The following is a 128232-nucleotide window of genomic DNA, read 5'->3' as shown; positions in this document are numbered from 1 at the left end:
GGATATAGAAAAGCGTTTGAAAATAGAATGGATAACTCTGTTTATATCGGTTGGTTTTGAATACTAAATAATTTTTATTTTATTTTATTTTATTTTTTAAAATCTTAATTGAACACTATAAGATTTTTTTTAAATGTTTAAGAATCTTAATTGAATACCACCACATTTTTTTAAAGAAAAAGATATTACAATTTTTTTAAAATATCAAGTAAATATACCCTTTAAATTATCGTCAAGCTAATAAAATAAAATTACACATAAATAAGAGTGATAGTTGTGCAACTTTTAACTTTTATTTAGAGATGATAAAGTGGGTAGCGTGTGTGGACCTATTAGCGAAGAAAAACAAAAACAACTTAGTGGTTACTTAATCCAATTTGATGATCCGTTTAAACCTGTTTTATATAATCTGCATTTTTTGTGGGTCAAGTATATGGTTGTGTATGTTTGTCTGCATAATTCACATAACTTAAAAATCTATAAAAAAAATTTTGCTCCCCCATAATTTCCTCATACAATCTCGTATTCTAAAAGCTTCTAAAATTATTCATTCCAAATTTTACAATCTTGAATACAAAATTTGTATTCTAGATTGTATAATCTGGAATCTTGTACAATTTGAAAAACAAATCTTAACTTCCAGATTTTATAACTCCGAAAGTCTGTAAATTTTATATTTTGAAGTTTTTACTCATATCTTATTAGGCATATGTCGTGAAAATAATAATATGATATTGCTTATCTAATCCATCTAAATAAAAAAAAATCAAAATTTTTATTTAAAATTTATTTTTATTAATTTTTTAAAAAAATATTTCTTATACAGACTGATACATACCGTTGACCAGAAAAATCAATCCACATATTCTAGGTTACGGGACGGTCAACCCAACCCACGTTATCATTCTTACTTTTATTATTAAATATTAAACTTTTAAATAACTATCCATTGAATTATATGTTTTTTTTAAATTTACATTGATATGACATTTTTTTTTCACATATCATATTTTCAAAATTTTACACTAATACAAAATTATTTGATACCTCATTTATATAAAATAAAAATTAATATAATATATACTTTTAAAAAATATAAATAGTTTATTACTTTATTGATGTGGTTCTATTATAATAAAATTTGGCATATATAAAATAGGTTGACAAAAACTCTTTTAAATAAAATTATTAACAATAAAAGTTAAAGTAATATGTGTGATTTGATTTGACAATTTAATAGTGAATTATTTTATATTAAAACAGGTAAAAATAGAAGTAAATTAATTGTTTACTGAGACGTGGAATATGTGTGAGGAGATAGACAATTTTTAAAAGGCGGTAAATTAGTTCTTTGTCTATGCAGTTGTGAAACTAATTGAATAAATAATCAACTCTGTCTATACAAAAAATAATGATTGAAAATATTATTAATGTAAGTATATTTTATTAAAAACTTTAGATGAATTTCAGATAAAAGACGTATAAAAACATAGGGTTATAGTAGTTATTTGGTCTAATTGAAAAATAATATTGGATTAATTTAAATATATATAGTGTATGATATAATATTCAATAATATTTTTTTTTATTTAGTAAAAAAATTGTTCAACTTATTTATTTGAACTCAAAGAAGATTTGATAAATATTTGAAATATATGGAACAGGACTAAATTAATGTAATGGTATTTTTCTAAGAAAACTAGATGATATTATATGTAATTCAAATGTTTTAGTAAAGAAAATATTAATTTTATTTTTAAAAAAAAATATGAAACTTAAATTAATGTATGTTTAAACTGAAAGAAGATTTCGTAAATATTATAAATATACGGAACAAGACTAAATTAATGCAATGGTATTTTTCAAGCAAAATAGATGATATTATACACAATTCAAAGGTTTTACTAAAGAAAATAATAACTTTATTTTTGAAAATATTAAACTTAAATTAATGTACATTTTAACACTAAACTTTTAAAAGTTCATTACTAATACATAAATGTTAAAAGTTTACTTTAAAAAAAACCCAGCACAGAGAATCTAAGATCAAATGAGGTTGAATTAGAAGATGAATTGACTGCTCTTAACCTGAATTATAGTTGGTGTGTAGTTACCATGACGATAATTGTTATTGATATTGTTAAGGTTATTCACAAATTTCAGGTTGGAGGGGAGAGGGAGATGTGTGCTATGTGTGGTTTTGAGTTTGTAACACTAAATCATCTTTTTTTCACATGTAAAGTGGCTTCTAAAGTATGATATATGTTTGATGCTTGGGCTGCTAGAGGTTTTGTACATTGTGATAATGCTATTCAACATTTCGAACAAATAGGTTTTACGGGTCTAAACTACTTGGAAAATTGTGTTTTGAAATGTATGTGAATTTTCATTATTTGGGAAATTTGGAACCATAAAAATAAGATAATTTTCAATAATGCAGTGGTGGATCCTGTTGAAATTTTTGCTTTTGTCCAAGTAAAGGCGTGGGCATGGGTAAGTTATAAATTTCCGAAGTCAAATTTCTCTTATTCTGATTGGTGTATTAATGTATATGAATGTTTAAAATCACTACATGATTAACGCCTTTTCTCTGCTTTTGGCTGAATTCTCGAATTGCATGAGAGAAATTTCCTTGGGGTACAACTATAGTCACAATGGATGCTTGGAAAACTACAATAGATAGCAAGGAGGCAAAATATTTCTTTTGAGCTGATATGCTTATATTCTGAAATTGGACTAAGTTGCTGGATTTCTTGATAGATAATTTGACTTATGTATTGATATCCTGATGTTTTTAAATAGGTTTAAGCTTATTAGAATTATTATATGAACAGAATATAACTAGGTTTTGATCATTTTTATCTGTAAATCTTATTCTCTAACATAAGAGATTTTTTACATGGATTGGAGTACCCACGAGTACTCCTATTTATTAAATTTTTATTATTGGCAAATATTTATTTTGTTTATATTTTAATATTTGCAGGGAATATTGTTTTTCTTTAAACGGAAAGAGATTTTTAAAAATATTTAAAACGAATAATTGTTTTTTAAAAGATTAGATATAGTTTTTTAATGGATTTAATTTTATTTTTGGTTGGTGTTGATTGGAACATTGATTTATGTTGGGAGCAGAGGAAAAAGAGGAAGGATAAGAAAGGAGATAGAGAGAGAATATTTTGTTGGGAATTAAATCTTGTTTTGATATTCTTACTCTTAACTGATTAAAGAAGAAAGTGCAGAAAGAAATAAAAAAAATGAATGGATATGAAATAGTGTTGGGGCTAAAACGTGTGGCAACTGGCATAGTGGACCCTGCACTGTAGTAAGCCATTGTTTCCTTGAATAGGACATTTGGTACGCATGCTCACCTCAGACATACTTCAAATTCAAGAAAAAAAAAAAACATAAAACCATAATATGCTCACTCTCTTCCTCGTATAAAAAACAACAACAACTCCTACGGCCAGATCTATTTTAAACTTATTTAATTGAGTTTGAAATTTGATGGAAAAAGCAGATAAAAGAAATGTGGAAAAATGATAATTTATAAAAGAAAAAAAGAAACAGGGGAAAGCAACATGGTCGGTAGGAACAAAGAAACATCACCGAAACTTAATCTCAAATGCTGAATGCTGAATTCTGAATGCTGAATCCTCATCTATCTTTCTATCTATCACTCCCAACTTTGTACGCTCCACAATCATCTACTTCCCACGGAATCAAATGCCCATCATACCAAATCATTGGTGGACCCATGTGTCTGTCTCTGCCCCGTACACTCTCCATTTCACTTTTCTTATCTATTTTTATTATATTACTCACACCACAACCACCACTGCATTTCTTGCCTTTTATGCCACTTTTCTTTTTCTCTCTCTCTCTCCAATCACATTGTTCAATTTTTTATTTCCTTTTCTTAAACCAATTTCAATTTAAATCCAATTCTCCACCAAACCAAACATCTTATAAAACACTGATTTGATCAATGCCAACAACACCCGGATGCATCAATTTATATTGTCGTTATTCATTCAAGTGTAACTTATTTTGGAGAATAATACCACACACATATATATACATATATATACACTATAATGTACCTCATATACCATATACTTTACAATTTAATTACTTCACTGTTTCAAAGTCAAATTCTATCTACTTCTTTTGGGTCCCAAATCAATACCAAACCTATGCTTACTCATCTATTTTTTTTTGGTATTCAGCCACTTCCTGACAAAAGCTCTGCATAATCCTGTTCAATGATTAACAGATTGCCCGGGACTATCCATATGTTGTTTTGGTTTTTGGTTTAGGACAAAACAAAGTTTAAACTAATAATATTTAGTTTGATTGCTCTGGTTTAATAATTATTTAATTCAATTGAATTTGATTTGGTTTTATCTTTTCAATTTTATCCTATGCAATCATGTTTTTATTGTATGAATTTCTTTTATTGTAAAGTGATAAAATTATCTATTTTTCAATAAAAATAGATACTCGTTAAGTCAATTTATAAGAGTGGTGTTATTTTCATTAATATATAATTTTTTTAAATTATATCTCTGTATGGTTTGTTTAATGCTCTCTTTATTTAAAACACAATAAAGACATTGGATAAAAAAACAAAAGCTTTAAACACATTTAATAAGAATGTCAGAATGAATGAATATAAAGGAGAAAACTTGAGTACTGAAATTTTAAAAATATAAATTATTGGATGGATTAAAAAGTAAAATCAAGAACTGAATCAATTGTGATTTAATTAAATTAAACCAAGTGAAATTAAAAATAAATTAATTTAATAGATTTAATAAATTAATTTTTAGGTCCATTGGTTATTTAGGAAATGACAAACTTATCATGTAAAAACCAATTTTTAAAGACCAAAATAATTAGTTACAATAGTAACTAAAGTAGACATTACGTTAAAAATTAAAAAAAAATAGTTTATAAATTAGTTTATATTATTATTAAATAGTTTTTAAATTGGTATTTAGTTAGTAACCAATGTTTTTCTACCCGTCTCTAATTTATTTACAATTGTAATTAATTATTTTGGTCTTTAAAAGTTGATTTTTATTTTATTATTTTATTGCAGTGAGTAGGATAAAATAACTATTTTATTGTATTTTAATAAGTTGTTTGATGTAGGGATCAAATATTTTTTTTTTTTCATATTTACTATGTCACTATAATAATATTTTTCATATTTACTATCTCACTATAATAATATTTTTAAGGTTTACTATCTCACTATAATAATATTTTTAAGGAGTTTAGTTTAAAGATATTAAGATAGGATAATAAACTCTTTCTTGCTCCTTTTCCATTCAATTTTATTACAACCACTATTTTTGCCACCATCATTCTCTTCGTCATCATTTATTATCATTGTATCCTTCCAACATTGTTACCATTTATTACCATGATTACTATTTCAACCAATATTGTTCTTGTTGTTATAACTAGATATATATTATCTCCATTATCACAGTAATCACCTCTATCATTAGTGTCATCACAAAAATTATAACTATTTTCACGAATGTTATTACCATTTCTGCAACCATCATCTCTGTTATTAATAGTGATTACAGTCATGTTTTTGTTGTTAACATCTTAACACTTTAACTAATGAAGTTTCTTTCTTAAGCAAACAATTAAAGCTCTAGTGGCGCTGTACGTGGGGTGTAGAGCTTTCTTTGTAATTTTCACTTTTAAAAATTATCTGACGTCATAAATACCTAGCCATGACGTAATAAACTAAATAGTATAAGTTCGTCCAACTAAATTTCCGGTTCAGCCTAAAAGCTTCCGACATACAATTTCTTGTATCCTATAGAAAAAAGTAAATAAAGAGACGCAAAAAAGAAGTATTATTTGTGGTTTGAAAATCGGAAGGTCGTGTTTTGTGCATTGAAATGAAAATAAAAATAAAGGGTGTTTCCCACTTTTTGACCTTGTTGTGATCGAAGAGGAGATTGGAATTAGATTCAGGTACCGAAAAGCAGAACAAGTTGCATTCTTATTTTCAAAATAATCATTTGCCCCGTCCACTTTTTGTGTAACCATATGATGATGCATCCAATTAAAGTTAAACTAAAGATGCGTGGGTTTATTCCCATCCAACATCCTTGCTCAATTATAATTCATTATTTCTTCAATGAATCCCTGTGGGTTTAAAAAACGACACTTCCAATTCCTAATTATTTAACCTTGGCCAGCTTAAGATGATATTTTGGTAGATTCAACGAAAGCATTTTTATCAGGGTTCCATGACCGAGTGGTCCATATATATTAATTTGAATTGATTTACATTTATTAAAGAGAGTTGCATAGTGAAGGGAAAAGGGGTAGAAGAAAATTTTGTTTGATGAGGTTTGGCAAGTAGCGCTGTAAAAGGTGGTGGTAATTACGCCGTTATTTCGTGCTAATTATTTTAGGTTTATCATTAAATACGGGTGACCTAACTTCTGCTCAGCATCGCCGACAATGCATTATTGGAAGTGCTTATAGTACTAATACAGAAAAAGTAGGCCCCAAACGCTCCACATCAACTTTCTAGTTAAGCAAAGATCCGGATTCTTGTTGATGAATCATATTCTGGCACCATTATAACTCTTTGAAACTCCATTTGTGTCTCATACCTACTTTATCTCATTTTCTATTGGAAACAAACAAATAGTGCACATCCCTTTCTAATCTTCCACATTCATTATAAGCTAGAGAAAAAGGGCCAACCATCGCCCCTCACATTCCTAATTCATTAAAAAGTATACAAGATTGGTAAGCAAAGTGACATGGTACCCATCTCTAACTAGTTCAACAAAGGCATGAAGTGGGAGACAGTTCATGTGGGTCTGTTATAGTTACACAACTTTGTCACACATACATACTATATATTTATATATATTATATATTATATTACCCACCTGTTTCCGATCATCTCTTTTATTTTGGGTTTTGCGTTATATACTTCAAATTTTTCTATTTAACTTGCGAAACAATCTTTGCATGAGTGCCAATGCACATACATATGGTTGGACAATTTACCCAATATCTTAATCCGTGTGTGTGTGGTGTGGGGGTAACGTGGAAAATAAATTATAAAGAGGAAAGAAATGATGAGAAAATGAATAAACGTAGGAGAGAAAGAAAATAAAAGGTGCCTGGGACACGAGTAAAGCAGGACTAAAGGGGGCCAATAATTGGAACAATGTAAAGTGAAACTACTGCATACGCAAGGAAGCATATACACACACATATATAATATATATATATATATATATATATATGTATATATATAGGTAAAGAAAGTGAGGTAACAGTAATGATAAAGGAATATATAGCTATATCTGGTACACTCGTTGGTGGCAAAGACAACCCGGTTGATGTGCACTGTGAGAGGTTGCAGGAATTCAAGAGAGAGAGGGATTTTCCAAGTTTGTCTGTTATTATAATTATTTATTAATTATAATGGACACAACAGTGTTGGGACTCAAATGGTCAACCTATGCAAGAGATATACTACTACTACTACAAGGGAGTTTCATTATTTCCAATATCAAGATTCGTTTCTCTACTCATTCCTCCCTTTGATTAACAATAATCATAGCCATCCATCCATCCATCCACCCACCCAACACCCCCACAAAAAGGTTCTATTCACTCTCCCTCTCTCTCTTCTCTTCTTAAGACCCTCTTCAATCCCTCCCAGGAGCCTTTAAAGCGCACAACATCTAATAAATTTTTCCAACCCAAGAACCAGATACGTACCCTCCTCTTTATTCTCTCAAATGGGTTTTGATCACGATGCCAATACCTCTGGCCTTCACCTCGTTCTAGGGTTATCTTTGACTGCTACCACCACTCCATCCACCAAGCCTCGTGATCATCATCATCATCATCTTTGTGTTATTAAGCCTACGCCAACCAAGCCCTATTCCCCCAATGAACCATCTTTAACGTTGGGTTTGTCTGGCGAGAGCTGCCACCTGGCCAAGCAAGTGCCCAGAAATAACAACGTGGCCAACAACAACAGTAAAGTTTATTGTGAGGATCCTCTTGACATGTCCAGACAGACATCACCTCACAGCGTGGTTTCGTCTTTCTCAACTGGGAGGGTTGTCAAGAGGGAGAGAGATCTTAGCTTTGAAGAGGTAGAGGCAGAGGCCGAGGCAGAAGAGAGGGTTTCTTCAAGACTGAGCGACGAAGAAGAAGACGGCTCCAATGCTAAGAAGAAACTCAGACTCACCAAAGAACAATCTGCACTACTAGAGGAGAGCTTCAAACAACACAGCACTCTCAATCCTGTGAGTAATACATATTAATTAATTAATCTCTCTCTTATCCTTATTTATATATTGGAAATTTATTTTGAAATTAATACTATTTTCTTGGATTGGATTTACAGAAACAGAAGCAAGCTTTAGCCAGACAGTTAAATCTACGGCCTCGACAAGTTGAAGTGTGGTTCCAGAATCGGAGAGCCAGGTACGTCTTCTTTTGATTATAAAATCAACACCTTTATACCAAACAGCACCATAAAAATTGTTTTTATTACGTTGTCCTTCATGTATATGAAAAAGCTAAACAATTTAATTAATTGATTAGTTAATTAAAACCTGCAATCCGGCCATTTAGGGAGGCTTAATTAATATATATTGTTCATGAGTTTGGCAGATTCATGAGATGATAACATGACATGTTGGTTTATTAAGGTTTTGGTTTGGTTGCTGCAGAACAAAGCTGAAGCAGACAGAGGTGGACTGTGAGTTCTTAAAGAAATGCTGTGAAACGTTGACGGACGAAAACAGAAGGTTAAAGAAGGAGCTGCAGGAGCTGAAGGCACTGAAACTAACTCAACCCTTGTACATGCCTATGCCTGCGGCAACACTCACCATGTGCCCTTCGTGCGAGAGGCTCGGTGGTGTGAGCGATAACGCTTCCAATAAAAGCCCCTTCTCTATGGCTCCCAAGCCTCACTTCTACAACCCCTTTGCCAATCCTTCTGCAGCATGTTGATTGTGGTTAGGTTTTCACTCTTTGGGGCCAAGAGGTAAAAAGACAAGAGTTATTTCCCACGACCATTGTATTTTTTTGGTTGAGGGCGATGCGTCTAGCTAGGGAAAAGTTGTAATTAGCTAATACTGTTGAGAATAGTAACTTCTGATTGAAATTTGCTTATATTGTATGTTTATATAAACCATTATAGAAAGTGTCCTTGAGTCAGAAACTTTTTATTGTTCATTTTAAAATTCTCATGGTAAGTGTATATACACATATGCTAATGCTCTGAAACAAACAATGGAAAAGAAAAAAATAGCTGGCCTGGGCATAATCTGTTTTCTTCCTCCAAGTATATATATTGTATACACAATACTGGTACAAAGTTGATTCAAATGTTGACTTTTATAACCTTTTAATTTCCTTAAAATAATTGATACATTTTAAATACAGTTTTATAATATAATATAGTATAGGGTTGTTGAATGTAAGCGGAAAATTAGCAGTTTTCTACCCATGAGTGTGCAAAATTTTGTTATACGATTTATTTAGAATTCAGTGAAAAAAAGTTAATCTCAAATATACCACAAGAATATATGGTCGATATCATAATGACAGAGTGAAATGTAACATCAGGTCAAACTTTATTTATAAGTCATAATGCAGAGTTGGAATCTGAGATTATTGTAGGGAAGACTTTAGTAAATTCTATCTCGAAAACTTGTCTATATATAACAGAAAGAAAACCCAGTTAAAGACTGAAAATAAAAATAAAAATTTATCGTAGGTATGATGATTAAGATCATAACAAAATAGCATATAGTTGAAGAGGGCAAACCGGCGCAGTAACAAAAGAAGAGTGAAACAAATACTTGAAACTATGCAGATTTTAAAAAAGATTTGAATTTGATTTGTTAAGTATGTTATAAAGATATTATGTTTGTTGGTGTAGAATTATAGACATAGAATGGGTAAAATAATGAAAAATGAATTGAATAGCAGGAGTGGGATGGGAGGTTATGATTAAGTGAAGGAAAGGTGCAAGGTGTGGATAGGGAAGTTAGCTCACGTGTTTGTGTCTGGAAGTCAGTTGCTTAAAGAGATATGGAATGAGAGATACATAGGAATGGGAGAGAGAGAGAAAGAAGTGGATGGTTGAGTTTTAAATAAGAGATGATTAATCACCATATATATCCATCATTTTCAAACACTTTATTAATATCCATGACTTTTTATTGTATCATAACATTTATAAAATAATTTCAATTTCATTTAGTATATATATTTTAATTATATGTGCATTCATGGTGGCGTCTCGTGAGGTGCTTTGCCTTTAAGGGGACTGGTGGGTCACATCCCCACGTGATGGCCCAATGCCAAAATCTTAAAAATGAAAAATGAGATTTTGTTTAACCAAGGGTGTTATTGTACTTGGGTTAGCCCTAGCATCCACCCTCCTATCATGGCTTTCAATTTCAATATTTAAAATTCAGTTTTAATATATTGTGTTTGAGACAAGGAAGATTTATCTCAAACTAAATCATTCAGTTTAACCAGAAAGTCGAAAGTCTTTTGTCTCTTTGATCATGCTCATAATGAATGTTCTTTCCATTCCTATGTATGTATCTGACCTGTTCCTAGTCCTCTTTCAAATCCCGCATATCTAGTTAAAATTGTTGAGATCTTTGTTTCCAAAAAAAAGTGAAATTTATCATCATTATTTCTTATTTTCAGAGATTAGAATCAAAACCGATGACCACATAACTAGAACCTCGGACACTCCTCTTAACTGGTTTTGTCTGTATTTGATATTAGTATCGAACACCGACACTCGTATGATACTTGTAGGACACGTATCCGTGAAGTGTCTAATTCAAAAAGTATTTGTTAGATTTCTCACGATTAACACAATTTAAAAAAAATACATTATTTTATTAAAATTCAAACTTTATTATATAAATTGTTATTATAATTATAAGAATAAGAAACAAATCTTTGTGAATGAGTCATGAAAAACATCTTTCTGTTCCAGAAAATAATCTGAAACATACTTGTGCACATAAATCTTTATTGTCAATTTATATAATTCATAGTTATATAATATATAGATCTGTGTGTTCCCATATCCTATATTTTAAAGATTTTACGTATCTCTGTGTCCGTGTCGTATCAGTATCTGTGTGTTACAGTATCTATCTGTGTTACGTAGTCCCATGGCCTCATCTGTGAACGCATTACGATCCTCTTATTGACTAGTCAGAACTTCTTACCGTCTAACAAGTATACATACATAAAATACAGTTGGGGTTGGGTTTCATTCCGGATAATACAATAATATACATCATTCATGATGCTGCTGTGCACCAATGAATACGATGAGAGGAGTTTCGGAAAATAAAGCCACACTTTCCTCGAAACTGCAAATCTGCCTCCTCCTGGTGACCATGTTAATCCATCGCCATCACAATCCTACCCACTTCAATGCCCTCCTTCAACTCCATACATAATTATTTTATATAAATTTCTATACAGAATTGGAGTTTGGTACTTTCTACCATTTAATGTACCTAACCCACCTCCTTGTCCTTCCACGTACACCCTCATCTGTACTACCTCATTTTCGTCCTGGAGGGACCCTGTTAAAATTGCAGACAAATGCACTTGCAATGCAGTCAAATAAATTCAAAAACCTTAATGCCACTACTGTAGTCACCATCGCAGATCTAGAAACCTTGCTACTACGTTTGCACACACGTAACAGCCATTTACTTTACCTCCTCACTGATATACGTACTTGTCAACCCTATAAACACGATCCCATGAAAGAGTCCTTTGATGAATTTCAATATTGTCATGGTCATGGTCAATTCTAATTTGTTGTACCGGTATTTTATTTTGACTCATCATATATATTAAATTAATAACACACATACTCCTTGTAAAAGATAATCTATCTTTATTTATTTTAAATAATTACTTCTGTCAATGATGCACATCAACTACAACTACGTCTCTGCCATGCATGTCATCATGTTTATTTATTAACGTTTGAATTTGAAAACGGTTCAACTCAGTCATCGTCCTAATTAAGAGGTTGCTGTAATATAAATTGGCAGTATACAAATTCAATTTGTATTAATTGGTGGAGTTTTGTTAAATTCAGCCACATCAACTATATTGATGCATTTGTTATAACACCATTTCTTACGAATCTTTTGTGGAGAACAAGAATAGAGTTCTCTCTTGCATTCAAGAATTTCGTGCCTACCTACTACCATGAGTAGTAATCAAATTGTCTTTAATACATTTAATGCATTGTCATAAATGCCTGCAAGGATTTTTACAACACCATGCATATTTAGTGATCATCTGCCAACTAAATTTGAAACTCGAATATATAAAACTCCAAGTTGCATCTATTTTACTGTAGGATGATGTCAAAATACAAACTCAATGAAGGAGAAAGGATTCAAATGTACTGTGTTTTTTTTGCAGATTTTACCATTCAAGTTAAAGAAAAAATGTATGTATGAGAAAAAATATTCAGAAAGCTGCCACTAGTAAAATGTTTACAAACAATGATTCTTAGGTTAATTGATAGAGGTTTCGATTAATTTACAAACAGAAATTCATCATTTTCGAATTTAAATTAAATATTGTATAAGTAAAAATATTATTTGATTAATGTTCTTGAACGGGAGGTTGGGTCCAAAGAACAATTGAGATCACTCTTCTTCTTTCTTAATCGGTCGGTCAGATTGTACTTTAGCTTCCTTCCTCGCAAGTTCCTTGCTCTTCCTTACGTATTCGATGTTCTGTTGTCAGACCACTGTTTATGATGTACCTAGATTTTGGAATATATGTTATTTATATTATTTTAATGAATATTTTTTATTGGACCAGATTAGAGAATTGGACCATGTTTAGAGATACATTACCTAACTTTTGATCATAAATTAATTTCACTAACTCTGCTTAACATAACTAAAGTTGCGTTGTCAATCGACTCATTGATGGAGCCTACATGTCAGTCGGCCCAATGATAATGACCGAGATATGTGATAGTCGTACGGTCCTCAACGGTATAATTAAACTAAGTTATGAATTAAGTATTGTAGCATTTCCCAGTTTTACTAATATGATGTTTCCTGTCAAATGCAAAACCTACGTGTTACAGAATAAAGAAGAGTTTCACTTGATCGCTAAATAAATTATTATTTTATTATAATATAATATTATATTCTAAAATCAGTCTTAAAGTTGTTGTTTTTATTATTATAGTATTAAAGAAACTTTATTCAATGAAAAACTTGTAGCCTCAGTGACAATATAGAACAAGAAACGAGTTTTACTTAACAAGTTGATGGAAAACTTTGAATAAAGACCATATATATATATATTATTTGTTCTTGAAAAAGAAATTGTTTGGTTTGGGATGTGATGTAATGTTGCAAATATAGGGTCAATCTTATAAATTCTTTATGATATTTAAAATTTACGTAAAATATTTGTAGTTTGTAAAATTTAAAGAACTGTGTGGGTTGATTTTTTCTTTGTTGTATTAAATTGGTTAGAAGAAATGATGTTAGTTGAATACTCACCCATTGAAAATGAAAAATAAAGTTGAAGAAGATTGAATAATCCATTATTTAGTTAGATGCATTACCGTGTTTCATGGAATAACTCACCACATTCACATGACATGGCATATGGCATGTTACTATTTTTGTGGTGAGAGTGAGACTACCGAACTGAAGAAGTTTTTTTTCTTCTTTTTTTTGGAACTGAAGAAGTTATTCTTCATTTATTTTAAAATTAATTCAATTCAATTTAAGAGAGGACAAAACAGCACAAGTGGTCAGACAATAGTGGCCCAAAACTCTTAACTTGGACAGAACCTAATAAGGCCGCTTCTTCCTGCACCACTATACGTTCTTGTGCCATCCCACCATAAATTTTTGTATTCCAAAAATATTATTTTGTAAAAAGTTAAAGTGTAGTTTATATTTTGGATTACATAATCTGAAAATAGCTTGCAGATTATGTAATCTAGAAGTCTTTTTTAAATTTGTGATTAATTTTTGGATTACATAAGTCTTTTCTGAATATGAAATTAACTTTTGAATTATATAATCCAGAATATATCTATTCTCAACTCCAAAAGAAAAAAAGATTATGCAACTGGAAATACCAGTTTTTTTTTAAATATATTTCAAATTCTATAAATCTGAAGAACACTTTCAGATTCGAAAATATATTTCAAATTATGTAATCCATAATATTTTTAAAAACAAAAAAAAGGAAAAACACTCAAATTAGTGACAAATCAATACAAGAAAAGAAAAGAGTGGAGGTCCTTGGAGTGAAATAAAATGGAAAAAGAAAGGATGTGAAAAGTGTATGGGATTTTAAAGGTTAATTTATTTTTTTAGTGGAGGACAAAAATGTATATTCGCATTTAGTATGGGGTGCTGATTTTTGTATGGAGGTGCAGGAAGAACCAGACTCCTAATAATCGATGAAAGGGTCAATTTCTTGTGAGTGTTGGAAATTTTTTTCCCTTTGGGTAAACTAACTCCGGATTGGAAATTCTTTTGTTGTCTGCAAACACTCATGATTGGGCCCAATACATTATTCGTTTGGGTATTGGAATTTGGAACCCCATGCCCTGCTATCATGATCTGTTTTGTCCTTTTTTTATATATTCAACTTACAGTTAGGACCCCCAAAAAAAGCAGAAGCTAAATACAATAAATTATGGTCTAAATGGGAAGCTATTGATCTAAACCTTGGAAAACCAATCAATCACACTAGGAAAGAAACATCTAGTCTTTTTCTTGAATTCCAAATGAGTGTGATGCAAGTTTTTTCGTCGCTTCTCAAAATTGTTCTAACCAGAAAGCCCAACATTGGGGATCACGACCACGAGGCCCTTCTATCTTTGGTCGTTTTTTGTGATCAATGGTCATGCGCCCCAGCTGCTTGTTTTCTGCAATTTTTGATACATTGACGTTTTGTTCTACCTCTACAACACGCCAGCAATTCCCCATGCTGAATTGCTAGCCCCTAACAATGGCGAATTGAAGAGTTTAGATAGTTGGCTTGAATTCTTAGAACCTTGAGCAAGCATGCATGTGTGAATGCATAAGAATTAAAAAACAAAAAGTAAAGAAGATAAAGAGAAACGAAAAAAGCTAAATGCTGTGCATTCGATAACCAAATGCACGGTTTCCCGGGAGCTATTGAAGAAAGAAACGTTGTTATAAGCTTAGTTTGATTTGGGAGGTATTGTTTGTATGTTAGTAATAAAGAAATAGAAAAAGAAAGTGGTTAGAAAAGCAGGTGCGAGTGATGATATTATAAGACATGATAGTGTCCTCCCTCCGAAAAGAAGAGAAGAAAACAAATAGAAAGTATCAAAACTGTTGTCATGCTGGACAAGGTCTCTCCCTGGCGTGTGATTCAGAGGCTTTTCCCGCGAACTTCCAAGATGCCCATCCCTGCCATTATTCATATAAGATATTGGCTTTGCATGCCTACACTCAAGTACCATTTCACTCTAATCACAACAACTTCCCCCACATTTCCTACTCTTTTTCCATAACCCATCTCCTCCTCCATTACCTTCCCTCTTCTCACTTCCATCCAAACACTTTCATCTCATGCATATGCACCACTCACGTACTTGCCCTCCCTAGTCTTTCATCTACTTCATGTTCTCTCCATTGCTGGGAACTGTTTCTGTTAAGAGATACAGCTTTCAAAAACGGTTCACAACTGCAAATTCAACCGCATCGCCCAAGTTTTTGGAGTGCACTTTATCCTAAAGCAATCTTCACTGCGATCACATCAGTCACGTTTATCTGTAATATCTCGCAAATTCGTGTATAAAAAACAACTGGGTTCACGTGGTGTTATGCTAGCAAGTGAAATGGGTGCTCTTTCGGTGCTGCTGGTTCTGCTGATATTCTGCAATAGCGGGTTTGTTAGTGTAGCCGGTGGTTTCTTCAATTTCACAAGGTATGGCAGCCCACGGAAGAATGTGTCTAGGAATGCGAAAGCGGAGTTGGAAGAGAAGAGAGGCGTGCCATCAGGAGCTAATCCTCTGCATAATCGGTAGAGAGGAGATGGTGGAATGTGGGACCACGCAGAAAGTGATGATGAAAGTGTATTTGTTTTAGAAGTAGGAGGTGAGAAAGGGCAAAAGGAATCTGCTATTCCCTTTGTTCCTGTTTGGATGTTATTGTTTCTGAAACATGGAAGAAGTATCCACCATGTAACAATTGCCTAAAATATTCATTCTTTTTTCTGTTCTCATCTGACATGTTTATACATGAGCTGTCCCTTCGTTTAGAAACACCTAATGGATCTCTTCCTTTCTTTGCATGCCTCTATCATAATTAATTCTCTTTTTAACTCTTCTTAAATCTCCTTTCGATGTGCAATAGATGCTAATTTTGTATTATTAACCATTACAAATGTGTAAATCGTATAAACCTATTTCTGAATTATATATACAGCTTCAGTTTGTTACTTATTTGTTTAAGCTCTTTCCTTAAGCTAAAACAAATAATTCAAACCTTTGATTAAGTTTAGTTTTTTAAGTAAATTATACTAAACTGTAAAAGGTTTGACTGTAATACTTATTAGCACACTTATTCCAAAGTTTGGTTAATATTAAATAAAATTTATAAAATAAATTATCTTCTTTCTTAATATGTGATTTTTTTTAGAAAAAAAATATTTATGCATATTTTTTATTAATAAAATAATATTAAACTATTTTTTTTAAGTGATATACTTATAAATTTAATTAAATAAATTAATCAAATTTGGGTCATTAATTTTTTTATAAACCAAATTAGAAGTTCAAAGTTTACTTCACTGGTTTGTATCCATCCGATTCCATTATTCATTTATCAACTTTCATATATTTTAGTTACTTTCACTTGTTCTCATTCTATATTATCTCGTTAGTATGAATTTGTGGCAAAGATTTTTTTTCCAACTCTTATAACAATTCAATCTACACACGTAATGGTCGTCATTGATCAAATATACAATTTTCATATATTTTTCGTAACTCTACATTCTTGATATATTACAACAAACTCCATAAAAATTTAAACCACTTAGATTTAATATTACATAACTTGAGAAACAAGCAAATGACGCATTAAGAATTAAAACAACAAATATGTCACATTAACTAAAAGATACATTAAGTAACAACTATTCTTATACTTATAAATAAATGTAAGTTTATATCATTACAATTCTTAATGTTCCGGTTTAGAGTTAAAAAAACATTTTAGTACCGTTCAGAAATCAAGATATAACAACAGATAGTTAACATACAATAACATAGAATGAATAAACTATTAAGAATGTTATGTAGGTGCAAACATTAGCGAATAAAAAAACGAGGGAGAGTTCAGGATTATGTCCTTTTGCAAAGCCTTAAGCAGAAAAGGATTCGGAGTTGCGTTGGAGAATGAACACCTACACATAGCCTCTTCATCGTAATAAAGTTATTATCATAAAAGAAAAAATAATGAAAATTTTAACACAATACTATTTGTATTTAAAACAAATGGTAAGGTAAAGTATATTTAAAAGAATTCGTTCTTGTATACGGGATTAAGACAGTAACAATAATTAGTTGAATAATTGATTCTTTCTATTTAGTCGTCTTTCACTTCTTCTTTCTTTCCTTTGTTCCTAAGTCTCAAGTTTCGGTTTTCAAAAAGTATACTTGAAAAAGGTACTATGATGTTCAAGGAAGTGCTCAATCTTAGATATGTAATGAGTGTAGTATTAATTACGTATTTTTATTTTGTTTGATGTGCTTATTTATACAGTTTGTTATGGTTAGTATTATTTCTACAAAGTGTATATATTTATTTATTTATAGACCTAAAAATAGTAATATATATCCTTTTGTTTAGGGTAGTAGGTTAAGAGGAAATAAAGTGGAGTTTCTTATCCTACAATGACTTTTTACACATAGGATTCTACTATATGCAATAGTCTTTAATGTTAATTCTTGTTTATAGATGCATTAACATCTGAATTCTAATTAGGAGATATGTTTGTATGACTTTATTCTCGATTTAGAAATGACTAAGATTTAATACTCATGCTCAATCATACCTAATATTGAGATCGAAACATATTCAACATTCTATACTTGACTTATAAACGATACTCGCTATAACCAATTTTAAAATAGAATTTCTAAACCTAGACAATTATCTACAAGAAAGTAAATATTGTAGTGCAATAAAAAAAATATATCTCAAGCATGATAATTTTTTTTTTGTGTGTATCAAATAATTATATATGTTATTTCGATATATCTAATATAGTTCCACATTAGTTAGAAGTCAAAACAAAGAATAATTTATATACATTTTCATCTCTTAACCCTTTGAGATGTCTTTTAAGATAAAATCATAATACTCCACCAACTTGAAACATTCTTTTTGCACCAATAATTATAAAAAAAGTGTTGAAATTGTATTTTGTAGGAATGTGAGAGTGTTATAGTACATGAATGAATATTTTTGAAAGAGGCGAATAGTTGGGACATTTTAGTTTTAGATTAAATGGTGAAGTGAAAGTGGTAAGAAAGAGAAGAGAAGAAAAGAGAATCTTGTTCCGTGCAATTACTTGCGTTTTGTTGTGTAGCAGAAAGGATGGTTCTGTGCCTACCCTTTTCGGCTTGGGGTCGTGTACATGTTCTCTGTTCTTGTCCTGTTTTTCTTGTTCTTCTTCTGCTGCTAATACCAACATTGTTCTTTCTTCTACCCTTCCCACCAACGTATAAACAACTTCGTTTATTCTTTTGTTCTTTTCTCACATTTAAAGATCGAAAAAAGTAAACACCGAAAATGCTTGGTCATGTCCATCACATTTATCTTCGTTTACAATTTTATAGATGAAAAAACTAAAAATATAGAGAAGTAAAGTGGAATTTTCGAAATGTCTTCACTTAATATATAGTTGCAGACAAACGCGTGTGCAGAATGGATATTTTTTTATGAATCAGTACAAAATATACGAGTCAGTCGTTTGTCTCTTAAGAGCGCCATGAAAATTCAAATAGCTATTTGGTCATAATGTTTTACATGGATTAAATATTCTCTCCTACTTTCATACATTTTTTTTTTCTAATTTTAACTATAAACCTATTGAATATTTATAGTTAAAAAATTATTAAAATAATTATATATTAATACTTTTCTTTTACATAACAAAGAAATAAATTTTGGGGGATAAAATCAGGGAAAAGCTTCAAGAATTCGTTTCAATCATTTCTCTACTTATATCAATGCAGCTAATGACGCTTTATTATGAGGTGCAATCAATGAAACTCTAGTTCGTTGTTGGTGCTACTTTTTATTACACCCAACAAATCTTTGAGGTGCGCAGCATCCAACGTTTGTTCCTGGGTTTTGAATTTATCCATGCATGGCTTGCAATAAGGGTTGAAACATCTCGTGAAAATTTGACTGATTTTTTACTAAATTCATCAAAGATGATGTGAAAGCATTTCTGCTGTGTCATTATTTCAGAAGTAGTGAGAGTTGCTTCCATCTGATGAAGTTACATATCCTATTTTGTGTCCTTAAAATGTTATGCTAGGTGGCACTGGCAGAGTCACAAAAGGAAGAATACAAAACCTGTAGCACGGGAGGTGAGGGGATCTGTGCCTTCTGTCCTGGATTTATTGTTCTATATGATATCCAAGGTATAAAACATGTGGTACACCCCTTGTTTCCAACGTATCCAACCATTGTTGTTTTCTTTATCGCTGCCACTGATGCCAAGGACAAAGGGAATCAAATTCAATTTTGAGGCAATTTTAGTTAAACAAATATATCAAATATGCTAATGTTTCCGAGATACTATGACTCAGGTGGTCTGCCATCAGAAATCCGGCTGCAACTGGATGTGACAGTGAAAATTGGAAACTATCTTTGGCCATTTCAGAAATCAAATGTTCTTTTGTTCTCCTACTTCAAATTTGGTCTAAACTACTTCCATTTTTTATGTATAAGAAAAATGACATGTTGGTCATTTATTTGGTTAGAATAGCATTATAATTTCCATACCATCAATAAATGAACATATTGAGTTGGTATTGAACCCATTTTGTGAATTATTTATATTCAAGGATTAGTAACAGAGAGTTCCATCCTCCACTAATAGCAGTAGTCACTTTTTTTCCTTTGCATAATGCATCAAGCGAGGTGAAGAATTAAGAGACATTGAAAAGACGTGAAGAAAAGAAGGATGGAAAGGTACGTGCCAACCTCCTACTTGAAAACAAGAACTGAAGAGCAGCACCGTCAGGAGCTACTAAGTCTATAGAGAGTTGACTTTGTTAATGCATACCAGACTTAAATTGATTTTGGTGATTGCAACAACCATATATGTTTAACCACTGGATCCGAAAGAGCTTACGATCTTCTTATCTTGTCGCTGGAATTTCAGTCCTCTTGCTCACCACAGTGTCTCCACTGAATTGACAAAACATTGAAACTAAGGTGACCTTTGTTAGGAAAATAGAGTTAGAAATGTTGGAATTTAATTAGTATTTTGATATTTTCTTCTTTGAGCAAGTTGCATTTCTGTTTTGAAGAATCAAGTCTCATTTATTTGGAATTTGTTGTTGTAGGCCACCTCTTTAAAAGTGCATTTGTTGCTGTCAGCTACGTCTTTTTGAGAATCCTAAACTCTGAAATTATTTGGTGAATAGGAGAATTACTGTTTCATTTTTGTGGCTTAGGTGTTTGAACTGATATATATGCACTCAAAGATTTTAATAAATGTATCAAGTTTTCAATCCTATCGTCATTCATTGTTGTGAATGTTCCTTTGGATATTTCAACAAGAAATACTTCACGCATTGTGGAGTTTAGATACTTGCCTAAATGAAAGTGGACCAAAAATTATGCACTGGTAAACTTTTTAACAAGCGAATCATAATTGACAGCAGTAAAATGTTTCTCATTAAACCATCTCTTATTATTATTATTATTATTACTGTAGTATTACATAAAGTCCTCCATGTATAAAACACTCTGCACTCTTGAAATTTTCCCTCAAATCTTCTCATTTTTTCCCACTCCTTTGATGATTGTCATTGAGCTATATACTTGTGAATGTTTTGTAAAGTGTCTTCTTAAAAATGTAAGAAAACTCAATTTTATTTCAATCTTCATAATAGGATTTACTTAGAAAGTCAATGGGAGTGAATTAAAGAGATTCTCACTTGGTTTTTAAAATTGACTGTTAGATTTTTAAGCATATAATTTAATAAAGTAATATATTTCTGGTTTAATATCAACAAGATAATTATATATATTATTTGAATTTTTTAACCAGTAATTTATATTGATATAAATACTACAAAAAGATGGAAAATGTTTTTACAGAAACTAAAAAACAGATTTTATAATTGGAAGCACTTTGAAACATACAACACTCTTTCCGGTATATGTAGCTAGAATTTTTGGAAATTAAACTTGAGAATTGAAAAATAAAACTCAGCTAGACTCAAACGATTGAATCAGAAACAGAAACTAAGTATCAAATTGGTCATGAAATACTGGTTTTGTGACCGGTTCGAGTTACATATCAAATTGGTCATGCAATTTACAAACTAAGTATTATATTTATATATTTATTGTAATATTTATATCTTATGATACATTTTATTTGAAATATTAAGTATTATATAGTAAAATATAATTTAAATGTAGATCAATCAAAATAATATATTCACCGCTCCAATAACTTATTCATTAACCAGTATTTCGAGTGTGTTCTTTTTACTAAATCCTTTTTACTAATATATCTCATGAGTTTTGCAATTTATTTCATCTGAATTTATCCTTTTTTATTCATTTGAGTGATTTTTTAAGTATTGAAATGAATGATTCTTAAAAAAGAATATAAAAACAGAACATTTGGATACATCTTAGTTTCCCAACTATAAATTGAGTTAATAATAAGTTAAGTTGTGATTCGACACTCAGATCAACAATCTTGCAGAAACCAATACTTCATCCATCCAATTTTTTTCAAATGGTTGATGCAAGTAAATTTCTCTTATTAGTCAGAAATTTGAGGGGAGCATATAACTCAGATTCATAAGAAATGAAAAAAATAATAAAACAGCGAAGTTAGAGTTAAGTATAGAGGAGCAGCAGTTTGATGAAGGTTTGTGTAATGTTGTAGACCAATTTTGCTTATATAGAAACAGAGGAAGTTTACAGAATGAAATTTGGTACATGAGAAAGGCAAAAATATCATCGGCAATCATGCGCACTAAAATACAATTGCATAATGGATCCAGAAATGGCTTTTGACTTATCCTCTTCTGGTAGAACATAGCCCTGGCCCCCACAGACACTATAATCATTTGCCCTCTTCCAAAAGAAAACAAACAAGGAAGTGTTAATTTGAATTTATCCATGGGGTATGGGGACCCAATAATTTACCCTTAGTTTTGTTGTTGTACATTTATTTCACGTGGAGAGACGTAGACAGTACAAGGGATAAACTGAAATTAAGTCTGCCGAAGAAACTATATATAATTTTTGACAGTAGAGAATGGAGAATTGAAGTGAGGTGAATTTGGATTTAAATGCCGGCAATGCACTCTGGTGGGATGAGTGTGTACCTTGACTTATCTTGGCAGTAATCATATATGATATGGTTAAGACGAACCCACCTGTACCTTCGAGCTTCAATGGCATTAAGAGCTTGGTATGCAGCCCCTTCCCACCAATTACTTTGATTAGAGGCACAGTTGGCAGGTCCTGGTGTTGGGCACCCTTCAATGTCAAAGTCCTTGTAATATGCATAAAAGGGTGCCTTACTCCAATCAATTTTCTCCAATCCCCCTCTTGTTGCCCAGTTATCAGCTTCCCACAACGTCGAATACACTCCCATTGCCTGCATCCTTGGGTATGGGATTCCCTTCCCTTCATTGTTCTTGTACACTCTAATGGGAAAATCATCCACGTAGAACCTGCACACCAACATCTCTCTAATATCAATTTCTAATGCTTACTTCATTAATTATTATTACTACAACTCCAATCTATATCTTATCTTACACAATATGATGATGATTCCACATGATGGTATAAGTGTGAAAATCCAATGAAGGATCAAACCAGAGGTTCACCCTTTGCTCTCTATCCCCTTTTCCATGAGCGTAGATATTTGTCTGAACTGTGTAAGGCTGACCACTACGGTTCCCCAAGAACTCAAAATCAAGCTCGTCACGTACACTGTCGGTGTCAGAGTTCATCTATAATAATAACAATAAGTAAGTTAATGCGTTGTTGTTCAGTTCAAACCTTGTTTTTCTTTAAACATACAAAATGGATGTTATAAGGACGTTTAAACTCACATAAAATGCAGTGACGGTTCCTGCAGAATCTCCGGGTATAAGTTTGATTTTCATGCTAATACGACCAAACATGTACTTATTTTTGGAAGCAAAACCGCAACCTGGAAAAGACGCAGAGTGCGTGAGCCAAATGATAAAGAGAAGAGTTAGGAATAAGTTAAGGTTATGTGGCTTTACCTGAGTTTCGGTCGAGAATGAGTTGGATGGCTCTGTCTTGATCAATTTGCTTGATATGAGACTCTGACCACGTGATTTGAAAGTCTTGCACAAAAGTGGCTGGTCGCCCCCAGACGCACACAGCAGATACTAGAAAGCATGATAGCAAAAGAATATAGAGATCAATGTTTCCAAAAGTGTTGATGGTGGCCATGAGGAAGTTTAAGTGAAAAGATAAAGGTAAAATTGGAATGCAATTGGAGGGAGGGAAGTGTGGTATTTATATAGGAGCATTGTGATTGAAATGAAAGCGTCACAACAGCATAGCTTTCCATCCAGCTTTTGGCAAACAATCAGCATGGCCTACACTATTCATGCTTGGTACACCACTTTTGTCCTCTGCTGCCTAATCATTTTTCTGAGCGTGTGCATTGTATGTAAGGCAGTGAAAGTGAACAGTATTAATGGTTAAAGAGAGAGAAGCATATATGCACTGAATGTGTCTTTCAGGCACCTCTATATTCAACCCAAATGCTGCTCATTTCTACATTGAAAGCAAACCAATATATACTTAAGCATTATACTGCATATAAACCTGCATAGAAAGTTAATGTTATGCATTCTTACACTATAACGAGAAAAATATACAATAAATAAGTAATAATCATTTATTTTATCAAACATTTCATCCATATTTATTTATGTGATTTTTTTAACAATTTTTTTTTCTTTTTTCAGTCACTTATTATAAGTAGGGGTGCTGGAGATGGTTACCTTTTTTTTCTTCTTTAAAATAAGATGCCATGTAAAGAAAAAGTAAGTAAATTAGTTAAGTTGTGACTACTATTTTTCAACTTTTTCCCCGGGATGGAGAGTTATATTGCCATTAACCTTGAGAACTAAAGTTTCAAGAAAAAATTCGAAGAGTGCGTGTGCATTTTTCCCATTAGTTAAATCTATAAATAATATAATTACAGTGTTAAGTGTAGTTTTTTTTAGTGGAATTCAGAAAATAATATGGTTGTAGTGTTAACAAGTTTTTGGTGTGTTAAGAGAGTTCACACAATAATATGGAATTCAAAAAATAATATTGTTGTAATTTTATATAATTTGTTATCTTTTATTATATCATGTTAGTTGACAAGAAATCAATATATATAAATCCTAAATTCTAAATGAGCTAGTTTTCTTATTTCATTATTTCATGATAAGTAACTAATTTACTATTAAATTAAAATAATAATAAAAATCATTAAATATACTATAATTTATAATAAAAAATTAATTATTATATTAACTAAATTTGATATTATTTTATAAATTAAAAAATTATTAATATCTTAAATATTTTTATTATTAATAAAAATTAATAAAGTGGTTTTTAAATTAATATCTAACTTTGGTTATAGGTTTTAACTAATAACTATTTTAGATTCTAAATTAATCACTAATTTAATTAAAAGCTACTTTATAATTTTTTTAATTAAAAACTACTTTATAACTTAAAATAATTAGAAGTTGAAACCTTGTTATATGATAATTATTTTTTATCTTTACATTATTTGATATTTAATAATTTTTTTAATAGTCATCATTTATTTTGTTAGAGTAAGAGATCGAGATGAGTCTTACCTTTTTAATTGTGTTTTATTTATTATATTTATATTTTTAAATACATTAATTAAGTATTTATTTATTGGGACTAATAATTAAGTTAAATGTTAACTTATTTAGTAGTTTATAAATTAGTTTTACTTATACAAAATTATTTAATAAGTATTTAATAATTATTAATAATGATTTAATAATAATTTATTGTAGGAGTTTGTAGTATATAATTCAAATATATTCTAGTTTATAGTCTTTTTATTTATTTTTCATTATTATCTCCTATATTTAGTATATTTTTATTATAAAGGAAATTAATTAATGTAATATTTAATATTTAATATTTTTTGGTTATTTCTTTAATTTTTTATATCATTCAAATTAAAAAAAATTATAAATTTAAATAATAAATATTTCACTATGTGAAAAATTACATAAATAAAAATTATAAGAATCAATAGTAGTTTCAATTAAGAGATTAAAATTTATAAAAAAATAAAATAAGAACTACATTTATTTAATACCCATTAGACCAACTTGTTTAAATAAAATGATTTGTTCAAATAAAAAACTATATACAAATTTTTTTAAATAAATAAAATTATTAATAATTTTAATTATTTTTAAAATTTTAAGATTATAATTACATAATAGTATATTTTATTTAAAAATATAAATTTATATAAATTTTATTTTATTTTACCAATTAGTTTATTAAACATTTCTAACTTAATAAGTTAATTATTAGTTTGTACAATAACTCGTAATTATGAATTTATTAATTACTAATTATGATCAACTACCAATTAACTTATTAACTAGAAGTTAATTTATCAATTCTTAAGAAGTTTGTTATCCAAAGTGATATGGTGATTTTGTGATTTTTAATATGCTATCAACTGAAGAAAAAAAATTAATATATATAGTCTCAACAATTGATAATACCTTTGTAATGCTCTGTTTTTTATAAAAAGGTTAATGTATATATCGTGTAACCAAAAGATATCATTTAACCAAAATTAACTATAAATAGTAAAATCTGATCAACCGAGCGTCTAAGTATCATTTAAGATATTATATATAGGTTGGATCAAGTGAATTATTTTTTAAAAAGTAATATAAGAGAATTTTGGTAAAATGTAAAATAATTTATATATAAGTTCATTTTAATTTATAATTTTTTTTAAATAAATTTTTTTTATATTAAATATTACTATACAACTTAATATCAACAACAATATTTTTTCATTACATAAAATTTATAAAATTATTTTTAAGAATAAATTTATTCTACTAACACCAAAAGGGGAAATGATGAAACATTAATTATTGTAAAGAATGCTGAGAAATAACACGTGTGCAGTGATTTTTTTCTTCTTCTGTATGACGTAGGATGAGTAAATTGAGCAGAACGGCATTTGAGCCCCAACTTCCACATTGAATCTAACATGATTTTAATTAGTATATTTAAATCTTTATTATTTGATCATAAAATCCTAAACTATATGACTGTTCACTTTTATGGTATAAATTCTCTAGTTAATTACACACTGAAAATTATCATAAAATATTTCTTTAACTAATTAATACTGAAAATAGGCATAACATATTTAATACTGTTTACAAAATACAAATATCTTAAAAATTGAATATACATGTGTATTATGTCTACAAATATTTAAACTTATTTTTTGAACTTTTAACCTTATGTATAAAATATAATCACAATAAGAAAAACAATAAAAAAAAGTAAACTATTAAGAATCAAATCAACATATAATTTTATATAAATAGTCATAATTTAATTATATTCACTAATTCATCTAATGTTATACTATTCGTTTAAAAATATTATTCGTCTACAACGAATCTTACTTCAATATGTTCAAGATAAATAAATAAGAAACATATGCATTTCGAAATATTATATTAAGGATGTTTTATTAAATAATAAAACCTAATTAATAAAAAAAATTTGATTTACATGTGAATGCCATAATTATGAATTAAGTTAAGTTCACTAGACTAACATATATAACTATAATTTTACATCATATGTCTAAGAAATTTCTCATATTTTATTTTGATTTGATATCTTAGTGTAATGATATTATATTTGTTAATAATGTATTCTTGTATTTAATACCTACAAAACACAATAAAACACAATTGAGTCAACATATTCTACACCTTCTCACTTGAGTGATGTATAAAATTATATTGTATGGAATCATTTGAGATGATATATGTGTAGAATATGTTGACTCATGTTGACTCAATTGTGTTTTATTGTGTTTTGTAGGTATTAAATACAAGAATACATTATTAACAAATATAATATCATTACACTAAGATATTATCAAAATAATTGTTTATACATTCTCACTCAAGTTTCCAAACAATAAGTTGAACAAAAAAAATCATTGTTTGAGCAATAGATCAACGCTGAAGTGATGTGTAAAAACACAAAATTTGTAAAAGATCAAAAACATTTTTCCAAATAGATATTTCTTATTATAATTACTCCAACAAGTTTACTTTGTATAACACATAATTTGCCTAACATACCCATTATACCCCCATTTTGACTCTTCTAAATAAATATCAAATTAAAAATCAATGTAAACTAACCTAAATTAAAAAACAATTTTTTCACACCAAAGACATTAAACACATATCCAACAATAGTTCCATTCCCAATCAAACAACAAGATAGTTTTCTCATTTAAAAGTTACTTCCAAATAATGACTAAAAAATGGGTAGGATTGCACCAAAAATTTAAGAGACTTAAAAGACATAACCGATCAAATTAAAACTCTTAACAAATGGTCATCTAATTCAAAGAATAACTTTTCTCAATTAACAAAATCAATAAAATTATTGATCACTAACGTAATAGGTTAAAAGAGATTTTTTTAAAAGAAATACTATAATAAAAAAATTACTCTAAATTCAATTATAATGAAGTAGAATTGATGCTAGGATTTATTTATAAATTAAGTGAAAAAAAATAAAAATTTAAATAGAAGTAGAGAGGGTCCAAGAGATAAAGAAATACACAAGAAACAATAAAAAAATGAACTTTAGGATCTTAATTTATATATGTGTGTGAGAGAGAGATAAAATGCTAAAAAATCATATTGAAAAGAAAATTTATTTGTTGTATAAACTTAAAAAAATATCACTATAGTTTAATATTATGTTTTTGTTAGGGCATATTGGTCACGAAAGTTATTATATGTAATCTTTATTTTTCACTTTACTTTATTATTTTTAAGACTTTCTTGTAGTAAAAGAATGCTATAAAACACATACTTTAATTTATTTTTAAAACTCAAAATGATATAATTTTAAATTGGATTTGTGTTAATATATCCTAATAGGAAAGTGGCATAAGATACATATCTTAAACTAGTATAATCCCTGGGACATGTCCTTAATTAAGGTAAGTGTGAATCAAAGATGGTATTTAAGTCCATACGGCACCGTCCTATAAGTCATTAGTGAAGAATTTGGGAGAGTATTGAAATGTGTGCTAGGTTGAAGTTTAAGAAATTATTGGGTGTAGGTGCAGTAACGAGGTTGGGGTTTAAATGCACTTAATTGTGCTTCGTTAGCGTCACGCTGGGAACCACAAACCCTGACTGTGATGGGGTGCAAGAACAGTACCCAAGTGTCGGCAAGATAGGGATAAAATACAATATACTATGTACTAAATACAAGTAAAATCAAATTAATACTATTTTACTTTTTTATGAGAAAAACGTGGAAGGAATATATATAATTACGAATTAATAAAAAAATAAATAACGTGATTGGATCGTTAATTATGGAACTAGTTTAATACAATGATCTCTTTAAATAAAAATTATAAAGAAAACATGATGATTAATTTTCATCCACTAAACATAATGTTTACTCAGTCCAACCCAGTTAATTCTAGCTTCATACCCAATATTTCTACTAAATCAAATAGACAACCTTATTTTCACTATGCTCTTCCTCCTCTACCATCTTCAAAACCAAACATAAGCTCAGATCAATCTGTTTTCAAGTTTGTGTGCTTTTTCTGTAGTTGTTGGAATCCGCTGGAGGCAACCATTTATATTTTGCCCCTAATAATACACTTGTGGTCGTGTTTCAAGTTTTCATGTTAAGTTTAGTTTGTTCCTTTTGCAGTGGTGGATTTCGTCATCTTCTCATGCTCAGAAAGTCCTAAAATTCACAAATATACTTTATTTTTTTAGTGAAATGATGTTTTCAATTAAGCGCCATTTAATTTTTTTTTCCACCTTTAGCAGAAAATAAAGAACTGGGTCAGTGATTTGGAGCTGGTAAATATTTGTTTTCAGCAGAGGGGGCTAGTTGGACAGCACATAGAAACTCAACCTGTTCACTACTTCTCCCTCCCTCGAGCTGGATCAATCATTTAGGGCAAGCTGAACACATTTTTGTGGCAATTAAATGCGATGATTTGTTGAATTTTAGCACTTCGAATTCAAGTTTTTGTAGAAGAGTACATTACACTACTAAATTTGTGCGTACAGAAAAGAAGAGTTGAGGAAGGATCTGGTGTTGTGTCAATATCAGCCATATAGAATAGCATGCATATCATGAGTGTGGTTGGAAATTAGTGTAGGCTTGAAATGCAGAGTTCATTTTCAGTACAGAGTGAGTGGCAGTGAGCATAGATAGAATTTGAAATGGATTCGGATTTCCTCCTTTCCCTTTCTCTTCATGCACCGAACAACACACAGACCCCACTTGAAATAACTTCATTGGCATGGTTGGCTCTTGAAGAAGCACTAATACTACAACAACAAAATAATTGATGGTCCTAATTACTTACAGAGCAACAGGATATTCGTTGTAGCATGGTGAATGCTTTCTATGAGGATGTGGACTTCTAGACATGAACTTGCCACACATGTTAACTCTTGTTTACAACTTATCTTCAAATGGGTGGATAATAAGAAAGCTTTTTGTGATACAAAATAGATGCAGCTTCAAATACAGAACTAATAGGTTGAAACACTAAAAAGTATCAGAAGCAATTCACCACTTAATAAATTAAAAATTATATATATTACTATATTCTTATAATGAATTACCAATTGAATGTTCTTCCTGATTCATAGTGTCAAAACGTCTTTTCTAAATAAACATAGTTTTAGATAAATCATTTACTGATTTTTATTTGGTACGAAATACTGTATTGTTCGAACAGATGAATGTTACATCCAAATGATGACTAAATCTCTGTAATATCGTACCTGCTACCTAATACTGTATTTGCAGAGAAAATAAGATCCGTATATTACCCCACCTGCTAATTAAGATGATTAAAGTTGAAAGTATAAGGGATTGTCCTGAATGTGAAAAGGAGTGAAGGGTTCCATACATTTTGTGGTTCATTATACTAATGAGTTAAAGAAAATATAAATAATAAAATTAAATTATAAATAGTTATTTAATTATTCATGTTTTTTTTACCAATAGCTTTAAATTAATTTATTCACTTCATTAAAAGAGGTTCATTTACGTTTTTTTTCCCTATAAGCATTTTTTTTGTTATCCTTAAACTCCACACTCTTAGGAGAGTAGCGTATATATAAATGATTGTTAGATATCGTTCTACTTTAATAAATTATTATAGGTTTGAGTTTTGATTTTTTATGTAGTTATGTTAAATATTTAAAAGAAAATTTTACGGCTAGAATGATTTTTATGGATGAAGTATCCAAAGAAAGAGATTAAAGCGTTTGTATTAGTAAAAATTAAAATTCAAGCTTACTTCCTTTTTCTTTTATCAAAACAACTTTTTTTTCTTTGAACCAAACTTGACTATCCCATAATGTCTTGTGTTTTTTTAGGGGAAAAAATACACGCGAAATCAACACATACTCATTAATCAACTGCAGAAAATAAACAACACATGATTTAGCGTGATTCGGTCGTTAACTGCAACCTACATCCACATGAACAATTATTAGGTTTTCATTATGTTCTGTTGCACCCCAATTACAATGATATCTTTAAATACAAATTATAAAGAAGATACAATGATTAAGCTCATTAACTGAACATGGTGTCTAGTTAGCCCAATTCAATTGGTGACTTCATACCCAACAGTTTCACTGAAGGTTCTAAGGTAGGGCTCACATGACCTACATGCTGAGTATTTAATAATTTAAGCTTATCTTTACTTGAAAATAATCAATTCACCTCTTATTTTTTTTTTAATATATATTTGGTGATCATTAATTGTAGGCCGAATATTTCACGAATAAATTAGAAATATATTTTCTACTCTGTATGAATTTATTTGAGATTCAATAAATGATAAAAAAAATATAATTATGAGTGTTAGATAAAGGTCATTTTCAATAAAACTGTTTACAAAGATTAAAGTTGAGTAACATTGCTTAACAAATTTCATCATCAAAGTAAATGACATGTTATTTATATAAGCGTGATTGATTATAGACATCATTGTTTTAAGAGAATTATAGTTTGAAGAAGAGTAATTAATGCAAAAATATTTTAAAATTTATTAGTGCTGAATAAACTTTTGTTAAACGCCATTTTAACAACTTTAGCGTAGAAGTAAGTTTTTGTACAAAGCGTTTAATCTGTAAGATCCTGTGCTGTTGTATTGATTATTTTAGAAAGAAAAAATGGAAACAGTTTTTAAATGTTTCTTTTTGTTGCAGGTGTAACTTTTTTTATCATGATAATGAAGTGGGCGTGGGTTGCTTCGTATTTTGTTTTCTCACAGAAAGTGGGTTGGCTCAGCCTTTAACATTTGATTGGACTACACAGTAGGAGTGGAGAATCATTCATGGTACAACAAATTGGGCCATGTTATCTTTTCACAAACAAGAAAAAAAGGTTTGAAGTTTAGAAAGCCCAAATTTGTCAATATGTACTACAATCAACGTTCTGCGATTAATAACGTGTTGGAATAAGTTCCAGAGAAAGAAACCTTTCTTTACATATTATACCACATCTACCAGAAGTAAAAAGTTATAGTTTCTATGCTTTAATCTAAATGGACATAGCAAGTGGAAGTTAATTAGGATAGATTAACGAGTCTGATTTTGGTGAGGTTTATACCTGAATTATTGGGCATGTGTGTGGTTAGCGTGTTATGAGCGACAAGAAGAATGGATAAAACGACAAGAGATGCAAGCGTGGGAAAGATGTTATTATGTAAGCATTGGTATGCGGCTGAAGGCTGGTTATTTAGTCGCTAGCTTAGCAGTGTGAGTATGAAAGACAGCAGAAGGAATGCATGTTCTGAATCATTCCATCAGATTTACCGAACCCCAACCAGAGAAAAAGAAGAATGATTGCCAGGATCTTATTGTGATTGCATAATGATAGAGTAAAAAGATAATACCATAATGTTGAAGCCAGAGAGAGATTATGTTCTTTCTCTTTCCCACACTCAGACAGAAAGAGAGAGGCCGTTTTATATGTATTCTATGGTGGGACTACTCTGCTGACATATACTACAAAACCAATGCTACACCTCAAACCAAAAAACAAAACAAATAAAATCAAAGTTAGGAATTAAAAGCAGTTTACACATACATGCATGCAAGCATGTGTAAAATAAATGAATAAAGAACAAAAATCTACAGCTGTAAATGCATGTCCTTTAGTGGGAGATTTTCCCTCACATCTGGTGAAAATTGGTGGCCTTTTTCTGTTTATATATTCTACTTGTCTTATCTACTATCATGTATTTGGGGTTCTCAGTTCTCAGTCAGGGATGTAATTGTAATGTAATGTCTATGCTTTCTCCCTTGCAGTTGCAGCAATTATTATACAATCTTTGGTTTCTTGTTTTGACAGAGGCTCGTCGACCAAAGGAGAGGTGTTTCCCTTTTCGGGGCTCCTCCTTTTCTTGCCCCTCTGTATTTTTCTCATTTGTCCTTCTATGTTCCATCACTTCAACATGAAAAGTTCTTTTTAGCAATATATTTATTCCTACCTCCTTCTACCCTGTCATTCACTTTGTGCTCTTTGCTTCATCCTATCCTATATTATACTATCCGTCCTTTCATTTCTCAATTTCTCTTTCTTCATCACCTCTCTTCACTCTGTGCTCTTTCCACACCACAATGACACTTGATAATCACCATGTTATTTGTGGCCAAAGACTCACTCTTATTACCATTTCTCTCTGCTTTCTCATAATTTCAAGTTGGACCCATCTGGGACTTGTTACTGAAGGTACATACATGTGTTAGAGGTTTTCCAAGCTTCCAAATGGACACCAATACCAACTGCAACTAACAATTCTCTTCTCTTTGTTCTAACAGGTAGAAAGACTCCCAAACAGAATGGATTTTATCAGGTACAGCCAGCTTACTTTTAAAGAGGCTCTTCACTCCCTGCTAATTATTAACATGAGTGATTGTTTACTGATCACAAACCTTAACTTGATGAGAAATTATGGTGATTTGTGTAGACAGTGCATGATGAGAAAACAGTGGTGAGGGCACAGATAGGCTCAAGGCCACCAAGATGCGAGAGAAGGTGCAGGTCTTGTGGACACTGTGAGGCCATTCAGGTACCTACAAATCCCCAAGCGCAGAACGGGAGGATCAACTCTTCAACTCTGTCAACTATTGCTTTTACAACGGGAGAAGGTGGGTCCAACTACAAGCCCATGAGTTGGAAGTGCAAATGTGGGAACCGTATTTTCAACCCCTGATTTCAATTGTTCCACAATTTAGTTGTTAGATAATCAAGGATGACAGCAACTAATTTGCCAATTTTGTATATGAATATACATTTCTAAGTAATTCTTTTGGTTTTTTTAGTCTTTATTGTTCTTACCTCTCAATGACCTCTCTCTGAGGCATGTTTTTATTTTGCTATAGTAAATTGTCCCCATTTCTTTGCAGAAAATGTTTAGTTGTATCATTTGCGGGTGCTGTGTAAATCGCAGTTTGCGAGTTGATTTAGCACTTCTGCTTCTCTAAAGCAGATTCTGCGAACTAAAAACTTAAAATGAGTGCTAACTTGCTTAGAGCAGCTTTTAAAATGACTGCTGCTTTTGTTCATTTCTGGGGTGATAGTTAGATGGACACGGAGATTGGAGTGACGTCTTCTCTGTTTTGATTTCTTTTATTTTTCTGTAAGATATAAATGCATGGAATAACATAAATGTTAACATGGCCAACATGTTGGTAAACTTCCCAAGTAATACGAGATGTTATTGGAGACGCACAAATGAGAAAAGTGATTTTACGACAGTAATATAACTGACATGTAACTAACTTGTATAGATATATTACAGAGAATTTGGTCACAAGTTATAATGATATTTTATTTTGTTTTCCCTTGAGAATCCTGCAATAACGTGAGATTAAAGAATATAATCAATCTTTTTGAAGTTTTGAAAGAACAGCACCATGAACAGTGCCTTACTCTTTATGTTCTTTTTATTGAGCAATCCTGGAGCACTCTCTAAAGACGGAGCCAATCCCTGCCACATTCAATCAGAGAAAGTAACAAAGAAAAATTGACAAGCTAACATCTGATTGTACTCTTAAATTTCCTCTTTTTCTTATAATATTATTCCAAAATGTGAACAGACATTAATTGTTCACTACTTGTCCTGAGCGAGTATTAAGTTGCTTTCAAGTAGATTTCTCATATGCTGTGAGCCACGCGCCTGAATTGCAGTGATCAATCTATTCTGTAAATTTGTATAGATATATTTCAAGCAGTTTATGACATAATGATTTTGTAAGCCAATAAATAAAATTAACAATAAGGCATATTACAATTCTAGTTAGTCCATCATCTCAGCATACCATTAAAAACACTATAATTTTGCTGAATATCTATAAGTACTAAAATAAGCAGTAATGTAACATGTTCAAAGTCGCACTTTGGACATCACTTATGCTTGTAGAACATGATGAAGATGTATTATGAATGCATTGCCACCGTTTGACTATACAGTGAATTATATTGTGTGTGTGGTGAAATCATAATAGGCACTGATAACTAGCCACCGAAAGGAAGCAGAGAATGGTATAGAGGGCTAAAAATTTTCTAGCATCCTAAGAAATTGGCAGTAGTTTTTCCATAAAGTGGTGGTAAACTGCTGAGTCCATGAACAGAGGGACATGGTTAGTTGGAAGGAAATCCTACTCTGTGATTTCTATTCAAAATGACAACACAATAAGAAGTCACATGATGTAACACCCATCCCATCTTGAACATGTTGATTGGTGTATCAACAGTTAGAAGGCACCAGATCAGATGCTGTTTTCAGTAAAGCAAACTTTGTGGAGTGTTATATGAACTTCTTTCTATGTACTACTTATTTTGAGTCCTTGTCGTTGATGTCTAGAAAATATTCTTCTAAAATTAAATAAAAATGAGAATTGACTCGCTCTAGTTATGGGAAAAAAGAGACTAAATGATAACTTGATACTAATTTCATTCACTTAACATCTAAAAAACATTATTATTTATTTCAAAAAACGGTTTTAGAATGTCAAAAAAAACTTTATTCTTTTACATATATCCTGTCACTACAATAATGGTTTCCATACTGTGGATTGAATAGATGATTGATGGATTTGCGCGACTGCGTTAGCATAAAAATAAGATGCAACAGTAGTACCCTTCGAAAACCCATTTGTCGTGAAGCAAATTTGAACCCAATGCGCATAGTTATTATTTTCTATTTCATGAGCATAACTTGTTGAAAACGAAGAACATGCATTGACCTCTTCTCGATTTAAATGGTTATGCAACTTTCCAAAAGTTATACCAAGTATAACCGTAAATGGGTCTGAGTCTCAGATCCAAAGAAGCTAAATTTAATCAGGGAAATTCATTTTAGTACCAACACGTCTAATTGAAAGACAAAATCATGATGAAGCAGCATCATCATCATCACCTGTAGCATATCTTTCGTTCAGTAGTTGATTGCAAATTCAATCCTTCTACCCAATTTTAGTATCAAAATCAGAACTCTGATTAACTTAATTATTACATTCATTGCATGTAGAGAAATGTTTACTTAACAACAAAACATTTACCAACATTTGTTAGAACAGAAGGTTTTGTGGTTGGAGAGTTGAAGGAAAGGGAATTAAGCAAGGAAGTCCATGAACATAAGCTTGGTATGGTATGCATAAAAAAGTTGAAAAGATTAAAGGGAATGTTGGTGGAAAGCAAAGGTCAAGACAGAGACAACTGAAAAGGTAGGGTTGGGGACCACGATGAGAAAAGGAATACTGATTCCAATTCCCCCATACATATACAAACTTGACATGATATATACACGCCTCTTTCTCTCAAGTTTTTTGTGCTGTAAATATCAGCAACACGGTTTTGAAGATGGCCCATCCCTGTGGCGTGGACAAATAAAATGTACTGCATACACCAGTAACACTTTAGTTCCCATCTGATGCTGATGGAGCAGCTGCTGCGGTAAGTGATAAAGCACCACATTCTTTTTATTATTATTCTATCTATAACCTTTGTCAGGATTTATTCACCACAAATTATCCCACATCGTTTTTGGCATTTACCCAAATGCATTTTCAACAATCACATGACTTGCCTCTATTATTTTGGTTTCGCCACCTTACAAGTTCTTACCATTCACTTTAACCACACTCATCACAACTTAAGACAAAAAATCTACCTAAATCTTCCTCTACCTCTTATACATCACCCTGCATCTTTTCTTGCAGTATTTCTCATTCATATTTCTTCCACTACCCCTCCTTCCTTATAGATAGGCCATTTAGAATGTAACAAATAGGGTATAGCTATTTACACTCTCATATTTGTTAAGTTCACTTCCCCTTTCCTTCTTTTGTATGTCAAATTTTATATCTTTTAACTTTAATTTCCTTTTTTCCGAAATAGTTCCATTTATTATAAACTCTTTTTCTAGTTTTCACGTGTTTTCCCTTTATCACCTTTTTTTTTTATCTTTTGAAAGTTGGGTATGAACAACCACGTCCCAACTTTATCAGCATTGAAGTTATACAAACCAATTGACTCGTCCTAAAGCTACTTTCTGTTTCTTGAAAAATGAATAAAAATCCATCATTAGAACAGTTCCGAAAAATACTTTATGAAACTATCCTTAAAGGTAACTTTTGGGAACTATCTCAAAATTACTTTTTAGAATTATATTTGAAAGGTATTTTTTGGAATGAAAATAATAATAAAATATATTTCAATTTTCTTATGAACAATTGAATTTAATATAATTTCAGTAAAACAAAATTAAGATAATATTTGAATATTGAGTAGAAAAAGACAAAAACAGGTATAAAGGATTGAGAGTACAACCAAAGTGGACCTTAAGGAATAGGATTTAGGGAAGGGGGAATGAAGTAGAAATTAAGGGGAGTGTAAATAGTAGGAGCCGAACTGAAAAACCTCCGAAATGAATGAGATATGGCCCAAGAAATATGTTGAACTCAACAAAACGAGCATAGATGCGGGAGTAATCTTGGTTCAATTGTAAGGCAACTTCTTCCTGCACCTCCATATATTCTTCCTCCATATATTCTTCTCTTACCTTCATAGTTTTTTTTTTTAAAAAAAAAAATATTCCTATGTAATATTTCAGACATAAGTTTTTTTTCAAATTTGTATTTAACTTCCATATTATATAATCCGAAACTCCGAAACTCTTTTTTTCAGATTCATGATTAATTTTCGGGTTATGTAATTCAAAAATCCTTTTTCATATGCATGTCATGTCCAGATTACATAATGAAGCTACTCGACACGATAAGGATAAAAAGGTATTTCACGTTCTGTAAGGGGTGGTAGAAAAACCTATAGAGGTGAAGGAAGAAACAGCCTCAATTGTAACATGTAGATCCAAGTGAAATGGAGGCATAACTGCAACCTACAGGCCCTAAAGAAGATAACCCATTGTAGGGACGTGAATCACGTCCCTAAAACAAAAGAGCAGGGCAGTTACTATTAATATCTTCCTATTTACTAAATATACTCCTCTCTCTTTTTCAATTCCGGTTAAGGTAAATTTTTTAAAATAATCTTATTTTTCCTCTTCTATTTTTTTTGTTTTAGTTAGACGTTTGAAACTTCAAACTCATGTTCAATGCGCGGAAAATGAAGAGTTCTCAATTAACTTTAAATTGAAGGTAAAACACAAGCTCGTTTAACTTCATCTGGCGTTAAACAAAAACGCCTATATCGATTAATTTCTCACATTTCATCACACTCCATCCAGAGTGTTCGTGGGTTGACTAAAGAGCAGTTTATATCATATTTGTAAACCAAACTAATCAAAATAATTTGAATGGGTCTAATTTATTTTTTCTATTAAATTTGAATAAAAAAATAATTCAATAGAGAATTGATTTGGGTTAGATTTAAAAGGAATATTTTAAAATCTTAAAGAGAGAACTTTTTATTGTCTTCAAATTACATTTATATGTGACTTCTAAATAGTTAAATTGTACATGCATTTTTTTTCTTTTTTATTTCAAATAGTTATACCATATATGACTCTTTTTATTTGAGTTTATTCAAGTCATTGTTTTCAAGAATTAAGAATAGCAAATAGATCACTATTTATAAGTATCGTCCGAACTCATAGATAAAATACTAGACTGACCAGACATAGCTACAAATATATCTTCTTAAATTGGATAAAATACTAGATTGACCACACAAAGATATAAATATAACTTTTAAATCGGATATTAAAATAAAAAAGCATACAAAATATAAACCCTTCTTATACTTCAAGAACTAAATAAACCCTTTTATATACCATTATAAAACATTTTTAAACAATAAATACTAATTGAATGAAGGCACTCCCTACCTAATTTCATTTTCACGTGCAAAGAATTACCTAATTCTCAAGATGAAGAAAAATGGTTAATTTAATTTATGACAATAAAATAGTTCTAAATTTATATTTCTTTTGTCAAAAATAATCTGTCATCAATACTTTTGTCTCTTTCCCCTAAATGTTAGTCACTCTCTAACTCCTATTAAGTATAATAATTTTGAAATAATTAATACAAAAATATGTTATGAATTGAAACTTATTAAAATGAACGAACATCAATTCTAATCTGAAACTTGTAAATGAGAACGGAAGAATGAATGGCCAGTGTACAAAATACTACCACTAACTAATAAACACAAGAAAACACGGGACATAGAGTAAAAGATGGACAAAAAAAAAAATGAACGAAAGAAAAATTGTCACAGAAGAAACTATCAACCTGTGCAAGTGAGAAGACACTAAATATATATAAATAAAAAATTAAAATTTCAAATATGCCATATTAATTAACCAGGTTCAACACTAAACCCTATATTCAATCCAAGCATCAGAGGGTTTGATGGGTTAGGTTGGATTTTATACAAACATTCCAAAGATGAGACCCATTTATACCCAGACTTTGAACACCTCCAACTCCCTTCTATGTTTTCACCGCCTCTCTGTGCCCTCCCATTTCAATACCCTCTAGTTAGTCACCAGTTCTAATCTCAAGCTTTTTCTGTTGAATGGGTAAAGTAGTGAACATTTGACTTCATATAGTAATTAAAGCTTTGTGCATCTTCAGGTCATCCTTTCTTAAGGGGGTTGGAGTGCAGTGATTATTCTTGTAATGTTTGCACCTCTTAAGTAGAAGAATCTTTAATTATTTCAATGAATGCACTTATTAAATTGTGAGTGAACAATGTATATTCAATTTTGAAGAGTAGAAAGGATATGAGCCCAATTGGACCAACCTTTATTGACATCACCAAGGTAATGCTAGATATAACGAAAGAGGCTGTGCCTCGATACTAGACGAGTTTAATACAAACTACCACAAAACAAAACAAAAAATATGGTACCTGCTCTTGCTTCTCCTATTCCACCATCCAAGAACATAGATACTGCTAAGCTTGACAGGTAATCCTTAAGCTTGGGAAGGGGAAAGCTAGGAAGAGTTGGAGAAGTTCATGTGATCATCTGAAACCATAGTTACGCCGACATTGGGGTTAGTCCAGGCAGTACCAATACATGTTTTCCTCCTCATAAACACCAGTGACAGGCTAAACTACAAATAATTGAAAATAATGGTGTATAAATAGCTCCACCAGGGTAAACTTTTAATTGCAATGTAACCTCGACATACAGTATATAGCTAAATAATAAGAAATTTCTGAAAACCGGCAATTGCAACTGTGACAGCTAGACTTGGAGTCCAATCACTATTCCTTCCCCATCACCTGCACTGAAAAGCAATTGGAAAGCTTAATGATCAGTGCTGTGCCCATTGAATATCCTTGATGTTAATCCCTTCCTTGACCATTTCATAAAGCGGACTCATTTCCCTCAACTTCTCCACCTGCTGAACAGTGAGCTTCACTGCTCTGTCAATTTCAGCCTCAGTAGTGAACCTCCCAATTCCAAACCTAATAGAAGTGTGAGCCATGTCCTCCTCCACTCCCAACGCCCTCAAAACATACGAAGGCTCCAGGCTAGCACTAGTGCAGGCACTGCCACTGGACACAGCTACCTCCTTCAACCCCATTAGCAAACTCTCCCCTTCAACATACGCAAACGACAAATTTAAATTCCCCGCATAGCGCCTCTCCATGCTCCCATTCACCACCACCCCATCAAGCTTCTCTCTAATCCCATTAAGGAGTCTTTGCTGTAAACTACAAATCCTCTTCTCATCATACTCCATCTCGTTTTTAGCCACCTCGCACGCCGCACCCATTCCCACAACCAAAGGAGTGGGAACAGTACCACTCCGAATCCCCCTCTCTTGGCCACCCCCATTCATCTGAGGCTCAACCCGAATCCTTGGCCTCCGACGTAGATACAAAGCCCCAACTCCCTTAGGCCCATAAACCTTATGCCCACTCAACGACATCAAACTCACATTCCATTTCTCCACATCAATCGGAATCTTCCCCAACGCCTGAGCCGCATCAGTGTGAAACGGCACATTAAACTCCTTGCAAATCCTCCCAATTTCCACCATCGGCTGAACCACTCCAATTTCATTGTTCACCGCCATCACCGAAACGAGACCCGTATCGGGCCTAATCGCAGCCCTAAGCTTCTCCAAATCAATCAACCCGTCAGACTCAACAGGAAGATAGGTGACATCGAAACCTTCCTGCTGCAGGTGGCGGCAGGAATCGAGCACGCACTTGTGCTCCGTCTGCGTGGTTATCACATGCCGCTTCTTGTCCTTGTAGAAATGCATGACGCCCTTGACGGAGATGTTGTTGGACTCTGTGGCACCGGAGGTGAAGACTATCTCCTTGGGGGACGCGCCGATGAGGGACGCGACCTGAGCGCGCGCGTTTTCCACGGCCTCGTCGGATTCCCAGCCGTAGAAGTGGGTGCGAGAGTGAGGGTTTCCGAAACGAGAGAGATAGAAAGGCAGCATCGCGTCCACTACACGCGGGTCCATCGGAGATGTTGCCTGAACGTCCAGATAGAGGGGTCTTCCGGAGATTCGAACGCCCTTCATCGTCGTTCCCGAGGAGCTGTTCCCATCGTGTTCCGGCACCGCGGCCTCCACCGCCGTGGAGGTGGAGAGAAGCTGGCGGCGGAGGCTTTTGGCTGATTTTGTGAGGTGGTGGCGGAGATTGGAAGCAATTAGCTTAGAGGTCATTGGATCGATGAGGGTTTTGGGATGGATTACTCCCACCTACTATTTCCTTCTTGTCGGTTTCGGGAATAGTGAGAAAATGATAGAGAAAGAGAAAAATGACCTAATTTTTATTTTGACTATTTCATTTGATCTCTGGGGTTTTCCTCTTGAAGATAAGCATAAAGAAAGGTTTTCCTTTCCAAACTCCGTGGATAATCGAACGGTAGAGAGTGTGTTGAGTGTAAGTGACTTACTATACGATCCCACACTTTGAATTGCAATTCGGATAGGGTACCCGGACCTAACTCTTCTTTTCGACGACGTCGTTTTACCTTCCACGTAGTACAAGTGAAATTTTTAAAAATGGTTAATAATTTTATTTATTTATTTTTATGTAAACTAGTAATATAATTATATTATATTTGCTATACATATGTGTCTGTTTTAAATTCTTATACGAGTTAATGTTCATGCGTTGATTCAGTAAAGACTGTCCCATGCATAAATTTATTAAATTTTATAATATTCTTTTCAAATTATATCAACAATTATTTTAAACTAGATACTCTTCTTCGGTTTGATAAAAATGATGTGTTTAAAGACAGGGAAAAAAATTATATTTTTGTATACTAAAAAATTTAATTCCAAAATCTTGTGAATATATTAACGTATAAACCAAGATAGATGAAAGGTCTAAACACTAAACTTAAAAAGTTAAACAAAAATATATTATCAAGTGATTAAGATGATTCGGAATTAAAATAAAAAAAATCTTGAAATTGAATTTACTGTAATTAGCTTAATTATGGTTTAGAGAAAAATGGTTTTAATATTGCAATTTGGTCAAATAACACCCCTATTTTAAATTTCAACAGAATTGCAATTCTGTTACCTTGGTTCCCGTAAGCGTTATATGCGTGAATTGTGTCAAACGCCAATTAATAAATTTCTTTTGCTTCAGTGGGTTCGATTCGATGGATTATATTTAAAATATAAAATAAAATTTATATTTTTAAAAATTAAGAATATATTAATATATTTAATTTTAATTTTAGATATAGAAAAATTATAATACATATATATTATTTTGATAAAATAACAGTTTTTATTTTTAAATATTATTAGTATTTTATAAAAAGAATTAATCCATAACTTAAGTTTACATACTAATTTAGTCTAAATGGTTAGAGATTAAATAGGTCGAACAAAAAATAATTTAATTAAATTTAAGAAAGATTTTGTTAATTTATTTTATTCTATAAAATTTTAATACTGACCATTAGACCAAGTATGTGTACCATAATTTGATTATACGTGATTATATATTTTTTGTTTTGTTTAAATTTAAAATAAATATTTTTGAAAAAAATAATTTTTAAAATGTATTTATTTAGAAAATGGATAGAATTTGTATCTTACAATAAATAGAACATGTCTATTTTAAAATAAATAAATTAGACAAAGAAATACAAAAAAAAAATAGATATGATTAATTTAAATAAAAACTATTTAAAAAAAGACACAAACGAACTATTTCATCATATCGAACTTCTTTAGCTACAAATACGAATACGTTTCTCTTTTAATTTTTTACCCAAAAAAAATGTTTCTGTTTTCATTATTGTGTGCAGATAATTTGAATTAGAAGTTGATAGCGTTGTTAAACAACATATGTTTAATACCTAGATTATTTTTTACTATGCTCCATAAAAAAATATGTTTTTTTTAGGTGTTTTTTTTTAATTAAGTTTGAGTATTTTTTTTTACTTCTTTTTATTATTTTGTTGTCTTTAATGGGTTCTTACGTAGTTAGTTGTTCACCATCAATGACACGATGATATTTCTTATAAATATTAAGCAGGTGTATAGGAAAATGAACAATTTTGAAAATAAAAAAATATCTGACATAAATTCGAGATGCAAAGGCTGTATTATGTTGGAGAAGTTACAAAAACAAACAATTGGGTTTTCAATCAGGAGAGAAAGGACCCTCGTCATAATAACGAAAAACTTGAGCATAAAGAAGATCAAGATAATGAAGAGAGAATTATTTGACCAACGGGGAAAATGAAGAGAATGAGTACAAAGGTAACAAGGATGATGATAATGTAATAAAAGAAAACAAAATGAAAACAAAAATAAAGAGGATGAAAGCAGTCAAAAGTAGAGAGATTGGTGTTGAAGATCCCACATCAATTATTAATAGAAACATTTCATAGTATATAAGTGAATACAAATTTCATCTTATAAGTTGATTTTATAAAGCTAAGTTAAATTTAAAGTTCACTTATTATGGTATTAAAGTTTAAGGAAGAAACACCCGATGGTAGTGCAGCAGGGGAGTTCGGCTTCTAGGGTGAGAGAGTTGGCACCCGATACTACATCGGTCCAGATCGACCGACATGATCCACATGCAGCTGATTAATGACCCAACATTTGTTAATATGTTTTTATTAGGTCCATTAACGACAAAAAGTACGCAATCATCTAGCACTAAATACTGAGTGTCGAGTGCAAAGTCTGACTTGAGTGTCGGAGTGTCTTTTGCAGGTACCATTCGAGGCTGGAGCAAGCGAGGAGGAGAAATGGAAAAGTGAAAGCGTAGGAGTACAACCAAAAGAAATAAGTGAGGAACAGACCTACCAACCGATCAAGGAGTAGTTCGAATCGTCTTCTCAGTTTCAACAATTTTAATTAAAATTATGAACAATATTTGTAAATAAGAATTGGTATTGATTGTTATTGCTCGAAAATTTTGAAACCATTCTTGAAGGAGAATATGGTTGAAGGGGATGATTATAACATTTCATCTAAATGTTTAATAAATATGAATAATTTTATAATTTATATTTATTTATTTACTGTTCTTATATTATTAATATATACATATAATTTTATTTAAAAAAATTAATTCGGTTAAAAAATGATTTTAAAATTATGCTAATATAAAATTAACATAAGTATTTAAAATATTTAAGGTTATAATTAATTATTTTTAAATTTTAATTTTTTTTGTATTTTTAAAAACGTTGTAATTTATAATTATTAGTAATAATAATAAATAGTGATTATTTTAATATTTTTCTAATATAAAAATATAAAAATAACATTGATAATTAATGTGAATATAAAGCTAATTTTAATATAAAATGTTAATATTAAATCAAAGTTTAATACCTTAAACTATTGATAAAGAATTAATAACTTTATTATTATATATTTAATAACAATTTAATGATTTAATTGTTATTAATGGTAGACAGATGCATATCTTTATGTTTAACCATACTTAAAAAAATTTATAAAATGTAACAAAAAAAATTACTTCAATAAATATTTATAATTACAGGAGTGAATCTAATCGACTATAATCAAGAATTTAAAAGATTATATGGGAGTTGTAATCGATTATGAATTGAAATATATTGATTATAGTCTTTTAGAAACACCTTGAGACACATTTTGTTTGTAATATATCTATCCATGCATGTTCACAATTAAGGGGCACAAAGGTTATTGTTCCAAATAGAACAATATTTCAACTCGTATCTTATTTTTTGAAGTTTTTTTTTTTGGAATATGGAGATTTTACAAAATTTCACACTCTTATAATATTTCATTTGCACTTCAATATTTTACAACTTAAAAATTTAATTTTGTATATTATTGTTAAGAAAAAAAAATGAAAAGTTTAAATTTTACTACTAAGATTTAACTATTAATTTTAAGAATTTAAATATCTCATTTTATTATATTAAAGATGAGAGTTTCTTATAAAAATCATTAACACTTTTCTTAAAACCTCTGTTCTAATAAAAAAAAATATGAAGTTAGTTTTTCTTATAACCTTTTCGTTGTGCGTGTGGAAGGGGTAAAAGGCAGCATAAAGAGTGAAAGAAAAAGGGAGTTTGGATGAAAAGAAATGTGCTGATTTCTGAAGAAAGAAGAGTGAATGCAGACCATGGATTTGAAGAGGAAGCTTAGTTGGCCAAGAGTAAGCATCTCTATTACCTTTGTGGTTTAGCTTGATGCACCCTTGATTGCACAACCATTTGTAGCAGATCAAGGGTATAGAATCAGGAACAGAGTGTATTCATTAATATACGAAAATGATAAATAATGTTCATTTAATTTAATAATAAATAAATAAAGAAGGGGCTTGTTTTACACAAAAATAGGTGAGTGAGGTTTGGGTTCTATCTAAAAGTTAACAAAGTTACTAGTGTTGCTTAAATGCTTTGATCTTGTCATTGAATAAAAGTCGAAATATGTAGAATTTGTACAACTTGTGAAGAAGGCTATTGAGGTAGGTAAGCTTAAATTTTGCTAAGGATCCAAAATGTGGAGATTAGTAATTCCAAAACACGGAGCATTTTTCTTTGGCCGGTGGTGAAGCCCTCTTTCGTGTCACTGAAATCACCCAGCCCAACTCTTTTCCAGAAACAAGTAGAAAGAGGAGTTTTTCCCCAATTCCACTTTCAGTGTGCCCAATTGTCCTAACTCAATAACCCTTTCTCTACACGGCTACACCCGTGACAATCTGTTACACCCTCTTCATTTTTTTTATCAAAATTTAAAAATCTCATGATCACGCAAGTAAAGAACAAAAAAAAAACCGCCAGAACTGAGAAATGCGTAATGCTTTTGGGTTCACAAAAAATAGCATACCAGATATGTATTGCGTAATTGTGGTCCAGGAAGGAAGCTTGAAACAGAAGCACATCTCCCGCATAAGGCGAGTCAATTCAATTGTCATGTTCCATGTAAACTCGCATGATTCGGTTCCTTTTTTTATGGTACCAAAACGAGGGATTAGTTAGTTCCTTTAATAATAATTTAACTTATTTTTAGGTCAAATAAAACTGAGTCCACATAAACTGAGAAATAAAACTAGGTCTTGCAATTGCAATTTCATCGCCTATCAATTTTTGTTTACAAAAAAAATAGTTGTAGAATCTAACTTGTTTTTGTATGTATTATATAATTTTAATTATACTCCGAACATGTTAAATAAAAAAACATTAAAAAAGCGAAAAAAATGCGTCGTTGAAGGCGACAGGTTGACTAATAGTGGTGAGGGATGAGAAGTGACGAGGTTAGAAGCCGTTGATGTTGGCGTTGCGTTGATCTAACGGTTCTTGATGGAATTCGAGGCAGGATTTTTCTTCATCGCCAACTACCCCAAGCGAATACACAACATCTTCCCTGCTCCACCCCGCACGCAGCAAAACCAAGGAGAGCACTCTCACGTGCCACGCTATCGCCTCTTTGTCCTTCAATTTCAACTCGTGCTTCTTCTTCTTCTCTTCCACCGTCGTCATCTCGCGTATCTCCTCCTCCGTCCACCCTCCCTCTCTCAATTTCCACACCATCCTATCCAAGCACCCCCCGAGCTCCCCCTTCACGCCGCCCCACCACCACCAACTCTCGCACCTAGCCTCCGCCAGCTCCGACCAGAACCTCACCCTCCTCGCCGCAGTCGCCGCCCACACCGGCTCATCCATTTCCCGGGCCAGAAGCTCCCGGAAGAACCCCGACACATCGAAGCTCAGCAAACAGACATCCCCGCTGTCGTCCACGTAGAACACGGGGTTCCCGGCGGCGTCAGGGGAGGAGGCAATATAGCAATGCCGGTAAATCGGGACGAGCCGCGGCGCATCATTTAACAACCGGCGAAGGACCTGGGTCGGGTCGGGCGGCTGCGGGCCCCACGAGGGGTGCCAGAAGCGCGTGTTGGAGACGCGACGTAGAATCAAGGAGGCGGGGAGGTTGAGGAGAATTTGGAGTTGTTGTGTTGAAGAGGAACGCCAATTGGGGAAGCCCTGTGATATCGGAAGGCCTTGTTGGAGGATCGCGCGAAGGTCCGGTGGGAACGAGAATTTCAATTTGGATTCTAGGTTTCGGAGTTCTAGGTCGGAGAGTCCTTCGTCGATTACAACGTTTGAGGATTTTAGGTGGTTAAGGAGGGTGCTGGTGTATGCTGCGAATGAGAAACATATTCGTTTCGGCCTCGGGGGTTTCCACTTCGCTTTCTCAGCCTCCTCCATCTCTTTAACTGTGCAAATTTCTTCAGAGAATGAAAATTGGTGTTTGCGAATTTGGGGAATCAAAACACAATGGCTATCACTAATTGTAATTGTGTTACGTACTTCTTTTACCTGGTCGTCACACTCTGTTTTCTGTTTCCAAGACTCGAATAAGTCATTACAGAGAGAAGTATAGATAGAGAGAAAGTTTGTTTGACTTTTATTAGTTTTTGAAAATAAATAAAAATAAAAATACACGGTTATGTGTTGTAGTTGTTCTTAACCTATTGAGGGCAGAGTTGCATTAGGAATTATTAGGAACTCCGTTTCTATCCCTCTCAGACTCGTAATATATGGAGCTGTAACGTAGTCATGTTGCTACTCACCCACGTGTAATTTTCTATTGCCATTTAATATTTTATTTTATTTCTCTCTCAGCATTCCTTTTCTGCTCCGTGAATCCTTATCAGCAGTTTTTCATTTCTGAATTAACAGGTAAGAGTGCTTATATAGAAAATATTATAAACTATTTAATATAATGTCCAATCATACCTTTTTAATATTAAATCATAAATTATTGTTCTCCTAGTGATATCGGATGATATTTTTACACTATTACTTTTCTCTCACATCTAAGTTATACCTCTATAAATTATTATTTTTAACTGAACCTCTATATGTTATCTACAACTATTTTTATAATAAAATATTATATTAAAATAATAATAAAAATATAAAGAAAATATTATAATAAAATGATAATTTATAGAGTTGTGATTTAGATGTGAAAGAAAATTGATAGTTTTAAACCATCAGTACTCATGTATCTTGCTTAAATGAATGGTATTCGGGTATAATTTACATTCTGACTTGATTATTTCTATTTCTACGGATTTTATATCCTAAATGTACATAAACTGTTATTTGAATATATGCGACACACAATTTTTTTTAAAGAAAAATTAATATTTATTAATAAAAATAAATTTTAAAACACATGGAAAAAGGCTAATTTAATTTGATGTAACATATTTGAATTAGAATAATAATAATAATAATAATAATAATAATAATAATAATAATAACATTATAAAGTAAATAAAAAACATCATAAAATTCTATATATTAACATATGTACTTATGAAAAAAAATGCTAGAATAATATATGTGCATTGTGTATGTTACCAAAATCAACAACTCTTTTTTATTTAATTCTAAATGTAATATTTTATTTTTGGTTCGATGTTAATATTCATTAATAACATTTGTTTTAGTTGTGCTTGTTAACATTTTTAGTAACTATCACTTATTATATTTAAAATTTATTTATTTGGAAAGTTAAATTATTTATATTAATTTTTTGGTATACATATTTGTCACCAATATTTTTACCTTTAATTATTGTAGTAAAAATAACATTTTCCCCAAATAATTTATTTGTAAACCTTTTTCATTAGAAAGACTATTTGCTTTATCAATATTTTCTAAAAGTATTATAGATACACATACTTTCAATTTAAGTGCATGATTGAGAATCGTTAAATATTTAATGTCATTCAAAAACCCTTATGTCAACTATTCACCTTGAATTGCGTCTTCATTTCTTTCTAAATTTAAATAATTTTTTTCTTTCCCTTGTTCTCAAGATTAAGTTGTAGGGCAAAATAATGTTTCATCACAAAAAAATCCCATGAGACATTATATTATGCAAAAAAAATAAGGATAAACAAACTCAACCAATGAAAGTAAAGGTGATTCATTATTTTCAACTACAATATCTTGTGGTATGTCAATTTTGCTTTCACCATCTTCATTTAAGTCCAAGTCTCCATCTCGAATGTTGAGAATCTAATCAACAAATTCTTTGATATATCTTGCACTTTCATTTGTTTTCGTAGTATTTAATCTCGTATTTTGTGAAAGTCTTAAAACTTTGCAATTTTTCCACAATTCAAATTAATTTATTGATGACAACACACAAAGTTTGCCTAAAATCACCTCCAAATACAAAAACTTTAGCCAAATCATTTTTAACTATGGTCTTGATTTACAACTTTCATAATATATGTCAAGTTTGATCAAATGCTTCAAAGCATAATTTATTTATCATTAGTGTTTTATCTTGTATTCATATTGATTTTCATCAAAAGCCAAACTCGAAGACTTCTTTGAACTATGTTGCAAGTTCATTCCTCATTTATTAACAACGGTGTACAAAATGTAAACTGAGTTGTCTTTCCTTTAGAAAGTAAGAAAGAAACAATTTCGCTTAAAGTTATATTTTTAAAACAACTATTATCTTAATTTCAATAACAGCTGATTGAGTTTTTCAAATAAATATATATCATATACCACGACATATCAAGAAAATCCTTTTATTCTTGAAAATATTGTTGTCATGATGTCTTCGTCCACATGTAGTTGCTTATTAATCAACAATCGAAAATTCAACATAGAAGTTCTTTTGTTTATCATAGATTTTATTATCCTAAAACCAAGCTAAACACATTGTGTTCATATGTTGGTAATTGTTGCGGAGGACATCGATTTTATCATCATCTTTAAACAAAACTTACCGTTGACATATGAGATGAAATGTTAATATTTGAATAGCAAGTCATATACTATCAATATCAAAACAAACAAAAATTATTAATATAAAAATTAAAAAAAATCCCAAAGTGACTTAGATAATTATATTTAGATAATATTCATAGTATTTTTTATTTCATTAACGAATGTTTATGTAAAGTTTATAGAAATAACACTAATATGAGTGTTTATGTAAAGTTTATAGAAACAACACTTATTTTAATTTATGAATTTATTGAAATATTTAAACAAATAATACTTTGTTGAATTAGACCTGTTGCAATATTGTATATTAAGATGAGCTCCATACTTCATTAAAAAGAGAGAACTATAAAGAACCACACTACTATTAATCAAATAGTTTTGTTAAATATAATTAAAATATGTAATTGGTTTAAGGTGTTAAATATAATTTATAAAAAAATAAAAAAATCATAATTATCTTATATATTATTCAATCTTGTTATATAACTAAATTTTTATATTTGCATATTAAGGTTTTTACACATAATTTATAAGTTAATTTTTTTAAAAATAGTGTATACATAAGTAACAAGATATAAATATTATAAGTAATAATGATATTTTAAGTTGTCTTATTTTTATAATTATAATATATATATATATATATATATATATAACTTGAAGTCAATCATTATATTTATAAATAAATTATAAACTTGAACTATAGAAAAAAAAAATATTTTCAGTGTCATTATTTTTCATCAGTAAATCCTCCATGTATAACTTATAATTAGAATATAAATAATTTAAATAATAAATGAATATTAATAACGTAGATAACAGTTTAGAACATGTTCTATTTATAATAAAACATCTAAAATAAAAAAATATATATTCAAAAGTTCTCTTTATCACATTATTTAATCGAGTACTAATACTTATTTATAATAATAATTGATTTAGATATGGTGAACATACTTATTTTGAAATAATATTTGTATGTAGAGATAAATTTATACACAACATTTGACCATTTTTATAAGAAAACTGTAGTATAATTATTATATATTTTATATATATTAAATATGATATTGTCTAAAGTTTATTCTTGACAAATAAAGTATTAAATAATTTATAATAACTGTTAAGAAGTATATAACTATTTGTCTAAAATTATTTTTAAACACTAATTTTAAACAATCAAAGTTGATTATTTAAATATTTTTTATAAGTAATTAAAATATGTTAGTTACATAAAAATTATTTTAAATTTCTCAAAAAAATATTGGATAAATTATTTATGGTAAAGTAAATTTAAATTATTTTATTTTATTTTGAAAAAACAAAAAACAGAAAGACGATGCCCTGTTCAGTTAAATTTAATGAAAACCTGTATTTAGAGGTATTTTTAAGTAAATACTAGAAGTATATTTTTATCTTTTCACCTTGGTCAGCAGTTTAAAAAGTAATTCAGTGGTGCCAATAGTAAAATAAATACATATTTTTTATTTAGATTAAATTTGATGTACAATTGACAAAAATAAAATCTTTATCAAACATGCAATAAATAAATAATTTAACAATTCAATCACGACTAAATATTAAAAACTATCAACATCTCATCAATTCAAAAATAAACTAAATAACACAGACAAAATTGTAATATTAATAGGCTGAAACTATTGATTGTTTTTTTATTTGTAAAATAATAAATTATATGTTAACCATTATAAATAGAGTTATTGACTTCCAGACCCAAGGGATTGACTCTTTTGATTAATAAATTTAAGACAATTAAATATTGTGGCTAATTCATATTGTTAAGTTATTTATAAACTTTAATTGAGTGTTTTTTTTTGCCAGAAACGTTAATTGTTATCAAATTTGAGTTTAATCAGAATAATATTAGTGTAAAAAATTTAAATTATTAATTGATAAAAAAATATAATTCGTATGACTTTTATACTGTTAACTTATAGTATCATTTATTTATTGTAATTATATCACTTATAGTTTATAAATGTTAACATGTAAGTTTTTTTTTAAGTTAGGGGTTTGGTATATAATCGTTTTATTTTATATTTAAAATTTATTATTTTCTTATTTAAATATTTAAATCTTTGTAGAATTTCTTTGAACATTCTAAAATTATTTTCTTTGATAGACATACATGTAAGGCAAAGTATAATTATAATATATAATATATTTTATATTTTCTCAGGATATGTTCGGTAGAGGTGTTTCTTTCGAGTGTTGGTTTTCTTACTTTCAGAATATTTTTAAGGAAATTAAGAAACTAAACAATTAATATATATATATATATATATACATATAAATATATATTTTAAAATTATATATTTTACTTTAGAAAAAATAGAAATTATTATTTTTTAAATTAGTTATATTTTTAAAAGAGAAATCAAACCACTACTTTTGTATTTATTATAAGTCATGTTTTAGAACATGTTTTTTATATTAAAATTTGTGTTTTGAAATAAGATTTCACATATTTATGTTTTTAAAAAATATTGATTTCGATAATTTTGTAAAAATATACCAAAAATGTAAAAAAATCCTAAAGTGTTGTTAGTAATACATCATTTTCAATACATATTATTTATCAATTAAATTTATGAAAATTATAAAATAAGAGAAAGAGTCATTAAATAAAATATGATCATAAAAAATATATCATTTTCCATATATATATATTTTATCCTTAGTAAAAATATTTAAAATAGTATAGTAAAAACATATTGTTAATGTATTTTATATAGATATTATTATAATAGCCTTAATGCACATTAGAGAACTATCATGAAAACTAGTAATGAAAAAATATTTAGTACATAAAAATTAATGAAAAAATATTTAGTACATAAATTTTGAATTTTTAAAATCTAAAAAATTATCTAATCTTATATTTAACCTTCAATGCAAATCTAGTTAAATGGATTAGATTTAACTAAGGATTTGAATTTAAAATAAATCTATTTAAATGAATTTGAGAAAGTAATATGAATTGGATAATTATGGATTTTTTATCCATCCTTATATTTTACAATTCTCTGTAGATAAAAAAAAATTAAATAAAAAGAAAATGATATTCTGGTCTTATATTAATTTATTTTCACATATATTTTATTATAATATAACTGCAATGATTTTTTTATAAAAATTACATAAAACAAATGAATCATTAAGCACAAACCACTTGTAATTCCCTGAATGATATGGCAAAATATTAACAAAAATCTACATACTGCTCTATGTAGTTTATACCAAAATTATAGGCAACTGGGTGACCCTTCACCAAGCTAGATGATTATCCCAGTTGATCAGAGTGACCACATTATCAAAAAATCTACAGCTAAGGCATTACTCTTTGACAAAACACTATTGCCAACTGTTAAATAAACATACCTTTTGGAGTAGTTGCAAAGGCATTACTCATGGGGCAACCAACCACCTAAGTCTTTTGTTACACCAATTTCTTCAGCAGCCTAGCTAGTGTCATCTCCCATTACTTCATTTTCATCTTTACCCTATCCTGCCATATCTTCTGAAGCATCCTCCTCCTCAGAACTCAAACTCCATCCAGGATTTATGTTTCTTCTCTGTTGGAAGAAAATGCCATTATGGAATATACTCTGACGGGCAACACCTGATACATCTTTTGCAGTGTCTGGCGAATGTCTGCCAGACTTCAACCCAATATTACCATTTCCTGTAATTCCAATATGTTTATTAGATGAAACACCCATGTCATTGTTTGACACGTTTCAAGTCTTTATCCTTTCCAAAATTAGCATTTACTCCAATTCCACATGTCTGGACTCCCTGATATTCTTGATGAACATGAGATTGACATGCAGACTTAATTGGGTAAATCTGATTAATCTGGGTCTTGCAGTTCACATCTTTAACAGCATTTAAGATGTTTACATTGTTTTCTTGTTGTACCATTGCAGTGGTGGAAGTAGTTATTTCTTTATTTCCCACCTTTTTAAGAATAACCTTGATGGGTGATGTAACTTTTTCAAAGTGTGATTTATTCTGAGAGAAAGAGTTACACACTGCAGGTTTTTTACCAACAGCAAGGAGGCGAGACTCGTTTAATGCATCTTCAGAGGCCATCGATTGTCTAGTCCTCCCTCTCTTTTTCAAAGGTTGAGTTGTTCCAATAACTTGTTTAGTAGCCACTTCTGCTTTCTGTTTGAATGAGGAGACTTCTTCTTCAAGCTTCTTCAGCTGATCCTTGTAATCAGAAACTTCAGCTTGCAATTTATTTATCACACTCCACAGCTGGATATTCTCCTCTGTCTGTAAGAAAGAAAGTTGTTCATGTTTGTAGTCAAGACTCAAGACACTAGAAGTCATAATTATCACAATTTGAGTGTGAGATGGAGAGAAGTACTCACCTGAGCTTCCCAAAGTTGTTGGTGCTTCTGAGAAAGTTTTGAAGGCGGTGTGATATTTCCTATTTGCGAAGAATGCTCTCCAGAAGTTAAGCAATTTGGCACCCTTGGAGTTGCTGAAGAAAAGTTAAGTGCACCAGGAAAACTGTGAATATAAGGATACTGCATTTGGTATAACTGAGCCATGTAAGAAGATGGATCCCAAGGACCTGTAAACAACTTATCAAACTTTATGTTATTGCTAAAATTATGTTTACTACACCCTAATGTTGCTGGCATTGACAATAAAGGAAGCAAAATATTGATCCCGTTCAGGACCGATCAATGTTGAACAATTCAATAATTACCTGTACAATTTTTTTACTTTCATTTGTTAAACTTTTAAACTAAATCAGATGAGAATACCACAATAATATACAAATTATAGTATAGTATTTATAATGTCTAGATGTATACATTGACTCATGCTTTTTATTATATTGTTTTATGCCATTATATTATAGTCCTGTTGTCACCAATAATTTTTAAAGTTTGTTATATTCTTGCTTTTCAGCTGACAATAACATAGAAGACAGTGAACTATTAACTAGTAAAATTCAACATGCTCAAATAGTGACATCCGTATCAGTTTCAAGTCTAAAATAACTGTTGTATAAAGTACCAAGTACCGCATGCTGTGTGAATAGTAAGAGTTGCATACTTACATGGAAAGCCAGTGAATAGTAAGAGTTGCATACTTACATGGAAAGCCAGTGAATAGTAAGAGTTGCATACTTACATGGAAAGCCAGGAAACGGATAATGATAACACATATTAGGAGGTAGTGTGTGTGTTGCTGAGGAAGGTGCTCCAGAAAAGCCAGTACCAGTGAATGGTTGATAGATGGTACTGACATTTGCTCCAAGTAATGGGCCTGCCACAGCGGAGGGTGGATGAGACTGCCAAAAGGATGATGCTGCCTGAGCAAACAGATGTGGATACTGCTGCCATTGATTTAAGGCACCAGGTGGTGATGCTTGGGTGGGGAAGTGCATCGCCAAGGACTGTCCTCTGGCATTTTGAGGAGTGTAGGGCCATTGAACAATTGAAGGCTGTTGTTGCTGATTAGATTTAAGTGCACCATGAAGTGAAGGTGAGGAACTGTTAATTTTGGCACTCGGAACAACAGTCACATTTGGTTGTGCATTCTTTCGCTTGGTCTGTCAATAACCATATTCATCTAAATCAACTCAAAAGGAGTATTTAAACAACACAAATTGCAATATATACATATTATGTTTCTTCACATCTGAGACATTCCAGATACTGCTTTGCATGTGATTCCAATTAAGAAGATGACAACCCTAAGATACCCAACATGGAAGAAAAGAAGATAATACAATTTTTTTTGTCAAAGTTATAAAAATCAAGTGAATTTTTAAAATAAAAAATCAATCTTTACTTCCTTTCCTTTGCTTAAAATTCATTATTTTTCCTTCCAAAGACTGATATTCATTTTTAGTCTCTGCTATTCAGTGGCGACAGTAACATAGATACAAAAGCAGAAAGAAAAAAATGAACAAAAAAAAAAATTTTTCACAAGAAGCTGAATTTGTAAAGGCACAAAAAGATTCATTACTTTGGTAGAACTGAGATAGGAGAGTTCCATACCTGAGGTTCATCATTTGTCTGAGATTCTTGATTACAAACAAAATTGTGTTTCTGGTCCTTCTTTTTGTTTTCCATAGGCTCTAATAAAAAAATAATAACCTAGAACCTACAATGCAAGGAGGCGAAAGGCTTCAGTTCCCTTCAACTTCTGACCCGAGTACCCGCATGAGTTTTCACAGACTTTTCTCTCACCGTTCTTTCTCTGTTCTTTCTCAGTTCTTGTGTTGACTAAAGACTAGTTTTTATTTACCAAACCATGTAAAAAAAAAAGAATTTACTGTGACTATATAAGGTTAATTGAATTTTGTCTCCCTTTGTGGCCTGCAACGTCACATAGTTCCATTTGCATTTTGTATTTACATAGCATATAGTATGGTAGTATTGTAGTATTAGATAATAATATATTCAATCAAACTAAATTGGGCCTGTTATTCTCTCATATCACAATAAAAAAAATACTTTGGTTAGTTTTACATTTCAAATTTTGAACTGTAATAAATACTTTGGTTAGTTTTACATTTCCAATTTTGAACTGTAATAATTTGAAGTGACACATCTATTCTGAAGTTCATCAAAGCTAAAGAAGTAACACTATTAAAGAACCTCAACACATGGAAGACTGAATGTGTAGTCAAAAGCTAATATTTATTCCTCTTTGTTGACCAATTATATTTCTTAGTTGTGTAAACAAATGAATCCCTTTCCAATGCCTTCTCTTACTACATACCAGCTATGTTGTCCAACCTCTTATTTCGTTTTTCAAATGCAATCACACATAAATACACTATTAAATACACTATTAAGTTGGGCAATTACATGCATGCTTAAATTAAAGTTTTCACATGTAAATTGAGATAAAAAAAATGTTATATTCTCAGTTTTGATAACTAAATTTATGGTTCCATTTTTTTTATTAAAAATGTGATATAAAATTGATAATACTACTACTATAAAGTATTTCTACCTGATGTTGTTCCTACATGAATACTCTAGTAGGAATTAGTAGGAATTTGAACTTTGCTGTAAATAAACTAGAAAATTGAACTCTGAAAATTGGAGTATATTTGTTAAGATTTGAGGGAGTGGATTTAAGATTTGAGAATAAGTGTGAAGAAATTAAAGTTTTTTGGATTAAAAATTAATTTGGGAGAAATTTTTAGTGAAATTTGTGGGTGATGTAATGGTTGTAAGGATATTTTTAACTTTTGTAAAAGATTTAAAATGTAAGTTTGCAAATTTACCCTTATCTTTAAAAATATTTAAATAATGAAATATGAGATATTTTTTTATGTAGATTTGAATTAATTAAAATTTTGATAAATTATTTTTCATACTTAAATAATTATTTTTAGAAAAAATACAAGTTAATTATCATTATTCGAATATGAAAAGTTTTCATAAAAATACATTTTTGGTTAAAAAATAATTGTAAGGAAATTATAAAATAATGTTTGAAAAATAATTTGAAATACTTAAATTTTTGTAAAATTATTTTCGAAAATATGAGTTAGTTATTATTGTTGAAACATATAAAGTTTTCATAAATATAAATATTTTTGTTATAACTTGAATTGCAATATTGATTTTTTTTTTTAAGTTTTAAAAAATAATTTGAAATATAGTAAAAAGAATATTAAAGACATTTATTTTTATATCTACAGTCAAAATATAATAAATAACTAAAAAATGTAATAATATTCACTATGAAAAATAACTAGAAAATGTAATAATATTCACTATGAAAAATAACAATAATACATTAAAAATATAATCATTGTTGTTGATGAATTTCAATGTCATTCGTTAACTACTTACATTTTTTATTGTGCACCTCTCTTTTGTCATAATTGATAGCTCCACTTGAAGTTCATAATGTAGCTGCTTAGGATGGTACCAGGAGTTAATGCAGTACCATGATAAAGATTCCACATTCATCTAATCAATATGCACACCACCAACAACTACTAAGGACACCATACCAGGAGCTAAACACACCATCATCAGCTATTAAACACACCACCATAACAACTAACCACACCATCAGTAACTATTAACCACACCACCACCACAAGCTAACCGCACCCCACCACCAGTTAACCACACCACCACAGCTAATCACAAATACTTCAATAACAAACCCCTACAAAACCAAAATACACAATTTCTAAAAAAAACGTATATGAGAACCAAAATAAAGAGTGAATAAAGTTGTAACAAAACAACACCGATAAACGTGCGATGTAAGAACCAAAATAAAAAACCATAAAATAAGAACCCTAAACCAAAAAATCTCATAAAAAAATGAAAACCAAAATAAAAATTAAAAACCAGATTATAACCAAAATATGCTGATTCAAAAAAATTGTAAACCAAAATAATAATAAAGAACACAAAATGAGAACAAAAAATTGCTTATCCAAAAAATAGAAATGAAAACCAAAATTAAAAAATCACAAAATACATGTAATAACATGACAAATTGAGAAAAAAAATTAATTGATGTTGGCAACTTTAAATATTAAAAAAAATGCACCAAAATGGTGAAAAAGCCATGATGTTGGAGATCCCACATCGACTAGAGATTAAAGTTTTTCATTGTATATAAGTGGGTGCAAACCTCAATTCTATGAGCCGGTTTCATGGGGTTGAGTTAAACCTAAAGTCCATTCTTTAATATAGTATTAGAACCGAGCCTATTGTGTCACCCGCTATCGGACCACCTAAAATATATAGTCTCATATGTTAGAGATCCCACATAACATATAAAAAACATCTTCCATATTTTTTTTATACACACACAAAACTCTCAGAACCATCCACAGAGGGAGTACCTACACTGTTTTTGTTTCACAATTGTCACTGCAGTTGATGAAGAACCTCACCACAAGCACAACACCTTCTTCACCCTATTTAACACCGCAATAATGCTCCAACCACACTGCAGGGGTGACTTAAACAAGTTAGGAATCTCCCTACATGCATGCAAGACCTTTCCTTAAGAAATTTTCACGGATGTGCGCAGAGTTCATGGTAGAAGGTAACCGACTTCAGCAAAATAATAAGGAGAATGGAATAAATTAGTAGATCACTTTGAAATGGCATATACATCACGTATACAGTGAAGACTATCGGATGTAAACGACTGGAAACAAACACGGTGTAAGGGTGACATTATAACTCAATTTACTAGCAAATCTCGATAAAGAAAGGAATGGAAGTGACATCCAAACATAACAACAAACTAAATATATTGGTAAATAGTGCACGATCAACTGGTGCCCATAAACCTTTCAGTTCTAACAGAGCCACGATCACATCATTGAAGTTATTTTGTGCTGGACCAGAGTAAGCAACTTAGAAAGCAAAGACAAGGAAAGTACAAAAAACAACCATAAATAAAAAGTAACAGACTGACATACAAACTTCCTAATCAATACTCATCCTCTTCCTCGCCTTCTTCGCCTTCCCCAGGCTCTGCACCGACCTCCTCATAATCCTTCTCAAGGGCAGCCAGATCTTCACGAGCCTCGGAGAACTCACCCTCTTCCATGCCCTCACCAACATACCAGTGCACAAACGCTCTTTTTGCATACATAAGGTCAAATTTGTGATCAATGCGTGAGAAAACCTCAGCAACACTAGTGGAGTTAGAGATCATGCACACTGCCCTCTGCACCTTGGCAAGATCTCCCCCTGGAACAACAGTTGGAGGCTGATAATTGATGCCGCACTTGAACCCAGTGGGACACCACTCAACAAATTGGATAGTGCGCTTGGTCTTAATAGTAGCTACAGCTGCATTCACATCTTTAGGGACCACATCACCTCTGTACATCAGACAACAGGCCATGTACTTGCCGTGTCGAGGGTCGCACTTGGCCATCATAGAGGACGGCTCAAACGCGCTATTTGTGATCTCTGCAACTGAAAGCTGCTCATGGTATGCTTTCTCCGCTGAAATCACCGGAGCGTAGGATGAAAGCATGAAGTGAATCCTGGGATATGGTACCAGGTTAGTCTGAAACTCAGTAACATCCACATTCAGGGCACCATCAAATCTCAGAGATGCAGTCAGTGATGATATCACCTGAAAAAGGTCAGAACATGATCATGATGTTATAAAATGATAGAGCGGAATTTTTACTTCAATTGAAATGTGTTAAACAAACACAAACCTGAGAAACTAAGCGGTTAAGGTTAGTGTATGTGGGTCTCTCAATGTCAAGGGAACGCCTACAAATATCATAAATGGCTTCATTGTCAAGCAGCACAGCAACATCGGTGTGCTCCAAAAGGGAATGAGTGGAAAGGACACTGTTGTAAGGCTCAACCACAGAAGTTGAAACTTGTGGAGAAGGATAGACAGTGAAACCCAGCTTGGATTTCTTGCCGTAATCCACCGAAAGTCTTTCCAAGAGAAGGGAACCAAGACCAGAACCAGTGCCACCACCCACAGCATTGAAAACCAGAAAACCCTGGAGACCAGTGCAGTTGTCCGCAAGCTTTCTGACACGGTCCAAGCAAAGATCAACTATCTCTTTCCCAACTGATTAAAAGATCACCGTAAGAAAAATATGTTATTAGTCATTACAAAATGAAAGAGAATGCACAGCACAGTTTGTGAAATTCGTGAGAAAAGGGGAAAGAAACAGTACTGGTGTAGTGGCCACGAGCGAAGTTGTTTGCTGCATCCTCCTTTCCACTGATGAGCTGCTCAGGATGGAACAATTGGCGGTATGCGCCGGTCCTAACTTCATCAATGACAGTGGGCTCAAGATCTACAAAAACTGCACGAGGCACGTGCTTTCCTGCACCAGTCTCGCTGAAGAAGGTGTTGAAAGCATCGTCACCTCCACCTACCGTCTTATCGCTCGGCATCTGCCCATCAGCCTAAAACACCACACCACACCACACAACAACGCTCAAAATCCATCCATTCCAACCAATAACTTCTTCGCATATAGCACACTCAACAAAGGCTACAATAAACGCGCGTAGATTTCAATTTTTTTTAATCGAAGATGATTACTCAGGTATTGCTATTGATCGTGCATGGCAGAAGGTTATAGATCAAAGCGGATCCACACGCAATTGTCAATAAACAAGGAATTCGAGTTATAAATGAACTAAAAAAACGAAAAAAGTGTAACGTTATATAATGAGTTGTTGGATTGGTAATATCCGAAACGGATCTTGATTTTATGAGGAAGGGCAGGAAAAAAAAAGCAGTTGGATTACCTGAATGCCATGCTCGAGGCAATAGAGCTCCCAGCACGCATTTCCGACCTGAATGCCAGCCTGGCCAATGTGGATGGAAATGCACTCTCTCATTATCTCAGAGATGAAAATGGAAGGAAGAAGAAGAAGAAGAAGAAGAAGAAGAAGAAGAAGAAGAAAGAGAATAATGCAGAGGTTAGCGTTTATGAAGACGCCACTCCCTGTAGTTTGTGCTAGAATGTCCCGTTTTTCTGGTTCTTTCTTTCTTTCTTTTATAGGTGTGGATGCCTGCAACTTTATTGAACTCAAGAGCCAAAAACAGTGGGTAAGTGGAGGTTTAAACCTTAACCACGGTTAAGTTCGTTTCTTTTTATGCCACCCTCTGGGGAACATGAACTCAAACTTTATTCTTGTCCTATTTTACCCTCCTTCTTCCTGTTCAAAAGCTCTGTGACTCATCACCCTCCACGTGGATACCTTCTATGCAACGCAAGGTATACACATACTTCTTTCCAAATTAAGACTCACTTTCTCGGGTTATACCATTTCAATGGGTTCTAACCCATAACGCTCATTCTAACAAAGTCAAATTTTAAATCCAATCATGTTTTTGTGTTTATATAATACAAGATGGACAAATACAGCTGCTATTTTGTTTTTTCAATTTAATCAAAACTCTAATTAAAATGTATTTAATTATCAACACAAATCACAGAAAAATGAACCAAAATGCCAAAACTTTATGTAGCACATAGAATTAGTACGCTTACAAGGTTGTGAAATGGAAAAGAGTTTCTTTTCTTATTTTTTTTCTGAGCTATTGGATGGGTTTGAGTTCTTAATTTTCCATCCAAATTGTCCAACTTGATCAAACCTATGAAACTGTGAGGCTGTGACAATGTGCTTCAACCGTCTAACAAAACCATTCTCCATATTTTTGAGAAGTGCTTCTGAGAGGGGTCTTCTCTGTCAATACCCACTTGCTTTCAGGTCTCAGCAAGTGCAGCTTTTTGTATTGGAATCACCCTTACTTGAAAACCAAGCCTTCGTGAGGGAAAGATGAAGAAGAAAGTTCGGGCTTTCTTTAGGTTTCACCCTAAAAACCAAAACATACTGTCAACACTCCAACAAAGAGCTACTTCAACTCTCCACTGTATACTGTCTAGTACTTATCTTCAATAAATATTCAAACATCAATCTTAATTGCCAAAACTTGCTTCTTTTACAAATTTTCTATTGGAGAAGAGACAAACATCTTAAAATTAAAATTAACATTTTATGCAAGTTAAAAACAAATATTTATAAAATTTATGTGAGAAAGTTTCTATAATTAATTAATGTATAAGTTAGTTATAGTAAAACTTATTCTTTCAATCTCAAAAAAGTTTGTCTTTAGACCATGGCATATTTCTACCAATGTGACAACTTAGTATTATTAGGACGTTGGAATCAATCGTGTTACTTGTGTTAGGTGGGTGTGAGTTTTATAATATAATTTATATTTATAATATAAATATACAAAACTGTGTTAAGAATATCTGGATTAAGTTTATTTTCATAAGAAATATTTTGTTTACGAAAATTTAACACTATTGTACTAAAATTTACTCGTGAGATGGAGGAGGCAAGGATGATATAATGAGATGGATGTGGATTTTACTGTACTAGTATTTTTTTAAGTAAAATTTTATTACTTATTTTTGTATTTTGTATTCATATATACTAAATACAAATTTTGTGTTTCATTTTCATCTATGTTGGATAATGCACATAGTTACAACTTATGTATTGTCTTAAATATTAATTAACCTTTTTTTATAACAAATAAAACATTATATTATGAGACATTGAATATGATCAGGATAAACCTTTTTTATTCTGTGTCAAATACAAAAAATTAGTTACATAAATATTAGTAATAATATAAAAAACAATGTATAAATGTCCAGTAACTAAATAATAAAGTAAAATAATTATATATAATGAAAATTTCATAAGAGTTACAACATTAAAGTATCTATTACTTTTGTAAATATTGAAAAACAAATATTTAAGGAATTTGTGGAACTTCTTAGATATTAAAAAGTCAAAATATAATAAAAAAAGTTAACAGTGAAAGACAAAAATTTCGAATAAAGCAAAACTAACAACTAAAGAGAACAAATAACAGTAATGAAATTACTTTTGTAAATATTGAAAAACAAATATTTAAAGAATTTGTTCAACTTGTTAGATATTAAAAAGTCAAAATATAATAAAAAATTATACACTGAACGACAAAAATTTCAAATAAAGTAAAACGAACAACTAAAGAGAACAAAGATAACTTAGTAATGGAAAGGGTTAGACGCTTGAACACTCAAAAACAAAGAAGAAGGAACATTCTTATGTAACAATAAATAAAATAGAAATGATTAAATATGTACCCATTTCATCATATGAAATTAAAGTTTGTGTTTCATTAAATACAATATAAATGTTGAATGAACACACAGAAAAAAAAAACTGAAATCAAAATTTAATCAAAGTTATGATAAAAAGTAAAAGTACCTTAAGGATATCTAAGTGAACTTAAAAACGATTAAAGGATTAAAAATTATATAACAAAAAAACTTATTTTAAGTGAAATGAAAACAGAGACAAAAGAAAATAACGAAAACTAACTACTTTAGATTGTCAATAAACTTATAGTGTTTTATTAATTTAAAAATGTGACAAAAAATGGAAATATTTATTGTGAAAATGAAGATGGATAACAAATGAAGAAGGAAGTTTATTTGTAAGAAGAGTATGTGCCAAAGATACGGTATAAAGAGTGCAGGAAGGCATTTCTTAATAGGACATTATGGTTGTGACTTGACTTTCCAATTCACTACACACTTTTACTTTGATCAAAGAAAGGATTCACGAGCCATCATACATCCAACAATATTTGCATTTCATAAAAAAAAAAGAGATTTACATTTACATGCAATGAGTAACTAAACACTTACTCCTATAGCCATTAAATCCTTAACAATGAATCTGCTCAAAAGTTCGTCCTATGTAAGATTTCCAGCATACAGAGACATGAGTCGCTTTCATGTGGTGCCAACTGACACTCCAATGCAAAATTTGGGTCCTTTTGTGGACAGACATCATGGCAGTTTGTGGTCCTTGAGCAATTCAACAACCTTTCTCATGGAGGGTCTATTAATCGGAAATGCTGAGGTGCAGAGTAGGGCCACATTTAAAACCTTCTTAACCTCTTCATAGTCGCAAGAGGTTGGGTTCAGTCTTGGGTCCACAATCTTGGTCATAGTATAATATTTACCTCCTCCCATGTTGCGACTTCCTCTTACAGGAGATGCTGATAAAACAATCTCAGTGATCCATTTTACTATATCCTTGTTCTCACCGAATGAACAGTCATTTGGCCTCTTCCCGGTGATCAATTCCATCAGCACAACCCCAAAACTATACACATCACTCTTCTCGGTCACTTTCATTGTATAAGCGTACTCTGCAAAAAATCAGATAGGTAGAGGACATATTACCAATTAAGTTTTCCAAAACCATGAAAGTGTCCTACCAATATTTATAGTTGCCTAAACATTGGATGACCTCTGCTCACATTCAAACCAATTTCAATCGTCTCCATGCATGTTAAGATTCTAACTAGATAAGCCAAAATCATATTAAAGTATCAGCGATCTTTTAATTTAAGGTAAATCATCATCAAATGTTTGATTTTACGTTAAATAATAAAATAACTTCAAGTAGCCTATGTCTTTGTTGATGATCATGTTGGCAAATTCCCTCCCAACATAATTGTAAACGGTGTTCTTAAAAAACTGACCTGGAGCAATATATCCATAGGATCCCGCAACCCTAGACATATCAGCATTCTGGATTGTCTGATGCTGCAATGTCTTGGCGAGGCCAAAGTCTGCGACTCTTGGCACAAACTCATGGTCCAGCAAAATGTTATTACTCTTGACGTCCCTGTGAACAATTGGCGGCACACAATCATGGTGCAAATAAGCCAGCCCCTGAGCCGCACCCACCGCGATTGCGAACCTTCTAGACCACTCCAACTGCCCACACCTTTCCTCACCATGCAACACATCCCCTAAGCTCCCGTTCTCCATGTACTCATACACCAATACCCTAAACTCATCACCACTGCAACTAAACAACAGTTTCACAATATTCGCATGCCGAATCCTACCCAACGTCTCAATCTCTGCCCTGAACACCAATTCAGTGTCCGGCTTATGTGCACCGCCGAACAGCTTCTTCACTGCCACCGTCTGTCCCGTCTTCAGCCTCACCCTATAGACCCGACCCGAACTCCCTGCCCCAATCACGTTCTCCTGGGTTAAGTTCGAAACAATGTCTTCTTCATTGAACCCCACTCTCTGAAACGCGGTTGACATATACGAGCGCTTGGATTTACCGCGCGTCTTGCTCTTCAGGAACCACAACATGGATCCCACAAGGAGCGAAACGCAGGCAACTAAAACGACAATCGCAAGCAGAGAAAACGGCCGGCGTTTCGAACAAGGAGGCAGGGTTTTGATAACGGCGCTGCACAGACCCGGGTTTCCCCCTAGACTGGACAAATACATTTGCTGGTTGAAACCTGAAGGTACCTCCCCGTAAAGATTGTTATCAGATACGTTGAACTGGTTTAGTCTCAGGTTCGTCAACTCCACCGGAATCTCCCCCGTTAAAGAATTGCCGGCGAGATCAAGGTATGTCAAACCCTGTAAACTGCCAAGTTCCCGCGGGATTGAACCGGAGAATCGGTTAAACGACAGATTCAACTCTGTCATATCAGTCCAGAGGGCCACTTTACTGGGTATGTCGCCGGTGAACATGTTCTCTTGCATCTTAAGTTTCTGTAACTTTTTCAACCCAGTTACGCACGTGGGAACTTCACCGGTGAAGCGGTTCTTGCTGACGTCAATCTCCAGAAGGTGAGGGAGTTGGCAGATTGGCGTTGGGAAATTGCCAGAAAAAGCGTTAGCAGACAAAATGAGTTTGATGAGTGCCGTAGAGATGGAAGCAGAGACAGAACCTTGAAACCTGTTGTTGGACATTTCAAGAAACTGAAGCCCAGTAAGGGCCCAAAACGTTGGTGGCACCTCACCTGATAACTGGTTGTTCTGGATTCTGACGTACTGAAGTGAACCACACTCCCCGTATTGCTCAGGGAGCGTTCCGGAGAAGCGATTCCCGAACGTTATGAGACGCTCGAGCTTGTTTCTCTTGCAGAGGTACTTTGGCAACTCTCCCACGAAGTCATTCGTTGAGACATCGAATTCCTGTATGTCGGAGTTTTGTCCCAGATCTTGTGGGAGTTTCCCGGTGAAGCTGTTGTTGAAGAGTTTCAGCTGATGCAGGTTGGGGTTTGAAGCTAAACTTTCAGGAATTTCCCCCCCGAGAAGGTTGTCATTCAGGTTGAGAGAATAGAGACGCAAAGAAGCGATTGCGTGTGGTAGTTTTCCTGTGAGAGCGTTCTGAGAGGTATCCAAGAGAATTAAACTACTGAGGTTTCCTAAACCTTGGGGTAATTCACCGGAAAGCTGGTTTTCAAATAGTTCAATTTGTTCAACGTTTTTCAGACCTGAAATGCTGTTAGGGATGTTACCAGACAAACAGTTTTGAGATAAATCCAAGTTTTTGAGCGAGGTGAGGTTCCCGATAGTGGGTGGAATTTCCCCTACGAGGTTAGCACCAGCGAGAAACAGTGTTTCGAGACTAGAGAGATTTCCTAGTTGGGGAGGTAACGGTCCTGGTTTGAAGGGGTTATAAGCTAATTCCAAACGAGTTAACTCTCTGAGGCTGCCCAAAGAGGGAGGGATCGTTCCGCTCAGAAGGTTCCCGAATAAAACAAGCACTCTCAGACGTGGAATTTGTCCAAAACTCCCCGGAATGTCGCCAGTGAAGTTGTTTGTCGAAAGGTCTAATACTCTTAGTTCGGTGAACTCCGGTGGGAATTCCGGCAGGTTTCCAACGAAGAAATTGTCGGAGAGGTTCAAGAGACGAAGGTGGGAACAGAGGAGCAGGGAGTTGGGGGAGACAGAGTTGGAGAGAAAATTGGATGCGAGAGAAAGGTTTTGGAGGGTGTGAATGTGACAAAAACCGAAGGGGAACTCGCCGTAGATTCCAGTTTCGGAGAGGTCAATGGAGACAAGTGAATGGTTTTGTGCGTCGCAGGTAATGCCGGTCCAGTTGCAGGGGTTGTGGTCTGTGTTTGGTACCCAGTTTTGGAGACTTTTGTTTTTGTCTTCAAGCTGGGTGTTCTTAACCCGAAGTAGAATTCGAGACTCTCTTTGGAGGGAAAGCGTTTGGGATAAACCACTTGAGCACAATGTACATAAAAGTAAAAACAGAAACAATGGCTGAGGCATGTTGAACAATTTAAAGAGAGCGAAGCAAGGAAGAGTTTAATTTGCTCTGACCAAATGAGAATGCTTAACTTCTGATGGAACCTAAGGACCTTGTTCTTTGGTACGAGTCTCACACCGGCTCCTCCCCTCGTGATAGCTCCTCCTCTTCTTCATGCACGCGTGCAAATGGTGATAAGTGGAAAGCGGACATGACTGGTGGGAGCTCACGCGGTTCTCTTTGTTAAACGATTTAAAAGGGTCTCATCTTTTAGGATTATGAGATGGAAAGGTGAAGTTGATTGTGGAGTGGAAAAGGAACGTTTATGTATCAGAGACGTGATTCGCGTTGGCGTATTTTCAAAGTTGAGAGAAGTGGCAAAAAGGAACTACTTTTACTGTGCGTGCCGAACCTGAAGCGGAGAGCATGGGACACTGCCAATGGACAGAGGCATACTTCCACAAAGAAGAATCACTTTTGGGATCGCTTTCTGGTGGATGACACTTTGACACCAGCCAGATAAATGATACTGTTGTAGGTTCCTGGTATTATCAAAGAAAGCTGCACAGTAAGACTTTGGATACTTTGGTGTGTGGATCATCACATCATTTGAATTTGACACCAATTCTCTTTCCTCTTTCTTCTGCAGGAATATTGCAACTAAAAGGGCACCATACGAATTATAAGAGTTTCTGGTCCAATAACTCAGACATTCCAAAATTCACAAACTGAATTTGTTCCACCCAACACCTATATTCTACTGTAAGAACTACTAGTATTTTGGAAAGAATCGAATGTATGTGAAACAGGAATAAAATTATACACATCCACCTCATTGGGGTGAATTAGGTGCACAGAAGAAAGTGATCGATCAAAGAAAACAATAAACTAACTAATAATTCATTCCGATTTATTTTGTTACACCGTCGATTCCCATTTTATCTTTTAAAAAAATCATATTTATTTAAATACTCAGATTTTAATAACATATGAACAGTTTTAGTCTATGTAAGAAACCATTCACAGTGCTAGGATATAAACTATTTATTTACTCATAAAGATATCACAGTGTGAACTGTGAAGGTATCAATAGTTCATCGAACCTGATGTATGTTCTGAGTCACATTAAAAAGGCTAGAAGCTACCAAAATGTTACGAAATAAAACACTAACCGTTCCCTCACATGCGCACAATTAATTAAAAATAGAAATGCTTGATAATTTGGTACGTAGGTAGGTACAGTAGCACAGTCATGGGAGTGAGAAATAGTAAAACCCCACAGCTGAGATGGGAAAATGACAATAACACTACGCATAAGTTGTATTACGGATTTGAAAATAGAATTTTTAAAATACAGAAGTTAATGTTTGGGAAGAATGTGTAGCTCCTGGCTCTGCGTCGCCGTGAAGAATCAGCTATTTGGTACAAGACAGGAGTTGTCTCCCACCTCCTCCCCCTTGCAATGTTGTTCCCGATAGTCACTGTAAATAAAGAAATACTAGTAGTTAATGAAGCTCACTTCTTCCAATTCAACTTCATCAATAGTTCGAATTATACCACTATTTTATGCTTTAAGAGTAGTGACTAATGACGCAAACAATTAGTGGAGTCTCATCCAAACAAAATGTGCCACGGTTTACTCGTTGTTAGCCAAGAAATTACTACAAGCATGCCATGAGAACTTAACCAGCTCTCTCGTGATGGACCCTTTGGCAGCAAATACAGCATCACAAATAATGAACCGTATAATAAATGCATTTGCTGACTCTGCAGTTGTACTGCTGAATATATTGTCACCTTGTCAGTGCAATTCCCTATTAATCTTCATAGGGTGATAGTGACCTTTGCAAGTTGGCAAAAGAATTAGTTGTGAGTCGTGATAAAACATCATTTGGTCATTGAAATACAAAAAAAAGATACCTCTATTTACGCGTCATGAAGCGGTAGAATCATGCCCATTTATCATAATGTCATGGACTTCTTACTGGCTTTGGGAGTGAGGCACTACCAAGCATATGGCATATCTAATGTTACATTTCCTATAATAAAACAACTTGTAATTGAAACAAGAAATTAGTTGACCTACTTCAGCCTTCTGGTTTATAATTAGAGACATTCGCTATCAGATTCCCTGTTGCCACATCTATATAGAATCACACATATAAGCGACAAGAGAAGAAATACTATAATCTTCTGTTTATGGTATAACTTTTTTGACTTGGTTAACGAATATTGGGAATATTATTGTCACTTAGTCATTGGATTAGGTTCCTTAATTAACCTCTAAATGGAAATGGCTTTTAGCACTTGAACTTTTCTACAGCTGTGTTGTGTATGTCATGTTTCGACGTTGAAACAAATGCTACACATGTTGACCTGTAATGACCTGTGTTCAATCGAATAAATACCAAAATCTTAAATATTCGTTTCAAACAATATTCTCTGAAAATGTTTTCTGATTTCTGACTAGGGTTTCAGTCTGGGTTCACTAATTTTGATGCTTTTTATAACCCAAATTGAATATCGGAGTAGGTTAAAAAAAAGGCCTGGTAAAACATGTGAATAACTTGTTTATGTATGGATAATAAGCAAAAAGAGGGAAATGCCGCACCTTTTGACTGTACTGTAACACCACAGGAAAATTATTTTGAGGTTTGAAAATAAAATAAAGCATAAAGAAAACCGCGTTTGGTATACCACTAGTATTACTCACTTCATTCATATTTGTTATGATGATATACGCTCATTATTCAAGATATACATAAGATATTTGAGATGAAGGAATGCTGAACATTTCAAAGTGAACATTGAAGATGCTATGAATGTCTCACCCACCATTATGAATTACCCCAACCCAAAGAATGAGTTATTATTATTATTATTATTATTTCTAACCAGAATATAAAAACGTAAGATTGGAGTAATTAACTTTTATGATTAGCGACAATAAAATTAAAAAAATAATGGTTAATTAGTGTCATTCTCTGCAACATGAGGGAAGCCTAAGCATGATTTGCTTTGATAAATTTACCACATACATTGAGGTTTGTGTTTATTTGAGGCATTGGTTGATTTCAAGAATGAGTGCTAGCAAGTAGCACCAGTTTTAACTAAAATTTATTTATTAAAAATTATAAATAAACTTATGAATAGAAAACTAGATTTATTAAAGAGTATTATTGTTGATCAATTTTAACCAATAATAAAAGGTATGTTCGACAAAAATATATTATTAGCATTCTCTTGTATACGAACACTTTAAACTATATGAGTTGTTACAAATTCAGCTTCAATAATGTTCCTTTGTTTTAATAAATAAATAAATAAAATTGATTTTATCTTTAAATTCAATTAAATAAACAAACTCAAAATTTTAAAACTGAAAATACTTTAAGTGTGCATTATTGTAATTATCAAAATGTTAAGTAATTAATTATATCAACTAATCAATTAGTATATATAACATGATAAATGGTTTTATTCTTTGAACATGCGATTAAGAGTTTAATTGTTAACTCCGCATTAAGTAAAATCTCAAATTCACTTAAAAGAGTTGTCATTATTATACCATTTGTATGTTCAATTATTATTTTCCCCCTTGCTTTTATCTTAGTATCTTTTAACACAATAATATATATATATAATTAATTGGTAAGTTAAAAATACTTTAAAAATATTAGTTTCATAAATAAAAGTTAATCAAGCTATAAATTAAATTAATTGAACTAAAAAAGTCTGTTCAAGCTTCATAGTTTTATAGCAAATCGGGACTTTAAATTTCAGTTTCTGCTAAATGAGTAAAGTAGTATAACATTACATGTTTTCCAGGTGAAACTTAAGTTTTAAGTGCCCAATTCATGTTCCAAGTTATTGCGAGTACAATTCACATCTTTAACAAATTTTAAATCCATTAGGAACTTTGATTGAAGAAGTTCCTGAAGTAACAGCAGAGCTTGAAAACTGTTTCACCAAAAGAGAAAATGAAGAGGGGATAGCTAGGATATTAACACGAAGAAAAGTTTATCAGCCCTGCCATATATATTTCTTTGTAATCCTTATAGAAGCAGACACAAGCCACAATACAAATCTTCAATATATTTCCTTATGAAAAAATTAAGTGCTACCAAACATATTTAATACTTAGTGGATTAATAGAAAAATAAAAGAAGATTTAGAATCATTCTGATTAAAAACACAAATACTATCTGAACCTAAAAATATGGGTGGATGAAATTTCATAGGAATAATTGATTCATTGCACCGGATTCCTCCTCCGACAGATAAATGATAATCAGTAGCTATTTTCTTGACAAATAATTAATGACAGAACCGAAAGTGCAGAAAAGAAGAAAATAGCTTGAATCCATTATGAATGAAAGTTAACCGAAGAAGAAGGATGGTTATGAAGAAATCACAGGCACAGTATGAATAATTGCTGTGCCCAGAAAATGAGCATAAGTAATCAGAATATCAGATATCCTTATAGATAATGATGATACACGACCTAACCCAAGTGAAAAAAGTTGACCTTTTCTATGTGCTTCCCCTCCTCTTCAGAAGAACAAAAGCAGGAGAAAAGAAATTTGGACCAAATTTATTAACTTTTTCTGCTATAAAAGGGAACCATAAATCTAAAACTATCACTGCCTGGCTCCATTCTGTCTGCCTTTTTTTTCTGTGGAAAATTAACAAAAGAGAAAGGTGGGAAGAGCAAAGTTACATTGCAATCCTGAGGATTCGAAATTGCGGAGAAACGTTAGAAGCTCAGGTCTTGTTGGCGCAGCATGAGAAGGTGAAAATGTTATCTTATGTTGTTGGTGTGGGTTGTGTGTTGAGGGAGAGAAAGAAAAGGAAGTGTGCAGTAGTTTTGTTCTTCTCTTCATTATTGTTGTCTGTGAGAGAGAAGGAAAAGAAGCATGGGATAGGATAGGAAGAGAATGGTATATAAGAGAAGAGAAGAGAAGGGAAGAGAAGTGTGTTTTGTCTTGTTCGTGCGGCAAAGCAAATGCGTTTTTCGGCCGGTGACGGGCCTTTTTCGGCTTACGCTTTGTCCCCTTTTTTTTTCGTAAGACACAAAACTCTCCTTTTCTCTTTCGCATATTACCATATTAATTATTAATTACATTATCTTTTGATTGTATTGGCGGATTAATGTTCTAGTGTTCGCCATATCCTTAACCATCACATGTGTGTGTATGAGAGAGTGCGGATGCTGACTGATTTTTTAAGCAGTTCTTGGCCGGTTTTGTGCGACAAAAATCGTTTCAAACCCATCCTTCATTTTTTTACTATTTAGATTTGTACCATTATCACTACACTTAACATTCAAAAACCATACAACTTCTCTTTCCAAAGCCTTCTTGTCATGCTTGGCTTTAGGTTAGAGCACTGCATACGACGTGATTAAAACGGAACACAATCATGAAGCATAGCTTAATTCTTTGTCTTGCCCGATCAAGTCTAATGCTCATAACTTATTATCCACAGTATAGCATGGGTCGAATCTGATATCGTATATGAAGAGGTCGCCTACCGATATTCATATTTATTGACATTAATGTTGAATCAGCATAAATCAAGGGATCTTGGATAATCAACCTTAAATTGGAGGAAACAATATTTATTACTGAATTAAGTCAATAATAAAAACAAATACAAAGAGAAGGAAGAAAGAGAAGGAGGAGATCACTATCCTATATAAGAAAAAGAAAACAAGTCACAATACACACAACAAACTGGAAGTAATTCCAACTCATATTTTATACCATACTCGCTATATTTTATGGTCTTACTAACTTAAACGTCGGAGTATTTTCTACAGGTGGATCTCCCTCATTCCTTGGAAGTTGAACCACTCGAAACCTACCCGGATTCCGACCGACCTCATCTCGGCGATAATATTTGGAGTCTATCGTGGGGATAGTAAAACTTTTCCTACCTCCGTAATATATATGTAAAAATTTTCTTATTCCACAAGGCAACACACCACCCATAATGGACTGTCCTACCAAAGTTGATACAATTTGCAGCCACTGTGCCAGGTACACCAGCCTTGCTTTTAATTTTTAATGAGTATATTAATTTCTATTTTGTTATTATTTTCATTATGATTGACCACCTTGAACTCAACAATCAAATCATAATGGAAAAACATGTGTGAATAGATGAATGGAGTAAAATTGTCACATTGGTATACCTTGAACGTCATATATATTATTCATTGATTTGGTGTTCATGATATGTTACATAAATTTATCCGAAATTTTTCTAGATAAAAGATAATTAAAACTCAAAAGAAATATCATAATAAATAAAGTAAAATTGAATTAAATTTGTAATATGCATAGTTTAGTATGTATCAAATAAATTAAAATGGATGAATGTACTTATATCACTCTATAATAAGTTATTATTTTTATTTTATAAATTAGAAATATTGCCTCTTTGTGTCATCATAAAATATAATAAGGTGTTTTTATGAGTAATGAAGTTAACTTTTTATAAATGTTAGTATACCAAAGAACCTATCTTTTATCTAATTCTAAAATATTCTAAAATATTGTGTCCTATTGGTATGAGAATATGTTAAGAAATGTATGTTTCTATACAGGAAATCATGTTTATGTGATTCGGTGTCTGAATTCATTGTTATGACTTTATGTTATTAATGTTTTGTTTATTTCCTATTTTAAAATATTAAGAATTAGTTAATGAAATATTATTTTGATGTTGATTTATAAGTATTCTATTTTACTTATGTTGATTAAAACAATTTAAGTATTAATTAAATAATTAAAGAAATTAAAAAGAAAAACTTTAATTTGATGGCATGTTAATAAATTCGAAAATTATTATTGTAATTTAATATATAAATTCTTAAAATTCTATTATAAATGAAGAAATAAATACGGCCATACTTTTTTTTCAATTAGAAGCATGAATTTATACGACTACAAATGAATTATTTTAAAATATATTTGGTAAGAATTAGGTAAAAACAATTTTGGAAATTTTTTTGAAATTTTTGTTAATGGTGTTTATAATACATTTCTAGACTTTAAGAAGTTTTTTACTGTTTTTAAATGGATTTAATTTTCTATTGGTTGAATTTGTCCCGTTTTGGGTTTTATTTGGTTAAAACATTCAAGAGATGTTTATGGAAAACTAGAAGAAATGTTATGTTAATAATGTATGGTGTTTATGATTTTTTCTAAATTTTATATATTCACTTAATAGTTTATAATAATATAATCTGTACACGGCGAATTTAAGTTTTTAAAATTTATGAAAAGTGAAAAAAAAATAGTATTATCACCCTGAAAGTTTATCCGGATGTTTACAAGTATTTAAATATGTTTTTATTATTATTAAGGTGAATTTTTTTTTACTATAAAATTATCTTTTATGTTATTATATATACATTAGAAAACTTATACAAAGTATTATGATTTTTTTTAATATTATTTGATTTTATAACAGATTTAAAAAAAAATAAAAATAAAAAATGTTTTGCTTATTTATTAATATAACTTACCCATTCATCCAGACCTTTTTCTTCTATAGTTTTTAAAGATCATGTCATATTTTGTTATAAAAAATCACTATATTACAATGTTGTTCTTATTAAAGAAAGAGTATAGAAGTAAGTGAAAGAGGGAAAAATAATGATGGAAGTTCAATTTTCTGTCAAGTTTATTTCTTTTAATTTTTATATTTATTTATCTTGATTAAGAGTGCATACACTATTTATTCACTTTATTTTACATACCAAATTTAAAAGAATGGGTTGGCACGTTTGCACTATGAGTCATAAGATTTTGTCCTGGTGATGGATTATGTTGTTGCATTATTAAATATATTTTGACCAACAAAAAATAATGAATCTCATAAATTTTGAAAATCCATTTGATAGAAAGTTTATTAAGTTAAAAATGTCAAAATTCAGGAATTAAAAATGGTTTCTTGTATACGAACAAATAGCAGTTACAAAATATATAGACTATTTATGTTTTTGAACAGTTTCTCTTACAATGATCATTCCGTTGGAGAGTTTTTATTTAGTTGTTTCTAAATTATTTGATAGGAGGTTATACCAAGGACATGGAATGTGGTGAATCTACGTTTCTATTATAGTTAAGTTTTAATTATTGTTTGTAATATGAGGGTTGGTTGGTTTGTGTTTTACAGCTTGAGTTATTTCAAACACACTCACCATCTAAGGGTTTTAACCTTCCATGGAGTTGAACAAGACCTCAACCTACAAATAAAGGTACAAATACTTTGTAAAAAACATATTATCCATGAGTTTTTTGTATGAGTCATTTCAAATTTTGTAGAAATTTATATGTACATTTGGAAGACGAGCAGGATAATTATGAGCTCCTCAAAGAAAATATTTTTATCATAAGTATGTTCAAAATTTGTATATCAATGATGTATATATTCAAAAAATTAGCATAATAAAAGCAACTTTTAGCTTCATTGGCTTATGCTTGAGGCTAGGGGGTTGTAGTGTTATGGGTTGAGCCCGGTGTTAAGAGATATGTAAGTTGATTGTAGATCGTCAGAGTAAACTTGGTTTTTAGCTTCATTGACTTATGCATGAGGCTAGGGGGTTGTAGCGTTATGGGTTGAACCCGATGTTAAGAGACATGTAGGTTGATTGTAGATCGTCAGAGTAAACTTGGCTTTTAGCCTCATTGGTTTATGCTTGAGGCTAGGGGGTCGTAGCATCATGGGTCGATCCCAATATTGCATATGAAAAGGTCGCATACCAATATTCATATTTAAGGACATTAATGTCGTATCAGCGTAAATCAAGGGATTCCGGATAGTCAACCTTAAATAGGATGAGACCAAATTTATTACTGAATTAAGTCAATAATAAGACCAGATATAAGGAGAAGGATGAGAGCAAAATCCTATATAAGGGAAAGAAAACAAGTCATAATACACACAACAAATAGGAAGTAATTCCAACTCATATTTTATATTATACTCACTATATTGTATGTTTTTACTGACTTGAACGTCGAAATATCTTCTACAGGTGAAACCCCCTATCTCATTCTTTGGAAGTTGAATCATTACAGCTTAAAGGAAGACCACTCGAAACCTACCCAGATTCCGACCGACCTCATCTCTACGAGATCATACACCCTTATCATTTGTTAGTCCTCCCTTATCATTTGTTAGTCCTCAAGTGACCAAACTAGTAATCATATCTAACCGATACTTCAAGTTTTTTTTCATATACGAAGAAACTAAACTCTTTTCCAATCCTTAGTGCATTAACCTAAAAATCTTAAGAGATTTCTCTTATAAATATACCACAATCCTAAATTAGGTCTAATTGTTTCCATGGATATAAACTCTTTACCCTTCATTAGATAAAAATTATTTTATCTATCTTGTCAGAAAAATCATTTAACCAAAATGTAGTCAATACCTTTCATTAAAAATTATTCTTTATTATTAATGATTTAAAATTTAATTGGTCATTAATTAATTAGTAGTAATTTTTAATTTTAGTTTTTGAATATATACTTATGATAAATATTTTTTTAAAAACTTCAAAATCATATTGTAAACCTCCAAACAAGGATAAAACTTGTAAAACACTTGACATCAGTTCTAAAATCCACAAGGAAAAAATTGATCTTTAACAATCCTTTTATGTTTTTTTAAGGTTAATTTACTTTTGTTTTTCAAATCCCCCTTTTAAGTTAATTCATTTCTTATTTATAGAGAGCTCATTTCAAATCCCCCTTCCAACTTGTTAGGTATAAAAATATTCGAATATAAATAAACTAATGTAGTATGAACATTAATCTTTCATAAGAAAGAAAAAAAAAATTGAAAATTTCTCTCCTTGGTTTAGAGGAACTTTATAAAAATTTGTTTGGTTTAACAAACGTGGTCATTGAATGTGCCGTGTGAATGCGACTGAAAATGGGATTTGCATTTACTAACACGAACTTAGACAACTTCTGACGCTCACCGTGTTTACTGGAGTGTGGTGGAGATTCCTAATTCAGCCAAAATGAGGGGAAAAAACACCTTACATTATACTCTTGTATTTTGTGCCTTTGTGTTTGTGGAACTGCAAATATTATTAAAATCATTGAATGGAACAATCAATTAACAAAGTTTTGGCACGTGCGGTCTTAAGAAGTGGGAACCACCATTTTCTTTGACTGAACAAGAGGAGTCATTAGGAATTATTTAAAAATTTAATTTTAAACTATCTTAGTTCAATCAAACTAAATTGATGTTTAGAAAAGTTCTCTCAAAAACAAGTTACTGAAATATTTGCCCAAGAAAAAAAATCTATAAATTAAAGTTATCTTATTAATAAAAGATTTATATAAAAGGTAAATACAATATTTCTCAACTCAAAATCTTAAATTAATGGGCTTCTAGATCTTTATGCTTATAAATTGATGATCTTACTTATTTATAAATTCTTACTTATAATTAAGAATTAATGGACATGTGTGAATATCTATTTATAACTATGTAATAAAATGATAGTGTTAATATTTCACCAAATTGAAGATATATACTAATTGAAATAACGAATTTGGATTATCATTCCATACAAGATGAACAATGATCGGATACCAAAAATAGAGTAATTGAAAACTAAATATAAAAACTAAGAGAAAAGTCAATGCTAAACATCTAATTAAAATTGTGGATATTTGATTGTGACCCAATTCTTTACATTTTGAATTACATTTGAATTTGTTTACACCAACTAATTCTACTTGAATTCTCTTATTTAGAAGTGAATTTAAGCTTAATTTATCCTCATATAATCAACTTGTAAGATGAGTTATATCCCTTGTGTAATTCGATCCTCTCTTTCTAAGGCATTGACATCTCAGGTGTGAGATTAGATATTTGTAGACAGTTCAGTAAGAGTTTAATAATAATAGATCCAACAAATCTTATTAAGATAAATTTTGATACCATATTGATATTATCAATGTAAAAATAGAAGAAATGGAAGCAAAAAGAGAGAAACAACAAAACATGTATTCCTCAATGGATAAAAGAAATTACAAAGCTATGCTTAAATATTGGGGTAAAAAGAAAATTTATAGCAACCTAGCTCTATACAGAATAAATACAACTATTAAATCTAATAGGCATGAATTCCTGGTACATTAAAAAACAACTTTGTTTTATCCTTCTAACATACTTATGATAATGTAAATGGATTTCGCCACGGTTCTACTTGGCAAAATTTGTGAATTACGATTCGCAGAAATCGCATGTATTCCCAACATATTTTCTCAATGACGAATTTTGTGAACTATTTTCGCTTGGGGTTGGTTTCACAAGTTGGGGAAAGTTGATTCTGTATATTCAAGTTCCCGTAACAGAGGGTACCATGAAAAGAAAGTTGATTTTGAGTAAGTAAAAACTTTTCCTTCTTTTTGGTTCAGGCGATATAATGGGGACAATTGCACATTAGTTGAGAACGTGGCTTGCTTGTTAAAAATTCAGCTTCACACAAATTCTGCTTCAATGGATAAGATATGAAATTATATGACTCTCATCCTATATAAGAGAAATACACATTAGAGTATACAATATGAATTAAATAATTAAATTAAAAATATCAAGATTGAAATAGTATGTGTACATATTCTAAAACGGAAAAGGAATAAAATTGTAAGTAAAAAATTCATAATAAGAACAAGAAATAAAAACACGAGTAAATAGAATCTAAAATTTTTGCCACTTCAAAACATAGAGTCCAGACGAACACCAAGTTAGAGGCCATTTGATGAATGTTAAAAAAGTGTGTCTACAACTTAGGAAAGCAGACTTGGGCCTTACGATTTTATTATACGGACTCGGCTGCTTCTTCCTACCTCCATGAGAACACCCATACTAGATTTGAAAATATTTTGTTTTGTAAAAAAAATAAATTAACTTTTAAAATCTCACATTCTTTATATTCTTTATATTCTGGATTAAATTATTTGAAAGAATTGTTCTCCTGATTTACCCAATCCAAAAGTAATTTAAAAAAAAATATTTTAGATTTCATAATCTAGAAACTAATCTCGAATATGAAAATAGTTTCTGAATTATGTAATTCAAAATATATTTTTAAAAAAATGGTATTATGTAATTTGAAAGTTAATCACGAATCTAAAAAAAAAAAATTGGATTACATAAATCAGAAGTTAATTACGAATCTAGAAAAATACTTCTGAATTGTATAATCCAAAATATAAACTACACTTTAACATTTTTATAAAAAAACATTTTTAGAATACAAAAATTTACGGGGCGGCACAAAAAAGTATAGAGGTGCATGAAGAAGTAGGTTACGGATTCAGAGAACAATAATGTTGGGCTACGATACAGGCCTTCACACCATAACATTAAATACAACAAAATAGTGTTTTCTTCCTACACCTCCACAGTTTATTCTTCATGTCTGTAATTATTTTAATTTCAAAACTATCCTTCAGATAAAGGTGTTTGTTTTTTTATTTTCTATTTGTATGATCTGTAAATATATTAAATTCTATAATTCAGAATACAATCTATTTTAAAAGAATTTGAAAAGTATTTATAAATCTAAACAACATCTTCTAAATTTTACAATTCAAAAAAGATAAAACAATTTTTTCACAGAAAATACAGAAGAATAGAAAAAAAAATGTATGGAAGTGCAGGAAAAAACGTTAAACAAAATTCACAACTGAATGAAAATAAACTCTCTTAAGAATTGAACACAAAGTAAAAAAAGATTAAAAAAAACATGTATAGTAAGTAATTCAAAGTATAAATACAATTTAATAATTTCACATCATTCAATAAAATATTCTTGAAATACATTTTACTTAATTTAAATTTCTATTTTTAATGACTTCTTTGATTTTTATGGTATCAATCATATGATTTTTAAAAGGGGAAATTTCTCGATTAAAACCTGTTTATTATTAAATTAATTTTTTTCCTTGATTAGAATGAAGAAGGCATTTTGGAGGATTAATTTATTTTCAAATGTGAATGAGAAAATTAAATGAAGTGAACCAAAACCCAAGAACATCCATAGATAATTAGTTGTCTTCCTTCATCTGTGAATTTTATAGGGTTCGAATTTCTCAACACGTTACTCTCCCCCAAATACACTGAACATGTTTATTTTAGGATCTTGCTATGACACTGATTACATAATGATTTTTTTATTGAAAATCATATAACAATATATTAAAAATTATAAAAGGCATATTTTTAGGTGTTTTAATTAAAGAATATTTAATCTTTTATCAGTATCTGAAGATTACAAACATGGATCCAAACCATTCAATAAATATTATTATATCAAACGGCGTAGGGCAGTGGGAACAGCCTAAACAACTTAAATTGGGGGATCTGTTCTATGAGATGCATTGTAAGGATTCAGATTGGTTCCCAATTATTAATGTACAATGGAAAAGTGAGAATGGTATCAGAGATTGAATGAACTTAATTACAGAAAAATGAAAGCCCTAAATTATGGAAAAAGGAAGGTACCATGTTTCTTACAAAGGTATCACAGTGTTAAAAGACAAAATTACCTTAGTTCCCACAGTAAAACTACTAGTGCCCAAAAAAATATTATTTGTATGTGGTGGTTTCATAAAAAATTTAAATAAAAATTAATAATTGAAATACGCATGAAGTAAAAAGAAAAACAATATTCCCATAATCAATTATCGTTATAAATATAATATAATAAATTATCTTATATTTTATATATAACATAGACTAATTGATTAATCGATTACGTTAATACTTTGAAATGTCTTCTAAGAATAAGACTATGGAATTCAAGCTTTCAAAATTAATATTATGATTCAAAATAATTAAATTAATTTTTTTATAAAAATAAATGCTTATAAATAATAATGATAATAAAATTTAAAATATTAATAACGTAATAATAAATTTAAAAATTAATAAAATTATAAAATAACTATAATAATACTATAAAATAATATTTAATGAGAAATAATTTATAATATCAAAGATAGTTTAGTCAAAAAAATTATATTATAATTATTTTTATTTAAATTTTATTTCATTTATAAAAAAATATTTTGCATTTTTACATGCATATTAAAAAATAAAAAATAAAAATCATATTAGATAATTCTTATTTTTTGTAGTTAAGTTCAGGAATTGTAATGAGAATAATACTTCAACCAAATGTAATTAATGTGTAATAATTTATTATGGTTCATTCTAAATATAAGAACAATAATCTTACAAATTATCAAATAAATAATTATTTTTTATATATCATCAATAAAATTATTCACAAACTCTCATTTTATATTATTTTAAAGTAATTTTGATCATGAGGATAAAATTGTACAATTATTTTTATTTTTTTTATCAATTTCACTCACCAACTTTATATTCTTTTTCACTTTTTATTTTATTTTCCTTAATACAAAAGTTTCTCCTTATTTCTATCATTTTCCTCTTTCTCATATCCACTCTTCTAAACAAATACACCTCCTAAAAAAAATAATCTATTCTTCTTTTATGTTTTTTATTAGCTATGCATATTCACTAATATCTTTTAAAAATAATTCTTCAACATATAAACTAAAGTAAAATTTTAATGTTAAAATACAATCAGAATAAAATCATATAATAAAATGTTAGTATAATAAAACTAGTCTTTTTAAAAAATAAATTTAAATAAATTACATTGCAAATTTATATTTAAATAATATTTAGTTTTGCAATCAATTTTAATTTCATAAATAATAATAAAAAATATAAAATTAAATTATAAATATTTTTTATTTTTTAATTATTTTATTATCAAGAAATTTACTTTTAACTATTTGATTGTGAAAAAATACATAAATAAAAAGTATTGATGAACACTACAAGAAAATCATCAAATACAAACCAATTTTTAGATACCAAAATAATTAGTTGCAATAATAACTAAATTAGAGACCATTTTAGAAACTAAAAAAAATGGTTTCTAAATTAGTTTATATTATTATTAAATAGTTTTTAAATTGTTATATAATTAGCAACCAAGGTTTTAAATACCAATTATTTAGATTCTAAATTTGGTAAGAAAAACTTTGGTTGCTAATTAGATACCCATTTAGAAACTATTTAATAATAATATAAACTAATTTAGAAACCAAAAATTGATTTAGTATCTAAAATACTCTCTAATTAGTCACTGTATCAACTAATTATTTTTTGTCTCTAATATCAACTAATTATTTTTTGTCTCTAAAATTGGTTTCTATTTCATGATTTTCTTGTAGTGGAATAAAATATTATAGTATTTATTTCGTCAATAAATAAGTAGTTAAAATATTTATATTTATTATCTATTAAATATACTTATTTATTTAGATCTATTATGGATATATGTGAAGGTATTTGTTTTTTTTTTTAAAATTGGCATCTTAATACAAACATAAAAGTCAACACCGAATTTTTAGTTCTTTTCTAAAAATATCTTTAAATATTTTGTTCAGATATGAAAAAAAATGAAAAATATCTTTTAAAAATGAAACGGACAAACAAAGAAATAATAGTTTGTATTTTATTTAACTGGATTTGAAAATTAAAAAAATACATTACTACGATAATTATTTTTTCACATTTTTAAGTATACCATGAAATATACATATATCTGATAATAAAGTCCAGTGGTAAAATTTAATATATTTTTTAAGGCTTCCTAATATTATATTAATTAATATTTTAATGCGATATCACATTACATTACTCATGAAAATAAACACATACTAAATGAACATACTAGCTAGTTTAGTATATTTAATAATTTAAAAGTTGATTATAAGAAGTTACAAACAAACACGATAAATTTTTATAGACCACATTTGTGGATTGAATTTATGTCAATTTACTTTCCGAAATCCTAGCTAGGAAATTTATAAGATTTTGATAAAAAAAATTGTATGGTTATTTGTTAGGGTAATTGTTCCTCTTAGAGATATGAACTTAAAGAACTATTGAAGTCTTCGTCTTCCTCCTTCTTTCGAGCAGGTTGTTAGGGTTTTACTGAGATTTTTCTCGCCTTCGTGCTACTCCTTCGACTCTTAGTCTCGGGTGAATGTCAAATGGGGGAGGTACCTGCATAAGACACTCCAACGCTCAAGTCAGTAAAGGGTGTTCGGTACTCGGGTAGGTGTACAGTAATAATGATGTACCTTGTTTTTTGGAATGTGTGCTATTTATATTATTTTAATGGGTTTACCTCATTGAACCTGATTAGTGGAATTGATCACATTTATGATTGTATTACTTAATTCTTAATGGTAATTTAGATTCACTGACCTTAGTTTGAGTGTTAATAATTATATGTGTCGATCGACCTAACCGTGCATGATATCTCAATTCAATCAAAGTGTTCTAGACTCGTCAACATGTCGGTCGAATATATATCAGAATTAGACAAATTCATCAATGAATACTTGTTGACCTTTTAAATACTTCATAAAGTAATAAGAGATAAAAATATATAAGCCAGTATTTCAGAGAAACAACTATTCATGAGACGTGAAACATTATACTTGAACCTTGAATGTATAAAATGGAGTAACTTATTTAAGGGACATTTATATAAATATAGGTGTAGTGAAACACCTACTATTACTAATGATTGAGAAGGAGAAATGAATAGATGTCATAAACATTATAATAACTACTGTGGTGTCTGCAATAATAAATGAAGTCAAAGAAGAGTGATGAGATGGAACAACACTAAAAGATAGATCTTGTGGGCAACCACACAACACGTCAATCACTCCAGCTACTACTTGTACTTCTCATAACACATCTACTATTCCCATCATAACAAGTTTTTTTTTTTTTCATTTAAACAGTGTAATTTAGTTTATTTATTGTTAGAATGAGGAGAAAATAAAAGTATTTCTGATTTTGGATAACACACGAGTTCGTTTAAAAGAAGTTGTATTAATTTAAGGCGATTTCAGTTTGAATTAGATGAAATATTAAAGTTGTGTCATCGTATACTGATGTTGATTCAAAAAATTTATAAAGAAAATAATGTATAGTATGCATGATTTTAATTAAAAATGTAATTAGGTTTTTCTGCGTGATAATACAAGTTCTATAGAAAATGATTATTTGTATGATAATATACTTTACAAGCAATAATGTATTGGATACAATATTCAATATATATATATATATATATATATATATATATATATATAATTTCTTTAAATTTATGATTATAACGTTTTTAAATTTATGAGTGACGATTATGTAAGTTTATTTTGTAATTTTTCTATGTTATTTTAATTTTATTCAAACTAAATTAGCAAATTATTTTTTATAAATACTACAATGTTTCACAACATACTTTTGTTCTTTTTAAAATACTGGATGAAAGAGATGTATATATATAAATATTTATTTTGATATTTCATGTATATTATAGTTTTTAAATGTAAAATAGAGATGTTACATTTCACATTTCTATAATGACACCAAATTTCCATCAATGCATTATTACCAGTTCATAATGTTTCACACATATTTAATATAATTACCTGAAAACAACAAAATACAACACAATAATAATATTTCATATCACCACATCTTAATATCCAACATGAACAATAAGAACAACCTCAAAAATAGAAATGATAATCATATAACATAGGGCCTCATAAATAATAAAAACAATGTTATTAAGCCGGCTCACTAAAACATGGTGTCTACTCAGTCCAACCCAATTGATCCTGGTTTCATACCCAACAATCTCCCACTTGAAGTCACGGAACAATGTTCACCTGCGCTTCAACTGTGTACATGGTGTCTTGTCAACCCAATCCAATTGGTCTTGACTTCATACCCAACAATCTTCCACTTGAAGTCATGAAACAACAATGTTCACATGCACTTCAAACTGTGTACATGTACTTCTATAATCTGTCGACGAAACTCAATGTTCCACCCCTAGTTGTCACCAGCCTTCTTAATCATTTTGAAGACTTCGTTAAAACTCCCCTTAGTCATGTGCTTTTTCAGCGTTTCTTGAAGTTCAAACTGCTTTGGTTGCTGAGTTTTATGGAGTTATACATGCTATGGAGGAAGCTCAAAAAATGGGACTTACTGATGTCTGGCTTGAATGTGATTCTGCCTTGGTTTGTGCTGCGTTTACTGCTAGGACTAATGTTCCGTGGATGCTTCAGAATCGATGGAATACTTGTCTTAATTTTTGTGGGACAATCAGGTTTAGGATAACTCATATTTTTCGTGAAGGGAATGCGTGTGCTGATAAGTTGGCTAATTTAGGATTTATTCATAGAGAATCTTTTCATTGGTATAATAGACTCCCAGCTAGTTTGTTCTTAGAATTCTTTATGAATAGGTATAATCTACCTATGTATCGTTTGTGTTAACATATGGGTTTTGGTCTAGTCCCCCCATATTTTTGTATTTTCTTTCTTTTTTCTTTTTTTAATAATATTCTTTTTTCATGTGATGGCAGATGATTGTTGTTACTTGAGGTGTCAGCTTAGCTGAGATGTCAAGTTGCATAGTGATGCCTAACACGAAAACTTTATAAAAATAAAAAATAAAAAAAAACAATGTTATAATCCACATTTATTTTTAATATAATTTATTTTACGTAATCTAATAGACTTCTTCTATATTTATATTATTTACTTTTTTTGTACTTAATAAAATAATGCAATACCATTTTATTTCATTTTACAACAAAGTTTATTAAATAGTTTTAACATAATTCATTAAAATATTGTAAAGTCAATAGATAATTTTTCAATACATCAATTCTGTACTTCATATACTGTTATACCCAAATTTTAAATAATACTTAATTTAACTTGTTAAATTTAAGCATTCATTGTTACCACACTGCTAAAAAAATAAAAATATTTTGTACATCATTTCTTTACTTCATATATTATTACACATAAATTTAAAATAAATTATTACTTAATTTAACTTATTAAATTATACATTCACTTTTAATTAACACAAATATACATGATAAAAAAATTAACCACTGAAAGAAGTTTTAAGTGGCACAAATTTAATGTTAAATAAAAACAATTAAAGTTACTACATTCATCCATAACTTCAATTAAACCTAATCAAAATTTTAATATTGAGAAAGAGACCTGACTTACCAGAAGTTGTTATAAATAAATTATTTTTTGTCCTTTCTAATAATAAAGAATGAAATTGTACCCCTGAAAAACCTTAAAAGGAAACTTTTTTTAACCCCCAACAAGAATATTACAACCATATAAAGAGTTATATGAGTTTTGTTTAGACTATGTGAGTGTGTTAAATGCTCTTTATTTTCTTCTCCAATATGTGTCAATATAAGTTTTAAGGAAATTAAATGTATGTCAACTTGTCTAGAGCTCACTTTACTCTGTATTGTTTAATTAAAAATAGATAACTAAATGCGCACCTTTGAATGATTCACCACCATTTTTCTTCCAAGAAGAAGAAATATGAGACGTTTAACCTGATTGTGAAAATTTCCAAATGCAACCTGCTAAATAAGAATCTTAAGAGGGAGAGTTTGGGCAAATTCTCAAAACTAGGGCTGGAAATGCGGGTTCGCTCGCCCCGCATAAACTCGTCCTGTGCTTAGTCCACAAAAAACAGGTTGGGTTGACCTGTCCCGTATAAGGGTTGACCTGCGGGTCTACAGGCCAGTCCGCATAAGAAATATTTAAAAAAAAAATATTTTTTTAAATAATATTTTTGAATTTTTATTATTTAGATGCATTAAGTAAATGATCTCATAATATTATTTTTCACGAGACATGTGTAGTAAGATGTTATTAAAATTTTCGGAATGTAAAATATGAGGCTACATGAAGAAAATATGGAGATGCAGAAAAAAAATTTTACATTTTAAAATTATGCGGGTTATGCGAACCAACCCGCCCCGCTCCGCACTTGGCTCACACGGACTGCAAGTTATGCAGGACGGACCTAAGCGGGTCAGCAGATTGAAATAAGCAACCCGTTTCGCATTTTTTTCACCAGACCGCAGACTGACCCGCACGGCCCACCCCACTTTGTCACCCCTACTCAAAACAAATATAACAGCGAGAAAATGCTAAAAATGACCCAAAATTTAAATTCATCATGTTTTATGATATAACTTTTTTAAATACACCCACTATTAACTAAATTCATAAAATAATCATAAAATTTTATCATTTTCATTTTATTCACAATTTTTTACTAAATATATACTAAAATCGTTAAATTTAGATATATAGAGAGACCAATACCATACATTATGTGAATTTGTTTTTTTATCTAGTTTGTGACAGTAAAAATTTGTTATTACATAAACTTTGAACATAAAAAATAACTGAAATCATATATTTTAAAAGGTAGATAACAAAATCCATTAATTTAAAAAAAAGCAATCGAATTTAAAAAATCAAAATAAAAATATTTTTCCCTTAAAAAATTATTAAAATAATTCATGTCACTGGAGCAACTGTGCGTGTCCTAGCAAATCCCTTTCCTGTCTGAGTTTTGATAGATTTTTGGGTAAAGTGGTTTGTCGTTTTGGGACATTCATCTCTCCCGTCTTTCAATCTTCATCTATCTCTACTTAATATATTTATTTAAATTATATTTTTTAAAAACATTTTTCATATAAAAAAAATATATTTATTTATTTAAATTCAAGATAATAAGATTAAAATGTTCTTAATATTTACTATTTAATTTAATTTAATTCTATATTTATATACAAAATACATAAATAAAATAAACGACAAACTCCTCTTCCATATAATATATCTGATTTCAAAATATATTTCCAAATCATTAAATTCCAAAAATAGTAAATAATTTGAACTTCAAAGCCGCATTTAAGGGCTTTATTTTGTGTTCTAACGTGTTGGATTTATCTTGCACATAGATGCTTATGGTGTCTTCATTGTGGAAAGCTTCTTTGGTTGAATTCCATGTTTCAATCCTCAATTGTCCAATCATACACCAATAATCACTACCAATTCAACTTATATATATCACTTCTTTTTCTTTTCAATCAATTGTTTTGGTATCTCCACTGTCATATTTCCGTTCATGGAAAAACCAACCACCAAAAGAGATGAAAAATTAAAACAACATTCTATCTTAAAACTAATATATAATGAAATGAAATAAGATGAAAAAAAAAAATTCATTAAAACAACCAAATCAACCCTATTTTAGATTAGACACTTAACCCAAGACTACATTGAATAATTAACCCAAATATAAACAACCAAACTCCTCCTCCCACTTGCAATTTTTTTTTTTAATTATTTGGGTGAGTAGAGTTTATTTTTTTCAATATCTTAATTTGATGTCATATTATTTATGTCATTGAATACAAGAGTATCATTTCCGGACCTATAACATATGCTTTTATAAATAGTGTCTCAAAACTTGTGTAACACATTAATGTCATTTACGCCTATATGTTATCGTGTCAATTGTCCATATTTGTGTTTGGTATTGTGCATAATTTATTTCACCTGTTTAAAAATTAAATTATTTAAAATAATTATTAGTTACATCAAATATATGTGTATACACACAAGTGTAAATAGTAACCATGTTTAATTTCAATCTCAAGCTAAATATAAAAATATATTTATAAATATGATTTAAATTAATTATTTTTGTAAATGTTACTTCTTAACAAAAACAATATATATGTTTGATAAAATAAATAAATGATATTTTTGTATTTTGTAGCCAACTTTTCATGAAATTTTTATGATTTTTGTAGTATTTAGACACTATTTGCAAACTTATGTACAAATATTTCAAACATGTAAATGTCACGTTACATTCAATTATATGAATAGTACAATGTGAAACCAAGATGAAAAAAAAACTACACTCTACATAGCGAAACAAAACGGATTTAAAGAAGTCACAATTACTTAAATAAAATTCTATTAACAAAATTTATAAACAAATACAGTTTATTAATTAAAGACCATATTGTTTCAAATTTCCATTTAGTGTGACACTCTAATAATTTACTCCTATAAATTAAATTTTAAAAACTAAGATTAGTAGGTTAGATAAATAAAGTAGCATAAACTAAATTTCAACTTAGTAGCAAAGTTGAAAAATAATAATCTGTAGTCTTTCAAAATGAGACACCAGAATCCTTGGAATCAATAGATGGAATGATTAAATTATTCATATTTGCATTTTTAAGGAATCATTTGGTGATTTTATTTTGGAAAATTAATTGGATTGAATGATTTTTTCCAACGACCTGATTCACTGTATTATTTTTCTTTTATTTTTTTAAAGGTGTGAAATGATAAGACTATTTACCCATCTTACCTTTGTTTTATTTTATCATTTATTTAATTAGCTTGTTTCAAGAAGATAGATACTCTAGCAGCTATTTGAATTTCTGAAAGAAAAAAAAAATCATCCTTATGTTGATCATTCACACAAACCACTTATTAATCCTTCTCTGGGACCACATAAATGTTCAGTCAGACCTAACCAAAGAGCCCCATCTTTAGGACAACCGTGAGCCTTTTCCCCACACATTGCTACACAGTCTATGAACACTCATCTCCTGCATCCTAATTTAACAAGACTTTATGGAAATCCGAAGGTACTGAAACTTCTTTTCAGTTTGGAAATGGCATAGGGCAAGTGGTGTACAACTTTCAATTCCAGTCTTCTTTTTCTTTGTTATTACATACACATGCACCAACCCCATGTGATAAAACTGTCCATGCTCCTTATTTCTCTAAATCTAACCTTTTCTGACCTGACTGTACACAGAAATTGTGGCACAAGATTATTATGGTTGCTAGCACAAGGCATCCCAAGCAAAGGTTTGGCCACATACCAAGACATAGGTTAATTTCCTATGACAAATCACCTGTCAATCTTATTTTAAAAATAACAACACTTTATTGTAAGGTGAAAACTAAATTCAATGGCTACAATTCTCTTGGGATTATATCAAGCCCGCTACAATTTGTTCCAAGTGCTGTGGTCCACAACCAGAGTGATGGTGGGTTAACCCTAGGATTTGACCATTCATATAAATAGATCACAAGATTTATTTGTTTAGTTATCCCCACCGAGCCTCTCTCCTGTTATTGAAAAAGGGAAATTTTTCTATCCTTTTTAATGCCACAAAATCTTGTGCCACTCAGTTAATTTTATCTTTTGGGGGAATGAAAAAGCAAAAAGAAATGAGTTACTAACGAACTAAAGCTAAAACACGCCAGATTCACTCCGATTTTCTGGAAACATGTTAACTTCTTCGAAGTCACAGCTCAGGCTCACAATTCATACTGAGGCAATCCTCAAAGGATTCAACCATAGCATTCTAAACCATAATAGCCCACTGTTTTAATACCCCAACCAGTTTGCGTCGTTGTGTCCCTTTCACTCTACCTATTATTGATCCCCTTGGTGAACAAGAGTACCCTTGAACCCTCCCCAGCGTACGCTCACAGCACAACAACGGGTGTAACATAAAAATTAAAAGTAGCATTTCATGATGAAGACAATGACTTTATAAGAAAATACCCCCACCAATTCTTCCTACTGTACAAAAACCTTTCAGAAAAATCCAAACGCTAACACCTTCAGTTAAAAATAAAAACCAACCCCAGAAGACAGACATAAAAAGAAAGTAAACGAATAAGCTATCATAAACCAAGTGATCTAAAATGAAACCAATAGAGCATTTTAAATGCTCAGAAGATCGGGTGGTGGAGATTGAGAAGGATTTTGACGATCTTTAGAGGCTGTGGATGGAGATTCTAAAGCATTGGATGATGACAAAGAGGATTCTGTTAAGTCTTCCTGTTTAGAACCAGGTGGTCTTGGAAGCTCTGTCAGTATTTGGACAACTTCACGCATAGTTGGTCTCTCTACAGCCTGTTCTTCCACACATAGCATGGCTACATAGAAAATATGCATCACATCGTGGAGGGGAACTGACGAAAGCCTAGGATCAAGAACTTTAAGAACTTCTTCCTTGTTAGAGTCCGTCATTTTCCTTGCCCATTGCACAATGTCCACACCGTCACCAAATTCCCCAACTGGTTTCCTGCCTGTGATAAGTTCTAAAAGAACCACGCCAAAACTGTACACATCGCTTTTCTCATCAACTTTCAATGTGTAGGCATACTCTGCAATGGAACATCAATCAGGAATCATAAACTGAAATGAAGCAGGCTAATTAGAAACTATAAGTAGCAACCAAACAAGAAACAGGTATCATAAACAAAATAAAGTAGGCCACCTTAATAAGAAACTAAGTAAAACATAGGCAATACGTGAAAAGTTGTATATAGTTCTATATATCTGATATTTTGCCCATAACCATCAGTTTTCTGTTGCGAATGATTCTAACCTTTTTTTTTCTTATCAGAATGATTCTAAGCTATGACTACAGTATTATCTACTCCATAGGTGTGTGGAGCGGGCTATGGTAAAAAATCAAATTCAAACGGAGCAGAGATACCTACCATTTACTTTCAGTACTTTGGCTTAAAATAAATAGACTACATAAACAAGGAACCAATCAAGTGATCATTTAGGTATGATAAATAATCAAAGTGAAGAAAAACCCCATGGCAATGTTAATTAATTTAGAGGCATTATCTGAATATCAACAGTCAACACCTAAACCCAATGGTGAGTCAATGAGTCAAATTCTCAACAGTAATTGAAGGTACAAACAGTTATAATCGGGCGGGAAAACAAGTTGCCACATCCATGTAGTAATGCATTAATTAGGACAAAATTGAACAGTACCTGGAGCTATGTATCCATATGAACCAGCAATAGCAGACATGCATTCAGATGTCCCAGAATCTTGCAGGAACTTGGCAAGCCCAAAATCAGCAACATGAGCTTCATGATTAGAATCAAGAAGGATGTTGTTTGACTTCACATCACGGTGAACAATGAGCGGAGAACAATCATGGTGGAGATAGCAAAGCCCTTTGGCAGCCTCCACGGCAATTTTATACCTTATGTCCCAATGCAAATGACCCCCCTTCTTTCCATGAAGAACCTCACCCAAGCTTCCATTGGGCATGTACTCATAGACCAAAAGGTTAGTCTCATGATTTGAACAGAAACCCAACAATCTAACAATGTGCCTGTGTCGGATTCGCCCAAGTGTCTGAATCTCTGCGTTGAACCCATGGTCGTGGGAAGAGCCTCTACTCATAGCCGGAAGCCTTTTCACAGCAACATGATCCCCGTTACGCATAGCCCCTTTGTAGACAATGCCTGCACCTCCTTTGCCTATAATATTATCCTCCTTCAAGCACTGCAAAACATCATCAACAGTGAATTCCAAACGTTGAAACGCAGTCAACTTCCATGCACGAGCATCACTGGCCTTCTTCAGTGATCGAGCCTTAAATATTGCCGCCACAGCAAAAGCAATGGAACATAAAAGCAACCCGACAACAAGTAGAAGCTTCAAAGAAGACGAGAGTCCTTTCGCATGAGGATGATGTGCACCATTGGCAACCCCATCCTTGCAAGCACCTAAATAGGGGCCACAGAGGTCGGGGTTTCCCAAGAAAGACGTGTAGTTGAAGTAGCTGAATTGACCGGTACCGGGCACCAAACCAGACAGATTGTTGTACGAAAAATCAACAGAAGTTAAACTTTGCATCGAGGATATTGAAGAGGGAATGCTACCCACTAAATGATTGCTTGAGAGATTAAGGCAATTCAATATCCTCATTCCAGTAATCTCATTTGGGATCTCTCCGGAGAGATCATTCCGGCTAAGGTCTAGAAAAGTTAACAACTTACACTGACTGATTTCAGGTTCAATACGACCCGAGAACTTGTTGCCACTAAAGTCAATCTTTGAGAGCTGTTGCAACCTCCCAATCTGAGGAGGGATCGGACCCGAAAACATGTTACCGTCAAGAAGGAGCTTTTGCACGCTGGAGAAGTTACCGATGGAAGGAGGCAAAGGCCCAGAAAGCTGGTTGTTGGAGAGAGTTATCTGACCAAGATTAACAGCTACAGAACCCGCCTCCGGAAACCCTCCAGAGAGATAATTATCCTGAAGCTCAACCTGGGTAAGTTTGGGAAGTCCAAAAAGCCCTTTCGGAATGGACCCATTTAGAAAGTTCTCTCCCATTCGAATCCGAGTAAGGGATTCACAACTCCCAAGCGCTTCCGGAATTGGACCGAACAAGAAATTCTCGAGAGTTATCAAAGTCTGAAGTGTGTTCCCAGAACAGAGGTAAGGAGGCAGAGCCCCAGTTAATTTGTTAGAAGAAATATCAAGAACGCTCAGTCTCCCGTTCTTGCCTAAACCCTCAGGAATGCTACCTGTGAAATTGTTTTCCCACAATTGCACCACTTCCAGCGACGGAAGTTCCCCTATAAACTCCGGTATTGCTCCATGAAGCTTGTTCCTGAACAGGTTCAGCAGCGTAATATTCTTCAGCTCGCTGAAAGTCGCCGGAATCTCCCCGGAGAGCATGTTGTTAGACAAATCCATCGATTTCAAGCTCTTCAGGTTTCCCAGCTCCGGCGTGAGAGGCCCTGATAGCGCATTCACCTGAAGGAACAGCGTGTCCAGCTTCTGCAGCTTACCCAGCGCCGCAGTAATCTCGCCGGACAAACCACAGTACGCAGCGTCCAGTCTCACCAGCTCCGACAAGTTTCCGATCTCCGGCGGAATGCCGCCCTCGTAAGTATTGTAGTAGCCGATGTAAAGCTCCCGGAGGCTGGTCAGGTTCCCGATCTCTGGCGGTATTTTCCCTTCGAGCTCGTTTCCGGAGACAGCAAGGTACTCGAGGCGCTGCCACTGTCCGTACTCCGGCGGGATCCGGCCCGAGAAAAAGTTCCCGCCGAGATGCAAGTGGCGGAGGTTGAGCATCTGCGCGGCGGCGAGAGGGAGCGCGCCGGTCATGTTGTTGTTGTAGAGGTCGAGGACCTCGAGGCTCTGGAGGCGCGAGAGCTCCGGAGGGAAGGTTTGGTTAAAGCCATTGTTGGAGAGATTGAGGAGGCGGAGGGAAGAGAGAGAGGAGAGTGCCGGAGGGATGGGGCCGGAGAACTTATTGGTGGCTAGCGAGAGATTGGAGAGGAATGGGAGGTGAGCTATGTCGGCGGAGAGAGTCCCGGAGAGGTCGAGTCCAGTGAGGTTGAGAGCAATGACGTGGCGGTGGGAGTCGCATGTGACGCCGAGCCAGGAGCAATAAGAGGTGGAGGCGTTCCACGAAGAGAGAACGGGTGGAGTGGCATCGGTAATGGCTGAACGAAGAGAGAGAAGGGCTGTGTACTCTGAGAATGGCAAGGAAAGGGTTTGAGGAAGATGGAAAAACAGAAACAGAAAGAGGACACGCATTGGGATGATTGGAAGAGAAGAGAAGAGAAAGAGAGAATGAGTGATGCCCGAACTCAAACTCACTCAGGCCCCGTCTCTTATCTTAAAGAAGAGGGATTTTTGTGAATCCGAATTCAACTCTTTTTACTTTTTTGAAATAAGGGGAAAAGGTAAAATAGAATTAGGCATCAATCATTGAATCAGGGCAAAGCCATGGTGAATGTTGAATCTTGAGTTGGTGCAGAACTGGTGGATGTGGATCACTCCCTCACCAACTCTATCATTCTTTTAATCAACCCACTGCTAATACATAACCACATCATTATTCTTTCTCATTTTTCCTATCCCTAAACAACTTCTCATGCCAAACAACTTCGCCTCTTTCTCTTCTGTTAGGTGTGCCTACGGTTAATGCTGCAAGTTCCATCATTTATTATGAATTTGATAAAATTTTATTATTTACTTTTACACATGACTTTAATTCAAAGAGGAATCAATGTTAAAATTGTATCAACATATCCACATTTTTACTTGAAATCAGTTTGTAATAAAATTGTGTGTGGAATTTACAAGACTTTCTTTAATTTTTTATTAAAGTTGGATCGCATTAACACGATTAATTCAGTGTAAAAAAGTAATAAGATTTTGTTATTTTTTAATTGAAAAAATAATTTAAAAAAAATAATGTTAAAATTTTAACCTTAACCGAAAATATGTAAACTAAAAGCCTAAAATATTTAAAAATATAAAAAATACTAGTAAAATTTTGGTTTCTCCAATCTTCTTCGAGTATTGGTCAAATCCTTTCTTTTTCTCGTTTCCAGCCAAGTTTAACTCGTTTTAATTCTAACTCTTTATAAAATAATTATGACTTTTTAAAGTTTTTTTCTAAAATTTTTAATGATTTAATTAATTATTCTATTTAAAAAGTCAATAAACCTAAAGTCATGCTCTGCATACACAGTTTTATTAATGTAAATTTCATAAGATTAAAGTCGTGTATGAGTAACATGACTTCAATTTATTACTTTTGTATTGAAGTCGTGTCATCTTGTGTAATGAAAGTTGTGTAAGTCTTATACAACTTGAGAACAAACTCATTTCAAACAAAATCATAGACCTATAACACGATTTTTTTAACGTTAAACCCTCTTTAGAAGTCGTGTGATGTTTCCAACAAAACGCTACTTAGTAATATATTTTTTTACCCAAACTTATAATAAATAATGTAAATTGCATGATTGATTGGAAAAATCAATGTGCACATGGAAACACATAACTATCTTGTACTTCTTTCCTTTTATATGTTTAATACGTTATGGATTTTATAAAAAAATTTAATAAGAGGTTGATAGTCACCTTACCCTCTTATACTAAGTTAGTAATTTAATTGTAGTAAAAAGAATAAATATATTTAATAAATTATAAAAATATTAAGATATCAATTGTTTATAATATTGATGGTAGTAATAAGAATTCTATCTCGTTTCTTTTTTTATTTTTTTAAATTTTATTTCTAAAGTAATTTTTATCTTTTTCAAGATTATGTTATATCTCGCTATAGAGAGTGAAAGACAGAGCATTATACATTGACACATTTTTTGTTGTTCTAAATTTTTATATTCTCTCAAATCTTTGGATTCTTTTTCTTTAGTATGTTGCATGCATAATTTTTCCAAAAGTATGAGATATAAGGTAAGAGAAATTAATTTGATATATGAAAGTTATAGATTTCGATAATGGTGATGGTAATGAAAGATAATTTGATATGTTAACTTGTAAGAGTGGGGTTGGCAATGCGAGATGGGTCATACAGGCCCGTTCGCAATCCGTTATGAAAAATATGGGACACAATTATTATTTTTGTTCGCTGACCTGTTTAGGTCTATCCTACTTAATCCAGAACCCGTGCAAGTCAGGGCAGTCCGCATAATAATACAAAGGGTGTTTCTTTATACACTCCTTCATATTTTTTCCTGCACTACATCAATTTTAGAAATCAAAATTTAAAAGCCAAAATAATTGTTTTAAATTTCGAAAGGTAAAATAGTTGTTTTAAAAAGGTTGTTTTTGAAATAAAAAATTAATAAGCTGCGTAAGAAACACCTTAATAAAAAATAAAATATTACCTCATCCAATTTTTACTTTATATATATATATATATATATATATATATATATATATATATATATATATATATATATACAGGTAAATTAAACTTTTTTAATTTTAATAAAACGCTATTTTTTATACATACTATCACTTATATAAAACGGGACAATAGAGAGTTTGCATTGCCACCAGGTAAGAGCATAAAAGTTGTAGATATTATATAATATGTTTTTAGAGCATGTATTTGGGTTTTGATTAGTCAAAATGAGAAGGAATGGTTCTGTATTTTTAAATTTGAATGAAAATATTTTAGCAACTTGGTAGAATGTATAGAATTGAATTTTTGAAAGTGTGGAAATTTAAGGTGAAACTTATTTTAGGAATTTAGGATTTATTCATAAATACTGTTTTTTTAAAATTGATGAAGTTAATTATTTTTAGTAATGTTTTGGTTTATTTTTTATGTGTTGGAACATATTAATGAAAATTGGTTGAGTGATCGAAGGTCTTTAATATATCCAATTTAGAAGTTTGAACTAGTTATTTTTAATTAGGATAGGTTTTATGTTAAGTTTGCATGTAAAATAAGTTGTTTAGAGTGTTTCAAATGTGAGGAAGATTAGAATTATTGGAGATTAGTTTTATTATTTTGGTTTATTTTTATGTGTTAGAGCCTATTATTATTTTAGAGTGTAGTTGAGTTTCCATTATATGAAAATTTGGTGGCGTTACGATAAATTGAGTATATTCACTAAATAAGTTCGAACTAGTCATTTTTAATTCAAATTAGTTTATATACAAGTTTGTATGTAAAACAAGTTGTTTTAAGTGTTCCAAATATGCGAGGAAGATTAAATTATTAAAAAGATTAATCATTGAATATGTCTTACTTTGGTGAAATTTGTTATTTTTTGCATTTTTCTCTAGGTTAGATATTATTTTTTCCAATAAAAAAAGGGCAAAACAATTTTATCTTGTATAAGTTGAATTTTGCTAGTAAATAATCATTGTTTACACCAAATAATTTCTCTCTAACAACACCATGGTTGCTCTACGGACAAATTTTGTTTAAGAAAATTTTGTCTTAAGCACAATTAACTCTTTTGAAATGTTTTTCACTTAAGGAAAGTCACACTTGTGGTGATTTTCAAGATATTATCTAACTTAAATTGAAATATTAACACTACAATGAGAGTTATGTTATTATTTACTAGTACAGAAAGGTACATTAATAACGATTAAAAATGATATATAAAGATGGTTTCTAAATTGTCGTTATTTTGGTTATTATTATAAATAAGTCATTTATAATGACGGTTGTAGAACCGTTGTTATAAATGAATTATAACGACACGTGTAATCAACTGTCATTACTTTGACTAGTAAGTAACGAAATTTTAAAAAATATATTTATAGAGACGATTCTTTTTGGAACCGTCGTTATAAGTGTGTGCATGTGTTTAATTTTTTAAAAAGAACATGATTTGTAATGACGGTTCCAAATGGAACCATCTTTATATGTTGCTTTTTTAAAAAAAATATATATTTTACTTTATATACATACACTCTAAACCTACATAAAATATCTAATTTCCATATATAAAAATATTTAATATCATAATTTAAATATGAAAAATACATACAACAAATTAAGTATTAAGTATATATAACATTCTACAAAAAGTTTTGCTAATATATAAAAATGTTTTATGTTATTCTAATAATTTATCTATCTTAAGGTGTTATACATGGTTACAAAATATTTTGATAATGTTGTCGTCACATATTCCAATGTGTTCAAATCTAGCGGTTGAGGGTGTAAGTGGTATCACATGTAATGTACATAAATTACTTACAACCTTTTGGTTATGAAGGAAAAAATTAAGAGCTGCACTTGTTTTTTTGTGAGTACTGTGACAGGTTCTTAGGTTTTTTGTGTTCGGGTTTTATTTGTAATCATCATTCTTTTTTATGCTTTTGTCTTTTTACATTTACATGAAACACCCTTAATGTTTCTATATTTAATATATTTTTATTTGATATATTTTTTATTATTGATAAAAAACACTCATAATATCTAATAATGATATAAAATAATTGTGACATAAAATTTGATATTAAAATGGTTGTTTTATATATTTGTGATAAATCATTATTATCACTATTACATAGAATACACTAGTGAGAATTAAATTATCATTATTGTTTTATATATTTGTGACATTTTATTATTGTCACTATTACGTAAAATTATTAGTGATAATCATTTTTGTCACAATAGAACTTAGTTTTAGTGACATTTAAAATTATTGTCACATGTACAATAGTGACATGAGTACCAGTGACAATTTAATTTTTGTCAAAGATATTAATAGTGACATATTTATAACATTTAGTGACGAATATTTATATCACTAAAACTAATTTTTCTTGTAGTATAATTATTAAAAACTAAATTTAAATTGCCAATGTCGGACACCCTCAGACTTAGAATTAGTGTGTTCAATATATGAAAACAATATCTAACTCAGAACAAACATGTTCAAAATATAGTAAATAAAATTTAATATATTATTAAATAAAATAAAAACATACTAAGCTGAAAAGTGGAGCAAAGCTGAAATGGCGAAGAAGCTCGTGCGTACACGCGGGAACTTTGTTAAGAAGCGGGGTAGCAAGGAGGAGATGTTGGCGGTGAGGGAGAGCACTGACGAAGGTCTTCGGAACGAGAAAATGCAAGGTGGGAGGCGCAATGCTCGTGCGGTTCTCGTGCAAAACGGTGGTCGTGGCGAAGCGGCGCTGGTGGAGCTTGCGATGGCGTGTGGAAGGGCGGCGCAAGGTCAATGGCGACAATCTGTAAGAGGGCGCGATGGTTGTGGGGTGAGGAGTGAAATGGGAGGTGAAAAGAGTGCGGTGAAAATGAGTGAGTGAAAATAGTGAGGGAAAATGAGTGAGAGGGAAAGAGAGACTTCTGCTAGCGTGAGTTTAAGTGAGGGAAACACCACTTTTAACGACAGTTCTATAGAGAACTGTCTTTGTTCTCACACAAACTCCAAATTAAGATGTATCTTGCCTAAATTGTCGTTAAAAATATGCATTTTTTTAAAAAAAAATTATGAAATTACAATCGTCTCGCTTATTACAACTGATCTTTAAAGGAAGTCGTAAATTACGTATTCTGTACTAGTGATTGTTTCTTAACTTTAATTAAGCGACTTATTTTGATATGCTAAAAATCCCTATCAATTAAAAACTATAATATCAAACTTATGCGATAATAAAATTCCTTTACTTTGAGAGATGATATTGTATTAATAATCAATATTTATCTAAAATGTATTTTTTTATATATTAGTTTATCACCATAATAAATATAAAAGTACATTTTTGAAGTCAATTATAATTTCACGTAAATTTTAAAACAATTATGAAGAATAATTCTTCAATTTTATTTTCTGCAAATGTGAAACCAAAAGGTAGTTAGGATTTTTTTTAAAGTGAAAATGCATTTAATTCAGTGTAACTTAGATAAAGTGGAAGACACGATCAAGTTATACAACAATTTGATGACTTGATTTGAGTTGTTACATTTTGTTAGAAAAATAATTTATAAAAAAACATTATTTTTTGAATTTGTTTATAGATTTGTATTATTAATTTTTGTATGAAATTATGGTGTCATTAAAAACTATGTATATTTTGAATATTAATTATTTATTATTGTGATGTTTTTAAATTTGAATTATAAAATTTGATGAATCATGCTATATTTTATAAAATATTGATTTTAAGTATTTTAAATTTGGATTGACTTTATTAAATAATAAGGTTAATGATATATTGTTTTTTTAAAAATAATAATGTTAATGATATATTGTTTTTTTTATATAAACTGATTGAATCTCTAATTAATAAATCAATCTCCTATTATTACAAGTTTAATATGTGAGTTATATATTTCATTAATAACTAAAGAAACGAGTCTTAGAACTTTAGATAAATATTTTTTTTCTTCACATCATTATGATCATCACATTTAAATTATGATTGTAAACATTTTAGATAAATATATTTTTTTTCACATCAATGTAGGAGAGACACACATTCACACGGACATTGATACGACACGGACATGAATATACGTATAATCTCTAAAATGTAGGACACGGGAACACATATCTATATACAATATAATTATGAATTATATAAATTCACAATAAAGATTTATGTGCACAAGTATGTTCCAGATTATTTTTTGGAGCAGAAAGATGTTTTTCATAACTGGTTCAAAATGATTTGTTTCTTATTTTTATAATTATAATAAAAATTTATACAATAAGTTTGAGTTTTTAGAAAATTAATGTATTGTTTTTTTTTAAGATTGTGTTAGAACCGTACTAGAATTGTCAAAAAATCAACAAATACTTTTTAACTTGGACACTTCATGGATACGTGTTCTACAAGTGTTATACGAGTGGTGGTGTCCGATACAAGTATCTAACACCGACACGCCATTTAAGAGCAGTGTCTGAGCTTCATAGCTTTACATCGTTATCATGGTCATCACATTTAAATTATTATTCATTTTAAAATTGGGATAAAAGATATTTCGATTAATTAAGAGAATAAATTATATTTAAAATATCTTTCATCTATACTCATAAGTGATTAGAGTATTCGAATAGTAGTAATTGACAAAATTGAAATTAAAGAAAGTGTACTTGACTAGTTAGGCATGCCCTCATTGATAATAAGGAACAGAAGTAACAGAGTCATTCCGGTTTTGTAGAACAATGATGCCAAAAGGACAGTGGTGGTTTTGAATCCAAGATGTGCAATGTTGACCCACTTCAGCTTTAAATGGCCCGTTTGTTCTTGTCCTTGTTATCCCATTAGGTTCATTATTAAAGACTATGATCCTCACTTCCACTTCTCACTGTTGACCACTTGGATCATAATGGCACAAAAGGTCACGTTACTATACTCTTCTTCATGCTTACTGCACCACTGCATGTAATCATATTGCACGTGATAACATTACTCAAAGCAAAGAAAATTGTTGTGTTGGCTAGCGAGCTAGAGAAAATTGTAGGGACCCTTCATGTTTCATTCTGTAGTTATAATTTTCCATATTATTGAGAGTCAAGTTGAGTTGGTAATTGATCAGCTTTCAGATTGGAATCACACTACTAGGATTATTAATATGATATAAAAGTTATTTCAAGTTTATCTAGTTAATTACTATATTACTTAATATCATATTTTGAGTAAATGCTTTTCGTGGCAAAATAAAATGGTTGGATGAATAAATTTCATGTTTCTTAATACATAATAATGGTTAGAAACTATATTCACTTAATTTTACACACATATTATATGTATATCCTTCTTAATATTTGAGTTTATTTTTTGTAACTTAAATGCTTTTGGTTAATACAATAATTTTCTAATTTTATATTGTAAATGGTGAAGCTTAAAATATAGATTGTGATAAAGTGAAGTATATTATTAGCCAGTAGTTTTGAGAGTGCATGCAAGTTGATTATGGGACCACCCTACCTAATAACCCTCAAAGTTGTCCTTACAATACCTCTGTTGTCTTCTTTAATACAACTAATTAGACCTGAAATTGAGAATGCCTTCAAATCCATCTTATTCAGTCACCCAAACTTCAAAACAAAGTCTAAACTATTTTAACATCATTGTCCCTCTAATTTGAGAAAGAAGTTTCATGATCCCTAGTTCCTACTCTAATATTTTGTTATGCAACTTTCAGATGAAACAATTATTCTTTAAGTCACCAAAAATTCTCTAAACTCACCAATAGAACAATGTAGATTTCATGCCCTTTATTTAACTTGTTTTATCAGCACCTTCTTTTATTATTATAAGCAAAACGGTTAGAGATTCCAAATAGTTATAATTAAAGACATTTTATAATATATAAATATATACAAATCTTATCTAATCTAATTTAATGATAAAATTGAATTAAATTTAAAGTTTACTTTTTAATAAAAATATTACAAAATATTATATTTTATAAATAAATTTTATAAAATTGAGTTAAACTTAGTTGAATTCTTAATAAAAACAGCAAGTTTAAAATTTTCCATGTGCATATAATATATTTTTAAGTTTTTAGTATACCTTTTTAAAATGAATTGAAGTATATAATTAAAGATTGAATGAATTGGTATTTTAACGAGAAGTAATGAGTATGAGATATTATGAATAGAGTAGGAACTATGATTGAGAAATGAGAATGTTGGTTGAGGACTAAGTGAATAGTGAACCTTATAAATGCGTTTTTTCTGTCGTTTTGAATCCAACAATTTCTGCTTATCCGTTCTCCTACAGAGCAATTCCTATCACCCAACAAAATGCACTTGCTTTTTTTCACAAATTTTGAACTTAATATAATTAATTGTTTGAGGGAAAGCGAAAGAAATAGAAATATTATATTTGAATTGTTTATTTGAGATAGAAATAAAAGGAAAGAGATAATAAACATTTCTCTTTTTAAATAGACACTAATGAAAAAAAAAACAATGAGAATTTATTAGGACGAGTGTAGTGTATTTTTACTTGTTGGACCATAATATAATTACTTTCTAAAATGTGTTAACAAGTTATTTATCAACGCAATTTGATTAAAAAAATACCTTAAGGATTTAATGTTAGAATTTATAAATATTCGTTTTCAAAAGTAATATGAGATAGGGTTTAAATGTTAATAAAAAAAATATATGTATATTTTAAGTTAAAAAGATTATATATATACATATATATATATATAAACTAAAACTAAATTAATTTTTATTTCTTTAAAATTGTTTTCTTTTTAAATCTAAATTGTCTCTCCCTTCTTTCTAATGTTGTACGTATCTTTTACTCTCTTTTTCCAAATCACAAGTTTGAAGATAAGAGATATTAACTCTAAAGTAGTCAAACAAAACTGTGTTTAAAGTTTGACTTTGCAAAGTAAATTAAGATCGGTTTGAGTATCCCGACACAATCATTTATTAAAAAATAACTTCTTGAAGTAAAGTTATTGTCAAATAAAAAAAAGTAATTTAAGATATGTTTTAAAATTTGATAATATATTAAGTGTATTAAAAACATGAATATATTTATTCTATGTACACATAATTTTTCATTTAGAACATGAAATTGATACCACGTGAAATATAATTTATAAAAAAAAAGTACTATTTACGCACTTATTAAGACACGTATTTTGGCAACAACAAAAAAGTGGAATAAAGGCTTTATATACTGGAATGATTATTATGTAAACCTTTTCATCATAACACAGAAAGTATGAAATTTCAGTCACAATCTGGATGGTGGCCTTGCCTGATTTGTATCTAGCCTATCCTTTTTTCCTTTCTTCATGGCTTTAAGCTAAATTATGCCCTAGCAAGATGCTTAATGCAAACCTTATGTATGTACCATTATGCATAATGCATACCTTATGCAACTGTAAAATAATTAAGGTTAATTTTTTGTAGTTTGAATATGTCACATGATGCTGTTCTGTTGCGGCTGCGAACAAGTAGGCTTATGGAGAGGCGTTGTCTGCATGTCTGTCTGAATCTGTGGGATTGGGATTCCTTCTGGCGATTCCTATGTGCAGAGCAGTGTGCATGATGATGATGATGACGGGACTGCTTTGTTCTTTCTTCAAAATCTATAAACTCAAGTTCTTTTCAATTTTGTCTTTCCTCTTCTGCAGAACTTTTGTTTGGTTACCCACATTTGGTCAGACACTAGTACATTACGGATTATTCACAATCATCACCTTACCTGCTTTTATAAAAATTATTTTCTATTTTATATGATTTTAAATTTTAATTTGTAAAAATTTATATTAAGTACATATTTTGTTGGAAATTCTGCATCGACTAGAGATCAGAATCTTTCATATATAAGTGGATGCAAACTTCAATCTCATGAATCGATTTTATAAGATTGAGTTAGACTTAAAGTTCACTAATATATTTTATGATATATAAATAAATGTAAATCTAGTTTTATAAGTTCAGTTATACTAAAAAAATATATTTTTTAATTAAACCGTGATTGTTTTGTTTGAAAATAGTCATTATCAATTATTCATCACATGAGGATAAAAGAGCTTTAAATTGCCCTGCCCCATGTTAAGTCTGGCAAAGCAATGGAATGCTAAGCATGGGAGAAAGTAAATGGTAAAAAAGGGTGTTCAACATTTAATTCAAAAATTACAAAACTCAAGTAGAGCAAGAAAATGTTGGAAACAAAAATATTTAATAATTTTATTGGATTCAATTTGGTTTTTGAATCTAATTGAAGTTAATTTATTTCCATGCATGTTAAACTTCTATGAATACATTTTTTTTTTTACAAAAACAGTATCATATGTAATTGAATAAATATTAATATAGTTATTAGTTATAAAATTATAAAATTAGTTTATCTACTTTATATTTTATATTTTTTTCTCTAAATTACATATTATATTAATGTATTTTTTAATTTATTGATTCAGGTTTAATTTTAAAATATTTCTTAGATCATATCTTCTTAAATTCACTAGTAGAATCGTGAATGGACTTAGTGCTCCAAATAAAACCAGTCCATCTCAATAACTTTTTTTTAGCAAATTCTTTCTTTACCATATCAATTCTAACATGCATTCAACCTGTTATTGAAAATGATAAAACTATTCTTCTAAAATGACAAAAATAACCTTAAATAAAAGAGGGTGTAAATAAAGATTACTTTTGGAATTTTTTATCTAGAAATATTCTGGATTTGAATATGCAGAACACATTTTTGAATTTTTGAATTTTTTATCCAGAATGCATTTTTAATTTTGTGTTATTTTTTTTGCCATAATTTATTTTTTATTTTTGAATTATATTTATTGTTTCAGATGCTTAAATTCAAAATAAGAATAATTTTGGAAATTAAAAAAGTAATAAGGTGCAAGTTAGAATTGATATGATGTAGGAAGAAATTACCCTTTTTCGACCATACTATCCTTACACATTCAAAAGCTTGGGCTTCATGGCCCACATAATATGGTGCCCCTTCACATTCAAGGTTTTACAATCTGCACCCCGATAGAAATCAATTGCACCCCATATAATATAATATAATATAAAAATCCACTTTAATTGTTTAAAAATTGTATTTCGGATTGTAGATTCCAGAATACAAAAGATATATTTCAGAGTATACATTTGAAAATACATTATTTTTTTATTTTTAAAGTATATTTATATGTTTTTGTAATTAATTTCAAACACAATTGATTTATTTTAAAGAGTTTTTGAATTTTAAAACAAATAATTTATTTAATAGAATTTTTTTAATAGGAACAATATTTACCAAATCTTAGTGTGAGGTGGTACTGGATGCAGTTCTTGATTAGTGAACCAGTATAAATTGTGTGTGCCATTTTCTTCTCAATCCCTGCACTATTTGATAATCTACAATAAAATAAATTTGTTGATTTGAAATTGAATCTGTTCTTTCTGGGCTGTCATATACTGTTATTCAAGATTCTAAAAAAGTTATTGGTTGCTTGTGGATACCTGAATCTGTGTGTTGGTTGTTTAAAGAGAGTAATAAAATCTTTAAAATAACTTTGTTCAAGATTCATATTATTTTCTAGATTGGTTGTTAAAGATTCAAAGTTGGATTTCTTGTTGTAAAATCTTTCTTAATCTTTGGTGTTGTTAAGGTGCCTGCACTGTTCTGGGAAATCACTCACTGGATTTAAAACTAATTTGGTTAAGTTTCTGGTTTTGATAAAGTAATAAGAAAGTAAATCTGTTATTTTTAAAATCAATATGTTCTTTTTTTCAGGATTACTGAAAATCAGTTTTGTTTGCGAAAAATTTTAAAAGCTCAATTCACCCCCTCTCTTGAACTTAGACACTAATAGACCCAACATATATAAGATAAAAAAGGGAAAACTGGAATGCTCCAAACACTCGCCTAAGCCAAAAGCTCTAAGAGGATCTTGCCCGGGCAAGATCACTTCAGAGATGTTGGGCTTGTTTTTGTTTAATCACTCCTAGGCGAGAAGTCACTTAGTCTAAGCCTAACTAGGTTAAATAGGAGGTGTGAGGTACAACCATAAACATCAATTCAGAGGATATGAGGTGATAAAAAACCCTAAAGGAGGTAGCCATCAAGGAGAAACATCTTGGATCTTCTTTTCTTGTTTTCCATGCTTGTAATGATCAACATGAGTGGCTAATTCTACCATTTGTTCTTGATTGATGATTGATATTGTCATTTTATTTGTAATGCTTGTTTATCATGATATAGATCCTTAGATTTGACTGAAAAGTATCTCTAAGTTTCTAACCCAAATGATAATGCTTAACATATTTGAATGCTTGGAATAGATTTGAAATGTTAATTGCTATTAACATCTAATCATAATGCTAAATAATGTTTATAAATATGTGAGGAATCGATATTTAAGAGACACTCTTAATAACTTTACATGCGAGGAATCGATATAAATTAATTTTATATGGGCATCAACATCAATCAAATGATAGAATATTACTATGCTTTTCAAAATACAAAAGAGTAAGAAGGATGAATCTCAATCCCAATTTTCTTAATTGAATTAACAAACTCTTTGACTTGCTTTCTTTATAATTCTTGCAATCATTATAACAAACTCCCAACAAACTTTATTATTATTTTTTTATTTATTGAATCTTATACTTGATAATTCAATTGTTCTTTATGAGTTTGATATTTGTCCATAGGGACAAAATATTACTTTTGACATTGTACACTTGTCGTAAAAGAGTCATCAATTAGCTAGGCACTTGAAAAAGAACATGATAACATAATAATGAAGATAAATCACTAGACAAGAATACTCATGTTGTGAAGACGATCATGTCAGACCATCATCTAGACTATGTGCTCAACGATAATACATAGGTTGATCTTAGTTCGCCTGAGGAAGTGTGTAGGGATGTGACACTGATCTAAACCAATGCATGTATATGATGGTCAACAAGATGGTCAACAAAGTGCAATCATCGATCATCAATGATAATAAATACTCCTTGCACAACTAGCTTAGTCAAACGTAAGAATTACGACATTGCCTCAACTTTTCCACCAAAATCTATCAAAAGAAGCTCAACTAACAATAATGACATTGGTGTGAAATATAGTGTCACATACTTTCATAAATGTCCCTTAATGGGTGATTGAACAATGCATATACATAATCCATAGTGATAATAATCTCACTAATAGGGAGGTGGAAATAGTTAGTGTCACGGTGCCACCTCTCAACAAAATCTTATATGAGACCTTTATTACTGGTCTCAAAACTAAGGTTGCACAGTAACAACAACTCAGTATTTTCTTAATAGGTCTGATATCATATAAGAAAATGATATATAAAAAATGGTAAGAAAAAAAGAATATTTATTATTCTCTTATGTGTGTTTACATCACTTCATGTATAGAAAATATATACTAGTGTAAGGAGACTTTCTCTCTCCAAATTACAGTCTAATTAGGGAGGATGCACCCATCATGAGATTCTATCATTATTAGATTAATTGTATATAAGTATATAATTGGGTATGTACAATATCGTACAATATTGCATATAATTTGATCATTTATTATTTTCTTAACAAACTAGAACCATCCATGATTGGGGAACCCGCGGATCCTTTTGCAACTCCTTTGGAAATACTACCAGAATGGTATTTCTTTCCCGTATTTCAAATACTTCGTACAGTGCCCAATAAGTTATTGGGCGTTCTTTTAATGGTTTCGGTACCTACGGGATTATTAACAGTACCCTTTTTGGAGAATGTTAATAAATTCCAAAATCCATTTCGCCGTCCAGTAGCAACCACCATCTTTTTGATTGGTACTATAGTTGCCCTTTGGTTAGGTATTGGAGCAACATTACCTATTGAGAAATCCCTAACGTTAGGTCTTTTTTAAAGTTAGAATAGAAGATTAGTTTCATTTTTAACGTTAGGTATTGGTAGGTCTCCCACATAATCCTATTCCAATTTTCTCATTTGTCTGCACTTCGGATGATGACAAATTGTTCCCTATCCTTTTTATTAGTTACCAAAAATATAGTATCTAATTATATTATAATTTTTTATTAATAATATATACCATTTTAATATCCAATAATTTTTAATTTATAAAATGATATCTAAATTAATTATTATAAAAACTAATTTTTTTTTAAATTAGTTGCTATTCAATCATTTACTCAAAGTGACGCTACCTAAAAGAGTGAAAGAGATGAAAGTGATTCAGCCGAATTTAAAACTGAAAACACATTGGCCATTTCACCCTATTCGTATAGCCCACTAAAGAAGACCCAGTGAATTGACGGTTTGGGAAATTGGTATGAATGCTTTACTCTTATATATAAAAAACGTTAATAAAAAATGAACATCCTGTAATGGTTAAAAGTCAATTAGTAATGAGGTGTATATAGCATTTGCTTTCTTGTTCATTTTTTAATTGGCATGACACGAAAGGACAAAGAGACTTGTAGAATGGTTTATGAATTAACTATAATAATATAATAGTTGGAAGTATTATGACGAAACTAATAGTAATATAAAATAATTAAACATAGCTGTAGATTGAAGAAAGGCATGGGTATATTCAAATGATTACCAGATTAGCAAGGAGATCGCATAATCTCTTGTGGGACCAACTGGTTTCCTATATTAATTTCCAATTACTTCTTATATTTATAAAGAAAAGTTAAAACCAAAACTAAGACCAATATTATTTACATTTAATTACTCATTTAACTTCTATAATTAAGCACAATATTTTTCATCTTTACACTTCCTTTTAATTCCTAGTAAAAAGTTTAAAAAAGTTTAATTTAAGCATAGGAATTAAACAAGGTTTTTTAACCATAGAATGACGTATAATGTTATTTATTATACTTTTATTTTTTTAACTTTATAAATATGAATTGAAGTGTAGATCCATCATTTCCAAAACAATATATAAATGAATGAATATTCGAAGCAATATATATATATATATAACTTGACCCACAAAAAAAATATATGCAACTAAACAGAATAAAATATATTTGAGAAAGAAAAGAATACCAAGTTGTCGCGGCTACAATTAGAAGAATTTTATATAGAAGTGTGACCAAACACAAAACGACAGAGGAACAAATTTAAAATATGTGTCTGCTATTTAGTATCTATCAAACCAGAACCTTTTTCACAAGCTGAGATAATACAAGAAAGAGGTCTATATGATAAGTCAAAGCCTCTGAAAAACCCCCCTTGATGATGGAAAAAAATCTACCAAAAGATTGAAAATGCTATTCTGGTGTAGGGTAACATAGCCGACTAATCAACTACGCAAAAAGCAACAGAAGAAAACACCTTGGCACCATGTGCTTCTGTTGAAAGCCCCACACCTCAGACCAGAACAAACCCTTGTACACTCTGTGCAAACTACTCGCAGGCCCTTCATATATAACTCCAGAATCCACATCATGGATGAAAAAGGAAAAATAAAGCACTGCGATTAAAATCATTATTCACTAAACTTATTCTTGTATCATGCACATCATAAACATAAATTCCTTGAACCAGTTAGGCCCCATCAACTTGCTTCAAAGCCTGTCGTAACCTTCCTAGAAGATCCTTTGCTGCCATGTAGTTTTCCTTCATCTGCAGGAAAGCGAAAATACTATTATGGTCTTGGTCTAGCTGTGAGAGTCTATTATATATGTAGTAGAGAAAAGAAATTGAGCAATGAATTTGAATTTAATCTGAAACGGTGATTAACTAAAGCATACTTGCATTGCATGAGTATTCTTCACTACTACTACGCAATAAACTTTTTACCTGAGCAATAATAGTTACATCAATATTGTTATTGCCGAAGGGTAAAAGGCTGCTACTCTGAACAATGAAATGAAGTTTTTCTAATTCGCTGAGTATCTTTGCCGCGCGCCCACTGTGTTTATCGCTTTGAGTTCTTATGAGTACGTCTTTGCCGGTAACTCTGACTTCGATTTCAGGGAGTGAATGGTCGCAGTGGCTGTCAGAATTTTCATCGTCAGCAAAGAGAATAGATCTTTTCAACAGGACTGAAGAATTGGTTGTGCTCTTCGCTGTTTTCTCCTCCAGAGTTTGCACACGCTCTTGCAGTTGTTTCACATACTTGATAGCATCTCCCAACACTGAAGCCTTGTCCATCTGTGCATGCAACCACCCAGATAACTTAGTTCAGCATTTATTTATAGTTGGTTGAACTTAGGTTAAGTCTTCAACCGTGTGTGTTGTTCATATATATAAATTGTAACTGTGATTTAATTGGAGGTGGATCGGGCATTAGAGTTGAATTAACATAGCAATTGTCATGCCAGGTTGTCTAATAAAGTTTGTGCATACACGAGTAGGAGTCTGTCAACAGATAACATGTAAGTGGCTCAAGTGTTCATTGAATTCAACCTAGAGGTTTGTCATGACCCTGATGAGGATATCACCTAGCACACCGAAACTTTCGTAGATAGAAAAAAGAATAGCAATTGTTAAGCTGACAGTACCTTCTTGAGGCCAGGGAGGACGGCAGAAAGAGCGATGAACTTCTGGCTGAGCTTTTCCCTTCGTTTTCTTTCAGCTATTACGTGCTCTTGGGCTTGGATTGGGTTCCTAGTGGTTATGCCAACCAGGTTCGTTCTATTATCAGAACTGAGGAAACTTTTGCCCTCATATGAACCTTGAGAAACGAAGTCTGTAAAGTCCATGTTCTCACTAGACGGGTTTTCGATTTTAGGCCTCCCATGGAGGTTGTGAAATTGGTGGGAACCACGTGGTGAAGCATTAACGTGGCCAAAAGAAATAATTTGAGAGGATGGAGAAGCGGAAACATTCTGGGAAATTAAGTGACTGGCACACGTTTTGAAGGTATTGAATGTCTTGATCCTCTTGGTTGGTCTTGGAGGGGTAACAACAGACAGATCAGGACTTTCAGCTGGGAAACAATTTGGTGTGCTTTCGGAGTTGAGCTGATAAGATGAATTGCTCTCTGGGGATCCGGAGAAAGACTCGAAGTCGAAGTCATCCAGTGGGCATGCAATAGAATCCATCTGGTATTGATCAAGAAAGCTAAGATACTCCATTTCCTGTTAAAAATCAAAGTAAGATTACTTTTTCTGTTTATATGTTTCCAAATTGGTGTGCTAAGAAGCTTGTGATGAGTTCCTTACAAGTTCAGGGAAGTAGTTGGTGGACGCGATTTCCATCATCTTCAGATTCCTTCGTTTATAGAGGGCCTGAAAGAGAGTCAATCAAGAGATCAATAAATTATTTCAGATGATAATTGAAGGATCAAGAAATGAGATTATTTCCCAATAGTTAAATGAAAATGATGTGCATGTGCATGAGGTGAAGTAATAAATGAAACATGAACGAGTAAAATGCCAAAAGAAGTGGGAAAGTTGATGGTTATTTGAAAACAAGAATTAGAAAAAAAAGAGAGTATATACGTGAACTTTGGGTTGGGGAGATGATAATGAATGAAGAGAGTGGGAAGGAAAGAAGATTGGGGGTACCTTGAGTGAAAGTGGAGAAGAGGATGGATAGAGATTGAAGAGAAGAGATTAAGGTTGTGAAGGTGGGAGATGAGAAAAACGATGTTGTTGGGAAGGTAATATAAGGAGCATCGAACACGCTTCATACCCGGGTCCATATGAGCACGTGTGAAAATGTATCCCATTTTCTTTCGTTGTCAGTTGGTGACTTTTGAATGCGGCTGATCTCTGTCTTTAATCACATTTACGTTTGGTCAAACTATGGGTTCTTGTTTAGATCCATCTAATGTATTTTCTTTTATCTTCCTCGCTTTTGGAACATTTTCATAACTTAAAACCGTGTTTGGACTCAAAAGTGAAAATCAGAGAAAGTGGAAAAGAAAAGAACAAATACTCCCAAAGATTAGTAGGAAGTATGCTCGTTTCAAGTAAGTGAGAGACAAAGAAAAGTGAAAGAAAAAGAAAACAACCTAGGTATTTGAATGTTTTAATAATTTTTTTTATAAAATAAAATATTTCTTGGAAATCTCATATCGATTAGAGATGAAGACAATTCATTGTATATAAGTGGGTATCAACCTCACCTTATGAACTGGTTTTATGGGATTTAGTTAAACTTAAAGTTCATTTTATAATATGGTATCAGAGTCATTTCAAGTTTATCCTAACAAGTGTTAGTGAAGGTGTAACCCATCAGTCGATTTTATGGTTCACTTCATAATAATATTTATAAATTAATTTTAATTTTAATTTTACTTTTACTTTTGTTATTATTATTTTTATTTTATTTTTCATTTATTATTATTTCACATTATATGATATACTTAATCTATTATTATTATGATTGACATGTAATTTGCATAACATACATAATATATAATTAAAAATATAAATTAATTATATAGAACGATAAGACTGTAGCAAAATAGAGACTATAACTGATTATTGGCTTCGACGTAATTAATGATGTTTTAAAAAAAATACATAATTAATTATGATTGCATGTATAATTGATTATATAATTTTTGTTTAGGTATAATGGATTGGGTTGATGGTTATAATCAACAGTGATTCAATCTAATCTTTCTTCAACGCATTTCATGAATGAACAAATAATTTTACTCATCCACATATCAAGCAAAACACGGATTTGTGAATATAGTCAAACGTTTTAGTTAGACAAGTATGATTTCTACCATGCACACAGAGAAGGAATACAATTACATTAAAAATCCTAGTAAACGTTGAAATAGGAAAGGAATAATATCACCTGCAAAGTCAATAAACATCGTAAAGCATGGGTCTAAACATAAGACAACAACAATGAAGTCATCCAGATTATAATTTATAAAAATAGAAGAAAAAATAAGAAAATTACATTTTGACATAGTTGTATATCATTTTTTATTTAATAAATTTAGAATATATATATATATAAAATAATAATAATAATAAATAAATTTATAATTAAAAAATATAGAAAATTATTAAAATAATATTACCATTGATTGGTAAGTAATTGTAGAAGAAAGAATTAGATGTGAAAGTATAATGAATAAAAAAAAAATCTTTTACTTAAATCTTTTACTTAAATGTGAGTTAGTGTGAAAAGATTGAAATTGTTTGAAAAAACAATAATACTTTAATATTGATTACATCTAATTGATATCTAAATAAATTATTATTTTATTATAATGTAACATTTTATTATAACAATTAGTTGTAAAGGAATTGTTTTTAGTTATGTCAAACAAATTTTATTGTTTTGAAATGTTGTAAATGCTTACTGTACATATGTTAAACTAACATCTTTTTAAAGATAAACAAACAAATTTCAAGGTTTTACTGTCATATTATCCGAGAAGCATGGGAGGATTCTCCCACAACAAATGTCACGTTATAATAATAAATAATATAAACTCATAATTAATCCAAAAAAGTAACATAAATATAAAAATGTATCTAATCATATTATGAAAATGTTTCTTAGATATTAGGGAAATTCTAAAAAATAAATAAAAAGTAATTTTATTTTTTAAATGATATAACCACGTTTTGTATTTTGAAACATATTTTCATGGATAATTTATTTAATTATACGAAAGTTGTGTTTTAATTCATAACTTGAAATTAAAGTTGTATATTAAAAACTGACTTATCTTTTGAAATTTTTTAAAGATAATTTAAAATTTTGTTAAATAAAAAAATGTATGTAAATATACGAATTTTTTATTGAAAAAAAACAAATTTTGTTAAATAAAATAAACAAGTTTGTGTTGCAATACTTTGTAGTATGTATTTTTTTTCTTTTTTAGTAAAAAATAAAATAAATTAAAAGGAGAATAGTTTATTGGTGTCCCAACACATATAAAAATATCACCATTTAATTAGTCTATACAGTAACAAAATTGTTTAAACCAGAGATAACATATGCAAGATACAAATTCCTATGAAACCACTTAACATTGTCTATGTTTCTTAAGGGATTTTTTATTATTCTTGTCATAATTATTTAGTTTGTTCTAGTTATACAAAACCTAATTTATTATTTTATTGTATCGGTACCTGACAGATAGAGATCTCAGGATCTAGTTAGTGCAGACCAACAAGACCAAATTTACTAAGTCCAATCAAAAAGTTAACTACACCAGACAGTGATTAAACATTAAGTAATACGCTCTTAATTACAATCCAAAATTCTAATTTGATCTAATAACAAATGATCTATGATAATCATATAAATAGTCATGAGTTTTGAGAAGAATATACATCATCATTACACATTAATTACACCAAACACTAAATACCGATATCTCACTTGAACGTCGGAATACCTCTCTTTATTGAAATAAAGAGAGAATAATGAAAAAATAAAGAGTTGAAATAAAGAGAGAAGAATGAAAAATAAAGAGAGAAGAATGAAAGTAAAGAAGAAAGTCGTTTAATCATACTATAACATTTATAATTATTAAACTCACGTATTGTTTAAAATCATAGGTTGTGTGTGGATAATGTGGCGTACCAACCCTTTGGTCATTCCCTCTCCCATCAAACCGGAAGGAAAATGCTCAAATTAAATAATAACAACATGCCTTTCTTCAATTATGTTTATTATTTTTAAACACCACTATCACTTTTCTTCCTTAATTTTATGATTATTTGTTAACCTAGGTACTACATAATGATAGTATCATACTTTTTTTATTCACTCGTTGCCTTTCAGAACTTTCCATTCTACGCTTACACGTTGTTTTTTTTCGTATATCACTTTCAAACAAGAATTGGAGGATCGTCCGCGTAAGCCTACTGACGAATGAATCTCAACTCTCTTTTCTCTCTTATATGTATATATTTTCAAACATCTCCTAATTATCAAAGATTATAGTACATAAAGTAGATTAAAATCTCGCCATTTTGTAAGACTAAGTGATATTTAAAATTCATTTTCATGTCTATTAAAATCTTCTATTTAATCCTTTTATTTTTTTTCATAAATTCTTAACTTGGTTTTGATGAAAATTGTAAAATATAACCGACTATTTAATAATGTCAAGTGGGGTGTAAAAAAATAAGTGTCAAAACTATCATCACTCTGAATAAAACAAAATGTCACACTCTCATCATTCAATTTTTTTTCCTTCTCTAGAAAGATGATGACAGTTTGACATTATTATTTTTCAAACTTTCACTTCATAACCAATAATACTATTGTTTTATTTAAATTTATTTATTTATTTTTATTAATTAAATATTAAAAAAAATAACAAAATATGTCAAATAAATAAAATAAAATAATCATATTATTGATTGTAAAATAGGAGTAGGAAAGCAAAAAAGAAATGATAATTGAAAGTATGATCATCATTATTTAGATCATCAACTACAACCATTTATTCAACGATCAGCAACTATGATTTGGTTAGTTAGTAACACAGCTAAAGGACAATATTGAGTTTGAGACGAAGCTAAATGTGCATTATTGACCTACATTTTAGTCTTCCGTTTATACTTATAGCATTTCATGGGCACTAAACATATGCTCTCACACAAAAGGATAATGCTAATCGCTTGTTTGATAAAATATTTAATTTGGTAGATGAATTTTTGATAAAATTATTTCATTTATATTAGATAAAATATTTTTAATTTATTTTAAGAAATTATTTATATCAGCATTTTAAAAAACATAACCTATTAAAAAATCACAACCCATTTAGAAAAAAAGTAACATGAGTTTGAAATAATACGGGTTTGGAAAACTCCTAGAAAGAATGGGGTTTTGGAAAACCCTTGAAACTAATGAGGGTTTGGAAAACTCCTGGAAAAAACTGGGATTTGGAAAACCCCTGAAAATATCAAAGTTAAAAAAAAACTCTAAAAGTAATAGGATTTACAAAACCATCATAAGATAATTGATTTTTCAGAAACTACTTAAAATCACAGTAATTTGTTAATAACATTGGATCTTTTAGTGAAAAAAATAAACTTTGTCAACGACGCTAAATATTAAAAAAAATGCACTTAACGAAGTTAAAATCACTGAAATATAACTTCATTAAAAATAATTTTTCTAGTGTGTTTATAAATGCATCATTGTTGATGTTTTACATATTTTAATTTAAATGTTAGAAAAATATTATTATTGTTAGCTTTGCACAATATAGTACCAATATTTTATTTAGGGATAAAATAATTTAGGAAAAGATTATAATTAGTATCCTAACTGATGAATTAAAAGTATCTTCAATTAAAAAAATCATACTTAAGTTCTTCGAAACAACTTAATCGCATAATTTTATTTATAAATTATTTATCAAAATTTTAATATGACACTTGTTAGCATAGTCTTTATAATAAACTTGCAAAAAATTATACTTTATTTTTCGATCCATATCTAGAAGATTACAAAGAACATTTTCATATAAATGAATTGCGCAATCCAACTGCATGCTTCAACCCAACTGTTTTCACAGACTGGAAAAATTAGATATTGAATTATATATCTATTTAAGATTCTGTGTGCAAGCTTCTCTCTTGCATATAAAGGAATCTTTATATTTAGTCCATACATGTTCTTTTGTTTTTGGTAAACCAATAATACATAGTTTCAAACATCGTGCAATGAAGACTTCAGATTTAGTCCCAGTTTGTCTTTACTTAACTGCAAATCTTTTATCAGATCTTGATTCAATTACAGAATACATGAAGATATAAAGAAATGAACACAACTAGACTAGATTTTAAAATTTTTGAGCTATAATTAAATACGTGCTCGTTGAAAATTAATAAAAAAAATGTGCGGTTGAAGAAATCTTCTATATCATGTGAAATTCATAATGAGAAGTTTAGAAATGTCTAAATCATGATTTCAGGTGAGTCTTAAATATGAAAATCAGAAGAAAGTATTTAGAATTGGGTTATGGCCGATGACTTATTACAATTATATTTATATATAATGCAGCGAACCTACTATAGCAATGCTTTGCTAGAATGCTTAATTGTATTTTTAGTTCCTAATATTTAAGATAACTTTGATTTTGGTAACTTCAATTTTTTTTAAAAAGTTTTTTAGTCCTTTTAAATTTTTTAAAAAATGGTTTCATTACCTAAATACTAAATTTAATAGTCTAAAATGGAGATTCGAAGCAGGTCTCTTCAATAACAAAAAAAAAAACCCTAATTATTACACCAAATAAATTTTATTATCATATATAAATATTACTATACTTATTATTATGATTATTAATATAACCATTATTAATATTATTCAAATTAATAATTATAATAATATTATTTATAATACTAATATTATTATATTATTATTATTAATATTATAAATAGTCCTAATATTAATATTATTAATTTTATAATATTAATAGTATGCATATCTATCAATTATAGTTTGTAAACAATATTTATCAACTTCAATTTCTAAGTATATTCACTAACTTTAGTCCACAGTAATATCACCAAATTGAGTGTGTAGGTATTTCCTACCAACTGAAATTTGTAAGTAATACCCATAAAATTGAGTTCGTATGCAATATCCATCAACTTTAGTCCCTGGATAAATCCGAAAGTATCTTTTTTTAATTTTTTTCATTATTTCTTTTATCTTTTCTTATTATTTACAATCATTATTTATAATTACTATTTACTATTATTATTTATGATTATTAGTTATGAATATTAGTTATGATTATTAATTATAATTATTTATATCATAATAATATTATTAATAATATGCATATAATTATTATTCGTATTATTAAAATTATTTATATTCTTAATATTGTTAATATTTATAATAATAATAATATAAATATAAATATTAATATTATTAATAATGTTAATAAAAATATTTATATTAATAATAATATTGAATTGATATAGATTTGTGGGTAAAATTTGTGGATAATGTAAAATTTACTTACAGATAGAGATCCGTAGGTAATAATTTTTAGATAATGCTAAATTTACCTACAAATTTATATTCGTAAATAATATTTCATAGATAATCCTGAATTTACCTACAAATTTATATTCGTAAATAATATTTCATAGATAATCCTGAATTTACCTACATATTCAAATCTGTGGATAATATTCATAGTTAATACTGAATTCACCTACAAATTTAGATCCATGAATAAAAGTTCGTCGATAAATCTAATTATTTTTTTTTTAATACAATAGATAATTAGACTATCAAGACTCCACCCACGCCCACATAAACCATCACCAATAGAGTAAGAACATAAGACATCAACTTACAACCAAAACAAAAAGTCACTCCACCCTCCCTAATGAAGTTGATACAACCTATATACTGTGAATAAATTGCAAACGATGTTGCAACTGCTATGCGCCAGATCATGCAGTAAAAACCTCACATATTTAACCAAGGAGAAGACCCCACTTCTAATACGCCCATGTTATAACCCAACATGTGATTGATACTTATCGTTAGAAACACACAACAACACCATATATACACAACACTGAGGGGACTTGGTGTATATTAGATAAAATTAGAAACTACCAACATATAACATATGCACATACACGACTATAGGTATGAAAAGAGTTATTTGGTTGCCAAATTCATACATATATTATCAGGCATTGAACCTAGTTGAAATACGATATATTTACCTTTAAGATCTTATTTTTCATCCAAACTCAGGATTGAACTTGTGCCAAAGATTTAATTTTTTTCATGTCCACTTTTGCTCAATTAAACATTATCCCGTTCTTATGATTCCAAAATGCACTAAATGACGATATCCACAAACCTTTCCAGATTTTGTTTCCTTCTTTATTGAAACAAAGGTAATAAAACTAGTCAAAATGTTCAAATATAGAATTATGATTTACTGAACTTACCATAAGCCACTTATTATACATGTTCCACACCGCATTAGAGATGTGACAAGTCATATAAAGGTAAGAAATTGTTTCCTCCGCAAACCCACATAGGGCACACTGTGTGTCCCTCGGCTGAATTGCCCACCTGCACAATTTTTTCTTAGTAGCAATCTTTTTTTTTGCAATTTAAAAAAAGTAATTTAATTATATAAATAAATATATTTTTTACTTTTAAGAATCTCTTTCTTATTCGAAATTAGGATTTTAAATTCAAGATGTTGAATGTAACACGTGAGTACGCCCAAACAATTTCTTTTATGATTAACGTACACATCTAGGTAAAATTGTTGTATTAGTTACATGATGAGCAATAATTATGCCAACAGGGAATAAATTTGTGTACCCTTTCCAACGCTCCCCATATATTCTCACGTCAAATATGCGGGGCTAAAGTGTTTAATAGCAAAACCTAATTCTTTAATATTGCTTGTACTACATTCGATTATTTTTAAAAAAATAATCAATTTTAATTAAAACACCAAAAAAAAATATATAAAAAGTTACATATAATTTTTGTCCTTTTGAAATAAATAAAAGAGGCGCACAGAAACCAGCATCTGAGTTTCAATAATTTTTTGGGCAACCGTGCACCGATGCATTATTAATATTATCACCGACCCCTCCGCCACATGTTCATGCACCACATGTTAATGTTATGACATGGATTTCAAAGTGGCCCTGCGTAGGTTCTTTACAAGCTCATTTATCGTCAACTTGTAATCCGTCCCCATCTGCAAAAATGGTCGTCACTTATCACTGTAAATTATTAACAACAACAACAACAACCAGCATTTACTTTTCTTTACCTGAGCAACAATGGTGATGTCGATAATGGAGTCCCCAAAAGATAGGACACTGCTATTTACAACGAAGAGATGAAGGTTTTGAATCTCCACAAGTATTTTGAGCAGAAGACCTTTTTGTTTTTGGCAGTGGATGCGAAGGAGCACATCCTTCTCTGACACTCGTGCTTCCACGCGAGGGAGGCTTGCCCTACCACACCCGTCGCGGTAGCTCAGCCGTGCCTTGTTCACCATCACCACAGACCCCACGTCGTCTCTGTTCTTGTTCTCCTCAAGAGTTTTCTGACGCTCTTGGAGCTCTTTCACGTACCTGATAGCGTCTCCCAGCACTGAAGCCTTGTCCATCTGTTCATTCACACTACCCAATTAACAACCTTTTCTTCACATACTACTACAACTTCACCCCATCAATATTTAACTTATCTTTCAATGAAACTTCTTACTTGCACTTTACAATTCAAATTAATGTCTTGTACTTATGGGACGGACAAATACATATGATCCATCACAATTGATGAAAATGAAAATTAAAAATACATTTTTTTAATTAAAAAAAAAAATTAAAAATAATGAGGAATAACACCATAAATTTTATATTTTTTTTAGAAAATTAGTTATCATTATTTCAAGACCAAAACAATTCACAGAAAATCATGAAATAGAAACTAATTTTAGAAAAAATAATAATAATTAGTTGCTATAGTGACTAAATTAGAGACAAAAAAAATTTTGATTTCTAAATTAATACCTATTATTGTTAAATGGTTTCTAAATTCATATCTAATTAACAACCAATGTTTTTACTACCAATTTTTTATCATGCATTTTAGAAACTATTTAACAATAATATAAAATAATTTAGAAACCAAAAATTTATTTAGTTTCTAAAATGATTTTAATTTATTTATTATAGTAAATAATTATTTTTTATTCTAAAATTAGTCTATTAGTAGTAGTGATTTATTGATTTATTGATTGAATAGTCAAATATGATTAAATTTCTTCAACTAATATTTTCTCTATACTCAAATATAAAGAAAATTATATGGATATTTAAATATAAACACACGAGGCAGATAATGAATAAATAAGGAGGTAGGTCCTATCTCAAACTTTTTACCCAAAAAGAAAGAAATATAAAAAAAAATGACTAGGAGATTTTCTGTTAAAATGAAAGAAAAATAAGTGTTTTTTTTATGATCATAAACATTTATAATCTTATATATGTTTAGTTTTTATATGGTAATAAATAATTAAAATAATAATATCAATATTAAGCAATAAAAAAGTAATTAATAATAAATGAAATACTTTTTCCACTTTTTCTTGTTATTTCCCTGTATTTCTCTCCTTTTTACCTAAACAGAACATAAATTACTTGATTCCTACACCCAAAACTCAAGTATATCAATAACTTCCTTCATTCTTATTTATAAGACATTTTATTAGAAAACTATATAAGACATTCTTTTTTTTCCAAAATATTTTTAATTAATTGAAATGTATTTATCAAAAAATTATAAATGCTGTAAATTATTTTCATAAAGTCTCTTAATATATTGGTTGAAAAGATCTTATAAATGTTTAAATTTTTTTACACGGTTAAATGGAAATATATTTATAAATTAGTGTTATAATCACTATTTTTAAACTACGTGTTGGCTTTTTTCTTATGATAATAATAAAAAATAAATATTATATAATAACTATTAAAATGAAATATATGATTAAATTATAAAAAAATATGATAAAAAATTTATGAAAAATATGATAAATTAGTTTTTTTTTTGTTCTGTAAATATTTTCTTTGTCGTGGTAATTAATTGAATTTTAAAAAATAGTCATAAAACTTAAAAGATAAAGTAGTAATAATTTATGTAGAAAAAGGTAAAAAGGAACAAATACTGTGTTAACTGTATATATAAGCATTTAAAAATAAATTAATATTCATATATAAATCGATTTAATTTTTTAAATACTAAAGCTACAATATTCATATATAAATCGATTAATCATTTTAAAATAAAATGAACATTATAATTTTAATTCTGCTTAGAAAATTAAGTATATGTCAGTATAAATTTTACATTTTTAATTTTTATTTAATGTTTACAGAATACATTTGTAACTAACGAGTAATTTCTTGCAACAATTATACTACCATCTTCAATGGGGTTTTCTGTGTTGACAATATTTAACTAAAAACAACTTGACCTAATTTTTAGGTTAAATAATGTTTTATAGTAAATAATATTAATAATGGATCATTCCTTTGCCTTTGGAAATCAATATGAATCACTAGCTTATAGTGAACAGTACCTTCTTTAAGCCTGGAATAAGAGCAGCTAGAGCAATTAAGCTCTGGCTCAGTTTCTCTCTCCGTTTCCTCTCCGCGATGATGTGATCCCCACCATGACCGGAAGTCTTGAAGCTCCCTTGGCTTTTGGGGCTTTTAGTTTCGTAGTTCGGGTTTTCTGATGATCTTTTTCGGGTCTCTGGGGGTGAAACTGAAACACCTTTGTTCTGTTGCGGACTCAGGACAGCAGAAACAATCCCATGAAGTTGAGTGTTCTCAACCGGAAGCATAATCTGGGAGGTTGGAGAAGAAGAGGTAGACGAGGAAATATTGGGTGAAAAGTGTTTGTCGGTGATGGGGGATGAGTTCCAACTGGACAAATTCGTTTTGAGCTGCTTGGCGGGCCTGACCAAATTACTGGTTTCCGAATACGATGTGTGACTCTCCGAAGAGAAAGGTTGCTGATGCTGCGGCGGCGGAAAGTTTTCCAGGGCACTTGCTATCTCAAGGGAAAGTAACTCTTCATCGTCTTCAATCTCCAGCTGACATTGTCGGAACAAGTTGCAATCCTCCGTTTCCTGCAACAGCTGAAATAAAACAAAATAAGTAACAAGAATAAGAATAAAATTGTTATAAATCATCATGTTTGATGACAGAGAATAATGATGAAAGAAATGGTTACGAAATCCGAAAACCAGTTAGGTTCTGATGCATCCATCGAGGTGTGTAAATGTGTTCCCTGCTGTTCCCTTTCCTTTGAGAATTCAGAGGTTTTCTTTGTTTTCAAATTGGATTCGCCATCTTTATAAGGTTCCAACGCAACTCGTGTAAAGGAAAAGAATAATTTCACAGCTACGGGAAAAAAATGTTAGATCTAAATAGTAAGGACGTGTTTAAAAAATTCAACACTAAAATGTATTACAGGACTACATTTTTTTTGGTGTCTCTTTGAGTAAATTTATTTTGATGTCATCAGATTAAAATTATTTCTATTTACTTTGTATCTTTTTATTTGTCTCTCCATTTAGATCGTATTACCAATATTAGTTAATACGATAAAAATTATTAGAAGAACAAGTAGAAGACCGAAAATAGAGAGAAGATATTTATACGTGTATTAAATGTTATATTTAATAAATTACTGTTACATTCAAAATATTATATTTTGATCATAAAATTATTGTGGTTTATTTTAAAAAAATTAAAAAATCAAAATCTTTATAATACAATCGTCTCATTTATAAAATAAATCACCTTTACAATGTTTTTCACATTAATTAAAGTTGTTTGACGGCAAGCAAGAAGTGAATAAGTAAATTTAAACTAAATTAAAACAACACATTAAGTGATTTGGAACATGCGGTGACGAGTTTGAAATTGATCACACAACTAAACATTGTAGCCAAAGAAGTGTATCTTATATTAGCTATTATTATATAGTTGAAAAGACAAACAAAGATTTTACAATCCTTTAAATAATAGATTATCTAGGGCACATGCTATTCGAAAAATGTCTAAATAATAAATTATTCATTCACCATAGTTGATTAATTACTCATGATAATTAATTATCTGTTAGTCTAAATATTTTAATTTTGAACATCTCAATGTTAGGATGACAACAAGTTGAAGTGAAGTCTATTACATCCTATAAAAAAAAATTGTTCTGTTACTTGTTAAGTATATGCATAAAAAATATTTATGAATTATTTTAAACTTATGGGTACTTTATATATATATATATATATATATATATATATATATATATTAAATTTTAAATAATACTATTTATTTATTTTTAAATATTAGAAATAAGATTACCGATTTAAAGTGTAATTCAAATAAAATTGCATCATAAATTTTTTGAACAAATAAAATTAGTCTTCCTAAAAATAAATCATAATAAATTGTACAACAAAGTATAAATTTTTAAAAATTTAGCATCTTTAAAAAATAACTTAATTCTATAAAATTAAATAAAAAAAAATCATAAATCTATAAAATTAAAATAGAAATAAAATTTCAATTGTTAACGTGTTTTTACTCATAATTTTAATTTAATTCCTTAATTCTAAAAAATTTCAAATAAAAATTACTAACTATCATGTATTAGCTGGTTGAATACCATTATACCTATAATTACCTTATTAACACATATACTAATATTTACCTTATTAACGCCTATAGATAATTAAAATAACTGTAACTATTATCAATGAGTAACAATTTTTTAATTTAATATATTTTATAAATTTTATTCACAAACACTAATTTATTTTATCATTTAATTGAATATATTATTTTTAAATCGATTAAATTGTTTTTGATAATTTTAAAAACAATTCGAAAGACATAAAAATTTAGAAATGAAATAAATATCTCAAAATCATAAAAAAAAAATATATATATATATATAATATATAAACACATATAAAAACAATCCGATATAAAGGTATTACACACTCATTCAAATAAGTATTTAAATAATTAAAACATCCATTTAAAAAATATACTTTAATAGTTAAAACAACTGTTGGAGATCCACATCGACTAGATATTAGAGCCTTTCATTGAATATAAGTGGGTGCAAACCTCAACCATATGAACCGTTTTTATACAACAACCATCATTAACAATTATATTATCATCATATAATAATATAAAAAAAATATTCATAAATTAAATAAATATGTCATCTCATTATTTTATGTTTAAACGAGTTATGTTTACAAAATCTTTTATAGTGTTTTACTATCAACAAAGTTGGTAAAATTTAATTTATCATGATTCAGTCCATTTCAACTTTTCAACTAGATACTTAATTAACTTGTCTAATACATATAGGTTATCCTTTATGTGTGCTAAAGAAAAAGGAACGACTTAAGTACAAAACTTGATATTTATTAAAATTATTGGTTTACATGGTTCATGATTTTGGTTAAATAAGTACAAAATTTGGTTCACACATTTCCTTATGGTAGTGCATAGTGTATCAGATGAGAACAATATATGAGCATCATTGTAAAAATGAGTTGAGGTAGACACATGATAATAGCACAAAGATGATACTTTTGTTTGTAAAAAAAATCATTTAAAGGACAAAACTTCATTTTCAAAATACAGTGGATAATGAAGTGAAAGAGTTTGGTTAAGTTAACACACTACTTCAATATTCAATATTATGGTAATTAACAACTATTAAGAACTTATCTTAGATAAAATAATTTTGTCAAAATTTCGTTTACCAATTAAAATGATGTACCAAACCTTCAATGTAATAAATTTAAAGTTCAACAATTATGAATTGATACAAAATACTACTGGTATTGTATTTGAAATAATCTTGGATTCTTCATTTTAACTCTTTTTTTATACTAATGTTTTCTTATTTTATTTTTATATTAATATTTCATTTTGATTATTTCATTATTTTATAATTATTTAAATTTAAAATTAAAAAAATATTAAATTTGAAACTGATTTGATAGACATGATAGACAGTTACTTTAACTTTAGACAAAAAAAAAGGCACAATACACAAAATATTAAGAGAAGTGTGAGAAAAAAAATTAAAAAAAAAAAGAAAATAGAAACATAAAAAATAATGTAAATTACAAAATTTTAGTTTTATTTTGTTATTCTTACCCATTTAAAGGTATTTCTTATTGAATTAATACTATTATGTTTATTTTGTTATGATGTATCAATAGGTTATATAAATTCTAATGGTAATGGTTTAATTGTTAATGTTCTATTTTTATTTTTTTATTCTATTTTTTATTTTCATACAGTGGAAGTGGAAGAGAAAGAAAATATAGAAACAAAATTTGCCAAGGATTTTCACTTCGAAATCCTAATCAACCCACCCCTCCATGCATGTCTCCAATTTCCCAAGGAAGTTATAGATTTCTCACCAACCATTCACTACAAATCACGCAACTCTGTCATCGTCATGGGCATGGTTCTAGTCATCCTTACCCACAACATTATCACGCAACTCTGTCATCGGCATGGTTAGTGATCAGAACTACTCATCCTTACCCACAAAATATCACCCTTTCTCTCCAACTCACTTACGAGGGTAGAGATCATTTCTCAGCTTCCAAATTTCTTTTAACAATACATTTACCAACCACATTAGACGAGTCATGTCATTAAAGTAAAATTAATATTGATATACGATAAATTTGAGATCATTAAAGTAAATTTTTGGTCTTCTATTTGTGGTTTAAGGGAATTACTATGTAAAGCTTAAATTAGTTGGAAGGGTTTTAGGATACTTGTGTTTTGTTCTAAGTTTAAAAGCATTTTTTTTTATATGGATTGGGATATCCCTAAAGTATCTCTTTAATTTATTTAATTTTTTGCCGATAAAAAAAAGAAAAAATTTGACTCTAATGATCAATGACTAAATATTATAAATAAATATTCAAGAGATATGTAATTACATTTTTAATCAATTTTTAATATACACTCTATATACCAAATAC

At 30.4% G+C, this 128232-nt stretch overlaps 10 protein-coding genes and 1 non-coding gene across 13 annotated transcripts; 2 read left to right on the top strand and 9 right to left on the bottom strand.

Moving 5' to 3' along the window:
• Nucleotides 1-7324: 7324 nt before the first annotated feature.
• On the top strand, nt 7325-9241 carry LOC137810010 (homeobox-leucine zipper protein HAT22). Its single transcript, XM_068611111.2, has 3 exons — nt 7325-8318; nt 8420-8499; nt 8748-9241. The coding sequence occupies exons 1-3, from the start codon at nt 7803-7805 to the stop codon at nt 9028-9030; spliced, it is 879 nt and encodes a 292-aa protein (XP_068467212.1). The 5' UTR covers nt 7325-7802; the 3' UTR covers nt 9031-9241.
• A 12991-nt stretch (nt 9242-22232) lies between these two features.
• Nucleotides 22233-24139, bottom strand: LOC137810009 (putative xyloglucan endotransglucosylase/hydrolase protein 6). The gene is made up of 4 exons (XM_068611110.2): nt 23621-24139; nt 23444-23544; nt 23145-23341; nt 22233-23056 (listed from the first exon to the last, which is right to left on the bottom strand). The coding sequence occupies exons 1-4, from the start codon at nt 23811-23813 to the stop codon at nt 22666-22668; spliced, it is 882 nt and encodes a 293-aa protein (XP_068467211.1). The 5' UTR covers nt 23814-24139; the 3' UTR covers nt 22233-22665.
• An 8810-nt stretch (nt 24140-32949) lies between these two features.
• On the top strand, nt 32950-34130 carry LOC137810008 (EPIDERMAL PATTERNING FACTOR-like protein 2). Its single transcript, XM_068611109.2, has 3 exons — nt 32950-33449; nt 33539-33573; nt 33688-34130. Exons 1-3 carry the CDS (start codon nt 33338-33340, stop codon nt 33931-33933), a joined length of 393 nt encoding a protein of 130 aa, XP_068467210.1. The 5' UTR covers nt 32950-33337; the 3' UTR covers nt 33934-34130.
• A 5843-nt stretch (nt 34131-39973) lies between these two features.
• On the bottom strand, nt 39974-42135 carry NFS1 (nitrogen fixation S (NIFS)-like 1). Its single transcript, XM_068611119.2, has one exon. The coding sequence runs from the start codon at nt 41882-41884 to the stop codon at nt 40511-40513; it is 1374 nt and encodes a 457-aa protein (XP_068467220.1). The 5' UTR covers nt 41885-42135; the 3' UTR covers nt 39974-40510.
• A 4606-nt stretch (nt 42136-46741) lies between these two features.
• LOC137810007 (uncharacterized) lies at nt 46742-48312 on the bottom strand. The gene has a single exon (XM_068611108.2). It carries the CDS (start codon nt 47908-47910, stop codon nt 46960-46962), a length of 951 nt encoding a protein of 316 aa, XP_068467209.1. The 5' UTR covers nt 47911-48312; the 3' UTR covers nt 46742-46959.
• A 5544-nt stretch (nt 48313-53856) lies between these two features.
• LOC137810006 (uncharacterized) lies at nt 53857-56717 on the bottom strand. Its single transcript, XR_016518315.1, has 4 exons — nt 56514-56717; nt 55642-56062; nt 54867-55072; nt 53857-54768 (listed from the first exon to the last, which is right to left on the bottom strand). It is a non-coding gene; the product is annotated as an uncharacterized LOC137810006 (transcript).
• Nucleotides 56718-59673: 2956 nt separating this feature from the next.
• Nucleotides 59674-62111, bottom strand: LOC137810005 (tubulin alpha-4 chain). Of its 2 annotated transcripts, none has more exons than XM_068611104.2 (4): nt 61752-62111; nt 61169-61403; nt 60689-61059; nt 59674-60600 (listed from the first exon to the last, which is right to left on the bottom strand). In XM_068611104.2, exons 1-4 carry the CDS (start codon nt 61842-61844, stop codon nt 59944-59946), a joined length of 1356 nt encoding a protein of 451 aa, XP_068467205.1. In that variant the 5' UTR covers nt 61845-62111; the 3' UTR covers nt 59674-59943. The 2 variants fall into 2 exon arrangements, with proteins under 2 accessions (XP_068467205.1, XP_068467206.1); XM_068611105.2 differs by having other exon boundaries at nt 61169-61492; nt 61752-61955.
• Nucleotides 62112-64647: 2536 nt separating this feature from the next.
• HSL2 (HAESA-like 2) lies at nt 64648-68766 on the bottom strand. The gene is made up of 2 exons (XM_068611103.2): nt 65569-68766; nt 64648-65232 (listed from the first exon to the last, which is right to left on the bottom strand). The coding sequence occupies exons 1-2, from the start codon at nt 68126-68128 to the stop codon at nt 64868-64870; spliced, it is 2925 nt and encodes a 974-aa protein (XP_068467204.1). The 5' UTR covers nt 68129-68766; the 3' UTR covers nt 64648-64867.
• Nucleotides 68767-91668: 22902 nt separating this feature from the next.
• On the bottom strand, nt 91669-95893 carry LOC137810003 (uncharacterized). The gene is made up of 2 exons (XM_068611102.2): nt 92964-95893; nt 91669-92335 (listed from the first exon to the last, which is right to left on the bottom strand). The coding sequence occupies exons 1-2, from the start codon at nt 95533-95535 to the stop codon at nt 91890-91892; spliced, it is 3018 nt and encodes a 1005-aa protein (XP_068467203.2). The 5' UTR covers nt 95536-95893; the 3' UTR covers nt 91669-91889.
• A 14942-nt stretch (nt 95894-110835) lies between these two features.
• LOC137810002 (transcription factor bHLH25) lies at nt 110836-113325 on the bottom strand. Its single transcript, XM_068611100.2, has 5 exons — nt 113237-113325; nt 112892-112957; nt 112229-112807; nt 111525-111878; nt 110836-111347 (listed from the first exon to the last, which is right to left on the bottom strand). The coding sequence occupies exons 2-5, from the start codon at nt 112928-112930 to the stop codon at nt 111270-111272; spliced, it is 1050 nt and encodes a 349-aa protein (XP_068467201.2). The 5' UTR covers nt 112931-112957; nt 113237-113325; the 3' UTR covers nt 110836-111269.
• Nucleotides 113326-121126: 7801 nt separating this feature from the next.
• LOC137809578 (transcription factor bHLH18) lies at nt 121127-124535 on the bottom strand. 2 transcript variants are annotated; one of them, XM_068610690.2, is made up of 4 exons: nt 124425-124535; nt 123766-124329; nt 121450-121791; nt 121127-121374 (listed from the first exon to the last, which is right to left on the bottom strand). In XM_068610690.2, the coding sequence occupies exons 1-4, from the start codon at nt 124458-124460 to the stop codon at nt 121297-121299; spliced, it is 1020 nt and encodes a 339-aa protein (XP_068466791.1). In that variant the 5' UTR covers nt 124461-124535; the 3' UTR covers nt 121127-121296. The 2 variants fall into 2 exon arrangements, with proteins under 2 accessions (XP_068466791.1, XP_068466792.1); XM_068610691.2 differs by having other exon boundaries at nt 123766-124320; nt 124425-124522.
• Between the last annotated feature and the right edge of the window lie 3697 nt (nt 124536-128232).

The sequence above is a fragment of the Phaseolus vulgaris genome, chromosome 2 (genome assembly GCF_051622355.1).
Source record: "Phaseolus vulgaris cultivar YP4 chromosome 2, ASM5162235v1, whole genome shotgun sequence".
NCBI classification, from domain to species: domain Eukaryota; kingdom Viridiplantae; phylum Streptophyta; class Magnoliopsida; order Fabales; family Fabaceae; genus Phaseolus; species Phaseolus vulgaris.
This window is presented reverse-complemented; position numbering and strand designations above follow the sequence as displayed.

Coding starts and splice junctions, on each gene's coding strand:
- LOC137810007 (XM_068611108.2), bottom strand. CDS start 47,910: ATGGAGGAGGCTGAGAAAGCGAAGTGGAAACCCCCGAGGCCGAAACGA.
- LOC137809578 (XM_068610690.2), bottom strand. CDS start 124,460: ATGGATGCATCAGAACCTAACTGGTTTTCGGATTTC. Junction 121,792..123,765: donor TTATTCCAGGCTTAAAGAAG/GTACTGTTCACT, acceptor GTGAATGAACAG/ATGGACAAGGCTTCAGTGCT. Junction 121,375..121,449: donor ACATCACCATTGTTGCTCAG/GTAAAGAAAAGT, acceptor CCATTTTTGCAG/ATGGGGACGGATTACAAGTT.
- LOC137810009 (XM_068611110.2), bottom strand. CDS start 23,813: ATGGCCACCATCAACACTTTTGGAAACATTGATCTCTATATTCTTTTG. Junction 23,545..23,620: donor CATTCTCGACCGAAACTCAG/GTAAAGCCACAT, acceptor CGTCTTTTCCAG/GTTGCGGTTTTGCTTCCAAA. Junction 23,342..23,443: donor GAACCGTCACTGCATTTTAT/GTGAGTTTAAAC, acceptor TTATTATTATAG/ATGAACTCTGACACCGACAG.
- LOC137810005 (XM_068611104.2), bottom strand. CDS start 61,844: ATGAGAGAGTGCATTTCCATCCACATTGGCCAGGCTGGCATTCAGGTC. Junction 61,404..61,751: donor GCCTCGAGCATGGCATTCAG/GTAATCCAACTG, acceptor GTGGTGTTTTAG/GCTGATGGGCAGATGCCGAG. Junction 60,601..60,688: donor TTAACCGCTTAGTTTCTCAG/GTTTGTGTTTGT, acceptor GACCTTTTTCAG/GTGATATCATCACTGACTGC.
- LOC137810010 (XM_068611111.2), top strand. CDS start 7,803: ATGGGTTTTGATCACGATGCCAATACCTCTGGCCTTCACCTCGTTCTA. Junction 8,319..8,419: donor AACACAGCACTCTCAATCCT/GTGAGTAATACA, acceptor TTGGATTTACAG/AAACAGAAGCAAGCTTTAGC. Junction 8,500..8,747: donor TTCCAGAATCGGAGAGCCAG/GTACGTCTTCTT, acceptor TGGTTGCTGCAG/AACAAAGCTGAAGCAGACAG.
- NFS1 (XM_068611119.2), bottom strand. CDS start 41,884: ATGACCTCTAAGCTAATTGCTTCCAATCTCCGCCACCACCTCACAAAA.
- LOC137810002 (XM_068611100.2), bottom strand. CDS start 112,930: ATGATGGAAATCGCGTCCACCAACTACTTCCCTGAACTT. Junction 111,879..112,228: donor TCCTCCCTGGCCTCAAGAAG/GTACTGTCAGCT, acceptor TTGCATGCACAG/ATGGACAAGGCTTCAGTGTT. Junction 111,348..111,524: donor ATGTAACTATTATTGCTCAG/GTAAAAAGTTTA, acceptor GCTTTCCTGCAG/ATGAAGGAAAACTACATGGC.
- LOC137810008 (XM_068611109.2), top strand. CDS start 33,338: ATGACACTTGATAATCACCATGTTATTTGTGGCCAAAGACTCACTCTT. Junction 33,450..33,538: donor TCTGGGACTTGTTACTGAAG/GTACATACATGT, acceptor TTGTTCTAACAG/GTAGAAAGACTCCCAAACAG. Junction 33,574..33,687: donor AACAGAATGGATTTTATCAG/GTACAGCCAGCT, acceptor TGATTTGTGTAG/ACAGTGCATGATGAGAAAAC.
- HSL2 (XM_068611103.2), bottom strand. CDS start 68,128: ATGCCTCAGCCATTGTTTCTGTTTTTACTTTTATGTACATTGTGCTCA. Junction 65,233..65,568: donor CTATGGATATATTGCTCCAG/GTCAGTTTTTTA, acceptor GATTTTTTGCAG/AGTACGCTTATACAATGAAA.
- LOC137810003 (XM_068611102.2), bottom strand. CDS start 95,535: ATGCGTGTCCTCTTTCTGTTTCTGTTTTTCCATCTTCCTCAAACCCTT. Junction 92,336..92,963: donor ATATGGATACATAGCTCCAG/GTACTGTTCAAT, acceptor GTTCCATTGCAG/AGTATGCCTACACATTGAAA.